This window comes from Camelus dromedarius, chromosome 2, assembly GCF_036321535.1.
Source record: "Camelus dromedarius isolate mCamDro1 chromosome 2, mCamDro1.pat, whole genome shotgun sequence".
NCBI lineage: Eukaryota > Metazoa > Chordata > Mammalia > Artiodactyla > Camelidae > Camelus > Camelus dromedarius.
In genome coordinates, this window is record NC_087437.1 from 97792102 (window position 1) to 97936280 (window position 144179).

Below are 144179 nucleotides of genomic sequence, written 5' to 3' on the forward strand. Positions count from 1 at the left end.
TCACTAATCTAATAAGCTAAGTGTGCTACTTTGTTGTTGCTTAAATTTTCATGTACTTTATTACAAATGAAATTTATGAGGAAAAAGAGGGTGAACTTTTAATTTTAATTATTGATCATTTCCTAGACAATGTAAATTAAGTCCTTTGTCTATTTGTTTCTAGCGAGGAATCATTTCTTCTTAATTTTCTTAATTTTCCTAATTATTTTTAAGTGGATCCTTACATGAAAGAAATCAAACATTGGCATTTATAGTTGTTGCAAATGTACTTTTTCTGTTTGTCATTTGCTTTCAGTTTGAGCTGAAGAACTTAGGGTTTGTTCTCAAATCTGCCCTTTCTCCTTTGTGATACCTTCGTTGGGTGGCATTCTCAGGAAGGCTTTTCCATTACTAAATTATGTGACTTTTTCCAGCTTTACCTCTGGCATTTTATATTATATTTAACATTTAAATGGACACTCTACCTAGAATTAATATTATTGTGTGCTATAAGTTAAGGGTCTAACCTTATTTATTCTCAAAATGGTTAGTTAAAATGACTCTTCTGTCATATAATAATTCTTACTTGTTTGTATTATTGTGCTTTTCATTCTATTCCATTGAAGTATCTGGCTTTACAACGATACTACATTGGTTTTAGTTACTTTAGCTTCCAGATATGAGATACTATCTCCACAAGCTTTTGCATCTCTATAAAACATTTAAATCAGTGCAATTTCATTGCAGTTAAAATTTACTTTTCTGCTTGTTTTATTTTACTGATGTAAGACAGTTTAATCTTACATCAATGTAAAGATATAATGATGTAAGAAAGTCAAGAAGGACTTACCAATAATTAAATAAGGAACGTGGCAAAATAATCACCTTGAAGGGTTAATTTTGCTTAGGCTTCCTTTTCCTTCTTTTCTAATGTGAGCTAAAATTTCTACAGAATTATTTGAAGTCCAGGCAATTTATTACAAAAATATATATGAGAAGGCTGCCCTCTTGTGTCAATGTAATTTGCATTTTCTCAATCACTCCAGCTTTCAGTAGTCTCTACTCAGGGTGAAAAGGATAAAATGGAATCAACATTTTTGAACATTTATGTGACTGTGTCATTAGAAGTAAGTAGTAAGGGAAAATGAACAATCTAATATTGTTTTCTTTTTTTCTTTTTAGCTCTTTTTTCTTCTCTCTTCTTTGTTCAATTGATAGCTCTTGTAATATGAATTTTTTTCTTCAGATTTGTTTCCAACTATAAAAATACATCAAACCTAGTCCCAGTGGTACCAACACATAGTACTTAAAAAGGACTAAACATCAAATTGTCTGTAAATATTTATGGCTACATTTCTCCATGGAGAGACCTCCAAATGGTATGGCCCTCCAGGATCCAGAAACCAGGAAGAGGCAACCTGGAATTCATTTAACACGAGCTCCAGCTCAAGAGCAGAACGTACTAGCGTTGTTGGAAAGAGTCAGGATCATACAGTTATGACAGGTGGGCATGCAATAACAACTATATGTTAAATGAACACGTACATGGAAGTTGTGGAATTCAGAAGCGGAAGAGAGACTGACAGAGTTATCTGTTCTTTCTAGGCTGTTAGGCACATGGACCCCGGAAATATTGCCAGCAGCTTCAGCACCCCGTGGAGGATGTATTCTCCAGCTGAAACAAACGTGAAAGCAGGAAGATTTTGTAGGTCTGAGGGATTCTATAGCAAAAGGTAGAAGCGACGGGGCTAAAAACACCTTCCCACATGTGGAGCCCACATTACTTGACAAAGCTCCCTTTCAAGGCAGCAATGAAGAGCCAGTGTGTGAAAATGAAGAGGATTTTCTAGATTGCAAAGAAAAGCTTCCAACTCTGCAAATGTCCACACTTTGTAAGAGGTTGGTAATGTTTTGATTGCCACTTTGGGAGGAAAAAAAAGAGAGAGAGAGAGAATATGTCTTTGTGGATTTTTCCCCGATAATATGATAAATGTTCCAAACTAATCCTCCTACAGGAATGAGTTGAAGTTTATAATTCATGTATCTATGCGATGAGCACTGACTGGTGTTGGGTAGACTAGCATTCTGTCAGAGCTGAAACTAGGGTACTCCACCCATCTTCCCATCTACTCATTGTTACTCATTTACAGCTAAGTCTCCGGCAGCAGAATTTGGCGATGCTAAATATTGAGTTCTGGAATAAGAGCCCTCATGACTAGGAAGGGATTTTTTTTTTTCTAAATTGGCTGAGGATTGAGTCTGTACTGGGATATTTATGGGCATCTTATCAACTCTTGGAAATCTTTAAAAGTTGAGGTACATCAGAGACTTGGTGGTGAATTAACTCACCTCAAAGAAATTATACCCATTTTCAATGAATTTACAGAGTTTCAATTTTGCTAAACTGAAACTACACTTCCCAGAAGACTTGTCTCTGTAATTCCAGGTCAGATTAAGCATACCAGAAACATATTTGGAAGAGAACAGGAAGGAGCAACCGTTAGGCTTTGAGGTTGCATGTAGGATGTCAGAAGCTGTTGCAGCTCACACAGCATTTGTTACTGCTCTGCTGGCTCACATTACTGGCACAGGACAGCACTCAAGCCTGTAGCTCCTTCCTGTCCCCTGGAGCTCTGAGTTCTGACACAGGCATGTGTTTAGTTCTGCAGTGAAGTTGTCAGCTGATTCTGCACTCATCCACATCATCATGGTTGGAGATACGGAGAAACAGACCTGGGTTCCAGTTTGTCCTTGGTCACCCCATTTTAACATCCACTTTTTTCCCTCTACCTCTGGCCATGTGGATCTACAGCAATTTCAGGCTAGATAGCAGATGTGGGGGGTACGTGCTTCCAAAGACATTTCTACCAGGTGCTACGATTGCCTCACTTTAAACCCCTAAAATGAATCCTTATTCCTTATGACTCAGCGTAGTTCTTCTTCCCTGGTTGCACCCCAGAAAGTTTGGTACCTAGAGGTGTTATAACAAAAACCTAAAACAGCTGGCATTAGCTTTGGGGCAGGATAGCAGGAAGAAGGCAGCTGACCAAAGATGGAAGGGGCTTCAGACGACAGTGAGGATTTGAAAAACAGTAAGGAAATTGTTATTGGAAAGTTTGGTAACATAACTCCCTGTCAAAATGTGGAAAGAAATAAGGTATTTATTTAACAGATTCATTGATCTAGCTGGAGAAATTTGTAGACAGTATGTGGAAAATTCCAACAGGCTTCTTCCTGTAATTAAATACGAAATGAAAGGGAAGATGGAAAAAAGAAAGAAACATTTAGATTTTAAGAATTTAGAGGAAATACAAAGGATTTAGGGACTGTTGGGTTTGAAAATCAAATTGTTTTTCATCCCTAGTTATTCCTACCCCCCCCAAAAAAAACATCTTCAAAGAAAGAAATAGCTTTAGCAAATATAAAATCCAATGCACTAAAACAAATTCACAGTAAAGATTACAAGTGTGTGGCTGTTATAAATCCCCTTGTTGAGACCTCAAAAGAAATTAAGGCCACAGGGACAGGGAAATATATACAAGATCTTTTGGTAGCTCACAGAGAAAAAAAATGTGAGAATGAATATATATATGTTCATGTATAACTGAAAAATTGTGCTCTACACTGGAATTTGACACATTGTAAAATGATTTTAAATCAATAAAAAATGTTTAAAAAAAATTAAGGCCATGACTCCTAGGGCTCTAAAGAGTCTTACAAGTATTGTCCCACAGCATCCTTACTCTCTTGGTCTAAGGTGGAAAAGGGCTTAGCTCAGTGGAAAAAAAAAGGAAGAAGAAGAGGAAGAAGAAAGAAAAAACAAGGGTGATTGGTTCATGCTAATGGCATGGATTTTAAAAAATATAAAATACAATGATGTCTTTGGACCTCCCCAACTTGCTATGGGCAGGAACTAGGCTGAAGACGTCACTTGATTGCAAAAAAAAAATCAATTATTACATATAAATAAGGACCCAAAAAACAGAACCAAGAACTCACAAGGCAGTACCAAGGTGCAGAGGGGACGCATTCCCAGGAATTGTCCTCAGTTCTGAATTTCAGTAACCGCTATCTGTGCCTGTAATTCCCTCCTATTTGAACTGGATTTCCTGCTGCTCTTTTTTTTTTTTTTTTTTTTAAATACTTTTTTTTTTTTTAAGGGGAGAAGGAGGTAATTTGGTTTATTATTTATTTATTTTAATGGAGGTTTGAACCTAGGACCTCGTGCGTGCTATGCAGGCACTCTACCTCTGAGCTAAACCCTCCCCACACCCACTGCTTTTATTTTGTCTCACCATCATGCGGTGGTAGAAAAACATGTCTCTTTAGTTCACAGCTCTTCAGTTAGAGGGGAACCAAGAGCCAAGGAGCCTCATTTATGCCAGGACCTGATGTAGACACTGGCCCCGTAGAACCCGGCCTGAGTGTGATGCAGTGAGAGCGCTGAGGGTCATGGCTCCAGCTGAATGCATTTTCTGTGTAGTCAGAGGACAGGCAAACTGTCACACAATACAGAGGACCATAAGTTCTTTGGCACTCCCCTCATGGACTTATGGCGTATTTGTTTTCTCCTCTTGAATCTGAGTGGGCTTTTTGACTGCCTAGCAAATAAGGTATGATTAAAGTGACTGATAAGGTGCCAGGCTTGGGGTCCAAGCCATAGGAGACTAACATTTACATTTCCGTATCTTGGAACTCATCTTTGGAGTCTTGAGTCTCCGTGTAAGAAGTTCAGCTGCAGGAACCAAGTGCAGAAGTCTGGAGACTACCTGGAGAAGGAGAAGAGCACAATTGAACCCAGCCTTCCAGCCGGCCCTGCTTCCCTGCTAAGGCCAGGCGTGCCAGCGAATCTGGACTTCTGAATCAGCACATCTGCTGAATATCCCCAAACCGCCCCAGTCAACACCACGGGGGGCAGAAGAATTTTACAAATGGGCCCTGTCTGGATTTCTGACCCCAGTATCAAGAGATAATATGTTTTGTTTTCAACCATTTTAGTTTGGGGGTAATTTGTTACACTGTCATAGGTAAGTGGAACATTTCAATGTGAGACATCTCAGTGTACAGCTGCTAGGTTATGGGAGAAGCAAACATTCATGTCATTTTAATATGGAAAAAAAGAAGCACTGATCCTGATGCAGGAAAACGGATGTGGGGTGTGAGGAGGGCCAAGTCCCAGGTCTTGGCTGAGCCCCTGGGACGTGCCCTGCCAAGTGTGGGTCCTTGGCTTCGCGCAGGAAATAATTCAAGTACCATTGAGTAAAGGTAGATTTATTTAGAAAGATACATACTGCATAGAGTGTAAGGCAAGAGAAAGGCAAGGAAAGAGGTGTGGGAATTGGGTGCTCAGGTTAAAGTAAAAGTAGGTACACACTCCATAGACAGAGTGCAGGCTGTCTCCAAAAGCGAGAGAGAGCGCAAACCCACTAGGCATGGCATTATCACTTTTTATGGTCTCAGTAACTTCACACGCACATACAGGTGGGATCAATCCAACTGCCCTGGGGAAGGGGCTGAGATTACCAGATATAGGGCCACCGCCCATTCTTTGGCCTTTTGCAGTCAGCCTTGGGGCTGTCATGGTGCCTGCGGGCATGTTACTTATCACCCTGTTACAATGAGCATATAATGATCTCAAGGTCTACTAGAAGTCAAACCTCTTAATCCTTAAGGCTAACTAGGAGTTCAATCTTCCACCATTTTGGTGTTAAATTGCTGTCATTCCTTGAGCGGCTGTGCCCTGCCCCCTTCCATCCTGTCTCACTCCTTCCTTTGGTCTTCTTAGGGGTGAATTGACCTCAGGGTGTAATTATTCTCTATTCTCCACACCAGAGATTTTACCAGAACTACCCTTACTGGATTAGTCAGCTCTCCACAACTGAGACCAGGATCCTATGGGCACTTTCCGCTGCCCATGCTTCTGCCATAAGCCCCAGCCATACCCATCACTGTCCACGTGGACTGTCAACCAGAAAGGGAGGTCTGGATCTACAGTGTGCAGTGCTTGCGCTTGGGCCACCACCCTGTTAGTTTCAACAAATGCACATTCAGTCTCTTCAGACCAATTCCAGACTTCTCCCTTTTTAATCAGTTTATACAGGGGTTTGGCTATTTGGGCCAAAGGAGGAATAAGCATCCGCCAGTATCCCAGAAGACCTAAGTAAGTCTGTAACTGTTTAACTGTTTCAGGGTGGGAGTATGCCTGGATTTTGTCTATTACTGCTTCAGGCAGCACTTTTGTCTTACCCGACCAGACAACACCCAAGAATTTGACAGAACATCCAGGTCCTTGCACTTTGTCCTCGTTCACAACCCACCCCCAGCCTGCCAGGGCTTCTTGCAGTGCTGTGGTTTCTAAATCTGAAAGAGAATCAGAGTTTAGCATTATGTCATCTGCATAATGGAACAAGTGAACAGTATCCGGTTTGCTGCACGTAGCCAGGTCCTGGGCCACCAGGCCATGGCACAGTGTGGGGCTGTGCAGATATCCCTGTGGCAACACAACAAATGTCCATTGTCTGCCTTCCCAGGTGAAGGCAAACTGTTCTTGGCTCTCAGGGGCTATGTCAATTGAGAAGAATGCATTAGCCAGGTCAACCACATAGTGACAAGTACCCAGTTCATGGGACAGCAGGTCCATCAAATCTGTTATATTTGGCACAGCTGCATGCATGGGGGGCGTGACTTTGTTCAGTTCCCGATAGTCCACTGTCATCCTCCAGGAGCCGTCTGGCTTCCTCACTGGCCACACTGGAGAGTTATATGGGCTATGCGTAGCCCGAATTATACCAGCTTCCTCAAGCTTCAGAATAGTCTGTCCTATTTCCTCACGGCAATTGATATTGCCAGAAACTCACCACTTGTGTGGCCTGTGACAAAATCAAGGGTGCATGATGAGGATGCCCTGTATAAGTGTTTTCACCAAGAGAACTCTCAGGCAAAATTCCTTTTGAGTCATCTGTATTTGCAATCCTTGCAAAATGTTTATCCCCAGAATATATTCAGCTACTGGGGATATATGCACTTCATATGCAGCAGGGGGCAGATGGCCAATGCCCAAAATCAGAGTCACTTGTTTAACACACATTTGCTTGTTTCCATATCCTTCTATATCAACCCATGGTCTCCAAAAATGCTCTGGATTTCCATGCACCAATGTAATTTCAGCTCCTGTGTCTATTAGTGCCAATACTCGCTATTTATTCGTGGGGGACCAGTGGATAGTCAGTTCAACATGTGGCCTCAAGTCATTGGGGTGCCCCATGTCCCGAACACCTTGGCCTTCCTCCTAGTCCAGGAGCAAATCAGCAAAGGCCACCTCTTGGGCCTGATGGGAGGTTGGCAATGGAGTATATTGTTGCTCAGACCGTAATTTCTTCCATAAGGCCATCAGCACCTCCAATGGCTGGCCATCCAATTTTACACAGTCCAAGCCAGCTGCCAGTAAATCACATCATATCTGTTGGCAATCTAGCTTTTGGGGCCCTCCCAGAATTGGAGCATTCCCCTTTACACTCCTCTGTGTGAACTTCCCTTTCTGAGTCACTGCACGGGAGGAGAGGGTCTTGGACTCACCTTGAGTCTTGGCAGCATGTACCCCGTTTCGGCCCACCTCTATGTCCCTCAGACAAGCTAGAGCCTCAGTCACCTCATGTATGGGGAGGTCTACAAACAGTGCTAGTAGTGCCACCGTAGTCCCAAACATTCCCGTTGGGCCGTTAGCCAAAATCAAATCTTTCATTTGAGCTGTAAGGAGCTCATCATCTGGACTATGGAAATGCAAAGCAAACATCATCTGGCGCTCCCATTTCTCAGACAACTTGCATTAAGTCCAAATATGTGGTCCATTTACACATGTGTCACTCGCTGTGGCCCCGCGGGAGTTTCCCCCTGAGCCATGGGCTCCTCCATTTCCATCCGCTGCCTCACCACAGGCCATAGACGCAGTGGAATGGGGGGAGGGGTTGGGCTTACTGCTCTCAGAGATGGTGGGACTGGAGCTACACAGGCATGGCTGCTCTCAGAGGTGGTGGAGCTAGGACCATGCAGACACCTTTCTGCTGTGCTGGGTCTCTGCTTAAGCTCCTGTTCTCTGCAATGCAACTCCTCCACTTGCATCTGTAAATCTCTCATGTCTCAGCTAGCGGGCCGTAAAACAGATAAGAACATCCAGGTCACCCTCCTGGCTGCCTCTCGGTAGGCTAATGGGACATTATTTTCTAACAGCTCCAACACCCTCCAGACATCATCTGGCCGGGGTGCCACTGTGTCCCAATCCTCAGGTTGAGCCCACATCAGCAAATAGGCTGCCACTGGGTACCATACAGAGGAAGGGGGCCACTTTGCTTCCATCAGAGCATCCCTGTCAGGGGCAGGGGGTTCAGAGGGGGCACTCACCTCATCCTGCTCACAGCGCCAAGTGTCAGGCGAGGGAGGCTGACATGGGGTTCTAGGAGGTGAGTGGCCCAAACAAAAAAATGCACGAGGAGTTGCCATACCGCCGGACAGACTTCAGCCGGAGACACCATGGGGTTAACAACACTTTATTGCCACAGGGAGGTGTGCACCTATAAAGCACATGTCCTGCTTTTTATCGTTCTCTGCCAGCACATGCACAATCTGAGTTTCTTTGTTCATTAGGCTTACAGAATATCTCTAGCACATGTGTACTTCTATTTTCTTCGTTCTAAATCTTATATAATTGATGCATGTGTATAGCAATTATTTACTGCATACTACAAACATGCTCTGGTCGCGGCCTTGGGTCCCACGGCCTTAACTCATCTCAAGGCCAGCTCACAGCGTCCAACAGTTGGGGACCATTTGGATCAAATAGGCCACAACATCTTCCCCTCAAGCTTTATTGATAAAAATTGGAGCTGTGGCCTCCACATACCACTCCTTTGTCTTCTTACATCTTCGGAATTCAGGCAGAGATGTAGGGGGATGTTTTCTCATTCCTCTCTAAAGTATTCCTGCCAAACCCAACTTTCAGAATTTTAATGCAATCAGATTGGTTTTATTTGCTTTAAAATACCAGTGAGATGGAAAGGAAAGAACTTTTTTTTTTTGGTCATGTTCTATTAACCAACGCAAATAACTTTCCATATGCTCACTGAACAATTTAAATGCATTTCTGCAAGTCAACCTGCCTTTAATCTTTTTGCAATATATCTGTTAACTGGGAAGTTTAGATCTACATGGCACCTCTCCCTCCTTCTGGTTAGAGAGTGAGTAAAATTACAGAGCTTTAATCGTGAGAGTTGATCTATATAATTTTTACTGTTCATTTAATTTTAATCATAAAAAATCCAATTTAATCATATGCTATATCCATAAACAGATATGTTTAAAATCTGGTCTTTAAAAAGTCTTGGGAAATAACTTTCATTAAAATTATTCAAACAGTTTTCATCTTCTGCTTATTTTTGTCTTTTGGTTTCCTATCTGAGCTGGCCATCAGTGTAACTCTCTCTTGGATGTCCTCAGTCATACCTAAACTCCAGCTACCACAAAGCCACATAACCCAGAAAGTTTCAAACCCAGTTTAATCCTCTTGGGTCAAGTAAGATTATGAAAGCACTGTTTACCTCACTCCACACCTTTCATTTCTTTCCGTTTCATTCAGGGAGATGAAATAGTTTCTTCCCATCTTCTTTCTAAATCCACCCTGTGTACTCAGTGACTGTCATGCAGACCCCACCCTGACATTTTCAGGCTTTCTAACTCCAAACATCTGAGAGTCCTTAGTCCCCCCAGTATTCCCTGAAACTATTAAAGAAGAATCTAGGTATAAGAAAGTATAGAATATAAGGTATCTTATCTGGAATCTATAGATGTTTTGTGGTTAAATCAGAGATTGGAATTCCTCAGTAGGCTGGACTATTTTGGGGTTCCATCCAAAGGGACAGCTGTGTACTGACAAGACGCCCCCTCCTCTGGCCTTGTCAATGGGAGTAGCTGAGGGGCTCCCTATCTCTGTGATGTTCTGGCGAGAGCCTCATCACTCTGTCTCCCCCTGCCTTCAGCCCTGGTACTCACAGTATCTTCATCACTATTTCCCTTGATCCCATCTAGATCAATCTTATCATAGTATTCTTCTGGATTTACCTCAGTTGCTACAAAAAGCACATCAGGTCATCCCACCCTCCCCCAGGCCATAGGGACCATAAGGTATATGAACATCTCTCCTCTTATCCATGTTTCACCCCCTCCCCCCCCAATTCCTGGACCCTCCTGCTGTGCTTGTAGAACTCATAGTCATTCAACAGAAAAATCCCCTGTACCCTTAACTGGTTCCCTTACCTACCTGCTCTGACTGAAACTAGATTCTCCCCTGAGGACTCTGGCTCCCTTGAGCCCTCTCAAGTGGAGGCACCCGCCTCACACTGCTCAGCCTGGAGGAGGAGTTGTCTCATTGCTCAGCATTGCCACTTCAAGAGCATTCTCCTTACTTCTCTCAGTTGCAGTATGTCACCAGCCATGCCTCCTCACGGCATCACTTACAGCGCTCTCTCTCACTTCTTGAACTTCCCTCTTGGCTCACTGTCAGTCTCTTGAGTGCTGTTCCTGACAAAATTCGTGGTTTTGACCTACACCTAGCTGATCTTTCCAAAGCCCTGGTCCCTTAGTTTCCTGAACTCTTCTCTAAGGAGCCCCACACCTGTCCTACTTCATACACTCACTCCTGTGATCATATCTTGGATCTTGACTCATTACCAAAAAATGTAACTACTCCATATTTCAAGTTCAAGAATTCTGCTCTTCACAGATCAACTCTTGTCTTTCCATTAACAGCTAGTTCAGAACAAGATAGAGATTAGATCTCATATGATCACATTTTAAACCCTGAACCAATGCAGACTAGAGAAACTCACAATTCAAAATATTATGTTTACTCTATTGTTAAGTATTTGAAAAGTTTTTCACTATCATAGATAATACTGTGTTAGGCATCTCTGACTTTATTTAATGATGTACCTTTTCAGGAGTTAACAGATCAGAAGGATAAGCTCTTTTAGTGCTTCTGCTACATTAGTTGAAAGTGGCTAGCTTTGCTCGGAGGAGTTATGATGAAGACAGAGAGATACAAGAGACTTTATTTTTTTCCTTTATATTCCTATGTTGAGTTTTAAAATAAGAGCCAACATTTATGAATCTGTTATGAAACTAAAATCTTTTAGTTTTAAACATAGCAAATAATATTAACCAGTGATTCACAAAAAAAAAAAAGAAAAAAAAAAAGAAAAAGAAAAGAAAAGAAAAGAAAAGCAAATTGCCAATGAATGTATGAAAAGGAAAAAAAGAAAGCTCCCAAGATGAACTCTGAGGCTGGCATGAATATTCTCTTATTCTTTGTAACCAACTTAATTATTCTGCCTTGATACTCCTAGGATTTTTCTCTTTACCATCCTGGTTTTTTTTTTTTTTTTTAAATTTTAAGGTATATTCAAAGTGTTAATTTCATTTACAGGATGTTTAAAGGTGTGAATTTATTCTCATTGATTTTACCTGGAATATTCCTCACTCTTCTTCCAATCTGGCTTTTTTTGCATTTATGGAGACATAAAGTCCTCTTTTCCCCACTCATCTCCTTTTTATCATGCCTTATTCACCTTCAAGCCAACCTGCTCTTTCTTTGCAGTCTTCTGCCATGTTTACTGAAAGTGGAAACACCTTGTGTCCTGAAGAGATTAACATACTCATCATTACATTTCTTAAAGTAAATAATTTTTGGAGTCTCCACTTTCTATGAAATTCCATGGAAGACTTCTTTTTTGTTGCTTTATCGTATACTTTAATTTCCCTCTTTTAAAAATGTCCTCATTCCTAAGTAAAGGAAACTCTCCTGAGGCACAATGATTACCAAATTACATGGACTGAGGAATGAGTTCATGTCCATTGGGAGCCAACTTGGGTGCAAGGCCCATCCTTTCATTGAGACTTTATCCAGAACTCTGTTTCAGGAGCGCGTGCCAAGTTCATAAGCTCTTTCATTACTTAGAAGGCTTTCTCTATTGCGTCCTGCAGGAAGGAGATGAGCCTCTTCTACCTTCACCACCTGGGTTTTTAACATTCTGAACGAATAGTGCACACGGACCTGTAGAATTCTCAGTGTGCTCCATGACTGGAAGTCTTCCTGACCCCACCTTTATTCCAGTGCTTTACTTGTGTGTCTTACATCTTGCAGAAGACAGTAAGCTGCCACCACCAGTCTTGTTTGGAGGCAGCCCTTGCCTCTGCCCCAGTGGTATTATAGAAATGTTGGCTTCTAATTAGATGTAGAAAAAGTTGAGTTGGGAAGTAGATGGTGACAAAGTAGCATCTAGGAAGAAGAAGAATGGCTGTTAATTTCTTTATTTGATAAAAATCTTTGAGTTCTGAAACAGGAAGAAGTGTCAGAGGATGGAGAGACAACAGAGAGCAGTTTCCCACCACTGAGCTAACGGGCTTTTCACTTCTGTCACCCGGAAAGTCTGCAGAAAATGTTCCCAGATTCAGTTAAGTTCACTACCATGCCTTTTGCGAGTTTTTATTTTCTTCTGTTTTTAGAATCGGTTATCTGAGACAGAAGCTGAGTGAGGCAAATTAATTACGGCCATTTTCTCAAAAGACAAGAAATCATTAACTAGATGCTATTTATTCATTAGATGTAAAAAGGAAAACAAAGCAAGCAGGTGGGGAAAAATACTGCATAGAAGATTGATTTTGTTTTCAAATGATCCTGAAAGAAAATTTAAACTGCTGATACTTTCTGTCTTTTGCTTTATCTTTTATTAAGAAAAGCATTTAAATACATGCTAGGGGTCCAGTCAATTTAAACAGAAAGAGTAAACATCTTACAAAAATCACATTAGCCCTGATAACTTCTCTTAATGGCAGTCATATCATGAAAGCAAGTTCGTATGTTCCTTCACCATAGCTTCTGAGGGAGACATATAGCACCTCTGAATCAAGTGGACTGGTTACTGATTCTTCTTACCATTCATCTGAGAGATCTTTGTTTGCTAATACTGAATGCTGAAGTCAGGGAGCAATGAAAAATTACTTTATTGCAGGAACATGGACATTTAAATTGATTTATATCATTACTTAGGACATTTTCAGAAATTACCATATGCTAGTTGTCCTAAATTCCCTAGGTAATAGATCCTTTAACATTTCTTCAAGAATTTGAATATCCGAAATCTATATCCAATCCAAATCAAATATAGAAACATGCACCAATAAAACTTTGTACTATTTCTATTCTTAGCTTATTCATACACAAAATGGGAAACAATGACCCTTTCCACAAATTAAAGACAAAGTGCCTAAGAGTCTCCCAGACATCTTATAAATGTTTAGTATGTATTATTTTCCCTCTGGACAGCAAAAAACAAAAACGAAAACAAAACAAAACTAATATGACACATTTAATTTAAGAATTCTGTTTGTAATCATGAGAGGGTGCATGGAAATTGACTGATGTTTCCTCAGTTCTTAAAAGCAAAAGCAAAGTTCTGTTGCACAACAATGAGAAAACACTAAACACAGCAGTACAGTTTAATAGCTTTTAATATTAATACAAGGATACACTATAACAATGTTCAGTTTTCCTTATTTCTAAACCTGCGTTTATCCACTGAGACAGTTAATTGATGTAATTCTCCAAAGCAAGTTATCTGTGCAAGGATGAATTTTAATATTTTTTTACCCTAAAAAATATAATGAGGAGAAAGGAAATATATTTCATTTCCTCAAATTGTTTACCCATTATCTAAGTAGTGTAGTCAGATTTGTAAGGAATGAATTGTTACAATGTGACACAGCAGGAACAGTATACTTAAGTTCTTTCCAGCATAATCTAAGGCAACTATCTGGCTATCCCAGAGTGCAGTGGTGATGCAGGGACATGAATGGATCATTCAAGGGTTAACCGATCACCTTACTTTATTCTGCAGTTTTCTCTATGCAAATAAAATACTAGTGTTTTGATTCATCATCTCCTTTGTTATCATGGATATAACAGTATCTAAAATCACTCACAAAATTCATTCTTGCAATGACAAATGAAAAAGAGAAAAATTACATCTTACATGTGTCTAAGAGTTGTAATACTATAATCATACAGCTTTCTGAGAAGAGAGATGGCAATCATGAAAATAGAATCATTATACAGAATCATTGATCCTCCCAGCAGATGTCAAAGGAAGGTTACGGAAATCATTCTGGTCCTAAAACAAAGGGCCAACAAAAAGCTATTTGAGTGTAAGACTCCCTCCTAATCTAGAGTTCCAACCACTGGCACTTCCTTGAGAGTTTTGTAATTAACCTTAAAGACAGGGTTTAATTAATCCAGTTAATAATAATTAATCCATTGGATATTTTTTTTGATCTGAATTATCAAATCCAGTAGAGCATAACAAGTAGTCAACTATATATTAAGCAAAATCACACATCACTCTGACACTCTTAACTCAAGAAGTCTTAGACATTGAGCTTCTAGTAAAAGGTCCAGGGTCAAGGGCACTCAGAATATCCTAAGACAGATCAATAAGTCTCGACCCTTTGCTCCTCTCTCACTATTCTCTTTGTCAAAAATATCTTCTGTGATCTTTGTGAATCTGTGAATTATACCTGAGTTCCTATTTCATCTCTGAGCTCACTCCTGAATATTGATCTCTTGTTCAGAAGCACCTATAATGTGCCTTCACTGCAGATACTTGACATCGTTGATTATTTTGGCGACCAGGGGGAGAAAAGTCAAGGTTATTGCTCTGCCCCAAGAAATAAGGGGTTGTCGCTTGGTTCCCTCTCAGCAGGGAACCCTCCTGAGTTGTTATCAAAGGACAAGGTACAACGTGACAATGGACAGCTTTTATTCAAAAGGTATTTATAATCACACAAGTGTCTGTATAAGTATTTGGTTGAGATCTGATCACTGAGAATAAAACATATTATTTTGGTCCACAAAATTTTACAGATGGGTAGTAAAAGCCAGTCGCTAGCATCATTGAAGAAAACAAAACCAACAAGAACCTCAGTATGTTTCCTTTAAACCTTCTCGTTTTTACTATTTCTTCTGTTACACAAAATAAGATGAATTACTCTGAAATGGGGCCAAGTGAATCGCCCTGCTGGAAGATATCTTTATTTGATATTGTTTATTGACAGACCATTTATTTTCAGAATAGCTATGATTTTTTGCAAAATACGTGGAAAAATACTTCATATCTTCCTAATTATTCCTCAATAACTTAAATAAATTATGAAGTTAAGCTGTTATAAAAATTGTGCTGGACACTGGATTAGTCTATTGCAAGTGAAATGTTTAAAACTACGTTGATCTGAACAGCTAATACGCCTGAGTTCTTTTAACAAGGTTTTGTTTAGAAAATTACCTTGAGAGATCACTAGAGGGCAATAGTTAGCAGGAAATTGGAAACAAAACATGTCAGAACTGCATAGAAAAGAATAGGATGGTGTAGCAGGGAGCAGAGAGAAACTGAGAAAAAGGCAAAGAGATTCAAGAGAAAAGACAACTGATCACAAACAACAGTATGAGACTAGACCCTTTGTTGGTTGGAAAATGCCCTAAGATAGTGTTTAATATTTAATTTCAAATCATTTACTTCGCAGCAAAATCAGCCTACATCTGTCCGGAATATCAGTAAAGTCCGCTATGCCAGCAAAAGACTGCTGTACAGTGTGTGTGTGTGCATGTGTGCGTGTGTGTGCGTGTGAGTGTTGTGTGTGTGTGTGTGTTGAAAATAAGGAAAACTCTGAGTTCACTGTTTGAGTTAATAAGGTGTGGAGCAGTGACAGTACATTATTTGTACTAATTTAGTGGAAGCAGGAGTTTGAAGATAAAGATGACTATGTCTATGACTATGCTGGGCATTCCCAGAAATCTTGGGGAGCCCCTTGAGTATTTCATAAGACATGGATTTGGAATTTGAATCACTCTTACAATCTTAAGTAGCAGGAAGAGTTTAGTTATCACAGAAGATTTTAGATTAATACACACACATAAATACACAGACATGTACACACACCACAATTATCAAGAAAAAGACTAGAATAGGGCTTTTAAGGGTTATTGGCTCTCAGTGGCCAATAAAACCATCTCAGCAGCATTAGTAGATTCTCCTAATTACTAGAAATGTATCTCTCTATCATCTCTATCTTTGACCCTGTCTGCATTGATCTGCTAAAAATAATCATGGATAGATGTATTATATATATATATATGTATCAGGGGGGTAAACTATGAGCCACTAGCCACATTCAACCTGCAGCTTATTTGTTAAATACACATTTATTGTAATAAAGCAGCCACACCATTGTGCATGGCTGCTTTCACACTGGCAGAGTTGGGTAGTTATGTCAGAGACCTTAGGGACCTCAGGATTTGTGGTTCTCCCAGTTTAGCAACCCTGATTAGCAACAGAGGAGTTCTTCCACCAGAGGACCCAGTGGTATGGTTCCATTAACCTGGTAGCTGAGCCTGTCACCTGGCCACTTGGAGCTCCTCATGCCAATAAATCAATAGACAAAGAAGGAGGTGAATTCCTGCCTGAGTGATTAATTCCAAGTAACTAGAGGAAATGGGTTGCTACTACATAAGGGGCATAAAGGAAATTATATCTGGAATTCAGGTGTTGCTCTGGTATCTCAGTGTTCCCAAATTGATTGTTATTTAAAACGTCCAGCAGATGGTGCTCAAGCAATATATATCATTGACTTGGGGGGCTCCTATTGGCTGATGGTTTATTTGCTCCTGGCCAGCCATCCTCACCTTAGAAAGGTAAACGCTGAATTTGTAACTGTTAATGATAGCTCTGGACTGCCCACTGCTTCTATATAGGAGCTCAATATAATTGCATGTTTTCAATTTTGGTGTAGAAAGAATAAAATTCAAACCACTATCTTACAGCTTTTATAGAACTTTACTGATGATAGTTTTCATGGAATCATAAAATACCCTTGAAATTAAATCAGAAAGTTGTTAAGGGCAATACTTTATAGTCATATGTCATACTTTTAATTGAAAGTCCTATTTGAAAGGTGTGCTCAATTTTTAATCCATACTATGCACACTGATTTGTTCTCAGGTTAGCCTTTAATGCTGTACAAGAACACTTACTAAGCTTTATTTGATTTTTTATAGGAATCCCTCATCAGCTGAAACAGTCAACATATTGTAAAGGATTTCAACTGAAATTTACAAATTGATAAGATAGTCAAAAAACAATTGCTAAGCAAAGTTGAAGAAAGTTAAACTATATAAGGGATTTAATTATTTTCGGAGAAAATAGTTGAAAACACAGGCTCTGGAGAACAACCTGTGTTCAAACACTCACTTTGTATAATTTGGAACAAGGTTTTTAGACTTTCTGTGCTTCTGTTTCCTCAGCTATAAAATAAGGATCATTTTAATTTCTTCCTCATAGGTTTACTCTGAACTAACATGAGTATGAAGGAAACACTTACAAACATGCCTGGCATGTGGGAAGTACTAAATAAATGCTAATAATATTAATTATCATTATTTATTTAACACATTTAAATTTTGTGAACACATGCCTAAATTATTGAAATTTTACTGTGTAATTTGATCCATTCATTTAAGGTAAGTTTGTCCTTTTTTCTTATTTAAATGTTTCATGCAAATCAACTTTCTTTATAAAATGCCAAGTTATTATCTTCCATTTAAATAGCATGACACTCAGGATATATGTAATTAAATTTAAATGGATTTCAATTAAATCAGGATTTAATTCATTAGTCAGAATTAATTTTCTCATTTTTTTTTTCATGAATGACACATTCTGGTTCACTATACCAATATTTATACTCTCGACAATTAAAATACAGCTGCAAGTTTTTTTTTTTTAACATTTTTTATTGATTTATAATCATTTTACAATGTTGTGTCAAATTCCAGTGTTCAGCACAATTTTTCAGTTATTCATGGACATATACACACTGTCACATTTTTTTCTCTGTGAGTTATCATAACATTTTGTGTATATTTCCCTGTGCTATACAGTGTAGTCTATTCTACAGTTTTGAAATCCCAGTCTATCCCTTCCCACCCTCCACCCCCCTGGTAACCACAAGTCTGTATTCTCTGTCTGTGAGTCTATTTCTGTCCTTTATTTATGCTTTGTTTTTGTTTGTTTGTTTGTTTTTGTTTTTGTTTTTTAGATTCTTCTTCCTTTTGTGGTTTGGTAATTTTCCTTTGTATTATCATGGATTTTATTTAATTTTTGTGACTCTTTTGTAAATTTTTGGCTTGTGGTTACCCTTTTTTGTAAATCTATCAACCCATTACTATAATTGTTTTTATTAAACTGATAGTAACATGATCTCAAACCCATCCTACTGTTAAAAAAATTTAAAAAAGAAAGAAAAAAATATTCTATATTTCCCTGCCTCCCTCTCCCACTCTCAGTGATTTGTATGTCTTCTTTTATAATTTCATGTTTACTTTATTTGTAATTCATGAGTTATCACCTTTCCAGTTAAAATACAGCTGCAAGTTTTAAACCTAACTGTAATAAATATTTTAGGATGCACATCCTCTATATTTTAAATAAAGTATCAAATTTAATATATTTTAGTAATTCTGTAGATACAGTCAGACACAGGTTTTGTTCTAGTTTATTTAAGCCAAGCTGACTGACTTCAGTGCGAACACTTGCCTGAAGGCTCCTCCCTCCGCAAGTTTCATTTATGGAGACCGCTGCACGTGCTTACACTAGCAACTATCCATCAAGCCTTACCAGTTTGACTTTGATTATATTGAAAAGATATCAGTACCTCTGAAGTTAATATATACATTTAACGAAATCCCACCCATTCAACAAAATAATTCCAAAATTTTCTGACAAAATTAAATTTGCAAATAATATTGTGAAACAAAGCAATGAAATCTGAGTTGAGTGAGCAACGTATAGCCTACTAGGAAATGAAATGTGCTTGGATGTAGTAATCACTAAAGTATGATTGTGTTGGCATGAAAATATATCAGCAGAGAAAAAAAAGAAAGTTCAGAAGCAGATATAATTGTATATGACAGTATAAATATAAGAAAGTACATATTACTAAATATTGGCCAAAGGGATAATATTTAATAAGCAGTATTATGATAAATTAACAATTTAGGAAAATTAGAACATGAATATTAACATATTAAGAAATAAATTTCAGTTAGACTAACGGGTTAATTAAAAAAAATCAATCAATTGGTTTTAAGAAAACCAATCTCCAAAATTCTGCAAGATTTTTAGTATTATTTACATAGCATAACTAGGAAAGTTTATCTTAAAGAGGTTAAGTTATCTACATAAGGTCACTGTGTTAATTAGTAAAAGAGTAAGTAATCAAAGGCAAAGATATTAAATACAAAGTCTATAATTTTCCATTACAATTCTATATTACGTGCTTAGAATAGTGCCTGGCATATTTTGAAATAAATTAGTTTATGATTGTTAGTGGTGTTTACATCATTACAATCTTACAATCATTATTATTCATAGAGCTAGAGGAGAGTGGCAGAATTGGTGAAACAAATAGGTCAATTTAGAAATAATTATGGCCCTGGAAACAATGTAAGTTAGTAGTATAATTTTACATAATGGTGCTAAAAGTTAACAAGAGTCATTAAAATCTTTAAACTTCCTAAACTAACATTCTTTCCTTAGTTTCAAGGAAGTAACAAAAAGAAGTGGATAAAAATACTTTCTGCTCGAAGTGGTTTATGACGAGGTCCTGCATAACAGTAAAAAATTGAAAATAATCTAAAATTTGAAGAATCGACATTACTTCATTGACTAAATTTGCTGCATGAGCACAGTAGAATATTAGGTAGCTGTTTTTAAATGATAGTTATGTAGACAGTGTAGCAAAAGGAAACCATTGTAGTGCTCGCCGATAGACCCCTGAATTAGGAGGCCCCCCAAAGTGTGGGTCCTTGCCTGCTGGCTGGGAAGAATTCACAGCTAAAGCAGAGGGACAATTCACAGCTGAGGCAGAGGGACAGAGCGAAAACTGCTTTTATTTCTCAAAAGAGGGAAAGGAAGGAAAGTGATCTCGCAGGGAGAAGGAAAGGAAGCCCTCAAGGTGGAGAGTTGCCTGCAGAAACAGCTCCGGCCTGGTCTGGCCACATGGACTCCTGGTAGGCTCCTGCCATCTTGTCTTCCTTCTGGGTGTGCTGGAGCCAATCAGGCAATTGTTGGACAATTGTTGGGGCTTTTCAGTCCTTGTATGGGCTTTTCCGGTTGTCATGGCAACTGGCAACTGTCATGGCCCTGGTGGGTGTGTCACTTAGCATGATAATACATTACAATGCAGGTATAATGAGGCTCAAGGTCCACTGGATATCAAATCCTCCACTATCTTGGACTCTGTGGGTTCTAACCAGTTCTTGTTTCTTCTCTGCAGCTGCCTCCTGACACTTAGATAAGAGTAATTGGTTTCTATTTGAGGGAGGGAGGTTTCTATTTGGGGCAACAGCCTTGGTAACAAAAAGGAAAGTTACTTTTAATAAGAAATCTGCAATCTGGTGGCCCCAGCATCCCCCCGCAAAACACCATCTCTGAAGATTCTGTTCAGATGAGTTGTACAGGGAAAGGAAGGAATAGTCTCAGTTAATCCTTGAGATGAGGTGGTCAGAGTCCTTGCCATCCCCTAGTGCCTGCAGGTGTGTCCTAATCAACTGCCTGAGCCTGCTCTCCCATGACTCAGGGAGGCCTGGAGAACTGAGCTTTTCTATAAACAAGAGGCAGGTAGTGGTGTGGGGGGAGCCCAAAGAGTCCTGCTCCCTTTCAGTAGCAAAAGGAAGAACATAAAAGTAATCCAGGTAAAATTGCAATTAAATACAATAATCGTGCTTACAGAGAAAACTGGAGCCTAGAAAATCACACACAGAGTTGCCATCATGGAGAGATGGAGTTTCGATTTTTTTTTCCTTTGTTTTTTTACAAAGTATTTTCTATGTTTGTTCAAGTCATAAAATTGAGACAGAGTATGTTTAGGTAATTTGTGCAATATATTCATAAACATAATTAGTAATTCCAAATATATGTAAATATATTTGACATTTAAATTCAAATTAATGTGAACTTTAATTAGAATCTTTCAGCTCATTACAAAGGGATACATTTAACATATTAAATAATATATATTTTCACTTTCTTGACTATTCTTTTCTAAATTTGGAAAAAAAGGATTTGTTCTTTTTAATGCTTAAATTAATTCCTAATTAATAATTAATCACTGGGTGGGGGAAAAACTATGTCTAAATTTTTATAGGAATTTGCTGTGATTAAGGCTAATCACCTCCAGAGTCTTTGAAGACTCTAAAGCTTTTTTGACTTCTCTCTGGTCATTAATGTGCCATTTTTAAAGCTCAATTAATAAAACTCTTCCTTCTATAGCTCACCGTTGTCCCATAAATTCATCTTGTGAATGTTAATGGGAATATAATGATTACATTCTGGTGTCATAACCACCACCTTTCCTTTAATAAAGATTGATAGTGATTCTAAATAGGAGAACACTGGCCAAGGAAGGGTTAGGGAAAGAGGCAGAAGCTATCCACAAACTGTTGTGATTTCTTTTTCAAGCTTTATCATACACATGATTTTGTTGTTTCTACTTCTAGGTGCTTAAAAATTATTAGTCTTATTTTGAAATGATTTTTTTTAATAAGAAGACTTCTTTACAATTCGTTATCCTTGACTGAATTCTACCATCTACTGTTCCCAATACTGTAATTCATTGGATCTAAGACACCAATGATGGTAGACATATCATTATTTTATGGACGACAAAGTAAAAAACAAAACAAACAAAAAACCACCAATTAAACTACGAAACGATGTTTCCTTATCTACTAGCTGTGTATTTTATACTTACTTAGAGTCCTCCTTTAGACTTTAGACAGAGCTTTTATTGTATCACTGTTGTGCCTTCATAAGAAAGATAAATAGAAGCAAACTATATCAATTAATATATCCCTACAATGTCTTCACACTCAGATCCATCTTGAATGAATCTTTCTTGGAATCAGAGTTGCATGGTGCTCTTTGTCCACACAGTATCATCCACTGTGCCATCAAGAGCCATAGTGAGGTGGGTATGCTGAAAAGTGCCCCACTGTTGTCCCTGTGTATCTTCCAAACTGTTGACACCTGTTCTGCAATTTTTCATGTCAGGGTTTCATTGAATATTACCAAATTCCACATTCCTTTTTCCTCCTTTCCCTCAGGTATTTGCTGAAAGAGCCTTTTCCAGGGAGTCTTTTGCTGATCACCATATGTAAATTGCCACAGCATTATCCCCAGTCCTTTTCCTCTTACCCCCAGTTTTTTCTCCAAAGCACTTATTCCTATCTGACAGCAAAACATTTCATTTATGTACATGTTATCTGTTTTTCAAAATGAAGGATACATTTGACTGTAAGTTTTATGGGACAGGATTTTACTTCCTCCTTTTTTTTTTTTCAAACCCAGCCCCTGGCACAGTGTCTACTTGTAAGAGATACTCAATGAAGAGCTAATGAATGACTAACTGACTATTTACCTAAACTATGGAAAATTCAGAAAATTATTCCTAGTTCTCAGGAATCACCCTCCCTTTGAAAGGCAGGGTTAACACAGTGAGAACATGTCCTTCTCCCTGAACCCTAGTCTATGGGTAACAACTCCACCCTGTTTTGCTGACACCGTCTTCCCTAGCCATGTTAACATTAACTTACACACCAACCTCCATTCTGAATACCTTCATGGTAAAACTGCTTCTGGTCAACTCTTGGCTTATCAGTCATTTGACTCATTTCAAGTTATTCATTTTCTCAAAAATTCAGGGGTTTGGTTGTGGGAACTTAATTAGATACTGAATATAAATATCTTAGTACACACCTGACATACAATAAATGCACTATAAATTTTAGCTAGTATTTAGTTTTTATCTTAGCATCCCCAGGCCTCTGCTCTAGCATCCTACATGAGTTTGATTTAAAATATTCAAATCTATTAAAATGCATTCTGTACAGAATGTACAGAAAGATTCCCATACAGATATATGAGAGAGGGCTGAATAAATGTTCATTTAAATAAGATAAATAATAAGGTAAATGTGGACTTTGCCCCATATCTACCTCCTTGGAAACCAAATAATGAGTAAGATGATGGTGGGGAAAGGAAAGCAGAGAAATAAAGAATACAGTCCTGCGAGGTGTAGCAATAACTCGTCACAGGAAGATTATATTTTTCAAGTAATTTACATCATCAGAACTAAGAAAAAACAAACAGAGAGGTTTTCAGGCTTCTGTCCATAGTATTTCTCTACCTGAAAGTGTTTGCCTCCAGCTCTTTTTGAAGCTGGCTACAGTGCATTCATCATGACATCACCCGTGAGCCTTCAACTAATCTGGAAGGTAGTGCTCATCTTAACAGATTATTCCCTAAAATTGCATCCTGTTCATTTCCTTCATCGCACTGTACACATTTGTAGTTATTTATGTATTTTTGGTGTACTTGTTTCTTCTCGGTCTCTCCCACTAGTGTGTAATTTAATGAGGATAAGAATGATTCATTACATTTCTAGCACTTACCAGAATGTTGAGCACACAGAGGTAATAAATTAATGCTTGTTAAATAGTATAATTAAATAAAGAACGGCATTCAGCAAAATGCAGTGGAGATTTGAAGACATTTTTTGGAAAATGTTTGGAAATTCCTTTTTTGCTAAGTCGTGTGAGTACAACTTTGTTATCGCAACAAAAATGATCACAAATAAATCGTATGACTCTGTTAGTATAACACTGAGCAGACTTTGCAGCTTCTCCTTTACGTTTGTAAATCAGTCAGTATTTAAGGCAAGATGAAAGGGTATCAGATTGATGTAATAGAAAAAAAACAGAAAGAATCCTGGACCCAAGAAAATCTGTTTTCCCCTGGTTTTCCTTATAGCTGTAATGTTGGGAAAATCATTGAATTTTCTCCTGGCCTGGCCACCTCCTCTGTGACATGGTGGATTCAGACTATATCCCAAGAACCCCACAATCTTTGTTTTTAATTTCTGGAATTTGTGAAAATATGTAATGGATTTGTCATTGTTTATCTTTAAATAAACAAGTCAGTAAGTAAATATTTTTACATGTAAAATTTTAATTTCTAATTAAATATCAAATATCAATAGAGCTACTCCACACACAAAAGAAGTTACCTGGGTACTTCTCAATGATTTTCAAGAATGTAAAGAAGTCCCACATTCAAACAAGTTGAGAAGAGTCGATCTAAGAAAAATGCAGTGTCAGTCCTCTGAAGAGGAGTTCTCACAGGACTGACCATGAGCAGAAAGCTGGAGTCAACCTACACGTTGTCCACTAGGTGACTAGCTAAGTAATAATCATCGTAATAATTTATGCAGTATTTACCGTGCACCCTTGCTGTTCTAAATGCTTTACTTATTACATGACTGAATCTCAGTCCTGACAACAAACTACTATTCATTTTGCAGATGGGAAAGGGAGCCCGGAGGTGTTAATGATTTGCTGGTAAATAGTGGTGCTAGATTTGCACCTGCAGCCTTACCTTAGAGTCGGTGTGCTCAGTTCCACTGCAGTTCCTGGGAAGTTTGGTATTTGCATAGAACAAAGCATCATGCAGCAGTCAGGAATAATGGGCAAATATTGCATAGCCTCACATGGGTAGATGTTCAACAAATAATGTTAAGTTTAAAAATATGGGAGGAAGGAGGGAAGGACGTGTACTGCAATTAATGTTACAGGAAAATATCATTTGTATATATTTATAAAACACACAAAACAGCACCATAGAGTTTTCAAGGATAAAGAAGTACCTATTGAGGGTTTAGCTCGAGTGGTAGAGCTCATGCTTAGCATGCACAAGGTCCTGGGTTCAACCCCCAGTAGCTCCTCTAATAAAATAATTAAGTAATACAATAATAAATAAATAATACATTTTTTTAAAAAAAAGTAGTGTCTCAGTAAAGTGTAGAATTTGGATTGAAAAAATACTTATTTGCTACTCCAGATAAGTGACTTATGGGAGGGGGGAAAATGGATTGGAAGGTGGGGAAATAGAAATACCACAAAATAAAATAAAAAAAGGTCTTTCACAAAATGATGATAGTATGCCATGAACTGAAAAGTGTTATTTCAATTTTTAATACCGAGGTTAACAAGAGCGAAGAAAACAACATCTTTTCCATTCCCCAGCCCCCATAAAGACATAACCAACAATCACCTTGAAGAAAAGAATTGTCCCCTCTCTGCCGTGGTGACAACCACACGCCCAGATAACTATATGGGAAACAGGTAGCTCTTTCAGCGTTACTTTTAATCAGTCTCAGAGATTCTGACCCTGGTCTATGAGGCTGTCCTCCACACGAAAGGGTGGAGTGTGGTGCCTACAAACCTTGGACAGTGGGGCCGAATCCCTGGAAGGATAAGAACCCTACTGATGTACCTTCCAGAAACCTAAAAAATTGACATAAAATACCCTCCACTCGTTACTAGATCCCTGAGCCCCTTTTATCTACCTCTCTGATTTTCTTTTTGCTGGAAAAGGAAATGTTTATTTCCCAATTCAGCTAGCATGAGAATTCAGTGAGTCAGAATGCTAATTTTGTGGTAAGGTTTTGTTTATGTCAGGATCCTTTTGTGTAATACTTTCTGTTCCTTAGACAAATCTGAGTATTTCACAGATTTTTTCCTTAACTAAGCCTTGAAGCAATAAAAACTTAAATTTCTTTCTCACAACAAAACAAAACAAAACAAAAACTCATTACTTCTCTTTCATTGGCATCTTCTATCTCCTTCTGGAGAAACTTGACATTAAAATATAATTTTGTGGAGCTCCCAGAGATGTTTCCTTCAATCCCTTTGGATCAGGGCTCCATCTCTCCAGTTCTCTAATGCACCCATAGCCCTTTCTAACTTCTGCTATTAAATTACCTTAAGGATTCCTCTCTCCTCACCAATCAAGGAGCTAGGCATCTTTATTTATTTTTCATTTTTTTAGTCTTTTTTTTCAAATTGAAGTATAGTCAGTTTACAATGTTGTGTCAATTTCTGGTGTGTAGCATAATGTTTCAGTTATACATATACATACATATATTTGTTTTCATATTCTTTTTCATTATAGGTTACTACAAAATATTGAATATTGTTCCTGGTGCTATACAGAAGATACTTGTATATCTATTTTATTTACTTATATATTAGTTAGTATCTGTAAATCTTGATCTCCCAATTTGTCCCTTCCCACTTCCTTTCCTCTCAGTAACCATAAGTTTATTTTCTATGTCTGTGAGTCTGTTTCTGTTTCATAAATAAGTTCATTTGTGTCTTTCTTTTTTTTTTATATTCCACATATGAGTGATATCATATGGTATCATATGGTATTTTTCTTTCTTTTTCTGGCTTAATTCACTTAGAATGATAATCTCCAGGTCCATCCATGTTGCTGCAAATGTCATTATTTTATCATTTTTTATGGCTGAGTAGTATTCCACTGTATAAATATACCACAACTTTTTAATCCAGTCATCTGTCAAAGGACATTTAGTTTGCTTCCATGTCTTGGCTATTGTAAACAGTACTGCTATGAACATTGGGGCACATGTATCTTTTCAAATGAGCATCTTTAAAGAGCTGAGTATTCATGAAAATCTGTTTCCAGTTGCTAGAACCACCCTTTCCTGAGGGGATTAAGTCCAATAGGAGGACTTAATGTGTTGAAATGTCTTATGTGTTGAGTTTAGAGCCTGAGCTATTTTTAGGCCTTTTCTTCTCCTTGGCTTCCCCCTCTAGGGTACTGACTCAAGTTCCTTCTTTTCTTTTATCTGAAAAAGTAGGAACAATCTCTATAAGAAAACATTGCCTTTTTCACCTAGAATCCACAGAATGAATAGTTTAAAAGTGCAGATGGGGAAAGGGGCCCTCAGGCTGAGGCTGCAAAGAAGATGTACCCAGATTGGAATGTGAATTTGTGAAAAGTTCTAGAAGAAGTGAGACAAAGTTTTTAAGTCCTGAACTGCAGCCTCCATTCCTCACAGACATTTATTTTAAAGTGAAATCTATAACTTCCTCTTTGCGTAGGGCCAGACAAATAAGATTTGAAAAAAAGAAAAGAGCCAAATAAAATGCGTTCTAAACATTATCCAGTACTTTAATTGCATGAGGTCTAATCCTCATTTAAGGAGCATTTCTCGTTCCTCAGTTTGACCCATTCTGTGGGCAGGCCAAAACTCCCCCTAAGTACCATCTCTGAGCCCATTTCTCCAGGATGCTGACCTTTTTTGTCCTAAATATTCACTTCTTTATATCTACCTCTGACATTAATTTTAAGAGGTAGACAGCAGTTTCCTTGGTCCTGAAACATAATACTCATCCTGTAAAACCATCACATTACCTTATCCTTATCCTCATTACTCAGAATTCTTAAAATTACTCCCTCTTCTCTTATTTCAGGTTCCAGGTGAATTGAAACAAAATATTTCATCAGACCAATGACACATCTCTTGGAAAGTGATTTGTTCCACACACCAGTGCTTCTTTATATACAAGGTTCATTATCCAACAATATTTATCAAAAGTCAAAATGCCATCCTTAATTTTCATACCCCCCTTTATATGTCATGTATTTCATTTAGGTCTTTGCTCATCCTAGTTCCTAGGAAGTTTTTCCATTTATTACATAGCTTTACAGTCAATTTGAAGAGTAAAACTTTTTATTGTTTTCTAGTACTAAGGGAAGCATTTCATTAGTTTCTTAATTTTTAAAGCCCTGGCAATAAAATTATTCTGTAAAATTTTACTGACACCTGTTGTCCTTAACAGTTTTCTGTTGGGGCGTGGGCAGTGTTGACATTCTGTTTGCAAACATATAAAGGTAAACCCAAGGAGGAAAGAGTTTTGTGCTTTTATTACAAAGGGAAACAGAGCAACCCTGGAAACTGAGGAGTGAGAACTGTTAAGTCAAGTGCAAACACCCCGAAAGGCAGAGATCTTTGGACTTCACATAAGGTCCCACTTCTTCCCACGGCGCCTCCTCCTCCCCTTTCCCCTTCCTTCCCGGCCGCCGCCCAGGGCGCTCACAGGAAGGGCTGGCTGAGGGCAGGGCCACAGCTGACTCTCCAGGGCTGGTGCTCGCGTCCTCCCACCTTCCAGGCCCCGGACTGACGGTCCCCTGCCAAGAGAGGTGACAGCCGCGGCACCCCTGCGCTTCCTGTCGCCGGCGTCCGCGCGGACCATGTTTTCCAGCCTGCGGAGGTGGGGCGCCAGCAGCTCCTACGCGCGGCTCCCCCGGGGCCCCCAGGCGCAGGTAAAACTGCTCGGTCCGGAGCGGGAGGGGAGAGGCGGGGGGGATTTTCTGGCCAATTGGGGTTGCTGGGGGGTGGGGGGACGGCGAAAGGGAAGTAGGAAGAACTGGCTGTCCAGACCCTGAAATGTCAACTGATGTCTTACACCTGCTTTCGTAGTAATCACCCACAGACAGCACGGAAACACGCACACACACACGGACGGACGGACACGGACGGACACACACACACACACACACACACACACACACACACACACACACACACACAGTAGGGAGAGCTGAGAACACTCCCCAGGATGGTGTGAAACTTGAGCTATCAAGACCTCAGTCGCGGTGGCTGCTGGAGGAAAGAGGCATCTTTGAAGGGATAATTGACTCCCCCATAAATAGAAACAAACATCTGAGAAAAGAATGAATGGACCTGACATCACCAAAGGAGTAGAAGTTGGGATGAAATTCCACAAGCAGTGATAGAGCCCATAAAAACCACAGGAGAGATTCGGGATAAGTAACACTTCTGTGTGCTAACTGACATGGTATGGGACACCGAGGTGGGGGCAAATCCAGAAACTGCGGACTCATAACTGTGCCTTGCTCCGCCCCCGCTCCCCGCCCCCGTGATAACACGTGCTTCTTCCACAATAGAAGTCAGATGCTAAGGCAGTAGTTCAGGGAAATGAGCCTGCCTTGTGTATCGGGAACAGATTTTCCTAATAAAATTTCCATTTGTTTTACTTCTCATCGTTATACAAGACCAGGTCTTAGAAATAGCCCTTAAGACAAGTTTTGTAGTTCTAAAAAAAAAAAAAAAAGATTTCAGATTCAGGGTATCTTGTTCAAATTCTGGCTTTTGTTACTAACTCCAAGCGTCAAATAAATTTGACAGCTATTCTTCTTATTACATATTGAACTATAAATTTCTTTAAAAGTAAGACAAATTACGTGTAAAGTACCCTTTTAAGCCTATAGAGTAAAGGTAAGTCCCTTGAAAGTGTACAAGAGCCCCAGCAGGGCATTGCACTGTTTTTACCTCACACTATAGAGATGGCAGGCTTAATCAGGTGAGCTGGTTTAACATCATTAGTCTAACTGCAGAGGTAGCCAAAGGCAGTGAGTTACAGACTTGTGGGAAATTATACAACTCAAATAGTTCCCTCACCCCAAATTCCAGTGGGCTCTTCCTCTACGATTCTGACAACGTTCATTTCCTTGACTGTTACTCAATCTGGATAGCTTTACAGACCAAGCAAGAATCCATGTAGGTAAGATTGAAAATATTCGTTTTAATTGCATTTTCTATTTGTAATTTCTTTGATGTCAAGTTTAAAAAAAAAAGTTGATGCCTTCAAAGTATGTTGAAAGCCTTGTATGAATACATTTCATTGCTGAGACTTTGTATTTTTGACATACTAGGTCTCAGATAAAATCCCAATCTAACCTATAAACCAAAACCATGACTTTCTGATTGAGTTTCTGGGGATGGCATAGTGACCTATGAATAGAAAACCTCTAAAACATTTTTATTGGCAGTAATTAACATTGATTCATCATACATTCATTCATCCAGAACATGTTATGAACTAGGCCCTCTAAATATAAAAATAAATCAAACCTAGTTTCTGTCCTCTGGAGAAACTAAGTCTAGCAGGAGGGAAGCACCTGTAGGTAAACGGTTGGATAGTCAGGTAAGAGTGAGGGTAAATTCAGTGAGGACAGATCTGAAGAGCCTTTAATTCCTCCTTGAAGAGTATGCTGAGATTGCTGTGGTAACGCAGAACCAGAATCTTGGTGGTTGGGTTGGGAGGGGAGGAATTACCAAAGGCAATAAATCCTAAACAGGATTGAAGCACAAGTAAGATTTAACCAGGAGAAGAGAAGTACAAGGATGTGGACAAGGGGAACGGTATTTCTAAGTAGCATCAAACATGTAATAGGCAGAGTTAAGAGAGTGTGGAATTACGTCTGTAAGGTAGAATGAATTTACCAGATTCGATCTAGTCTCTTCTTAGTTGGAGGATCTTGGACAAGTTTTTTTTGTTTTTTGTTTTGACTCTGTGCCTTAGTTTCCTCTTCTGTAAAGTGGGGATGACAGTAATAGTCCCACCACAAAGACATGTTGTATTTAATGAAATACTTAGTACATAATCTGGCACGTAATAAATGATTAAGAAACATAAGTTCATTTGCTAACTAGACGTTTTCCCTTCTCCATCAGCTTGGACTGCCACTTGCCCATAGCTTCCTCCTCTGTTCCCAGAACCCTCCTCTAATACTCACAAAGGAAGCTCCTGAAATTAGGGGCTATGGGGTATTGTTAACTGTAGCATCACACAAATCATATCCGCAAGAGGCCACATCCCAAGGTTGAACCCAAGGAAGATTGAGAGCAGCACAGTTCACTAAATCTTGGACCCAGGCCATGCTGTGGTTCCTCGGTCTAAACTTCTTGCTCCTCCATCATAATTCAGAAATAACAAGACTAGCACTCAAATGAAAATTGCCCATAAGCCATGAATGTTAAGGCATGTTTATGGGATGCCTACTAATTCCCAGAAAATTTTCAGAACATTTTCCCCACTAATATATGTACTTATTTTCCAAATAATGTGTTTGGTAATAAGAGCTAAGATATTATAGTTCATATATTTGGTTGTTTGGGGCCGCCATGTGATAAATGTTTTACGTTTGTCACAGCGTTTACTTCTTGAAACAGTTATATAAAGATAGATACCAATTAGTTAAATTACAGTTGACCCTTGAATAACATAGAGATTATGGTGCCTAGCCGCCTTGAAGTCGAAAATCTGCATATAATTTATACTTGGCCTGTATACGGAGGTCCTCCAAATCCAAAGTTTCTTTTCTGGGGGTTCAATCAACCATGCAGTACTGTAGTATTTATTACTGAAAAAAATTCAAATGTAAGTGGACCCATGCAGTTCAAACCCGAGCTGTTCAAGGGTCAACTGTGCATATATACTAAATATAATCCCTACTAAATATGCTATACCTACTAAATATGTCCATATGTATTTAGTGATTTATAGCACGTCACTTGCTGTGACTGAGAGAATAGATTTGGAGTGAGTGTCCTGCTTTCTCTTCTACAGCCAGGACATTTTGCTGTACAGGATGAAATTTTGTTTCATGCATTGCTTCTAGAATCAGAATTTGTAAAAATTTGGTAAACACTTCTTGAATATGAAATCAGAACTGGTTTAGAGGGGATCAATGCAAAAATTGTTAAATACGGAACAATTTCTAAGGATGAAATTTAATGCTGTGATCAACTGAAATTTTTAAAGTACAAAGATTGATGCTGACCTTTGAAAATGTAAAATTATTACTTTTGAGGCTTTCCCTTTTAAACATCTGTTCTCTTGGTTGAACTCACTAGGTCAATGGGAAGAATTCTATGGAAATATTATTACCTCCCCAAATACTATGTAATTGTGATAAATATATAATTATGCATGCATTTATACATTTATACAAATTATGCAATTAAACACACAGAAGGAAGTAAACTAAATGCCTATTAAAGTCCTTCATTTTTCTATTTTTTCAGAAGAAGACAAAATATTTTTAATTTAACAATTAAAATGTTTAAATTTAGCTTATATGTGTATATATATATGCATATACATATATACATGGTCATATAATTCAAGGAACTACATATATACATAGATAGATGTGTGTGTATAGAGACAGTAATAGACATTTGTAAAATAATTTTCCTTTTCTACATGGTTTCTTGCTATGTAAACAGGCATAAATGTTAGGAGAAATCTTAAAATTCCTCTAGTGCAACCACTACTCAAGAATATTTTAATTGTATTCCTTAAAGATCATGATATCAACATAGCTGAAACACAAATGATTTCATGTTTACTTTTCTACTTGCTGACAAAGACATTTCAAATGTAAAATAAAGGCATTTTCTTCATACATTACTTGTTATATATTTTTTTCTTTTTAGAAATGCAGTCCAGAGAAAAATGCATCATTCTTCAGTAAGATGACATATTCCTGGTTTAGCAGGTAGGCATTTTATCAATTTGCTTTTGGCATATTACACTGGGGAAGATTCCAAGGGAAATGACAGCTAAATATCATTCCTTTAATCTAGGCATGAATATTTGTACAAAATAACCTTGTAAGGATTTTTTTCTCGTATGATTTATTGCAGAGGAGTTACATATGGTAACATGCTAGTACATACAGCACATATAATAACATCCACAGAGAAGACTACTAATACTCCTGCAATATTCTTTCATAGAATTTGTATCCCTGTTAGCACTAGGGGAAAGCAAAAATATATATAATTCTTTTACCATCAAGTATCTTCTAATCATTTTATATATACTACTTCATTTAATTCTCCCCTAAGTCTTATGAGATAGGCATTTACAAATGACAAAAATTGAGGCTTAGGGAGAGGAAGTAACTTGTCCGTTGGTACACCGGTAGAGGCACACTGACTTGATGTTAGAAGATAGTTTTTTTGCGTCCCTGTTTCATGCTTTTTTTGTTTGTTTTGTTTTGCTTTGTTATTCTACTCTTTACTGGAAATACTCTCATATATACTTACGTGTCCTACTATTAGAACACATACACAATCATTTTTGTAAGCAAGACATATAATGTGGTTTATCTCACTGAACAATTCATCTATAATGTGTGATGAAGGTTTTAATGCAAGAATTAAATCATATTAAGTGAGGAAAGTTGATTTTTTTTCTAATTTTATAGGCTCAAAAGCTTTCTTTAGAAATGTATTTCTTTTCTCCTATAACAAAAATTTTATGATAATATGAAACTAAATTTATCATCTTAACTTAATGCCCCATGCTCTTCTTTTGGTAGAAACAAAATTGCCTAATTTGATCTCTAAATATGTTCTCAAGAGTAGATGAATCATTTAAATAAAAAAAGGGTGGTTGTATACTATATGCCCTACATTATGCTAACCTTTAAAAATACAAGAGATAAATGACCTAGATCCTGTCTTCCAGGAATTCATGGTAGAATTAGAAAGATTAAAAAGTTCACCATCAATTAGTCAAAAAGGCAAAAGGCAATGTAAGTGTGATAGAGAAACACAATTTTCAGGAGTGTCATGTAACCATGTTGGCACAGTTGGGGAATATTTCGCAAATAATTAATGCTTTAACCCAACATTTAAAATGTGTAGGGGTGAGTCAAGTGGCATTCCAAGTTAGCAAATCCCATATGCAAACCATGGAAGCAGGAGAGAGTGTTGGTGTGCAAGAGATCAAGCTGGATGGACAGATCAGAAAGAGTTCTCTAGGATACTGAAGATAGTGGGAAGCCACTGAAGAATTTTGAATGGATAGTGACATCCTGTTTACACCTGAGAAAATCACCTTTGCAATTCTGTGGGTATGATATGTAGGAGATGAAAATGGGGACAGAGAGGGGTTAGGAAGCTCTTCAGGTATCCTGGTAGATTTATGGTTGCAGTCTGAACTATGGTAATGATAGAGATGAGGAAGAAGAAGGGACAGATGCAAGACCTATTTAAGAGAGAGTTGATTGGATGCGGAAGTGAGGAACTGGAGGAAGTGTTGAATAAATCTCAGTTTCTAGCTCAGAAAACTGTGAGGTTTAAGTGTTGTGAAAAATTGTGAGTTTAGTCTGGAGAAGTTTCAATTTCCCATGCCTGACTCATCCCCATAAAAAATGTCTAGCAGGTGTTGGGTATGTAGGTCTCAAGCTTATGGATATGGACTTGAGTCATTGACTGTAGATAAGTAGCTGAAGCCATGAGTATGATTGAGATCATCCAGAAGAAGAGCTTATTGAATAGGATGAGCAGACAGTATATTGGGCATCCTCAGTATTTAAACAGCTAGAAGAGGGCGAATCTCCAAAGGAAGCTAAGAATTCAGAATGGAAGAGACAAACCAAGGAAAGAGTGTGATTGAAAGGTAGGGAGACTGTCAAAATAGGAGAAAAATAAAGTGACCAATAGGGCCAAATATTGAAAAGGGATAAACTGAAATAAGAACTGAGCATTTTCCATTGAACTTGGCAATGGAAAGATGATTGGTGATTTTTATGAAAGCTGCTGAAGTAGGAAACTGACATACTTGATGAGCAAATAATTGGGCAGAAGAGGTTGAATTATGATAAGCATTCCAAGTTACACAAATCTAGGAATCACTTAAAGACAATGACAAAAATTTTACACCATTATGCTACATTAAGTAACACACCAGAAAAAAAAAAGGTTATGTAAACAGGGGCTATTTACATTTAATGAATTTGATTTTTCAAATTTGTATATGTATAGATTACGTTTTCCAAATCTGAGTTCTCTCTCATTCATGATTTGAGAGAAAGAGTGATGTCTACACTGGCTTTAAAATTTTGGGACTGTACGTTTAAGTTACAGTATATCATGGAATTTAAATGATGCAAATAAGTAAATATATTTTAAAAGCTTTTATTATTAAACTATAAAAACTATATGCATTTTTGTTAAATATTACAGACACCATTTTAGGAGGCCTAAAGTAAGGAGTTGAAATTATTTAATAAGCAAGATAAAACAGCAAATTTTAAAATTTGGCAACTCAGTGTCTTAAAGTCCGTATCTTAGCTCAAACAACTAGAAAGCTCTAATTTTTGAATATCACACTTATTTTCTGTTTAAAGTTAACATCTCAGAACTAGATTGGAAATATTTTCGAGGCATGCCATTATCTGAAATTGTCATTGGCATGAATCTAATGTGCTTTCTTATCTGCTGTTCAAACAACTGATGTTGAAATATAGCTATTGTTTAAGAGAATGTTTGAAGACAGTGGTTAATTGTGTTCTCAGATCTGTATTTTGAGTAACAGAATAAAGTCAGAAATTATTCTTAGGCTAAATTCAAGCTCCCATAATTATATGAATAATTCAATCAAAATGTGCTCAGATGACACAAATAATTAGGAAATTATATGCTTATGAGCCTTAATTCCTAAGGCAGTAGGTCTCAAGATTATTTTGATGATCAACTAATTATGAAGGCTTTATTAGCAAATATAATCTGTCATCAGTGTATAATAATCATGGTCATAGAATAATCCCCTTGACATACATGTAAAAATCTAGATAAAGTTTTTATAGGTCACAGTTGAATGATTATTTTAACTAGGGATACACTATTCAATCTGTCCTATCTTTTCTTCACATATTAATAAGAATTGTACATTACCTGACTTTGTCCTATCCCACAATTGTTGTACAGATTGACTTCTTGCCTTTTCCTATTATACACTCACTCATTTCCAGAAATGTTTAAAGAGGTGATTAGCAACAATGAAAGCGATTATGTGACTACATGTCTATACTTTCCAAGTATTCAGTTATTACTCATCTACACAAGTTGCATTTCATCTCATCCTCCCAGCCAACTGCTACCAATTTACTACCCTTAACATCAGTTGGATGAGATATTCATGCATACTTGTTAATGTTAAATACACTCAAAATTCTCCCTAATGTAACAAAATCGAAGACAGAGTAGAAATATTACACTTAACCACATTGTCTGCCTTTGGTTAAATTAGCACTGGTTTATAGCGTATTTAAAACCCTGTGACCAGTCCCTAGAGTTTCTGTTCTTAATGACCTATAAGAACAACAAATTAATCTTGCTCCACATGCTTTGGAGAGTTGTGAGGATCAAGGTAATTTAAGTGAATGCCCTTAGAAAAGAAATATCTGTCTAAAAATCACAAGATGCACATATGTACCTTTATAATTGCTTTAGGACTAAGGTCCACAAGTTTATGGGACCTGCTGCCTGCTACATACATTTCACTCATTGGAAGGGTCAACTCTTGGTCCTAGGCTTCCAAAAAGCTGCTTCATCAGTTGATTTAAAGAAGCACCACTTCCTTTTTTCCTGAATACTTATGCGTAAAAGCAAGACCAGAAGAGAGCAAAAGAGAAGGCGGAAGTACACACCTGGGAAAAGGGAAGTCACAGGAGTTAAATAACCAAGCCCATGTACATCACAATCAATTCAGCTTAAGTGTCACTTTTAGATGCTGCATTATTTGGAGACTCAGCATGAAAGCCAGGGATCACTTATTCCCGTGAACTAAAACCGCTGAGTTTTGCACAGTTCTAACTCAAAATGCTGAGGCAGTAAATGTTATTAAAAATGCTTTTGTGAAAATCAATGCAATCTTATTTTGAAAATGAATATTTATTTTGTGGAATGGAATAGAAAGACTTAATGTGACATAAAAGTAGGTTATTGCTTAAGATGGTTTTAAAAGTGCACTGCAGGAAAATGTCCAGCATATTGAGTCAACAGAAACATGATTACTGAAGTCCCTTTCTTATTATGTTTAAGCCTTTTTGTTAAATATGAATTGTAATATGACATTAGGTAGTATAATAAAAGTAAAATTGAATCTGGTTTCCACAGGGTTTAAATCCATCCCAGGGTCAATCAATTCATACTGTTCAGTAACAATGACAACAAAACAATTCCAGTTTGGAGTAGTGTAATATTTTGTCACGGTCTCTTGGGCTAATATACTTAAAATGGAAAGAACTGAAGCTATACAGTCAGAAGGCCCAGGTTTAAATGGGGGTTTAATTTCTTACTAAGCAAGTCATGTCATCAAGCTCATGAACTGAGTATATCTGAGCTACATCACTCAGGGTTGTGTTTGGCTTCAAGCAACAGAATAGCCTAATAATAATAGTTAAACAAGTAGGTGTTTATTTTCTTATGTTATTGAGAAGAAGGCTGAGAATAGGCTGGTGAACTATCTCAGAAATGTTATCAAAGACCCAGGCCTTTTCTCTCTTTCCACTCCCCATCCTTGTTATTTGGCTTGTCACCTGTAGTGGCAAAGATGGCTTCTCTGTTGCACAACCATTATGTCTTCAGTACAGACAGGAAGGAGGAAAAGGCTGGAAAAGGAAGGCAAAAACTTCTCCTCTTGAAGTTTTATGCTTTCTTTTGAAAAAAGAAAGTTCTTCTTGGCTGATTTTCGTTTAGATTTCCTTAGCCATAACTGAGTTATATTCTCAATGCCAGGCAAAAGTTAATGAGAGTACCAGGACTGGTTTAGGCCAATTATAATTCATTAACTTTGTGGCTGGAATAAGGACATACTCTGAGTTCAAGAGATTTTCAACTGAAAAAATATCAAATGTTGGCTAGTAGGAAGATGCTCAGGCAGAAGGGATGGCTGTAGGGTAAGGATAATTCATTGTCTTGGCTGTAGGGTAAGGATAATTCATTGTCTGTCACAATAACATTTGTAGTATGACTAGACCATGCATCTTAGTTTGCCAGGGCCAGTCCCAGTTTAGACCCATTGTTCTTGCATAATTATTCACTATGTACTCTGGACAAGCTCTTTGAATGGAGGAGAGTGGAGGTACTAAGAGGCTGGCAGTAAGTTGCCATACTCCTTAAGGCATCAACTCAGAAATGGCATTGTCACATTGGCTCATATTCTATTGGTCAAAGTAAGTCTCATGGCTGAGGCCCTAGTTTATGGGGCAGATACAGGGACTCTACATCTAGTTGGACAATCTGTAAAGTCAAGTGTCAAAGGGCATATAAAACCCCAGTTGAATAGGAGAAGTTGCAGGTGCAGAGGATGGATTTATTTCTCTTCTGATACAAGCCTAAAAAGGCAGTGTGGGTTTCTGTGAAAATTAGCTATTTAAATTTTAGTAAAGAAGGCAGGATATGTTGGTACCTCCAAGATGAGATGATTAAATGAAGTAAGTGTTTCACTGAATAATTGGACGTCTAAACAGCCCTTTTAAAAGCTGTGAATAATGATTATACATTATTGAACTTCAAGATAAAGTTGTATGATTTTTCAAACACACAGTCTAGTCATTGCAACCTGATCAATAAGATAATTTATAAATCAAGCTATGAAAAAAATGCATGCAAATTAGTTTTAACTTTATTGTTGGTTTTGCTGAATTGTTTACCTTATTCTTTCATTTTTAGAATAATTATTTTAGGCTATAAGAAACCTTTGGAAAGAGAAGATCTTTTTGAACTAAATGAAAGTGATTCCTCCTATACCGTGTGTCCCATCTTTGAAAAACAGTGGAGGAAGGAAGTTTTAAGGAATCAAGAGAGGCAAAAAGTAAAGGTAATTAATTGTTAAATACTTAGTACTTAATTACTGACTAAAATGAAATAAGCTTGTTCCAATATGAAATATTATTATTATTATTATTATTATTATTATTATTATTAATATAGAAAAATCCCTTTAATATGTGAAATAACAAGCCATCTCCATAAGTACAATTAGTTGTTATTGTAGCTAATTTCTGTCATCAAATTACTCATCATCCCTTCCTTTCAAAATTCAGGAGCAAAAGTGTTGATACGTATATAATCTTTGGCTGCTCACCAATATCTTTTCTCATCTGTTGTGGCAAAGATGGTTTCTATATCTTAGAGCTTTATGTCTACTGGTCAGAGGAAGAAATGTAGTGGCCAAGGCCAAAGTTTATTGGGCAGAAATAAGTACTTCACATCCAGCATTGCATCTACACACATATCTTTAGACTTCCCCAAAAGAAAATGTAATTTGAATATAAAAACTTTTATTAAAACAGTTTCAAAACTCAAAAGAGTGATAAAATACAACTATTTCTTTTTCCATTTATGTTACATGATACAAGTAACACCAAGTGGTCTGGAGACATTCCATACCAATGATATGGGTCATATGTTCAAGTTCAACCAAATTTATTCCTTTCTTGTTGCTTTATTATTTTTGGATTGCCTTACTAATTTTATGGTTAGCTTATATCTATTTTATGTCTTCATTCTGGACTATTTTCTCATTGTTTTTATTTTCTTCAATTATGTAGTCATCGTTTCATAAAGAGACACATACCAGGAAACCATCTCTACTGTATGCATTGTGGAACACCTTTAAGTTCGTCCTGATTCAGGTTGCTTTATTCAAAGTGTTTGCTGTTATTTTGTCCTTCACTTGTCCACTCATAATGAAGTAAGTTGAAGTTTTTTTTTTTCCTTCCCATGGGTAAATGATAAGCACATTTTTCACTGTAAAACTTGTAGTAAGAAAGGGTGGGGGAAGTTTCTTATTACAAATTTTATTTAGGATACAAGCGTTCTGTTAGGCTTCCCTGCAAATATGAGTGTGAATTATGGTAATATAGTGAGTAATTGCTAAAACCAGACATGTGCTAAGCAGTGTTTTAAAATCTTTATATTAATTATCTTCTTAAATCTTTACGACAATCCTGACATAGGAAGTAATATTATACCCAGTATCACAATGCTGAAACAGACAAAGAAATTTGAATAATTTGCCTAAGGCCACACAGCCAAAAAATGCAGAGTTATGATTCAAATCCAGTCAATCTGGCTTCAGTATATGCTATGAAAATGAAATGATTCATACCTTCACTATTTTTCTTAGCTGTGGGTCTTTTGGGAATTGTGCTTTATCAGCTAAGGTAATAATATGTAAATATAAGTAAATATATGCATGTGCGTGTATTTATATGTATACATAGACACATTTAAAGAAAACTTTTAAGAATTTATCTATAGAACACTATAGAACTAGTATTTCCATAGTATCTATTTGTAAGGATTCACAAGCAGACAATGAAACTGAATCCTTGACTGTATGCCATCTCTTTCAAGGGGATATTTCCTTACCTCTAATTATCATATGAAGGAAACACAAGGAAACATGTTTTTAATTATGTATTTATATCATAATATATTTAATATATAATTATATATTTTTTTTGTTTTGACTGTATTTCCAAGTTGTTGGAGTCTTTAAGAACAATTTAATTCATGAAAATAGAATTAATCCTGAGTTGTCTGAACCCCAAATAATATCCAGACACATATTTATCCAACGTTTATTAAGCACCTGCTACATGCCAAACACTATTCTAAGTAGACTGTGAGGATAGAGTAAAAGTCAAAAAGCCCCTGTTCTGATGACACTTAGAAGGGAGAGATAAATAATAAACAAATGACTAAATATGAATGATATTAAGAGCTAATCAGTGCTAAGGGGGAAAAAACGTACAGCCAGGTAAGGGGGTAAAAGGAATGCCGGCCTGGGGAGTTGGAAGTTGCTGTTCTGTGTGAGGTGTTCTGTGTGAGACATTGGTTATAAGATGACATTTGAGCCAAGTTCCAAAGGAAGTTAGAGAAGAAGCCAAGGCCATATCTGTTGTAAAGAGGAAGAGCAAAGAGGGCTAACGCCCTGAGGCAGTAGTGTGCTTGGTGTCTGAGGACCCATAGGAGCCAAGTGAGGCTGGAGCAGAGAAGCTGAGAGGAAGTGATGAGACTGAGGTCAGAAAGGTTTGTGGGGTAAGGTTTTTGAAGGGCCTTGTGGAATGTGATGAGGATACTGGATTTTACTCTGTGTAAGTCTTTGGAAGATTTTGAGCATAGATTGGTATGATGAGACCTCAGTTTTTCAGGAATCACCCCAGCTTCTGTGTGGAGAATAAAGTAAAGAGGACCAAGAGTGGAAGAAGGAACAACTGTTGGAAGATAAAGATAATCCAGGCAAAAGTCAACGGCAGCTTCAACTGGGTGGTGAAGGTGATAAGTGGTCGGATTTGGGCTTTATTTTAAAGGTAGAGTCAACACAGTCCACTTATGGATTGAATGTAGGTTGAGAGATGAAGAAAGGTGTCAAGGATACCTTCATAATGTTTGTTTAAGTCACAAGGTAAATGAGTTACCGTTTACTGAGGTATAGAAGGCTCAGGAAAGAGTAGAGTAGGGAGTGGAATTTGCTAAATTTGAAATATGTATTAGCCATTTTGCAGAAAAGAATTAAAATCGCAGATCTGACTGTATCTTTTGGAAGGCCTGCTCGTGGGGTGGGGGCTTTGGCTGGTGATTGGAACTTGGATTTCAGGACGGTCTTCACAACCCTAACTGATGAGTGGATCAGTATGTCCAAATTGTTTGTACAATCAATATGATCCATGCTGGATATCTGCTTTCCTTCAGGGAGTTTGGGATTTTGGTGTGTGTTAGGAAAAGGGTGCCCTGCATGCTGAATCTTTGAAGGGCTTCCCTGGTAGATAAGATTTCACGTATTTGCCACAGCTTGTTGCTGGGGGAATTAAGTATGTTCTCTGTGACTCTACCAAGAGAGGACTTTCTGAAGCTTATGCTTCTTTCCCCCTGGGCTTCACCCCATTCACCTTTTCCTTTTCTCATTCCAAGAAGCTTAGGCAAGTCTTTTTATGACCTAGGCTTGGAAATATCAGAATGTCACTTTAGCCATATTATTTTGGTCAAGCAAGTCCTTAAGTCAGCTCAGATCCAAAAGGACGGGAGTTAGTTTCAAAATCAAAATGAGTAGCAAGGGATTCCTAACCATTCTTAGTCATGCTCTGATTTCCATCTGCCAATGACTACTGCTCAAGAAGCTCATTGGAGAACCACTGTCTTTCCTAAAATAGCTATAGGTCATGGCAATTCAGTGTCTCCATATTCTCCCAAAATTTGCAGTCTATGGGGTTCTAAAGAATTGCTAAGTCCTTGGCTGTAGGGTAGAGAATGGTCTCCTTAATTTTGTCACATACTTTTATAACACACTAGCTTGAGCATATGTGCAAAACAGTCATTTTAATATTGCACTGAAATGAGTCAGTTGACATGTCTTTCTCCCTGAGTAGACTATGAACTCTGCCTCCATAGGTAAGGGATTTTATGTTATTCAATCTTTGTGACTTTAGCTCCTAGCACAGAGCCTGGCAAATAGAAGTCAAACACATTTCCTGAATGAAATAGTGAATAAGTGGGCTTATCCAAGTTACGCTTTTCCAAGAAACACTCATTCTAGAGTAGCTGGATAAGCTTAAAATCCCCACATTGAGGGACAACTGAGTTACAAGAAAGAATTTTATGAATTTGTATGATCATAATTTGAGCTTGAGGGGAACTAATTTTAATAGCTAGTTTTGAGATATATATATATATATATATAGAAAAGTTACTGGAGAGGACTATCTTCAAGGATGAGAATGCATTGTCATGTCTCATGTGTAATAACCAAGCATATAAAAATAATACTTTCATTAATTTACTAGTAGAAGAAATGTGTTTTTTGTTGACTGTGGTGCTTATTCTTTTTTCCCACTTACATGGATTTTATTCTAGTGTCAGTCAAACAAAAAAATGAGTATTTACATCAGATGTCATGAATATAGATTTGTGGTTTTTACCATGCCCTGATCACATATTATTTATAGTATTTTCTGGAAATATTTTTAGTATTTCCATATTAATACCTGGTGATAGTCATCTAGTTGTTTGACTTTGTGAAAAAGGAAAATGTCTCACTGACAGATACATCCACAGTAAGAAGAGCAGTGCTCCTCTTTCAGGAAATTTAATTCTGAAACCAAGAAAGTTTTTAGTAAGTTGCTTTTGTAAAAGTAATTTGGTTTCCTAATGAATGGCATCTGATGAAGATCAACTAAAAATATAGAACCTCTTGTTGTGTATGTTTTTATGTCAAATAGCTCACTAGTGTCATTGAAAATGTATAATACTCAAAATAGGAATTTTCAATGACTAGAAGTTTTAATAGGATTTTTAGAGACATTGGTATATATTTGGTTCCAAGGTACAATTTTAATAAAGGTAATTTTTTGAAGTACTTGTTTGATAAAGCATTTCAGGCAACACGAATTACTTTTAACTGTTCATCCGTTAGCTGTCCAAGCTGTTAATAAAATAGATCAAAGCTTAGCCATTTATTTTTTTATTTTCTACTTTAAAAATATAAATTCACATTAAAAATGAGTTTTTAAATTCATTTTTCTTAGGAAAAATTAGGAATAGTCTTGCCTAATCACATATGGTTTCCTTCTGGTTCTAATAACCTGTTAAGTTCACTCAAAGTGTCTGTTCACAATGACAAAGCACATTTGTGCACCTCCAAAGTTCAAAGCGGGAAGGGTACATTTCTAAAATATCTAATATTACACCTTTTACTTACCAAGTAAGAGGAACTATTTAAGTAGACCAAGAACAAAGCCTGCAAAATAAATGACATAGTAATTTGTGGTATCTCAGAGTATATATCAAAGTTGTTTCCACCATTATGTAGAGTATATGTAGTTTTTTAAAATTATTATTTTTAGTCACAGATGCAGTTTTTAAAAGGTTGGGAGCACCTGTATAATGTTATTAACAGTGGACATCAGGCATTCTGAGTTTTAATCAGTGTTTATAGTGTGGGACAATAAGCAACCAAGAGAGTTATGGCTAGGACCAGCCTGGTTATCTGGCTGTACCCAGCATTGACCTTAATCATGATGACTGTGTTGTCACCAAACTTAAGAGGAAGTTAGTAAAGGTAGAGGAAAGGGAAATTGCATATGGATAAAAATAATAAGAAGAAGTGAGATACAATTCAGGCCTTTAAAAAAAGTGTCTGTTTGCCATGTTAAGAGATTCCCTGCTTAAGTTCTAATTGTCATGTTTCCCTATATTTCACAAAATGCTTGGTTTTGGGAAAAAAAGAGAAATTTTAAATGTCTCAACTTTCATGATGAAGTTAGAACAGAACAATTAACTAATTGATGAGATTAGCGTATGAAAACTAGAAATTAACCTTCTACCAACTAGCCTTCTACCTACAAGCCAATGAAAATAATCGTTGACTTTACTTTATTATGTAATGCTTGAGTGAAAATAAAGGGGGGAAGGATGCCAAATTGGGCCAGTAGGGACAAAGAACAGGCAAGAGTGTTTGTGTGCGTGCGTGCACGTATGTGTGTGTGCGCTCGTGTGTGTAACATTTTGACAGCACTTAATTCCCATAAACATTCAACTACTTCAGATGTTTAACATTTCTTCCCTTTTCTCCATTTGCATATGACATTCAGGCAAATGATCATTTTCTGCGAACACGGCCCCAATTTTGGCTGGAGTGGCTACGGTTATGCTTTGGCGCTTTTCATTGTTGTTGTTTTGCAAACTCTGATCCTTCAGCAATACCAACGTTTTAACATGCTCGCTTCAGCAAAAATTAAGACAGCTGTAATTGGACTCATCTACAAAAAGGTAAAAGATTGAAGGAATTCCCACCTTCTAAATGAAGTAGATCCTTATGTGCTTTAAAAATAAGAGAACTGAAAAAATAGAAGAGTATATTAAAAAGTTCTTAATGTGTCCTTTGAATATACATTTATTTTGCTGTAAAAGAACTTTGGCTCATTAATACTGGTTGCATTAATTTTTCTAGAGGGTTCTCTCCCTATAGTCCCTGCACTTTCTAGTCAACTGTAATTTATGAAATTAAATGATGTTCTTTGTCCACTGTTATATCACTTAACTCCTCCTCTGAACATGAATGGAATTGAATGTTTTCATGGTAATCTAAATTTGTGTATCAATTAAATTTGTTCTTCCCATGATCATTTTCATTCTACATACTACCTTTTTCCTTCTCTCTCTACTCACTTTGTTTTTTCTTGCAACAAGCCATCCTTCTCTATACAAACATCTGTCTCTCTTTCATGCTAAGTCCTGTCACCCCCACCCCAAAACCTGACTGATCCTTATACTTCATATGACCCTAAAGTTTATTTGTCCTTTCTTGAAAATACAATTTTAAATACCACCTCTTTACCATCCAGAGCCTTTTATTTACATCATAATTATAACAATCAAAGTGCTTCCACACTTCTGTAGTCATCACTGAGTTATTCAATTAAGTGTATTTTGTACTTTTACTCTTTACTCCTCTATAAATTATGGGCTCTTCAGATCTATAATAGGAACTTATTTACCTGTTGTACCTTTAGCATCTAGGTGAGTGGCTTTTACACAGTTTTATAAAGGTTGGAAGACTGAGGAAATGAATAAATGAGCCCTTGCCTTCAAGAAATTGGGGAGAACTATTAGCATATCAATAAATGTGTGCAAATAAATGCAGTTATAAGAGATCAGATATGCAGGAAATCTACAATGTTTGTAGGCAGTTAAGGAAGGTTTCACATAGAAAAGAGCCTTGAAATGGTCTTTGAGAGAATTGTAGAATTTCTGTAAGTGGAAGGAAGTATAATTTGGGCTGACCTGAGCATGAAGTGTTACAGACCATATTAGGCCAAAATGGAGGCATAGAGTGATTTTGGAGATTCTGGAATGACCCAAGACCAATTGAGCCAGGAAATGTAACTGAACTTCCAGCAGAGCTAGCACTGTATAATACAGCCCAAATACAGAGTCAGAGAGGCTGCCCTACTTGTAATTCTAGAGGCTGTAAATTCTGAGAAATCCAAACATGGGGAAAAAATATCAAAGAGCCTAAGAATCATTGTAAATGCTAACACTTGTTTTCCATGTATGATCCATGTCAAAAAGGATTTCATTTATTGATTAAAGCAATGGAGTTTAGGTATAGGCTTTGGGTGGATTTACAATCATGAAAGAGTAAACTGCAGTAAAAATTAGAGCAAGCTGTCAGAAATAAAAAGGAAAATCAAGTGTTGTGAGTGAGTCCATTGCAAGGGCAAAGAGACCCTGGAGATAATGTAAGAGGGAGTAGAGTCTACAGAAGTGAGACCATATGGTTCCTTAGAGATTGTTTAACAACAAAGGGCACTCAAGGATCAAAGGAATACAGCAATCCAAGCTGGTTTGTTTAGTGGATCCTGCAGTAAGGATGAAGATTTAATTCCAAGTCCATCAAACAAGCAGCAGAAGACATTATGACCTGTAGTGTTAGGACACCCTAGGATAGCACATGCAGGTGGCTCTGATATAAGGCAGCCTTTCTTCTGAGTCTCTTAGCCTACATCCATTTTCCAGAGGGACTAATCGGGGTTGCTAAATTTCCCCTCTCCTTTATAGATTTTAGGATTCCATTTTTTTTATCATATTTATATAACTTCAAGATCCTTAAGGGCTGTCAGAGTGGGATCAGATGACCCATATTCATGTGACATTGGCCCTATTTCATCAGGGATTTGTATTTGGACCAGGGTAAAGCTGGCCTCATACCCTTTTCTTGACAAGGGGCGGGGTGTTCAAAAGTTGTTGTTCTGTATCCATCCACATGACTGCTGCTACTTTGGAAGAAAGTTCAGGGAATATCATTTTTTAAGATTTGTGGGAAAGAACATAGGTCTCCTTCCACTTGATCTTTGGGTCTCAAACCTCAGATTGTGTTACCCTTAGCTCCCAGGTGCAGGCTCCATGAGGATTCTTGAGGACTTCAAAAGCAGCATCAGTTAGTCCTCAGCTTAATGTGGGCAGTCTAGGGGCGTTCTTCCATCAGATGCCATCCAATATAAGATTTTGTGATTTAAAAAATATTCTTTATCTGCACTGCCCAGTACAGTAGCCACTAGTCACATATAGTTGTTAAACCTTTGAAATGTGATTAGTAAGACTAAGGAAGTAAAATGTTAATTTAAAGTAAATTTAAATTTAATGACCATGTCTAGACTGCCTACATTAGTGGTTTAAAGGTTTGCTCTTCCCTTAATTGTGGTAATTATAAAATACAAATAAAATTGATAAAAGTCTGTTCCATTCTTTAAAATAGAGATACTTAGTTGTGGTCAGAAAGACGTGAGGCAGAATCCAAATCCTGCACTTAGTGAGTCAGAAAGAGAATCCTGCATACAAAAGAACTGAAAAAAAATGAATTCCCCTAGATTTATGAGGATCCATCTTTATGTACATCATGTCTCATTAGAAGTTTGACAACCACTGTTTGAGAATCACTGGGATAGAAACTTTTAGGGCCCTTTCAGCTCTACATTATATGACATCTGTGACTTATTGCTAGGATGGTCAGGAAAATATCATGGTTAACATTGCATAATATTCTGCAATGGGTGTCTGAAGGATAAACTGCATGAGGCAGAGGCTCTACTGTTGGAAATACATGGGGTGGGGAGGTACAGAAATGAGTACAAATCCTGCTCAGAAGATGATGATAGATTCATTTAGCTAGAGGCTCTGTTTCATGTACAGGATAATGGGGAGGGATAGAGTGGTAAGACAGAAGAAATTACATGTTTTTTAAAGAACCTTGAAAAAAATATTGTAAAAATATAATTTAATTCTATAGGAAATTGGGATTCATTTGTGCCACGGGGTGGATGATCAGGAGAAAAGAATTGAGAATGATATGGTTGGAAATAAGGAGTACCTTGGAGCTATTTCAGTAGTTCAGGAAATAAAAATACAAACCAGGGCCATGGCAATGAGTCCATAAAGGGACAGCTATGTAAGAGGGAGAACGTAAAATTGCAAAGCCAATTTCATCACCAGATGATAAAATGAACCATTAGTGAATTGTGCTCAGTAATAAACAAGACATTTCCTGTCTGTATAAAGGGTTTTTGAGGCTGGGAGCCATACCTGGTTCATCTGAGTCTTCTTAGAGCATAATTCAATCGATGAAATGAGTGAAGTTTAAAAAAGTGATGAGTCACATACTTGTGTTTTACCCTCCTGAGTTGGTGCCTGACAAGGGTCATTCTGCCCAGTGTCATTCGAGCCAGTGAAAGAAACCAAATTCAGTTCAGAAGCAAAGGAAAGCTTCATTCTCTGATCAGAGAATGGAGAGGCACAAGCTCACTCTGGAATACAAGCTTTCCCTGGCAGGCTGTGGGCGGGGCTGGTTTATAGGGCTCTCCTCAGCGGGATAGGGAGGAGGCAGAGTTCTCGCGGGACTGGCAGAGCTGCGCTGCTCATGCGCCAGCTCTCAGTGCCGCTGCCATCTTGAATTGTGGTGTTGGTGGCAGTGCTCCTGCACACGGTCCCTGAGCAGAAGTATGGGGGCAGCCGTTCTGCACTAGGAACTGTGGTCTGAAGGGCTGGGGTGGGGCAAAGCCCCTGCATGCGGCCCACTATGAGGAAGGGAAACCAGACTAAGCCCAAAAGAAGAAGGAAAAACGGTTGGACTTTATTTTATTGCCCAGATTCCCTGGGAATTGTTAATGGACTTTGCCAGGGACAGTTGTGCTGTGTGTGTGTGTGTGTGTGTGTGTGTGTGTGTGTGTGTGTGTGTGTGTGTTTTCCAATAGGAGGGCATTTATTTGCTTCCTTGGATAATTTCTTTGAACTACTCAATCTTTTAGTATTTGCATAAATACTTTAGTACTGTTTATCTTTTTCTTTTTAGAAAAGCAGGAGAGGTCGCTCTCACTCTGTGGCACTCACCTTCTGAGATGGCCTGCACTCTGTCTGTGGAGTGTGTGTGTCCTAAGCCATTTTCCCTTCTGAGTGAGGCTGACTGCTCTCTGTCTACGGAGTGTGTATCTCTCTAAATAAACTTGCTTTCACTTAAAAAAAAAAGAAAGAAAAGTGGGAGAAAAGAGTTTATATTTGTTTATAATGATAAGTTGGGGGTGGATTCTAGTAGAGATCAATGGGTCACTCTAAAAAATGCCATAGTCTTAATGAAATGAAAATTATTGCTCTTGGATTTCCATTGTTTTACTTGGCCACATTAAGTGGTCAGTAACTTAGGAAGATTAAAAAGCTACAATTGGAGGAGACATGGCTAGAGGCTTAACTATCGTAGTGGCTAGTATTTTTACACTTTTTTTCCTCTTGTGGGAGTAGTATTTATTCGGTTTTATCATCAGCACAACTAGCTGAAATGTAAAGGAGGATTGACCGCTGTGGTAGCCATGGAGCTTAGGGGGACCTGATACCTGGTGAACCTCCCATGTCTGTGTGCTTGTTTTCCCTGGCTTTATATTACTCATTTATTGAATAAATAGGTTTTTAAGCTATTTTTAAAATTAAGTTTATTTCTTTTGTTTTTTGGGAGGAGGGAGGTAATTATGTTTATTTATTTACGTACTTTTTTTGGAGTAGGTACTGGGGATTGAACCCAGGACCTTGTGCATGCTAATCATGCTCTCTACCACTTTAAACTATATCCTTCCCTTGAATAAATTGATTTTGAGCGCCTCCTGTTATCTCATTTACTCTTGTTAGACCCAGCTCTCAGTCTTGTCTCTTTAAATCAGTGTGGTGGAAATTCCTTAAAACTTTTGGTGTATGTATGGTCTTTTGCCTCATTTCCAGTACAAATACCAAATTTTCACTATTTTTAGTTATTTATACATTTCACTGGGAATTTTAGATAACTAGGAATTTAAACAAATGAATTTCTAATATCAACCTTGGTAAAAAGTTACCAATAATTAACCTGGAGGATATTGAATTCAATTTACAAGTATTAAATAAAGTACACAGAGGAAAAGTGAGAATTAGGCCTTGGAAAAAAAGAAAAGAAGTATTTCTATCTGCTCCATGAAGCCTTTCTAACACTTTTATCTTTCTGAATACCCATGGCCTTCGTAGCTATTGTTATAATCAGCCTATGTGTAGGATATGTGCATAGGAGGGGGCTAAACTCTGCAACAAGATTATAATAATCTCTTTAAGAATTGGTGTTGTATCATTTAAAAAATTAATAATCATTGGATATTCATTGATTTACTTGTGTACTTTGTATTGATAAACTTTGGATGGTTTAGCATTATAGGAGTGCCAACAAGCAGAAGGAGAGCTCAGTGCTGGAAATCTAGAACTGATTTCTTCCGTAGTCTTGCAATCCGCAAATTGTAAAGGGCTCTTGGTGACATATTTGCATGATCTACAGAACTCTCTAAGTATTTTGCTTCTTTTTTTTCCCCCAGGCCCTACTTTTATCTAACGCTTCTAGAAAAAAGTTTTCCACTGGGGAAATTATTAACTTGATGTCAGCAGATGCCCAACAACTCATGGACTTGACGGCAAATGTCAATCTCCTTTGGTCAGCCCCTTTTCAAATCCTGATGGCCATGTCACTCATTTGGCAGGAGCTGGGTCCAGCAGTGTTAGCAGGGGTGGCAGTCCTTGTGTTTGTTATACCATTAAATGCTTTCGTTGCAACTAGAATGAAACAGCTGAAGGTAAGAAAATGATTACCTCATGTTACATGTGTCAGATGCTAAGCTTTCCGATTTGAGTTTATAATAACCATCTAGTTAATTCTCTATATGTGGAAAACAGAGGTTATAAATGAAATAATCCAAGTGTATCATTCATTTATTCAACTGATATTAATTTAGCATCTATCCTGTGCTAGAACTGTGCCAGACACAGAAATTACAGCAGTGAGGAGAACTGGCAAGTTCCAGCTCTCATTGGGCTATTTGGAGGAGACAGTCATCAAGCAAGTAAATAAATACGTATATAACATAATGCCTGGTGTTAATTTGTGTATGAAGAGAAAGAAATAGGGTAAGGTGATCGAGTAACAAGGGTATCATTTCACACACAGAGTCTGGGAAGTCCTCAGGAAAGATATGATCTATCAGCAGGGTAGGGGAGTAGTCTATGTGGATGTCTGAGAAAAAGACACATCAAGCAAAGGGAAAGGTGTGTGCATGGCCTTGAGGTAGGGATATTCTTGGTCTGTCTGAAGAGTGGTGAGGAGCCAGTGGGCTGGAGTGAGCAAGGAGAGACTGCATGCAGCAATGGACAGTAAATGCTTAACTGAATTAATTTTAATATTCTTCCTCTCCATTCAGTCTGTCATTCATTGTACTGTCCATATGTTTTTGATGTCTGCTATTTGCAAGTCAGTGTACACTATGCTGTACTGTAGGAATGGAGGAAAAGGACGTAGTCCACTGCTTTGAAGATCACACTGTTAAGGGAGAGACAGATGGTTTCACATGTTAAAGTAATGTACACAAATGCAGATGTATTGCTTATGACTCTTGTTAATTTAAATGGATCACAGTTTAACAATATCTATGCACTGACATGAAAATGCATCAACCATTGTTAGAGGAAAAAGTAAATTAAAGAAACACATATGTATATATGTATATTGTATGTCATGTATATATGTATAGTGTATGTCATGCATATATGTATAGTGTATGTCATGCATATATGTATACGTATATATAATTAATCAAAATTTTAAAATGTGAATATACCTGTGCACATGGATATGACAGAGATAAATAAATGAAGATATATATACATAGATTTAAATATATTTGTATAAGTGTAGAAATAACCTAAAGGTAAAGCACCAGTCTTTTAATAGTTACCTGTAAGTGAAATTAGATGGAAAGAGAGATTTTCTTACTTACTACTTTAATACATTTAGATGCTGAATTTTTCAAAAAATTGCAGACTAGACGACTAGTCTTTAAAGATAACTAGAAAATAACATATAATTATAAAATAATTATGAATTACTAACCACACTCGTATTTAGAATAACAGGTGTTTTAATGAATGCTTTTAAACTAATTTTTAAAAAATATTCTGGATTTTAAATGATTATAAATCAAATTTTGGGGAGTGGAATTCATTTTCAGGACCTTTTTCTAGAATCCTAAAATATCCAAAGAGACTGCAATATTATGTACAAATATTCTAAACAGAAAATGTGCCCTTAATCATACAAATAATATTAAGGATATTAACTTGTAAGTGTGTACTTTGTTAAATAGTGCAAATACTTATTACTACATGTAACATAATTGTGGTGATATTATTGAAGGAAACCCTTAAGAAGCAATACCCAAACAATGATAAGTATAAAATAATATAAATAATAAACTTTTGAATAAATATGTAATAATGGATAATATTTTCAAAAAAGCAGTATTTGAAAATATACAGTTTAATCACTAATTTCCAAAGTATTAATAACATTGAAGATAGTGTACTTAAAATATAGAAACTTTTTTTTTTATTGTTTTGATACTTCTGTTGTTATGTATATGTAAATAATTGATAGAGTTTAGGGAATTTTACTCCATAGAATATGGATACTATTTTATTATTCAATTTAAAACAAATCATGTCTAAATGAATATTATTTTCTACTCTTTTGGAAAGGGGGCATCTTGTCTTTATGCTAGTACTGGCTACTTTTAAGTTATAAAATATTTATTTATAAATATTTTCTAACAGCAACAAAATAATATTGTATGAAATTATAATATAGTATTTTTCTACTAAATATTATATAAGATAGAGGAAATTGATTGTATTTTTTAAAATAGCTATAGCCATGTAAATTAAAGTGTTAGCAACTTTTGTCAAATACACCTTCATTTTCTTTCCATTACATAGAAAAGCAAAATGAGGAACAAAGATAAACAGATCAGACTGCTCTATGAAATCTTACATGGAATTAAGGTAATATAAAAAGGACATGCCTTTAATTTAACTCTTTAGTATATAGCAATAAGTTAATCAATAAATGAATTTTTGATCATTCTCAATATCAAAGTAATAATATATTTAAAATTGTTGGGAGAGTATTTTAGATTTCAGATGTATAAGAATTCTTATTGCTGAAATAGTATTTAAATAAAGCCAAATAAGATGTGGTGTTTTCTTTTTGTTTCTCAACCAACAACTAAGCACAAATATCCCAACAGACACAAAATATTACTTGTTTTAAGGGGGGGAGAGATGGAATGAAGCAGGGAAGAGTGGCAATACCATTGTCATCAGTGTGAAGGCAGATTTATGTGGGGGAAGTGATGAGAAGTCACTCAGGTTCTTTTACATGAATAAACATGATTATTACAAATGCTATTCTACAAAAGGTATGTTACAGATTATCTGTTCCCTAGAAAAGCTATCCCCACCCGACACCACTAACGTTTTCTCTGTGATAAAATAAGTGAAATCTCGTGAATTTTTGTCTACAGATTGTCCTCAATTTAACAATGGGGTTATATTTTGATAAACCCATCATAAACTGAAAATATCATTCAGTGGAAAAATGTGTGTAATACATCTAGCCTACCAAAATCATAGCTTAGCTTAGCCTAGCTTAAACATGCTCAGAACACTTACATTAGCCTATAGCTAGGCAAAATTATCTAACACAGAGCCTATTTTATAATAAAGTGTTGAAAAGCTCATTAATTTACTGAATACTGTACTGGAAGTAAAAAACAGAATGGTTGTAAGTGTATTGGTTGTTTACCCTCGTGACTATGTGATTGTCCAGCATCATGACAGAATGTTGAATCATGTATTATTAACCTGGGAACAATCAAAACTCAAGACTGGAGGTACAGTTTCTACTGAATGAGTATTGCTTTTGCACCATTCTAAAGTCAAAAATCCTAAATTGAATCATTGTAAATTGAAGACCTTCTGTATATAGTTTCAAATCCTATTGTACCTGGATTATGCCTTACTCGATTTTTCTGAAGTGCAAAATTTGCAAAGCTCACATGGAATTTCCTTGTGACATTGACAACTGCATAGGACGTTTCCTCTTTCTGGTGCATCTATCATTATACACACAGAATATACCCATTATACGAAGACACTGATTCACTTTAGAATCTAATGATATGCTGTATTGTGCTGTGTAGAATTTTTACAAAATTGTAAATTACTGAAGTGAAAGACATTGTTAAAGATACCTTGAAAGGAAACTGGTATCCATTTATTCATCTGAAATTAAGAGTAGCAGCAAGTATCTCTGAAATTTAACTCGGATTATTCAGTAAGGTCACACATCTCCAAAGCATACAATTCAAATGCATCTTGCACCTACCTCTTGGTGGGTTAATTGATAACCTCTGCATCCATAAAAACAAAACAAAACAAAATAAAAACAGTGATATATATTCATAGGTTTTAAATACTGATATTCACAAAAGAAAATCTGTATTCTCGGTAGGACTAGGATAGTGTAGATAAAATAAAAGAAAATGTCCTCAGAATCTGAGCAAAGTTCAAGATTTGAAATAGCAGTCCCAGCAGTGAATATACTAGAATGTTGATAGAAGTCCAAGTAACAATCAGGATAGTTTAAAGGTGTGAGCAGTTTGCATCCTTGGGGTCTGAAAACAGGTGCCTATCTCTGACAATGATAATAGCTATCATTTATGGAACATTTTCTATGTGTCACACACTGCTTATCATTTTATATCTATTTTCTTATATAATTACAAATCTCAAGAAAAAGATTTCTCATTTCCATTTTACAAATAAAGAAGCAAAGTATCTGAGCAGCAAAGAGTCATATCTAAGTTCACAGAGCTGGTAAGAGATCATTAGGGATCTTCAGAGAAGCTGAACTAATAGGATGGATAGAAAGATAAATGGATAGATAGGTAGATAGATATTTACTTTAAGAAACTGGCTTATATGATTAGAGGGGCTGGCAAGTCTGAAATCTGTAGGCTTGGCTAGCAATTTCGCAGGAGTTGGTGTTGCAGTATTGAGCCTGGACGCAGAATTCCTTCCTTCTTAGGGAACCTCAGTGTTTTCTCTTAAAGCCTTCAACTGATTAGGTGAGGCTCAACCATTTGGGGGGCATCTACTTAAAGTCTACTGATTTAAGTGTTAATCATGTCTAAAAATTGTCTTCACAGCAATAGCTAGATTGGTGTTTAATCAAACAACTGAGCACCATAGCCTAGCCAAGTTGACACATGAAATTAACCATCCAAAGAGATAAAACTGGGATATGAATATAGGTATATCTCACTCTCAGTTGTATATGGTGAGCCATTCTATGTTTCTGAATTTCCACATTTTCCATCTCAGAAAGTAGTTTGCAATCTCAAAATACCAGTCACCTTACAGAAAATGGCTTGAAGTCCCAAGACATCAGTTTTCAAGAAATCAGGAGGCCAGGGAGAAGAGCTTAGTTATTAAGAAATGGAAAGTGAACAGAATTGAAAGTTAGACCAGCAAGAAGTGACAGGATTGAGTTAGACAAAAATTGCTATGGAGCTCACGCCAGAAGCTGGGATGTTGCCAAAGTTTGGCTCAAGAGTAGGCTACTGGTGGGTAAGAAAGACATAAGGCTGGGGAAATGGTGATTTCCTCCTCCCACCCACCCCTAAAAAACACAATTCAAGGAAATGTTTTGACTCAGTCAAAAACTGAGGCAATTTTATGTGTGTGTGTGTTACAGTGTGTCTATTTGTATGTGTGCATGTTTTTATTTCTTCTATGATATTGATTGTCAAATAGTCATTTGGCTTCTTTACAGATTCTCAAACTTTATGCATGGGAACCCTCCTATAAAAAGAAGGTAATTGAGATTCGAGAACAGGAACTGGAAATTCAAAAATCAGCTGGATATCTTGCTGTATTTTCTATGCTGACGTTAACTTGCATTCCATTCTTGGTGAGTGTGTATATCACTTCCTGTTTTGATTTTTCAAATTTGACTTGCAGATTCACTTCCAGATTACCTGGAATTAAGGTGTCCAAAGTGAAACCTTCTATGTATGAATCAAAATGTTCAAGAAATGCAGTCATTAACCTATGAGGATTCGAGAACGAAAGTTATAAAGAAGGGGGAATTTTTTTTTTTGTACATTCTCACTGGTCTGTATTTTTTAAATATAATAAGATTTTACATCTTTGCTAATTTTTCATAAATGGAACATACCCCATCTTCATTCTTAAGTATAACCTGTATTTCAGAGTTCCATTTCAGCTTTAATTTTTTTTTAATCTGTATGACTAATTCCTTTTAAGCAAGACCCAAAGGCACACTATATGGAGTTGGGAAGGGAAGTAACATTTATTGAGTGTTTATACTGTGTACTAGACAAGTTATATGCATCGCCTTATTTCATTCTTGCAGTAATAAGGCATTACTTTTCTCATTTCACGAAAGGAAATGGAAGTCCTTAGTAGTTTGGAAACATCCTCAAATTTATGGAATTAGTATCTGTAGGTGAAATGATATGAACTGAGGCCATTCTCTTTCTGTCACTTCATGCAAATATTGGGAATCTCATGCTATTTAAAGAGTATAAATTGCCTTGAGATATGAGGCAGTGGGTGAATGCCAAAGGCTAAGCAAACCACTTGTAACTGAAGCATCAAGTTTTATCCCACGTCTTCACTCTCCGTGGCGATGGGGTCAGGGGAAATTCCACATGCTTTCCTTGTTGATAATATAAAATATTATTAATTTTTATTTAAACAAGCATGCCGGTATTATAAACGTAAAAGCAATATTTACATTTGGAATACTTCGGTAAAAATGTCCTAGAAGCATTTGCTTAAGACCGCCACATGTAGGTGATAGTCAATACATTCTCGTGCATAAATGAACTTTTCTGCCTTTTCTAAATGAAACTTATAAGTGTGTATATAAATCTTATCTGTGATGTTTTATTCATACCTTCTTTGGTTAATATTAAGACACAGAGAAAGTTTAATTGCTACATATGAGACAGAATGTATGTACACATCACTGAAAAATAAGTTTACATAAAACTTCGTTTTGAAAAATAGATAAACGGCTTTATGTTTTAAATGGGAATAATAACTCTAGTCAAAAGATGGCATGTTCGTCATGACTTCAAGAAGGAGGCTGGACCACTAAGACACACAGTTGCATGATCTGTACTAAACATTTATTTCATATTCTTCAGCCATAGTACTGAATAGTACTGAATTTTGGTAAACAACAAAAAAGTTATTAAAATTTTCTTTCCTAATTTGCAGTTTGTAACTCATAATGTTATCAGCATTGACTAATTGAAGAAAATAACATATCTCTATTTTTTAGGTGTCCTTGGCAACATTTTGCATCTATTTCTTACTGGACGAAGGAAACATTTTAACAGCCACAAAAGTGTTCACATCTATGTCTTTGTTTAATATTTTGAGGCTTCCACTGTTTGACTTACCAATGGTGATCTCAGCTGTGGTCCAGGTACATACAAAGTATCCTTAAACTGAGAATCATTCCTCCACTGAAATCTATGGTTTTACATATTTTATTTCTTTTTTTTTTTTAATTTCACTTTTTGTAGTTGTTTTACACTGCTTCCAAAGCTAATCTCCCTGAATTAATGAGCAATAGAGAACATTATAGGATGGAAGAAATCATGTCTTCTTTGCCTGTGCTTTTCTTCCATCAAAATGACTTTTAAGCTTTAATATATGATATTTTCTTTGCTAAGTGTTAGTTTCTTTTTTAGTTTTTTAAAATTTGGTGTTTGACACTATTACATCAAAGTGTCCATTTTCTGTTTTCAGTTGAACCTTTTTATAATAGGTGCTTTGTACGGAGCTGGATTTGAATTTTACCAGGGTTCAGCAGCATTTCATCTACTGAATGAATCAAGCAGGGAAAAAAGCACATTGTTAATATCAGCCTGCCAACAAACCTTGTATGAAGTATCTGGTTCAGCCTGCTTTTATTATAATCTCCAAATGCCAGAGGCTCTTTAGATACTATAATGAGTAGGAAACTGCTAAAACCACAGGGAATCCAAAGATGTGAATTCCTTGATCCCTTTGCCCTGTGATTTTCTCGGTTACATTTTTTGGATATCAGGTTTGGATTGTCTGGGTATCCCCCATTGAATCCTTTTCAAGTCTGTATTCATAAACAAAGCGAATCTTTGCTCACTGGAACCAGCTCTTTCATCCTAGAACTTTGCCTTTTAATTTTTAAATGCTCTCAATGTAGAGTAACATAATTCTATGGTAAATATCAATTAAGCTACTTTTGCTATACAATGTTTTTTTAAAATATTATTTTACTAATAATGGCCAACAGAGGGCATAGAAGTATTACTGATGTGATACTTTTAACACTTGTTTCACAGAACATTTCTCTTAAAGAAAATGTCATCCTTAGAGTTACAGTTTTGTTTTGCTTTTAAAATTAGAATTTGGCTAAAGTTATCTCAAAGTATTTTCCAACTCCTGGTGGTGTACTACTGCCATCACTAAACAAATAAGGAGAACAGTTGTCAAAAAAAAAAAAAAAAAAGAAAGAAAAGAAAAAAGAACCAGCCCTGTAAACTGATATGACACACTTGGTAAACAAACCACAGTCCAATTACATCCTGTCCCTGAACAGTAGACATCTTCTAGCATGAAGTGAATAAAAATGTATGAGAGGTTTCATGCAAGTCAGTTTTAGGAAAAAAGATGATTCTATTTATCCTAATTGTAGCAAAGCATTTTATAGCTATTTTTCTTTAACTAAATGTTATTATTGCCAAAACTATGATTGTGTTTATGCTCAAGAGCAGAATTCATTCAACAATCCTCAAGTTGCTTTTAAAAACGAATCTTTCTCTAATTATTAGTTTTATCAGTTGTATCTTTACTGGAACGTCAGGAAGAATTTTTTTTCTTCTTTCATGCTGTCCTGCGTATGTGATTTTTTTTGATCTTTGATCCTTGAAACTTCTTTTTCTTTACTGCTGGACTTATTTATAAACACTAAAACAATGCAAACTATGTTTCCTGAATATTTTTATTAGTATTTTCAATTTGCATCAAACATTTTTAATCATGCTGTAAATCACAGTAAATGCTTTCTAGTTTAACTTCTGCTTGAAACCCCCAAATTTCTGTCTGTGTTTATTTTGATAGACAAGAATATCATTGGGTCGTTTGGAAGATTTTCTCAACACTGAGGAACTTCTTCCTCAAAGTATTGAAACAAACTACATAGGAGGTCAGCAGTTCCTCTTTGGAATCAATATTTATTTGACTTTGGGGCTGAAGACAATTGGTTCTAAAATACGTTCTTCTATTTATTTTTCTTCCTAGATCATGCCATTGGTTTTACAAATGCTTCCTTTTCCTGGGATAAAACAGGGATTCCAGTATTAAAAGAGTAAGTCATGGTTTGGCGGAAATTCAAAGCAAAAAACTTTTAACATTGAATTCTATAATGCGCCACGTTTTTATTTTTCAGAGTTTTTTATGCAGAAGATGAGTATGTTAGAATTTACAAGACTTTTTAAAAAATTGGACGGGGTAGTTCGATTTATTTATTTGTTTGTTTATTTATTTCAATGGAATTTAAACTGGGGATTGAACTCAGGACCTCGTGCATCATCCTCTCTACCACTGAGCTATACCACTGAGCTAACTTTTTTAAATCTCTCACTGTACCTTTCATTTTTATGGTGGTTTTTACTGTCTTTTTTTTTTCCTGTTCGCTTGCTCTTTTCTTCTTCAGCATTTGTTCTTTACGTTTTAGACAGTTTAGTGTTTGTAGGATAATGTAGAACAACATAAAGAGCAGCAATTTTAAAGACAATGTTTAGTGCGTACAGTGACTTGTCTAGGAATATACATTAGAAACAATTATAACAAGAATTTCCTGTATCATCTCTCTCCTTTTCTTGTCATGCAGCTTGAACATAAAGATTCCAGAAGGAGCTTTAGTGGCTGTTGTAGGGCAGGTTGGGTCTGGAAAATCATCTGTGCTTTCTGCCATCCTGGGGGAAATGGAGAAACTTACAGGAGTAGTCCAAAGAAAGGTAAAGTCAACAATGCATTCTTTCCACACCTCCTAGTGTAATAGGCTATAGCCAGCATATCATTAATGTCAGTAAGAATTTATCAAATTGATTTGAAGATGCAAGTATTTAATGAGCATTTCTAGTTTGTAACAAACATTTAAATTTCCACAGAAATTGATTTGCTATGGATGGATTAGTAGCAGCATTCTGTCCTCCAAATACTTCAGCAAATCGTTTAGGAATGCTTATGGTAATTGTTTGATGATATTAACTAAATTGCAACCAATTATAGAGAAACGAATGTGATTTATAATGTAATTTGATTAGGTTTCTAATTACCATTCATTGAGATGTTCCCTAAGTAATTACGGCCATTCCATTTCTGAGATGTCTTGTAGTTGCTCATGGGAAGGATCCTTGACCTAGAAAAACCTCAGAAAAAATAATATTAATAGCTTACATTTAAATTTCAGCCTTCTACTCCAGCCATTTGTTCTATTCTTTTTAAAAAATTTTATTGAAGTATAGTTGATTTACAATGTTGTGTTAATTTCAGGTGTACAACAAAGTGATTGTTATGCATATACATACATATATTTCTCAGATTCTTTCCCGTTAGAGGTTATTACAAGGTATTGAATATAGTTCCCTGTGCTATACAGTAGGTCCTTGTTGTTTATCTATTTTATATATAGTCTTCAGTATGTGTTCAACCCAAATTCCTAATTTATCTCTCCTCCTGACTCCTTTCCCCTTTGGTGACCATAATTTGTTTTCTATGTCTGTGAGTCTATTTCTGGTTTGTGAATAAGTTCATTTGTATCATTTTTTTAGATTCTACATGTTAGTGATATCATATAATATTTATCTTTCTCTATCTGACTTAACTTCATTTAATATGATAATCTCCAGGTCCATACATGTTGCTGCAAATGACATTATTTCATTCTGTTTTATGGCTAATATTTCGTTGTGTATATATACATGCAACATCTTTATCCATTTGTTTATTCTTAAGTCAGTAGGAATAAGAATTCCACAAGTTCTCCATAAACTCTCTTTTTTGAAATACTAGACTATCTAGTAAGTTTTTTCCTTAGATCTAGGTAACTCTTAAGTAAAATACTACCTAATCTGTCTTTTTCACTTGTGGTAAGATGCAGAAGCACTATGAATCTCAGACCAGTCTCTTCACAACTTTTTTCTCTCTAGGAAAAGTCAACTATAAATCCTTTCATTTTTCTTCATAGTATATCTTTCCTCATATCTCTGTATTTTTCCTGAATTCCAGTCCTTCAGTGACTAATTTTTTATTCATTCTTTTCTCTTTTAGCATTACTGTTCCTTAGTTTAGAATCAAGTGTGATTTCTAGGGCTTTTCCTGATAAGATTATACGTAATGAATACCACTTTTCTAACCTTAAGTATACTATCTTTGTATCCCTGTGCTCTTCCTAATGATTACAGCTAGCTGTTTGTCTATTGATCAAGATGACTATAACTTTCCTAGGCCAGTGAATATCCTTTATAAATATGATGCTTGTCATATTGATTTTACTTTCATTCAATTTCTTCAGCTATTTTTACAGAGCAACCATTGAGCACATACTATGTGCCTGGCACTTAATACCAGGGATATAAATATGAATAGGATGCACTACTCCACTTACAGAGTTCATAGTCTCATGAGGAGATACCGAGATCAATTCCAAGATCCTCTATTCTCAGTATCAAAGGCTTATATCACACATCATTCTTGCATACCCTGAATGCAGAATATTCAGTATTCCCTGTTCTTTAATGGAACATCAGAAATGTAGAGACTACTTTTGAATTAACAAAACTTCTATTGCGTTAATTATTAATACAGTAAAATGATTGTATTATTCATGATTAAATTTAATCTATTAATGATTATATTTATTAATGATTAAACTTAATCTATTAAAGATTAAGAATGAAATGAAACAAAAACACATTTTCATTTGTATGTGAGATAATAATAATAATAATAGGAAAACTTTATATCTTTGTGAAAATTGATTCACTCTTTTTCAGGTCCTATCATACCAGTGCATCAAGTCTGTGCCTCTCAATGAAGTATTTGGTTCCTGTTTTATTTTACATGGCATTTTTTTCTGTTCTGCAGTCTTCTCTCCTGTGTCCTTTACCCTTTAGTCCCCTTATCTTGCCTAATATAGAGCAAATATTCAAAACCTTTATCACCTGAGGACTGATTTAATATGCTATTATAATCAAAGGTTATTCACTAAGCAAGGCCATCCAAGAGCAATTACTTTTGTGTTCAAGATCAAGTCAGGTCACAATTATATTGTTTTGGCTCAAAAGCCACTGTATGTCTTACATGCTCAACAAGGAAGAATTAGAAGTTAATCTTTGATCTTCAGAGTAGTTGGTAGGAATCAAAACGCTAATAGTTACATACAGGTCTATGTCAGAAAGTACTTTAAATGCGTGGTATCATTAGAGAGTATGCAATAATCAGAATACTCCAAAATCAGTGTTTGGACAGAGTCCATGGGGAAGATTGAAAGGTAAGTCTATTTGAACCCACAGTTCAAATACTGTATGTCATTTGGAAGACAAGGGTTAGTTAAAAGGATATTTTAAAAGAGCCACTGTGTGACTTCTCTCTCTACCCAATCCTCCTTCTTCCTTTCCTTTCACAAGAATTTATCCCAAATAAATGACTTGCACCCCAGACTCAGTGTTATGGGCTGAATTGTGTCCCCCCGCCCCCAAAATTCATATGTCGACGTCCTAACCCCTAGTACATAAAAATGTAACTGTATTTGGAGATGGGGTCTTTAAGGAGGCGATTAACTGAAAATGAAGTCTGTAGGGTGAGCCCTAATCCAGTAAGGCTGGTGTCTGTGTGAGAAGAAGAAATTAAGACACACACTCTCACGTGCGTGCAGGGAAGGCCGTATGAAGACTCAGAAGAAGACAGTCATCTACAAGCCAAAGAGACAGGCCTCTGGAGAAACCAGCCCTGCCAACACCTTGATCTCAGAATTCTAGCCTCCAGAATTGTGAGAAAATAAATTGCTGTTGTTTAAGCCACCAGTTTGTGGTACCTCATTAGGGTAGGTAGAGCTGACTAATCACTTAACACCTGCTTCCAGAAAATCCCACCAAGGAGAGAGAATTTTGATAGAAGCTGCAGTGAAAGTAAATAAACAGAGCAGTGACCCATTTGAAGGGGCCTCTCAGAAACATGTGTAAGATTAAAGCAGATGTGAGATTAAAATGTAAATAGGATGTATTTACATTTAAGAAATAACATAGTTTTTAAGATTCAATTTAAAGAAAGTAAAGCCATGGACTAAATAGGTCCCTTTAATGTGGTGCATACAACGTCTCCTCTCCCCTTGAGAGTGTTTCTTTTATTTATTTCTTTTCTAGGGCTCTGTGGCTTACGTTTCCCAGCAGGCCTGGATTCAGAATTGCATTTTGCAGGAAAACATTCTCTTTGGCTCCATCATGCAAAAGCAGTTTTATGAGCGGGTGTTGGAAGCCTGTGCTCTCCTCCCTGATTTGGAGCAGTTACCAAATGGAGATCAAACTGAGATTGGAGAAAGAGTAAGGAAAATATATTTTATCATATGCAGGAATAACATTCCATTCAGCTGCACTAATAAAATATTTATAACCCTTTTACTAAGGTCTTAAAGAGCTATACAACTATAATTTTAAAAAGTCATTGTAGAATTTCTACGAAGGAAGTGGCAATATTAAGGACAAGTGATTATTTATTATGGACTATTTGGAAAACAGATTAAATATCAGCAGGAAATTCTGCTGTTACATCCAAATGGGGGTGTGAAAGCCCACCAGCTGGGTCATCAACATGTTGTCTTAGTTGCTGGCATAATGCATTTTGCTCTCTAACGAGTGAGTAATAGTTTTGTTTCTTCCTGTATCTCTTGTGCACAAAGTCAAGCCCAGGACAGTAGCAACAGAACACCAGTCTCTGGTGGCACCAAGGGCAGGTTTGAACAAGGCTCTGGGATGATGCTGTCATTAACGTGCCAGTTCCACATCGGTGCATTCTGGTTTAACAGGACTTGCTTCCCAGGCCTCTTATTCTTTGTTCTGTTTTATTTTCATTGCGTTAATGAATAATCATTATGCTGCCCAGTGTTTTGGAGTTAAAAACAAAACAAAACAAAACAAGATATCATGAGCCAACGTGTGAACCCAGAGAGATTATCCCCAACCCATGACTAAAATCTCCATTAATTAAACATGAATGCAAAGGCAGCCTCTGTGATGATTCATGTGTACTCTGAAGATAAGTAAATAATCCTTAGTGCTCTGAATTTCTGAGAAGAGTTAGCATTATATTGCTGGCATCTTTCCCCCTGGCCTAATGTTGTTTAATAGTCTTGTTATATCAATTGAAAAATACATTATAGGAACAAAATTGTAGAAAGTGAAAATATTTAAAATCTAAGATGAGGCAAAATTTACCTTTTAATTAGACTTATATTGGCTTCCTTCATAGCCTTCACCTTGCAGATGTATTTTCTCAATGTTAAATAGATCATTTATTTTCCAACCTCTGTGTTTTCTCTGGCGTCTTCACTATTCCTAGGCAAAATGGCACCATAGCTAAGATTATGCAGAAATATGACTTCTTTAAACTTGTTAATGCTTATGAACATTATGTTGATAAAGTCAATCTCTAACACTATGAAATAGCTAATATGTAACAAAAAGAAATTAAAGTGGAAAAAATTCAAAATGTGAAGTGTAGATTTAATATAGTCATTTAATGTTATTGCCACTTATAATTTCTTCTTTTTATATTTTTGTAATTCAATTTCTCCCAGTCTAATGATGTGCTTTAAAACAAACGTGATCGAATATTTCAAAACGAAATCTGTTTACAGCTACTTGTGAGACAACCAAGGTAACGAATGTAGAATTTCCCTCACTTACAGCCATCTTTTCCTTTGGCATTCTTCAGCTGAGCACAAATATTGACTAATATTTTCTATGCCCTTATTCTGCTATGAGGTACATAACGGTAAGCAAGAGAGCTGTCACCCTGTCTTCAAGGGATTTGCAATCTACTGGATCTCAGCTAATGATATAAGTTGTCTTTCCCAGTATTTATTAATCACCTAATGTTGGACACAGTAGGCTAGGAATGCAGGGATAAACCAGGTAGGAGCTCACAAGAGAGTGAGAGACTGACATGGACACTGCCACTTCTCGCAGTGGGATGCGTAAACAGAACGCGGCAAGACAGGAAGGGAGGGAACGAAATCACTTTACTTGGAATGCTGGGTAGAAGATAGATTTCAAAGAGGACTTCTTAAGGGAGTAGCTTTTGAGTTGAAAAGGGAGGTTATGGGCCCTGAAGCAGAGAGAACAGCCTCTGCCCAGATATGAAAGGGCAGACTGGTCTGCTTGCGGGTCCCAGTCACTTGAGGGCGGCATTGGGTGAGTGGTAGAAAAGTGTGTGAATTCCAGAATACAAGTATCTTAGACTTATCCTAAGGGATTTGCTGTTGCTCATGGATGTTGGGAAGAAGGAGATGTGGGCATCCAAGATTTTTAAGCAAGATGATAACATAATTAAAAGGATAAGTGATGACAAGTCAGAGGATGGATTGGAGAGAGGAGTGACTGGGTGATAATAGTTGACGTTGATTGTATCTGTACTCGGTGTTGGAATTGCCCTAAGTATTTTACACTTATCTTATTAAATGCTCATGACAAACTCATGCGTTGGTGGCTCTTATCATCACACATACACAAACACATACACATATACATATACTCACATGTATATGTATCATACTACTTTGTATATATTTTTTCACATCTGGCTGCACTGCTAAAATGTGACCTCTCCATGACAGAGGCCCAGTTTCATTTATCTTTAAATCTCAAATGCTAGCATAGCACCCAGAATATAGTTATACAAAGGAGATAATTGTTGAGTAGGAGGAGGATGAGAAAGGCAAAGAAGCAATGGCGTTTTACAATTATAGGTCACTGGCTAAGTTCTGTGCTGCATGAAGAGCTTTTAAACCAGCCCTGTAAACACTCAATATAAAATAAATCAAGTAAATTAGGCCTTGCCCCATAATTCTCCATACATGGCTGTACATGTCCACTTTAATTCTCACATGGAGTGATGTATGTTCCTTATTCTTGCTTCTTAGAATTGTACTTTTGCCAACAAGACTTGTACTAATCTTTCTATAGAAGAAAATAGGGCATGTTGATTACTGCTTTGCTAATTTAGCTATTATTCTCAATTTCCTATGTGTCAATTTAAAAATGATCACTGGTGTTAGTATATGTTTGGCAGCCAAAACTCTAGTTTAATATTCTACAGGCATGACTTTTCAGAGCTAGGAAATTGAAAATTCTTTTCTCCTTAATTGTTAGTATCTACTTTTGAGAGCAAGCAATTAAAAGAAAGTAGATATATCTATTAATTTGCACGAGTTATTAGCACTAGGAAATAGAGGGGGAGGGAGAGGCCTTTGGAATTTCAGGATAAAGAAAGATTTGAGTGTTGGTCTTGAGTTATTACCTATGTCTGCTGCAGAAGAGAATTTGGACATAAATATATGTGCTTTGAAATTTGCACATTTTCCCTCTAGTCTTGGGTTTTATTTATTTATTTTTTTCTTCATTTTCAGGGTGTGAATATAAGTGGGGGTCAGAAGCATCGAGTAAGTCTGGCCAGAGCTGTATATAGTGGGGCTGACATCTATCTCCTGGATGACCCCTTGTCTGCAGTTGATGTTCATGTTGGGAAGCAACTTTTTGAAAAAGTGATCGGGTCCTCCGGCATACTGAAAAACAAGGTAGTCAGAGCGTCACTTCTGCTTCTGTGAAGGGGAGAGGGTAATCTGCACAGCATTGTGCCTAAAATTCTAATATTTTATTTATCTGTTGAAGCAAAGTGGTCAAATTTCACATGAAAAAAATAGGATGTCATATTGCTCTTTTACAGACAAACTTTAATGAATATTTTAAAAATTTTACAAGTTTACTCCAAGTTACCTCATTGACTAATACCATATTGTAAGGGGATTTGTGTGTCAAAATGAGTTATTTTTAGTTTAGTTAACTATTTTGAAAAATGGTATTTTGATGAATAGCACTTTTATACAATATTATATTATTTTATTATTACTTAAAATTTGATATTATTAACAGCAGTCATAACAATCAATTGTTTTGTGAAGAAGCCAAGAAGAAAGGAATTAACATTTGTCAAGGGCATATCATGTTTGACACTAAATTAGTTCATTTAGTTCTTATAGCAAATCTCTGAGACAGGCATTGTATTATTCCTGTTTTACATATGAAGAAACTTGATGCTCAAAATGGCTTGATATCAGCTGCTTAGCTTAAGAACCATGGAGATTTTTAAAAGTCATTCTGACCACAAAGCCATACTCATTCTTTCACAATATGTGTTTCTAATTTTCTAATACAGAGCACTCTGGAAAAATGAAATGAATATATAAAATGGTAAAATAAATACCTAAGTAAATAATAGACAGATGTCTTTACTTACTGAAATGAACCCAAGATAAAATTTCTCATTCAATTTTATGTGTATATATAAATAATATACAAAGACTTAAAAATAAACAATGTGAATTATGACTTTAATTGAGCATGGTTTTGTAATGCTACAGGACCTTAGAAAAAGGAAACAAGAATGACAGGTATAAGATTATTAATTTGTTGTAAAATGGATTCATTTTTAATAAACAAAGAATACCTGAACAACAGGTTAAAAACATTTTCCAACTATTCTTTTGTCTAGCAGTGTATCATCATTTATTGTAAAATATATATATGCTGCCTTAAATTGGTGCCTACCAAGAATTACTCTCTGAAATAGTCAAAACAAACAAAAGACTGAAGCTCTCTTAAAAATAGGTTATTTTTGCCATTTTTTTTTGTAACCCAAGGAATAAAACATTTTGTTTTTCAGACCCGAATTTTAGTGACACACAACCTCGCACTTCTACCACAGGTGGATCTTATTGTTGTGATGGAAAGTGGCAGAGTAGCGCAAATGGGGACATACCAGGAACTGCTGTCCAAACCCCTAAGTCTCGCGAATTTGCTTCAGGCCTTCAGTGGTCAAGAACAAGGTGAGGATACAATGAGAAGCAACCTCAGGTACAGTCTGCTTACCCACTGGAACTGCCTGATTTTCGCTGTGCATTTCACTTCATTCATGCTGCTTGAGTCAAGAGCTGGGTATCTTTCTTTCTCTGGAAAGGAAGCACGTACATTGGGACACACCAGCTAAAAATCTGCCTCATCTATGGTCTTTTAAGCAAAAGTTTATGCCCCAGGGTCTGTTCATCTATGAAATAAGAGATTAGATGATTTATATGCTCTGTGGCAGGTTTAGAATATAATGGGTCTAAACATTCTACTTTCTTTTAAATTAAGAACAGGGAGCATAAATCCATGTCAAATAAATAATAAATATTTAAAACGTATTACTGCATGTTGTGGGAGAGAAACAAAAGAAAAAGAATCTGAAAAATGACAAGGAGGCATGATATTTATCTAACTTTTATAAAATAACAATTGAGTTTATTCACTACTAACTTTTGTTACTATAGTCTTAGTATTTTGAATTAAAATTCATAGATGTTTATGTAAATGAAGTGGTTTGATCGTTATCTAATTAGGACAAAAGGATGTTTGAAGTCTAGCAATAGTTTAATATCCCAGAGACCAGTCATTTCCCAACTCTGAACATTGGATCTCTTTTCCAGCTACAGATGGTTTCTCATGGAGATCACCATCTTGATCCTTGCCCTATTCCTTTCCAGAACACCACTGAGAAATGCCTGTAAAATCAGTGAACTATTTCATAATTTCAGGGTAAAAAGAAGAAATATAGACCTATGTCTTAGTAGTTCCTACATGAACTGATTTCCATTAATTCACTTTACACTTTACCTGGATTATAAAGGTCAATAAAATATGATCTTTTTAACAGGATCGCTGCAATTTAGTATTTTAATGCCATGAAATCAAAAAACAAAGCCATTCTGCTGATGTGTTTCTCTAAGCTAATACACATTAGGTTTGTATTACTATTTTTTTTATTCCTTGTTTACACTCCTTTTTCAAATTCGCATACTCTATATGGAGATGCATTCAGAAATATCTGATGCATCATCAGATGGCTGTGGTCCTTCTTAATAAAAGAAGCACCTTGTCTCTTCTTAATGGCCAGCAATTTTGGAAATAAGCCCTTGCCTGTTTGTTCAGACTAAGTAATAATTTATGTTTAGAGTGTAGGAAAGCTGTGTCTGTGAGTGTCTCCTCGGGCTAGAATGAGGATGTGGTCTCCAGCCCCAGCACTAAGGTAGCCTCCTGCTGGGCAACTAGTAGGTACTCAGTAGCTGTTTGTTAAACAAGTGAATCTACCTCCTTTGTTTCCACAGAAGTTTGTCTCCTCAATTAATGGGATGACTTGGAATGCTATGAGCCAGTGTATTTTTTTCCCCCCACTTATCTTAAAGGCTAAGTGAAATATAAATTGTATTACTTTGGAAAATACAGCTCTAAAAGCAGGCAGTCTGTAAGTTTTACGTTCAAAATTTAATTTACCATAAAATATGAAACTCACTTTTGAAATTTGTGGAATTTGCTCTTGTTTAAATTTCTGGCTTTGGACACAAACATCATGCTTTCTTTGCATTGATATATCGTCTGTGTACACAAGTCCTCTGTGGTAACAAGTGGAAAGCAGTGTTATTCTTGAAGTTGTGCTGACATTAATAGATGTTACTACCTTGCCATCAGAAATATGCAAGAGTTAGAAAAATATAAATTGAACTTTTTCTAATTACTTCAATATTGTATCTTTTCTGTTAAAATTCAGAAAGGTGGTAAGTAGTGGCAATTTTTGTACTAGAAATAGAATACGTTTGCAAAAATGAATATTTCTGGAGTTTTGATTTCTTGGATGCTGAATAAAAAATATATATGTAAAGGCTTTTTAAAAGCAGCCATAAAATTACTTTACTCATAATAATGATAGATAGATAATTTGTAAAAGGCCAGATGTATATAGTATAATTTTATTAGTGACCACATAGAGCAAGACAAAAATAGATTACCTGATATAAAATTGATATAAAACAGCGTACCAGACAACAGCTTCAACCTCATTTACATTCAGTGTCACACTCCTGCAGTACTGTCCTCAGACCTGGGCCAGTGTGCCCCAGTCCTGTACTCCATGTTTTAGAGCCTCTGCTCTGCCTTCCCTGGCTGGCTCTCTGGCCAAAGCCTAGGGGTTGTGCCCATCAGAGGTCCTCTTCCCATTCCCCCACTCCTTGACCACTCCAGGTCCTCAGGGTCCCATAATCTCTGCCCAAATGACCTAGGGTTATTCCAGGGACCTAGGCTTATTCTTCAGTTCTGCCCTCCCAAAGGTAGGCTGCTCTGCTGGCATTCACCACTCTTTGGCCTAAGGAGTTTTGTTTTTTTCTTTTGGAGGGGGCTTGGCAGAGCCTGGGCGTGTCACTGAGGTATTCACAGACATGGTGAAGGTTGGAGCTGGGGTGGAAGAGAAGCCACAAGTGCCTTGACTCGGAGCCCCTCACCCGGGTCTGCCATGATCCCCAGAGGAATTCTCAGGGCTCCAAGCCCTCTCACCTGGACTTCGCCTTCCAGTAGTTTGGAAGGCATGTGTGCCAGGGTAAGCTATAGAACTTATTTATGAATCTATTAGTTCCGTCTGTGACTATTAAATAATTAGAAATGTGGCACACAGGCCTTCATTTATACTCCTCCCCGGTTCCCACAGATGTTAGGTGCACTCTTGTCCCCGTGGGAAATTCCTTTTTCTTATTTGCATAAATAGTAAGGAAAAACATCTAATTATACCTGAGAGCATTTTTATCAGGATTTAGGAGAAACGGATTCCCTGAACAGGGAGTATGATTTGAGAAGTGTGACCCTCAGTTCTAAAATCTCTCTGTTATCTATTGTTTATATATTATAATTAATTTTTTGGTCTTGATTCTGTTCAAAAATTCCTTTAAAAGGTACATAATTCTTTTATTTAAAAATTCTTGTTAACTTATACGACACTAAATTGGGAGTACAAGTCAGCACAACATTGTGGAAGAAAAAGTTAGAACCAGGAGCCCTGGGTTCTAATACAAGTTTTCATAAAAATGACCTAACTTCTCTGGTTCTTCTCACTTATGAAAAATAAAATAGAACTTGAACTAGGTCCATTTTTCCTAGTGGCTGATATGGAAGTGAACAATGCATATTTTTATCACTCCTTTTCCCCCAACACTGCTTATAACACAGACAATTTTTCTTCTTTTCCTATCATTCTCACATTCACTACTGGAGTTGAAACTAGATGACTAGAAAAAGCAGAGTTCACGGTATGATTTGGGTTTAGACACACTGGATCTCTAAAAATGCATGTAGCTCTGAAAAATCTACAAGTCTTACCTCATGGGAAAAATCTACAAGTCTTACCTCATGGGAATATATGTAAGACAATCAATCAGAGGTGAGAAAAGGGTTTATGAAAAATGATACGAAGACTAAAGATGAATTTATATATTCATAGCCTAGACTTAGGCTAATTCTTACCCACACTAATGTTACTGATGACAGGTAGGATGGCTTGGGCATTGATTATGTCAATAGATTCACAAGTGTTACATTTACTTGATTCTTTCCAAAACCTCCTGAGGCTTCTTCGTCCTGATTTTACAAAAGGATTGCACAAGTTAAGACAGATTGTTAAATTGCAGAATTTGAATCTTTGTTGCTGCTGTTTCATGACAAACGCCAATCAAACTCTTAAACAGTGTATCAGACCTATAGGAACAAGTACACTTAGTGTGAAAGACAGGAAGGAACGTGGGGCTCAGTACACTCTTGTTCTCTCTGTCTCTGTCTCTTTGACAACTGGGTTTCAGGCAAGTCACTAACCCTATCTGAGCTTTATTTTTCCCTACAAAATAAGGGTAAGCTTACCTAGTCTTTTTATCTTACCAGTTCATTTTGGCACTCCAACTGTATAGTGTATGTGAACACATTCTATACATTGTACATTTAGTATTATTATTATCAGCTATAAAGAAGAAAATGTGCCTTAGGCCGGGGAGGCTGAAATATCTCCAAATTGAATTCTCATTCTGTGAGACATGGAATCCCATTTTCACAGAAGTGGTTGATGTAAATCAGGTTCTTCCATTAAGGGCTGGATGTTTACTTCTAGAAATAAGAAAGCATAGAATTCATATAAGAGACCTGAGAAATCTCCAAGTCCAATCCCTTCCTTTTAAAGATAAAAAATTTGAAATTCAAGGAGTTTAAGTATTATACTGTACAAACAGACAGAATTCTTCCTAGCTCTGAGAAGCTTCCCATCGAATTCACTAACAGTATCTTGAACCTCAGTCTTGTAGTTCTAGATAAGTGGCTTTGGTTTGTGTCATCTGCTTTACTTCTCTGTGCTTTTTATCCCTAAAATGTGGACTGTAAAATGATAATTGTAGTATCTTCTTAACAGAGGTAGTTATGAAAAAATGAGAGTTAGTATTTGTAAAGCTTTTAGAGCAGTGCCTGCCACAGAAAAAGCTATAATTAGTTATTAGTGACATTAGTAAGAACATGACAGAAATTTGAGGAATTTACCATTGTATTTTTGTAATAATCTTCACAATAATAACATTTTTATAAAAAAACTTGATGAAATTGCATTTTTCTTTCAGAGACTAGAGTTGTGTTCCTCTTGGGCAAATACTTAACCCCTTTGTGGAAGATCCAAAACAGATGAGCACTCCTCCCTGACGTCCAAAAAAGAATTTCTCTGTAGGCTTTTGCATTATGAAATTTTAGTTTTATTAAGACATTACAAGAAATTTTAGGTGAAGGGGAAATAATGGGGAAAATGAAAGGGCTTCCAGTATACCCATGGATCCAGAACACAAGAAATTCTTTAACTTGTATAATCTTTCATCATATTTCTCTCTATTTTGTGCATTGTGTGTTTTATGGATATAAAAGTACTCACCATCTTCCTCTCCAGCTCATGCTTTAAAGCAAGTCAGTGTAATCAACTCCAGAACTATACTGAAAGACCAAACCCTGGAGCAAAATGATAGGTGAGTACTGGGATAATAGGAGGCCTAGCATTAATTTCACTTCTTAGCATTTAAAATGCATCCTATAAAAAGGATCTGTACATTATAATGGGTACAAAATACACTTAGTGGTTTCCAGATTTTAAACTATAAAGTTAGACAGTTTTATCTAAGTTTTTAAGTGAGATATGTGACTTAGTTTGGGAAAAATAGTAACTCAGGGATTTGTAGCCAATTTCTAGTAGAAGAAATCTACTCTGATTTGTGTGTATGTGTGTGTGCACTAAAAATATCTCCAAAAAGAATCTGTTTAGAAAAACAAGAGGAAGGGAGAGAGGGAGGGAGGGGAGGAGGGAGGGAGAGAATGGTAAGAGAAAGTGAAAGAGAAATAAAAGTAATGAAGCTTTGACCCTGATTGGATTCTGTTGTGTTATATTTCTTTTCTAGTTTTGTAAGTGACTAAAATGAGCAGTGATTGAAGCAAGTTAACCTAATCAGTTCTTTGCCCTATTATTCCCACACAACAGTTGCAAACAGGAGATTGAAAGAAAAAAGGAAATAGTAGCAGGAAGTGATTTAAAAAGTAAGTGGCTGGAATTATAGGGAGCAGCCGGCCACTGGTCAAAGTTGTTAAAATGCTGTAAGGGAAGCAAGCATTTCAGGATCCAGCAGCTCAGAATTTTGTAGTTTTGACCTTGAATAAAAAGAATGGACCTTGAATTTACTTTTTTCTGAAAGAATTGGCTATTTCTATGGATGTGTGGGTGATGTGGGTGTTGTGGGCCGCAGCTTTGTGTGCATATCAGATTTAGCCAGGTTTGAAGAGGTAAACTAAATTATTCCTCTTTGATCGTAAAGACCTTGGGCTGCTTCACTTCTTTATTGTCTCTGTGTTGTCATCTAGTCTCATGGCTTTAATTACCTTCTATACAGTAATGCCCCCAGGTTTATATTCCCAGACCAACCTGTCCCCTGAACCCCGGAGTTGGACCTTTCTCCTTAAAGTCTAAGTGATACCTCTAATTTATATGATCAAAACAGAACCCTTGATTTTCCCACACCACATACAATACTTCCCCTCATGCAATCTTCTCAGCTAACAGCAACACAGTTCTTTGACCTGTCTCTTACTCCACATCCAATTTATCATCAAATCCCATTGGCTCTATCTTCGGATATCCAATAATCCAGAATTCAAACAATACCCATCACATTCACAGCTACCCTTTGTCCAAATCACTATCATTTCCCACCTGAATTATTCTAATTGTTTTCTTCCAGGTCTTACCATCCTTGCCTTGTACAGTCTGTTTGTAACATAGCATCCAGAGTGGTTTGCTTTACAAATAAGAGTCAAATCATGTCACTTTTTCTGCCCCAAATCTCCAAAAGATTCACATCTCAGAGTAAAATCCCAAGTCCTTACAATGACCTGTAAAGCCTTGGAGGTCATGAACCTGTTTACCTTTTTGATCTCAGAGCCTCCTGAGGCCCATCTTACTGCTCTGCTCCAGCAACACTGACTCTGCTCTTCATGGAAAACCAGACATGCTCCCACCCCAGGGCCTTTGCACTTTCTGATCCCACTGCTGGGGTATATTTCTCTCAAATATCCATATGGCTTGCTCACCCACCCTCTGTAGCTCTTCCCTCAAATGTCATCTCATCAATGAAGATTTATTTTGCCACCCTATTTTATATCACAATACTTTCTACCCCTCCATGTTTTTTTTCCCATAATTTTTTATTGATTATCAGCATACTGGAAAATTTACTTGTTTACTTTTATTTTGTCTTTCTCTTACCTCTAGGTTATAAACTTTATAAGAGCAGGAATTTTTGTCAATTTGTTCACTATTGTACTGCCATCTAAATAACATGCTTCAACTAAACACTGAATAATAATGACATGTGAGCTGGTGTTCCAGAAATATTTTAAAGGGATGAATAACAAACTAGAGACTGAAAGAACACTCAAGGAACTTTTAATCCACCACTTATTTTTCTCTTACCATTATAACAATACATTTCATTTAAATTTGTCAGTTTTTAAGGATCTCCAAGAAAATCAAATCCAAAAACATTGAAGCAAACTTTGAAATTTGTGTGCTGTGGGATCTACACATCTCTAAATCATAAAGAGAGTTTTCAGCTGTGTATTGTCTCACTGTGCATTCAATAAGTAGCTTGCTTAAAAGCGTAAAACTTAAAAATCATTAAGTATTGTTGTAAACATAATCAGACCCTTCCCTCAATAGTAAATCACTTTTTTCTTATTTATAAAAATCACTGTTAGTCATATCTAAATTAAACCTCTTAAAGTTTCTGTGAACTGCTTTTACAAAATTTCTTCTTGAAAAAAGAACCCCAGTCCCCATTTGATTACAGATTTGATTACAGAACCGGTTTCTAAACATTCCTCAGGTTGTGGAGGCTCGTACTGGAGCCAGCATTCTGCAACTTACTATTGCAGTGAGGAGTGCATCCGAAAGATGGCCTCAGTTCTGACATGGCATGTTCTGCTCAACAGAACCCAGCATCAAACTTACTATTTGATGACTGTGACAAAAATGTTATTGGAGGTCTATGAATTTCCCCTATGCTGATCTTTTCTTGTTTTTAGTCATGGTAATCAATTTTTTTTTTAATCTTATGTTTGAGAAATCCGAGATCTACTTTCATTTTTCCAAAATATGTTCATATCTGCCTACTTTCATGTATTTTCTGGTTTATCACTCTTTATACGATTTTCTAGTCTAGCTTTCATTTTTTATCTCCTTTACTATTTGGTAAGATAACATTACATGGAGAAATTTTTCCTGATTTTAAATCTAATTTTTCTATTTTTTTAATTACCCAGTTATTTCCAATTTGGGCAGAATCAAGATAGACTAGATATTGGAAGATACAAGTAGGCAGGAACTTTACATCAGTTAGAGACTCTTTACAGAGATAGAGAAACAATCTTCCTCATGGAAGGGGCAACTGACTTAGCTACCCAGAAGAAGGGAGGTGGAAAGGAAAGGAATTGGACTGAATCGTGTCTGAGAGTCCCTCCCTTTGAAATTTAAGAATTAAAATTACTTTATAATATTAGTTTGACTTTTTAATAGGGACCAAAATAACTTGAACTGTTTCAACATTTTCTTTTTCTTTGTTTGGTTTAGATTTATATCGCAAATATTATTTTATTTCCTTAAACATTTATTACTATTCCCTGAATAAAATAAACTGGAAATACTATTTTGGTATCTAGACTGCCCCCTTCTGGCTTTCATGTCAGACTCTATTAAATCACTACAGTCCTCCCACACATACTCTACACTTTGCAACTGTGAGCTTGGTTCAGGGATAATTGTTTCAGTATGTTAATTTTATATATCTTATACAAAAATATGCAGAAGGGAATTGTGCCAACTTTCCCTAGGGCTTCTGAAGGACAGAACAAGACATTTTTAAAACTTCTCTCCCAGTATAAAATAATTTGCTCTTTAAAAATTCGAATAAAACCTGTTATTCACAACAGTGTGTCCAGGACCAAATGCAGTATTTTTGTAGAAAAAGAATGAATAACACTGTGGTTTGGGAAAGCAACACCCTCCTGTATAGTGTCCAGTAAATTATTGGTCTTCGTTAGTTGTGTTTCATTAGGATGCTTCAATTCCCTCTTAACAGTTGGGTTTCATAGCATTTTATATCCAGCTACATTGAGAATTAATTTTTTGGCTTGACACCAATGCTAAATTTGCTTATCCAAACAGAAGCCAGGCCAAGGGCTTGAAGGATGATGACAGTGATTAACCCAAATCATATACCAGGAGTTATTCCAATGAAAGTGTCTGTTAAATAGTGTATCTCTTCCTGATGGTGAAGCTGATCCTGCAAAGGGCACGTGCTGCAACCTCCCACAGAATGGTTCTTGACACTAATGCCAGATACGGGAAGGGAAGAACCATTGAACTGATCATATAGACTTTGCTTATTCTGATAAGTAAAATGGGAAACATGGAAAAGTGGGGATATGTACTGCAGTCCAGAATTTCCAGAGGTCAGTTTGATGTTAGATATATCAAATATCAATATCAAAATACTTAGAATTCATCATACCTTATGTTTCTATTTCCTTATAAGGGACCATGAAAGATGTGAAAAAAAATGATCATTACAGCAGTAATTAAAGTAGGAAAAAACTGCAACCACTATAACTTTGGGTTTTGTTAAATAAATTTTAATATAGTAAAATAATAAAATATTATGTTGCGTATGATAAAATATAATACTGTTATAGAATAATATTTGAGGTTCATTATATATTGAGTTACAAAGACTGTGTGTAATTTTTTGGTAATTTTTTTTAATTAAAGATCAGTTACAGAGCAACATTTGAATTATGATACCACACATACAGGGAGAAAAGGCTTTAACAAAAGACTAAAGACAGAGCATGAAGTGTCTCTGGAGTGTAGAATTATGAATCAGTTTTTCTTCTGCTTCTCTTCCTCCTCTGTTTTCTCTCTACCTCTCCCTCCTTTGTCCTTACTGTTCTTCATGCTATTCAGTATTTTCTGAATATTTCTTCAATAATACAAGTTCAGAGTTATTGACAAATGTCTGGTGATTGGTTGGAAATATGCCAAGATTGAGGCAGAGGAAATGTTGTGGCCCCAGAAAGCTTTGGAGAAGGTAGGGAAATAGCTGCTTCAGTTCAGGGCATGCTTGAGACAAACAGGCAGAGATGAAGTAGATGGCAAGTAGGTATCTTACTGTGCGGCTCTGGAGCTCAGGGAAGAGATAGAGACTAGAGAAATCAGTCTGAGAGTCACCCATGAAGAAGAAGGGTATTGAAACTGTGGGAGTGGATTGTGGGAGTGTGGAGCATACAAAGGAAATAATGACTGGAATGGAGTCTGAGGACACATAAGCATTAAAGGGAAGACAGTGAAACTAATAGAGGCTCAGAGAGGTGGGAGAAAACACAAATGCACAATGGTAGGGAAGTAAAAAGAAAGGTCCCTGGAACAAGGGAGTGGTCAGTGATGTTAAATGCCATGGAGAGTTCAAGTGAAATAACTTTCAAAATATCCCATGGAATCAGCAGTAAGTGTTTTACTTATTTCATCAAGGCGTTGTTGATGGAAATGATTTCAGTCAGGTGCCAGGAAGTTTGAGAAGCAGGTGATTTGGCAGAAGGATGCTTGGTTAGAGAAGGCAAGCAAGAAGTAGGATGGTAACTGAGCACAGAACTGAGAGCAGAATTGTTTTTGTGGTGATGGCATTGGTTTTAAGATGAGACAACTGTGTAGTTCTCTATGGGCTGACAGGAAGGAGTCACTAGAAGGGAAGAAAGTGAAGATTAGAAAAGAGAGGGAACAATTTGGGGTTTCCCAGATTTGCCTTAAGATAAGAATCCCTTGGATCATTTGTTTAAAAGACAGATTTCTAGAGGAGAAATCTTGTAATCTGCCATTTTAATAAGCACTGTCAAGTGACTTATTGACAAAAAATTGTAGAAACACTAGAGTTAATAAATGTGTTTTGATAAAATGGGGCAGAACAGAATTCAGATCATAAGGTTGTCCTTAGATCCGAGGAGAGAGTCAGAAAATGTTGGTGGAGATGCAGATAAATGTAGATAAGCCGTGACTGACTTCCCTGTCTGCATTGACTTTCTCCATCATGTAGGGGCCCCTTCTGGGAAAGATGCAAGAATTTCTAGACACTATTGAAAGCGCAGGTGGGAGGAAGATACTAATTTATGGTAGAGCCAATTTGCAGGGCTTTATGATCTTTTGCAGCAGCACTCCACAGGTGGGGAGCAAGTGTGACAAAGACTGACTTGTGAGTTTTAACAATGGAAGTTTAATGTAAGGAACGCAGGGCCAAGAGTTCAAATATTACCGCAGTTTGGATGAAAATGTAACCATGGAGTAAATGCTGGATAATGAAGGGAATAGAGAGAGGGTCTGGGACTGAGAGGACCTGAATGTGGGACAGTCAGTGCTAAAGCCAGGAATATTCTAAGTAACCCAGGATCATTGATCATACGAGAAAGGAAGGATGATAGAAAGTTGGATTTGGGAACTGGGAGTTTAGATGGAATAAAAGCCAAATGTAGTGAGAGTAATTCAGATGTACAGTTTAGAAATAGAAGTTATGTTACAGCCAGAGACTGAAATAGTTCAACTTTTCAAAGCTAAATTAGTTCCAGGTAACAAGATTCATGGTTTAAGTTCATGAAAGTTGATGGCCAATGTAGAGTGCAGATAGAAGACTCTGAAAGTATGGTCATGAAGTTGAGAAGAGATTGAGTTTAATACTATTGTCCTTGTAAGTTTTCACATCACCCAGGGTGGTTGCAGAACAAAGTGGGACGAATTAGCCTCATGCTAGTCTTCTAATGGGACAGGAGGCAAGTAGGTGAGGAGGCAAAGATTATGGTACAGCCAGATGGCATTAACTCAAACCATCTAGGGATCTGGCTCCAGTCTGAAGGATAATTATCTAGAAGCAGCAGTGAAAAATCAGACAAAGTATGTGGGGCCCTAAAAATGTGGGGTATGGCAGAGTAAACAATCTCCCTTCCAGAACAGTAAAGGAACAATGTTCTTATCAGGGCAAGTCAGGTTGCTGTTAATAAAGTAGAAGAATATTCAACAAAGTGGTTGAGAGAGTATAACTTAAAAAAAAGTGTTTGTAGATCTTAAACCTAAAAAATGTACATCATCTTGCTTTATCAGGCCTTTATTGAATCAAGGAAAACAGTTCTCAGTGAAAAAAGAAACAGTTCCTGTTGGAGGGGTAAGTACCAGAATAACTAATGTTATTTGTTATTAACCACTGAAATATTGAAGATTACACTGCATTGTTAATAAATATTATATATTTTTCATTGAATTTGAGAGGTTTGCTATATAAAATTTGAAGAAACTACATTAAATGGAGCTGTTGGACATTACAGTGGTGGATTGGATGTTATCTAGCTATGTATAAACTTGTTTACTAATGATAGTAATTAACATTATTTGAGCATTTATTTTTTGGTACTCAGGACTGCACAGGTACTTCGCTTGTACTTATAAGGTGGCTACTGTTATTATTCCAGTTTACAGATGAGTCGTCTGAGGGTTAGAAGAGTTAGTAAACTGACCAAGATCACAAAGCTTAGGACATGTCAGAGTAGGATGTAAATCTAGCTCATGTGACTTTTAAGTGCAGTAACATTTTTAAAATCAATTTTGCCTTTAGGTGAAGTTCTCGGTCATTCTGAAGTACCTCCGAGCCTTCGGCTGGCTCTGGGTGTGGCTGAATGTGGCCACTTACCTAGGGCAGAATTTGGTGGGCATCGGGCAGCATCTGTGGCTGAGTGACTGGGCTAAAGAAGCAAAGCACATGAGTGATTTTGCAGAATGGAAGCAAAGAAGAAGCAATAGACTTAACATCTATGGATTATTGGGATTAATGCAAGGTTAAAAAAAAAAGTCCAGCTGTTTTTCTTTTCTCTTTCTAACCTAATTGATTCAGATGCAAGCATAGGGCATCATTTTACTTTTAAAAAAAAAATCTGTATCATAATTTTCAAATACTTTGGGACAATTCAAGTGCATATATTTTTAATTTGCCATATTTGAGAAAGTAAACAAAAACTTGAATGTGTCCGCTACATGGACCACACTAAATAATTTGTCTTATTTAATCTTGAAAGTAACTATTTAGAAAGGTTTTATTATCCCCATTTTACAGCTGAGGAAACTGAAGCTCCGTGTGTTAAATCATTCAGGACTCAAAAGGCTCATTCTCTGTGTGAGGCTTGTGACTGATGTTATGATCAATGAGGTTGTTAAAAACTGAATTGTAGGTAAAGTTTAAAACTATATGAGAAGCAATAATTGTATAGAAGTAGTAAAAGAAAACACTGTGAGGATTTAGAGCAGGGGAAAACCATGTTTGGTTGAGAGATGAAGGTAATCTACAAGGAATAGTTGGCATTTGAGATGACACTAAAAAGATGGATTGAATTTTGTCAGATGGAGATCACATGGGAGAGAAGGTGAGATGTAGAGAAAGATGTGAGTAAAGACAGGGATGGGGAAGATGAGGGGGAGTGGGCAAAGTGAGGGTGCCAGTTTGAGTAATCTCCAGGTTATTGATATGGCAGTAGGGGAACTAGAGGTGGGAGGTAGTTTGGAGATGTGCTGGAGATGATAGTTGGAATGGCAAGTGGAAAACTTTGAGAATTTGAGGGAAAATATGTGACACAATTGAAGTTATTTGTCAGACTAAAAATAAATTCGCAGTGATTAAAAAGATGGATTTATTTTTACTGGCAGGACTAAAACTAGAGATCAGGGAGAAGTTGAGATTAGTAGAGAAGGAATAATCAAGTATCTTCAGGAGTCTAAATGGGAGATAATTCAATACAGAAAGATCTCTGGCTGATTTATCTCATGTCACCCAGAGCATCTAGTCCAGTGCTAACCAAGAGGTAGGGAACATAGGAGGACTGAATAAATAAGGTATGAATGGAGGAAGAGTCAGAGAGCTGCAGTGGACTGAAGAAAAGGGATGGATAGGAAAGGCACTGCAGTGAAAGCATTTATAAGAACTGCTGATCTGAGGGTAAGAAGATAAGAGCATCACTCATGATTTTGAGGTTTGAGTAATTGGGAAAACAGTGAAGACAAAAATAAGGAAACCAAAGGCAGGGGAAGGCTTAGTTGGTAGAGCAGAGAAAGGATGAATTCAATTTGGGGCACATTTAATAGGAAATGTGAATGCCTTTTTTCTACTTTTTTTTTCACTGTTTTCCTCCCAGTAGGCAGAGGAGATACATACTGTCCTTCAAAGAAGCTAGGAAATACGAGAGTAAGAAGAAAGATACTCAAAATTATAGTACCCAAGAGTATGGAACATTTAAAGGGAAGCTTTATAAAATAGAGACAGTTTTTTGGGTGTGTTTATAAAAAGAAAGGAAGACAATGTGAAGGAGAATGATGAATTCAAATAAGAAAATAATGGAGTCATCTACGTGGAAATCATGTTATCTAAGGACATGTGTAAGGGAAAACAGAGATATAAATTTTGGTAACAGAAAATGAAGATAAAATTTAAAAATACATAACCTAGTTAGGGCCTTCCTTCTCTTTTCTCCTCTCCCATCTTTTTTTTATTGTGTGACCATACTACTGTTATAAGTAGTGTCTCCATCAGAAAGTAAGCAAATATTGTGAGAGAAATTTATGTGTGTTTGGTCATATTGTTAACAACATTCACTGGGGAAAGAGATGTTATGTTAATAACTAAAATGAGATGTAAGGACTTAGAATGCGTTTGCTTTTGAATCAGTGAGTCAGCTTATTGGCCTTGTGGTTTGCAACTCAATGAGGAAAAAGTAGATTACAGGGATCTAGAACGCTGAGCACAAAAGAAGCATCGATGTATACATCTCTGTATCCGTGTCTATTCACATGTACACATGAGGCTTAAATTCGGACCAATCCAGTGAGCTCATGTTGCAGTTTTAAGGGAGATCCAATATTCTTTGAATATTTTAAGTAAACAAATACCTTTCCTATACTAGACAAGGTATGCAAGTTTAGTATTCAAAATCTTACCTGTGTGAAGACTTACCTTTAATTAACTATTAATAGGTATAGAAGTATTTTGTAATGAAGGTAATAGATTATGTACAGTTTAATCAAATTTTTTTTCCAGTTGACCTTTTGTTTGCAGTGGTCTGCAATCTTAGGATAGAAATCTTCTCTTTTTTCACATTTAAAAATTTTCACATTAAAAAAATTATTTTTTCTTGACTTATTAGTAAATACAGTTTAAATTATTCATAAATAAGGTGAGCCTAAGAAATGAAAATCTATAATTTCTGGTTTTTTCAGTAGTCCACGGCTACATTTTGTGGAACCTGGTACAATCCAGAGCAGGCTGTATTCACTGACATCAAAGCTCACATTTTTTTTCTTCAAGCTTTAAAGCATAAACAATATTTTAACATGTTAATACCAGAGGCTTGCTATGAATAATATAGAAGGCTAACATTCAAACAAAACTGAAGTATTGAAGCAGAAAACATTGCATCTATATTTTATAACAGTAATAAAGACCTTGCCTTATCTTCTGAAAAAGAAATAGCCCTGAACTTTTTTTTTTTTTTTCGCTGATTCCCAGGTATTTGCTTTAGAGTGTCTAGGACATTCTGAACATCCCTAATCTATTGTGTTTTCTGCCTCACCATTAGCTTCCTTTTCCAACCCAATGTGTAAAATACAGGTGCCTTATTTTCAAAGTGTGAGAATGCGTGGCTACTTCCAGTTTAAGACAAGTGAGGGAGTCATTTCCTTTGCCTGCCTCACAAAATTACACCAGAATGGCAGTGAATAAATATAAAAGTAAAGGATTCAGGAGATTTCAGAGTGATTCCTTTCTACATAAGCGATTATACTGATAACCATGAGTAGAAGAACCTGTAATCAGGAACAGACACTAGGTGAAGCTGTGAAAGAACAGGAAGAGGTTCAGTCTAGCCCCGGGGAAGCAGGTACAGAGAGGGGGACTGAGTTGCGTGGAAGTAATCAAAGTAATTCACTAGAGCATGTCCTGCTGGCCCATCACCTCTCCTACAATACCCACCACCACCCTCTCGATGTCTATAGCAACTGGCAGAGAAGCAATATGATGGAAACTAGAAATCTGCTGTCTGAAGAGGAAATTAGGGTTATCAATGCGTGTGACATATGTAGAAGAAAGCCTCCCTCTGTGGCTTTTGGAGAAGCTCCAGCCTACATGTCTGGATCCCCATGAGACTTCCAGTGTTGCACTTACCCACTTAAGTGGAACTTCCATTCAGAGGAGAGAAATGTTGGGAGAAGTTAATGTATGCAGTGGCTGAAGAAAGCCATATCAATTACCTCTGTTAATTAACTATATCATTATCTCACATATTTAAACTGATAATGGTGGATGGTACACATCTTAATCAAGCCAACAGTACAACAGTATAAATAAGAGCCAACAAATATGGCAGAGGAGCCCAGAAGCAAAACAGTCATATTTTGAATAGAAGAGAAGCTTAAAAATATATCTTCAGATATTCCATATATTGTATCCACAAAGCAAGTGCAGATTGTGTTGAAGTAAGTTCAAGAAAGTTCTTGAAAAAATTAAAGAATTTAAGAAGATTGTGCAAATGTGAGAAGACAAAGTGGGAAAATTATCCCAGATAATTGTACAACATCAAAAATGTAGATAGCAAACGATAAATAAAGAAAAAAATCAGAAGAATAATCCAGGACGTTCAACATCCACATAATAAGACGTACAGAAAATGCAGATGAAAATTATCAAATACATAATATTTAACAGCATTTTCTGTAACTGAACGTACAAAAGCCTGTTCCCACAACCCTTCTAGTTTAGAGCAGAAAGACAGAGGGTTCCAAGAGTATTTTGTGTTGCAGGAGGAGGGGGCTAAATAGGATGAAAGAAATAATAGAATATCTGATGAGCTTGAATATATTCAGAAGAGATTTGCTGACTGTTGAATTGTTTGTGAATAGATTAGTCCTTGTTGGATAGAAAACTAAGCATATGGAAAAATTGCAGTACAAACATTATAAATTTTATGTTCTTTATGAATATTGTGTGTTTAGTAGTAATGTAAACACTGAATATTTGAGGAAAAAAGGGCAACTTTTTTTGGAAGGTCTAGAGGAAGAAAGTATGGGGAATGAGGTAAGAAAATAATAGAAAATATTTAAGAATAAGAAATTATTAAACAGCATTATGTGGTGTTATTTAAAATGTAAAGGAACTAGCTAAAAGAATTTAAGGTCATCAAGAGCAACCATTTTTGTTCTGTTTTGTTTTAAACACACCTGCAAAGGAACAAGAATCACGTTGGCAACACAATTTTATTAACAGTTCTGTATAGTAGAGACTAATGGAGCAGTTGTGTATCCCTTAAGACTCAAGAACAAGTGGCTTAAATAACATCAAAATGTATTGATGCCCAAATGGAAAAGTCCAGACACAGATCTTTAAACACACTTGATCTGGGGACTCAACTGAAGTGTCCACTACTCTTTATTTATCAGTTCTACTGGTTTTACTCATTGGCTTAATTCTCAGGCTTCACATGGTGATGGCAATGTTCTCTTTCAAAGAACTTCCTTCCATAGGAATCCATGAAATTACTCTTTAAACAATTTGAGTCACATATCCATCCTTCAACTAATCATTGTAACCAAGCATTTCTTCGTCTAGCCGTAAAAGTTCCCCAATTTGGAGACTCTTTGTCCTTTCGTTTCTTCTTACACACCTGGATAGTTCTTTTCTGAGCTTGACTCTTTCTTGTCAGGTTTTGTCAGACACAGCTAACTAGTCAGTAGATACTAAGAACTGTTTTTCAACCTCTTCCAGTAAAGCTACATGTTTATTATTTATATTTTGACTTTTTAGTTTTTTCAAGAACAATGCTCCTACCAAGAATGAATCTCAGCAGCTAAACAGGCCAAAAAAAAATGTATTCTTTACTCATATCACCTGTCCATTGTAGGTCAGGAAAGGGTCTCTTCTGATTCTAGAGGCTCAGGGTGAAGAAGCACTCCAACCACCATCTTAAATGTTGGCAGGCACTGTGCAAAGGGAATGGGAGCTTTAGCAAGTCTAACATCGACAGCTAAAAGCTGTATGTTGCTTGAAAGTGTTATGTGCTGTTTCTTCCTCAATGATTGTTCAGAACTATTCATTTGGTCCCATCAGTCACATGGAGGCCAGAAAGTGCAACTCTACCATGGACCTAGAAGCCAGGAAAACAAATTGTTTGGTTAGCAGCACCAGCAACCACCACGTTGTCCCTCAGGACATCATAAAATTAATAGGTTGCTAAAATTCTGTCAACCTGGTTGATCTCTTCTCTTTTATGCATTTCTCTAGAACCTGTGCTCATGAGTAAGGAGACCCCCCACTTGGATAACCCATCAGAGCGTCTGTATTTATTTTCAGTGCACCATCTACATTTATACTTATTTTAGTCCTCAATTACACATTTTAAGTTTGATATTTGAGTTTTCCATTAAAAAATAGATGCTATTGTAAGCAGTCTTTTGAGAGAGAGAATATAAAGTTGCTTTAAGATGTTACTATGTCCCTGATAACAATTTCTGCTTAGGTCTCTTTGTTTGCTCTGGAGCCTATGCACTGACCAGGGGATCCTTGGCTGCCTCTCGAACTTTGCATGCTCAGCTGTTGGATAATGTGCTGCATCTCCCGCTCCAGTTTTTTGAAACCAATCCCATAGGCCAGATCATCAGTCGGTTCACCAAGGTAAGTAAAGCCATACCTTCTTAAATAGCGTGCCTAAAAATGATGATCCATGTTTAGTACCTTATAATCTCATTTGTAAAAAAAATATCATTCTAAGAAGATGGGATTAGATTTAGTATAGATTTCATTGTTATTTTATTTCTTACTCTCAGGACATTTATGTATGTATAACAGAGTCACATCTGACACACATAATTGAAATAAACCTTGAAATTTGCTGAAAGAATCCAAGAAGTGTATGTGCTTTGGTGTCTACAACTCTAATTCTTACACACATTTAGTTTGAGAATCAGTGGTTTAGGCTGATAAGGGAAAGAAAATATAAGTCTATATGGAGATGCCTGGGTTTTAAGCATTCTGCCTTGAAGAAAGCTGTCAACTCACCTATGGTGAATGGGGAATGGCTGGAGGCTCCCAGAGTATCTGTTTATCTGTAGGGTTTCCCCATGTATTTACTATTAAGTACTTATAATTGCACTGTCCAACAGAAATATAACACAAGCCACATAGGTCATTTTAAATTTTCTAGTAACCACAATAAAAAAGTAAAAAGATACAGTTGAAATAATCAATTATAGTAAAATATTTTATTTAATGAAGAATGTCTGTAGCATTATTTTAAATTGTAATCAATGTAAAGTTATTAACTAAATTTTTTACTTTTTCCTACGAAGTCTTCAAAATTTGGTTTCTATTATATACTTTCATTATATCTCAATTTGCAGTAACCATATTTTAAGTGCTCAATAATTACATATTGCTAATGTTTCCTGTATTAGACATTACATAACCATAACCTTAAAATATAGCAATATATTTATGTATTTATGAAAAAATGTTGTATGGAATGTGGAAAATGAAAATAAGACATGAAAATATTAATGAAAGTACCAAGCATAAAAAATGCTTGATGAAATATTAAATCTTGCCTAATCATACCAATGTTGCATTGTTCCTTGAAAATTTATAGAAGAGCTTGATCACCAGTGTTCTTTCTCTCCCAGGACATTTCTCTATGACCTTACTAAACAACTCTCATTTTTATACAATAACATGACAAATGATTGGGTCTTGAACAGATGAGAATATTGGAAGATATATTTTAAACACAGGCAGGAAGTTATATATGAATATAATGGTCTTATACTATTAGATATAAGACAATCAGGGAAGTGTCAAAGCAAGACTGAGAATTAATAAAATTCCATCTCCATTCTTTATGTCAGTTTTGTCCTGAACTGGGTAATCCATCCCTTCAAGGTTAGACATCTTTCTCTTCCCTGGGATCTCTTAGGTCATGTCTTAAACCACAAACATAACTTTGATTAAGTCACATGTGAATTGATGCATGACCTTCTCTCATTCCCATTGTCCACCTCCATCTTTCAAATCCTTATTTTGTAAATGAAGATTATTTTGTTTTCTTGTTTCTTCTAATTTTGTCAGGATCCAGCTATCCAAGAAGGTCACTGAACATATTATCAGTAGATAGGAATGGCCCAGGAGTATTTTACAATTTTTAGGCAGTGAATAATGGTAGGCCAGTACCCCCTGAACACACAACTACTGGGGTTTGAATTCTTTTTGTGTTTTAACTAGAGTCTAACTTCAGTCATATAAATTAAATGCCATGTAGTTGTCACTGGGAAATACAAATTACTTGATCATAGATATCTCATTACTAGAACACCCTCTTAATTGTTATAGCTGACCACAGTAGGGATATATGTGGGAGTAGGTTGGGAAGGGCAAAAGTCATATAGTTAGACATTTAATAATCAGATTGTCACATCTGGGTAAATTTTTTTTTTAATTTTTACATTGAATGATATATGTCTTCTTCCTGTCATTTTAAACCATGAAAAGTTAAAAATAAAGTGACCTGATATCATATTTTTTAGGACATGTTTATAATTGATATACGTTTCCATTACTACTTACGGACCTGGGTGAATTGTACATTGGATGTTGTCGGAACAATTTTGGTCATTGTGGGAGCTTTGCCACTCTTCATTCTGGCGGTTATTCCCTTGGTTTTCCTCTATTTCACTATACAAGTAAGTGCATGGATTTTTATGTGTGTTAATTACTTGCAAGTTCACAGTCAAATGTAGTCTTAGACCCACTTAAACTGCCTGTTAGTCCAGGTTCTCCAAGGAGCAGACATCAGGAAAGGATTAGGAGTACTAGAGAATTGTTGGGGAAATGCCCATCCAAGACAAAGGAGAGGGAGTGGCAGAAGGCTGGGTGAGCCTGACAGTGATGCAGGTCTGCTCCCCGTAAGGGAGAAGGAGAAAGAAGAGGATTGGGTGGGAAAAGTGCTGGACTACAGAATATTTTCAAAAAAGGTTTGGTTGGATGAATGGCAAGTCCACAGCCAACACTGCCCATTGGATGTCTCCATGTGTCCTCTCAATGGGCCTGTTGAGCATCCCTGCCATGCTGTCATTTACTGGGAGAACATGTAGGAAAAATGTCCTCCGTACTAACATCATAGTGCATTTAGAGAGGCAGCATCTGGGTTCTCAGTTAGCTCTGCTCCCTACAGCAGGAGAACTGAGTTGTACATTTTTATGGCCACCACTAAATTTAGATGTTGTTTACATTTTCACAGAAAGTTAATTTGCCTACATATTCAAGAGAGAAACAGACATTGCCTCTTTGCCCTGTTACCCAAACTACTACCGGAAAAACTAAACAGATCTCATGTTTATTATTCTTTATATTTTCTTGATATTCCAATTAAAATGTGGTCAACCAATTTGAATTTCAAAGTTATGTCACTGTGAGGCTACAGTATAAAAATGAAATTTCTTGACACATACCTAAATTAAATATAGAAGTATTTTGAGGCTATTTACACAAAAGGATGCAGTTCTTGTAGTTAATGTTTTCTCAAAACCTAAGTTTAAAAATTCATACTGGCGTTTAATTGGCCCAAACCAGAACATTAATCATCTGCTCACTTCTACACCGACAATACCATTACTCCTCCTACTTCCTGTGTTGTCCCTGCTCTCTCTGCCTGTCTGGATCTCATTTACCCTTCTTGGCCTGTGTCATATTCCATTTTCTGTGTGAAGCATCCTACCGAAATAGTGCAAAGGGATAGGACTTATCTAAGTGTTACGGATTTATTATACTGCTAGTATTATAGGTTGTTTTTGTTATTGTTGTTTTGTTTTGTTTTTTGGGGTTTTTTGGTAGATCAAAAGTTGTCTCCACAATGAAACTGTAAGTCCTCTGGGGCAGACACTATGTCTTATAGTTTAAAAAAATCAAGAAATTGAGGGATGATGTTGGGGGTCAGTTATATCTGCTTAAACACAAAACATAACCAAAACTAAACTAATGTCACAAATGATAGTCTTGTGGTTGGTACACTACAACAGGGTGATTAAACTTGGAAAAGAGTCTAGAAACCATGGTTTGTTAGGGGAAACTTTATAGGGTGAGTCCTGGGTGTAGATTCAGGAGCCTTCAATTCTAGTCACTTTCCTGACTCCTGTGTTTGGCATATCACTTCCCTTTCCAGGCTTTCTTCCCCCTGTAAAATAAGAGGTTTGCTTTAGACCCATGGGTTGCACCCCAGGCCTATTGAATCAGAATCTCTGATTGTACCTCTTTTAAAAAATCATATTTTATAACCAAAATATGTATAATTTTTGTTTGTTTGTTAATCATTTCCTAATAAAGCTGGAGGGAAATAAAGACTCTCTCAGGGTGGAGCCCAAACGTCTTGTGTTTTTAAAATCCTCCTGGTGATTTTTACTAAAATATGAGAAGCAATGATCTAAATCAAAGGTTCTTAAACTCAGTGCTCTGGACAGTTTCATGGAAGGACTCCGGAGTCTCTACAGTTCACTGAACTTATATGAAACTTCCCTTATGATGATCTCTTAAGTCTCCTCGCAGGCTCAGGATGCACAATCCTCTGTTTTCTCCAGAGCACTTAGCACAGAGCAGAGCTTGTGAACTGCAAGCTGACAGCCCACGTGTAGCTTCAGGTATGTTTTTCTTAGCTTGTTCAGTGTTTTTACCAAAATGAAGACATTTTCACATCAGGGGTTTTATGTAAAATTCCAGATCCAAAGATTTTCCTGAAAAAAAAATGCAACATGTGGCAACTCTTGATTTTCATTTCCAGTTTGTAGCAATGATCTGGGGCTGGTGAATGATGGTCCAGTTAACTCAGGGCACACTGCCTCCTGCTCTCCACAGCCTCCACCCATCCCAATTGTCTTTGGCCCAAGTCACAGGGGAAGTAGCCAATTATAATTGTGGCTGTATTGATTTTTTTTTTTTTTTTTGGTAGAGAAAAAAATAAAGAAAGAAAATTGTTTTCCATAATTATATTTAGGTACAAAAATATTATTGTTTGTACCTTTGGTCAGCCTCCTTCATTTAATGTGTTAACTGCCTGGCCACGCTTTCTACATATGATGTAGAGTTTTTCCCACAGTAGGTCAATAGCGGTTGTTTGAGAGCATTATTCAAGTGAAATTTTGCCCAGTTTTGTTCTAGTTGTGCTGTCCAGAATTGGGGCTTTTTACTTGTTACAAAGGTACATTCATTTCTTGGGGCTCCCGTAACAAATTTGGCGGCTTAAAACAATAGAAATTTTATTCTCTAAACAGTTCTGGAGGCCAGAAGTCCAAATTCCAGAAGCAAGCAGGGTTGTCTCCTTCTGGAGGTTCTGAGGGAGAGTCGGTTGCATGTTTCTCTCCTAGTCTCTGGTGGTCGTCAGAGACCCCTGGCATTTTCCTTGCCTCGGAGGTACATCAGTCCAGTCTCATCTTTCCAGGGCTTTCTCCCTGTGTCTGTGTCGTCTCCTCTTCTGTCTTTTATAAGGACACTCAGATTGGGTTCAGGGCCCACCCTAAATCCAGGGTGGTCTCATCTGGAGATCCTTAATGACATTTGCAAAGATCCTATTTCCAAATAAGGTCACATTCACAGGTCCTGGAGGTTAGACCTTGAACTTAACTTTTGGGGGCCACTCTTTAACCCAATACACAAGTGTCTTGCCGTTTTCAAACGACTGAAGTAATTTTGGCTACATCTCTCCAATTTTGGCTACACCTTTCCGTCTTCCCAATAGAGATACTACGTGGCGAGCTCTCGGCAGATTCGGCGGTTGGCAGGGGCATCACGCTCTCCTGTCATTTCCCACTTTAGCGAGACTCTCTCGGGGGTGCCCACCATCAGGGCATTTGGACATGAACAAAGGTTCATCCAGCAAAACAAAGAGGTGGTGAATGAGAATTTGGTCTGTTTCTACAATAATGTGATTTCAAACAGGTAAGTCATATCCATGTACCTAGTTCAGGACTAGTCTCTTCTTGGGTATCTTGTTCACTGACTTCTAAACAGGAAGAATGTTTTGTAATGACACTCTTCAAAAAAAAAAAACAAAACTAAAGCCTTAAGGATTTCTAGTATTTAATGTACCTTTAAGTTAAAGTATACCTATTTATATCCATATGAAAAGTACATGCTACTTTATGTGAGAATAAGGTGCAACATTTTTGAAGGCTATATAGGATGCTATTAGAATTACCAAAGATATGACTCTCTGCTGTACTCTATATTTGTAGAATGTATTTTATTTGCATAAAATAATTTATAATATTTTGAATTTGAGGTTATACATTTCACATACAGAAGAAAATAAAATATTAAATAGTCATTGGGCACATTTTAACTTTTAGAGACTAACTTTATCATATAAAAAATGTATGTAATCAGAATGGTAATTGATTTTCCAATGGGATTTTAAAATAAATACATCATTTAGCTGGTATTTCTTTCTTTTGATTTTTAAATTGATTAAATTTTAAAACAAAGTTCTACAAAAAAAAAGTAAAGTGTATTTTTATGCAGAGAAATCCTTTACTCTATCATCATTGCAACAATCCTATGTTTGATTGAGTTCTAAGTGAGAAAAAGAGAAAGTAGCTATTGATTTTACTCCTTAATTTTCCAAAAGAAAGTTCATACTAAGTGCATCAAAACGTTTGTGTCTCAGTTCGGGGGGTATATTCCATTATTCTAGGTGGCTGTCTGTTAGACTTGAATTTCTTGGCAACTTACTGGTGTTCTTCGCTGCACTGCTTGCTGTGCTGGCTGGCAATTCCATTGATTCAGCAGTAGTTGGTCTGTCCATATCCTATGCCCTAAATGTAAGTAATAATGATTGTGTGGTATATGATATGTTTATAACCCAGTTAATTAAACTCTCTTCTCCCTTGCCTGTCTGAATTATAGGCTGTATTAACTAAGTACTGAGAGACCAATCTGGATTACCCTGGAGGCTCATTTCTTTCTCTCTTTTGCTCCTAGCAAAAGAGCTGACTCAGCGTTACCAAGTTAGCTCACAGAAAGAACAGACTGATACCCAGGGCTCAGTGCTAGAGGACCAGGAAACTCCTGCGGTTGAATCATTACCCAGAAGTTTCCTGCTTCTTTGTCCTTATGGATTCATAAAGTGTAAAAGGGGTAGGGCCCCTCTATACCTTGGCCCATCCATCAAGTTTGCCCAAAATAAGCAAAGAGATAATGCAAGTTCTGGAGAGAATATATGCTCTACTTCTCTGATTCTAATTTTTTCCCTGACTAAGCCTTGTTTTATATTATACTGCAAAGCACAAGTGGCATGACTGTGTTCAGGCCCTCTTCGTAAAATAGAAAATTTCTTAAACTGTGATATAATTCCACATTATTGAAAAGATGGATCTAGAGGATTTGAGTACATGCCCTTATTCCCTTATCTAATACCTTTGAAGTCAGTTGCACTTCAGAATTCAGAACTTAGGCTTCTAGAAAGGAAATACATATATATATATATTTATATGTATGCAGGGCCTGGGGTGGAACTCTGTAATCAAACTACTTATTCTGCAGTGAAATATGTGAATGCACACTCTAAGTGGGTTAAATAAACACTTTAAGGAAGCCCACATCAGTTCAAGTCAGGTTGGCCATCAAATGGTTTTGCACCAAACTCAAGAAAAATCTGAATTGTGAGAGTTTGTTGACCTTGGGGAACCTATATTTGGGGGCAAGATGCAAAGAAAGTACAGTTTGAAAAAAAAGGGGACAGGAGTAGTCAGAATATTAGGAGAATCCACCACCTAATAGAAGGTGGTAAAGAATGCTAAAGATAACATTGTGCACAATTTCTTTTTTCTCATTTAGGATGTACATTTCTTGAGGCATATCTCATTCATCATTCCTTACACCAAGTATGGACTTTAATATATGTTGAACTATGTTGTTTCCATCTTCTGCCAAATAAACATTGTTTATGATATTAATGAATTTAACAAACTTAAACACATATGTGTGTATACATATAAGTATGCTTACTTCTAAAGTTGTTCAATACTTCAAAGAGATAAAATATATAAAAACTCTGAAAAATGAAGCTTTATAAACTGTTACTAATATTATGTAAAAGACTAATACTCATTCCTTAAGTTCTTGGTTTTTCACTCCCAGATTACTCAATCTCTGAATTTTTGGGTAAGGAAAGCATGTGAAATTGAAACCAATGCAGTTTCCATTGAAAGAGTTTGTGAATATGAAAATATGGATAAAGAGGTAAGCACTCTAAATAACCAATAAACGGATGCAGAATTAAGGTATTGTAATTAGTGCACCTTGAACTGACATTTTAAAAATAAATTTTAAACAAAACCTGCATTTCCAAATTTATATTGTAATATTCAGCATTTCAACAAAATTAAAACCCAATCTATTTTTAATACACCATTATTTTGTATAATCACCAAAATAAGAAAAAGCACTAATTAAATTAAAATATTCCCAAAATTGTAAGATACATCCAATTTCAGTGTTGTTATAAAAATGAAATATGATCACCTGTTTTTAAGAGGCACAATGATTTGCTCCCTGCCAATGTAGAATAAAATATGCAACCTACAGTTTATAACTTTGTGAAGATTTTACACTGAGAAAAGTGTCTTGATATAGTCATCTCATAATTACGTAGAGACTGCAGTTTTAAAATTAACTACGTCTTTATACCTTCTGTTCCATTTACTCATCATTAGTGTCTCTGTGGATGAGAAGGAGGAGGAGATTAAATCTGTCAGCTTTGTTCCCTTAATTAACCATAATTTGGGAGGGAGAAGAATTAGACTATTGACAGAGTATAATATTTGCGTTATCTACATATTTTACTAGTCTAGGTTACTTCTGCCTACCAGTCCCATGAATTAACAGGGCAGATGATAAAGGGTATATGTTGAATTTCTGTATCTTCTTTAATCCACCTATAAAAGTATCTTCATGAAACTTCCCTCTTTTGCTCATAACTCTGAGGAAGAAGGTTCCTCCTCCAAAGAAAAAACTTCAAGTTTCCAGCTGTATTTTTGGTAACATCTCTTCACATCTTTTCTGAGACCTTGCTCCATTAACCACCTTCTCTAATTCCTACGTTTCAGCACCCCAACCCCCTTGCTCCTGTCAGCCTATAAATATGCTCAAATATTTGCTGCATATGCCAAGTCCTACCTAAACTTTGAAACATCCTCTGTATTCGTCCCTAGATCTAACTTTCCTTTTTCATACAGCTTTCCGGAAAGATAAGTCTACCTTCACAATCATGGTTACAGTTACCAATATTCAGTTTGCTCAGCCTATTGCCATGTGATGACTAATATAAGAATTTTATTGTTTTCTATATTTTCTAAATCTTTTGCTATTAATATTTTTTTTTCATTTTAGAAAAAGACAATAAAATATGTGTGTGCACACACAAACACACACATTTTTTAAAAAATCACCTTTATGTAATTTGATGCAACTGCTGACAGATACTGTTGCAAAACTCTTGATGTGGAAAAAAAAAAAGTGAATTTGTCAAATAATCCTATTTATTCCTCTAGAGCCCTATTTCTCTTCTCTTCTTTACAGTAGAATTCCTTGGAATAGTTGCTTGTACTTACCCTTTCTAATTCCCCTTCTCTCGTCCTTTTTTGGACCCTCTTGAAACAAGCTTTAAATCCCACAGCTTCACTGACCTGCCCTGGTCAAGATCAGTGACTGTGGTGCCCTCTCAGTCTTCACCGTACCTGGCCTATCATTTGACACTTGCGATCCGTGAAAACACCTCATCTCCCTGACCGGGCACCATAGTCTTCTGCGTGTTCTTCTACCTCCTGCTATTCCTCCAGTGTTCCATTCGTGCCCCTGTCTCAGGTCCTAAGCAAGTGTAGTTAGCTTCCTTCACCTTCACCTGGATAGCTCTGATATCCACATGGCTTGTTTCCTCACCGTGTCCAGCCAGGCCTTTCCTAACCATCTTACTTTAAATTACACAAACCCTGCCTGTTTCCTGTCTTCCAAAGCTTTGTCCAGCTAAAATTCAACATAGGCTATGTCGCTCTTTCTGTTTCTTCCCACCAGCATGTACGCTCCAAGAGGGCAAGAATTATTACCTGTTTTTCTCACTGCTAAATCTCCAGCAACTAAAGCATTGACTGGCACAGTCAACACTAGGTATTTGGGAAATGAATAAATGACAAACTGTCCTCACCTCAGCTAAAATTTCAGGTTACCTTCATCTCCTTTATAGGGTTTTAGAAGATTTTTCTTAATACCTTAATGGAAGGTGGGAGGCCTTTTTACCTCTAAAAAATTATTTCTAAAATTTTCTTTTAACTAAATGAGAAATTTTATGTTGGGGTTATTTAAAACTATTTTCAGAAAAATCATAATATCTATAAATGTTGTCCTTCAACATTTTTCATCAGTGTTTTTTTATATGCATGATAATTTTGGGGGGGAGGTAATTCATTGTAATCATAGTTTAAAAAATATTTCTTTGTTTTAAGGCACCCTGGATAATGTCTAAAAGGCCTCCATCACAATGGCCTAATAAAGGGATAGTGGAGTTTATGCATTATCAGGCTCGATACCGAGATGATCTTGGCTTAGCATTACAGGATATCACTTTCCAGACTCATGGGGAAGAAAAGGTACCAAATGTATTTCATAAGTTTCACTTTCCCCTTTTATCTGAATATATTCATTGTTAAGACCAAAGTATACCTTAGTATTGACTATAAGATGGTTATTTGTTCAAATTTAATATAAAAGTAATAAAGTAGGGTTGGTGTACACAGAATAAGTTTTTCCTCCATAAATAAAATATAGATATATTTTAAGTTGTGAAATGATTTATTGTGAAACACAATTTTACTAGATTTTTAGTTTTATGGAGGTGTAATTAATAAATTAAAATTATATATATTTAGGGTATACAATGTGATAGTTTTATATATATACATATTGTGAAATGATTACCATAACCTTAAGAACACTTAAGATCTATTCTCTTAGCAAAATTCAGCATTATTAACTATAGTCACCATTAGATCCCTGGAATTTCTCCATCTGATAACTGAATGTTTGTACACTTTGACCAACATCTTCCCTTTTTCCCCACCCCTCAGCCCCTCGTAACCACCATCTACTCTCTGGTACTATGAATTTGATGTTTTTAGATTCCACGTATAAGAGAGATACATACAATATTTTTCTCTGTCTGGCTTGCTTTACTTAGCATAATGTCCTCCAGTTTCAACTCTGTTACCACAAATGGCAGGACTTTCTTCATTTTTATGACAGAATAATATATATATGTGTACAAATAGATATAGTTTTTCCATTCATCCATGGCAGACAGATACATAGATTTTTTTCCATATCTTGGCTACTGTGAATAATGTTGCAGTGAACTTGGGAGTGGAGATTTGTCTTCATAATCTAATTTCATTTCCTTTGGCTCTATGCCTAGTATTAGCATACTTTATTTTTACTTCCTCTAGTAAGTGAAGTTCGAGAATAAGATAATAATTACCTACATACAGTAAATACATAGCAGAGAGTATCTATACCGTCAGTGACATCATGTGTTCCAAGACTGTGAAGTGGGAAAATGCTTGCGATGTAATTTAGTTAATAGAAACTGTACACAAAACTGTTGGTAGTGTATCATTTTTGTTTTAAAAAAAGCAAGCAGATATACACATTAACAAAAATCCTAGAAGAACAGTTAATTATAAAACATGAACAGTGATTCTCTCTGGGTGATGGGATTTTAGATGATTTTTACTTCTATGTTTTTTCTCACATTTTTCAACATGTTTTATGAAAGTGTATTATTTTCCTAATCAGATTCATATTTCACATATAAGTAAAAGTTAAAAAAAAATTAACAGCAATATCCCACTTTTCCTTTTTCAGAGACCTGTCTTTCATAACCTCGAACAACTCTTTTTCTAACCTTTTAAACCAGGTCCACTGCAGTGATATCAGGGACAGAAATATTTTTGGAACAAATGAAATAATTGTGGAATTTGGATTATTCCAGTTAATTCAACGTATTCCTGGTTTTGCTGATGTAGCATTCAGATGTAAGATTTAAGACCTTTTCTTAGGGCAAACCAACCTCCACAATGTTCTCTCTGCCTAACGTTCCTATTAACTCTGAGACGAATCAGCACCCAGAAGAGATTGCTTTGGTTCTCGTGGCCAAAGGAACATGCGCAATCACTGGATGTTTCTGGCAAGCTGGTCATTTTGCCCAAGAATCCAAAATCCTCAGACATTATCTGTGACCACCCTTAATAGTTTCAATGCAGTAGATGTTTTGATACACCAAGGAAATCTACAGGCTTTCCTTTAGATTTTCTAGTCTATCTGAGCAGAGGGTGCCAGTCCTGTTTGCTTGTTTGCTTGTTTATTTTGAGGGAGGGATGCTGGAGAAGCCTCATTTTGAAAATCCCAGGAAAACAACCCCATTATCAATCTTGCTGTGAACCACACCCTTAATGGCTAGTTCAGGGATGGTTCAGGGATGATCTGCTCTTCCTGGGGCTGCTGATGTGCTCTAGTAGGTGGTAACTAAATTGCTCAAAACTAGAGAAACACACATATTAGTCCAAGCATTTCCAGTAAAGATTATCTGGATATAGACTGATGCTTGAAAGTCACATTACATCCTCCGTGACAATCAATGTTATTCTGGTTGGCAAAATTAGATTCCACTGACCCGACATGTAATAAAGTTGTTGTCAGTACAAAGGTCCTTTTCCCTTACACAAAGTACATCTTGTAGTAACTTATGGTGAAAAAGAATAGAAAAACGAATATATGTGTGTTCATGTACGACTGAAGCATTGTATATATATATACAAAAAAAAGTACAGTGTAAACTGCTTATAATAATTTCATTATAGATTGGAATTGTGGGACGAACTGGAGCCGGCAAATCAACACTATCCAATTGCCTATTTAGAACTGTGGAAGGATCAGGAGGCAAAATTATTATCGATGGAATTGATATATCTTCTATTGGGCTTCATGACCTTCGTGGCAAACTTAATATTATTCCACAGGTAAAACTGTTTTGCTGTTAGTCTTTCTTAATTTCCTCAAGGTAAGCATCTTCCTTTTTTTTTTTTAAGAGTATATTCCTTTCAAGCATGTACATTCATTTTGGGGAGCCAAATTATTTTAAATGTATTGTGAAAAATCACTATTTAATTGAATCCTGTTAAACACTCTTACTCTAAAGTGTTCTTCCTAAGTGCATTGATCTATTTAAAAAACTGGTACATTGTTTTGCAAGTTTCCTTCATAATGGTGAATATAAATAAAATTTGAATGAAAAGATCAGACTGAAATATGTTGGTATTTTTTGGAAGAAAAAAACAATTATTGAGGCTGTTGCTTAGTTGATAATTTGAATGTAGGGTTTTGACTCTTCTGACTTGAAGTTTAGAAACATTAAAAAAAATAAAAAGAACAGTAATTCAGTTAGATCTTTTTTTCTCAGGTTCTTTGATTTTTCCATCCATGGCATCAAAGGAACTTGAGCATTAACAAGTACGCAAATTGGCTCAATAATATGCCTCTAAGGTCAAAAATGACTTATTCAATTGAGTTTGAGAGATTTCAGCTGAGCATTTATGAAATATTTTTATATTACTTTCTAAAAATAACAAAATTATATCATCTCTTTGTCATGTTGTTTACATACATACTTGCATTCATGAATTCACATCAAAACAAATCTGAGTAAAATCTAAAGTTCTGGCAGAGAAAAATTTAGTGGAAAAAAGAAATAGACATTTCTTTCTTATAAATCAGTACAGGTGTAGTAAAATACAGGTTCACTAGGCATGTTGGTGTGTCGGAAAGAGCATGGACTTGTCCTCTTTGAACTGGGCTTGAGCACTTACCTTCTGTATGTCCCTGGACGAGAGCTTTTGAAACCTCCAGTTCACTCTGTCAAATGAGGATATTGACTTCCATCTTTCTGGGTTGGTGTACTGATTGATTGTGTTGCATACGTAGTATAGATTGCATTTATTCAGTTTTTTTCTCTGTTATGGTGTATCCCTGACTAAATGACAGCCATCGTCATCATTACTATTATGGTTGTTGTGGACATGATCAATAAGAGGAGGAGGAAGAATCAGGAAGCTTATAACGATTTACCCTAACTTGCAGCTTACTCTGATTCTCTGCTGCTTTGGGTTTTAATATAAAATGAATTTGACAACTATTTCATTTTTTCCTTATTTAGCATATGCATGCCTCCTGTGACAGTAAGATTACTGGTAACTATTTTATTCTCTAGGATCCTGTTTTATTTTCTGGAACCCTTCAGATGAACCTAGACCCCCTAGACAAGTATTCTGATGGCCAGCTGTGGGAGGTGCTGGAACTGTGTCACTTAAAAGAATTTGTGCAGTCCCTTCCCAGGAAGCTGCTACATGAGATTTCAGAGGGCGGTGAAAACCTCAGGTAAGATGCTAAGAGCAGAGCTTGCCCGGGTCATTTGTGCTCAGCTTTTTACAGACGAGTTGGCCTCAAAGGGAAATCACTCCTGAGCCAGCATGGATTTTGTTTGGTCTGTTCAAAGCACATCACTGCTGATTACCTCTAGGGAAGAGAGACAAGGAATAAATAAAATAGTAGCCACTCACTGGGAAACTGCTGGTTGAGAAACAAAGGGGAAAAAAACGAACAATGCAGTACAAAAAGTCACTATTTGATTGAATCTTCTTTTGTAAAGTCTCCTATTCTAATAGCTTTCTTCCTAAAAAATGTTGTAAGGGGCTGCTTTTTCTTCATGGCTATTTGATGTCTTAGGACAGTTCCTTTATGTGATCAGAGACCTAAGGAAAGTCAGTTGGACCCTCTCAAGCCTGCACTGCATGGCTTAGCCTTCTCTTTGACTACTCTTCCCCTCCCTTTCTGTTTCCACCACCTTGGCCTCCGTGCTGATTCATCAAAATGCCAGGCCATTTCCTGTCTGCCTCAGGAGTTTCACATCTGCGATTCACTTTGCCAGGAACAAGTTCCCATCGGAAATCTGCAAGACTTACTCCCCACTTCCTTCAGGTCTTGAATTAAAAAGCATCTTCCCAGTGCCACCAAACCTCCCAAACTCCCCGAAGGTTTTCACCTAAGCATTTTCAAAGGCCAGCTGATGTGGGTTGGGAGGGGAGGGGAGGTCCTAGGGTCTGTGATCAGCTGCGCACAATTCTAACTGGTTGATGGTAATCAACCCTTAGGCACTAGGTTGGGTTGGGGGGCAGGCTATATGCTCATGATCATAAAGTAGTTAATTTCTTCTATTTGGTGGTGGTTTTTAGCATTTGAAAAACTCAGGAAATATGCATGAGATACTATCATCTGGGTACCTCAGAGAGGAGCTACAGCAGAGGATACAGGGAAGGGATCTGTCCCAGGAAAGGCTCACAGGGTCCTGCTTGGTTACAGTTCCCCCCTTTTCTTTGATTCTCCTCAACCTTGAGGAGAACAGGTGTTAGACAAGAAGGGGAACAGTGTTTTGGATAGAGAGGTTAATCATAAACTTGGCAGAGGAACTTGGTTTCAATCTCCACTCTTGTTTCATCCTCCCCCAAATCTTTCAGGGAATAGGGGGAGGATTTTTTTGGCTTGCCCATCTAATATATACACCCCACATGCACGCTTCACACGTCCCCTTTCTGTATGTTTGAATTCTTCTTATTACTAGGCATTTTGCTCATTTATCTTGTTTATTTTTTGTTTCACCATGTAAACTCCACACAGACGTAAACTTTTGTCTATTTAATTCACTGTTCTATTTTCAGAACTTGGACCGGAGTCTGGCATATAATAATCACTCAGTGAATATTTCTTAAAGAAAAGAACGAATGAATGAGTTAGGAAGAGAGCAACAATTATCAGCAGAATTTTAGAACAGGAAGTGTGTGAGCATTAGAGGCCACCATTGAAGTCATTTTGCTGTCTTGTTTAAACAGCGTTGGACAACGACAGCTCATCTGTCTTGCTCGTGCATTGCTGAGAAAAACAAAAATTCTCATCTTGGATGAGGCAACAGCCTCCATCGATTTTGAGACTGACAACTTGGTGCAGGCCACAATCAGGAAGGAGTTTTCCGATTGCACCATCCTGACGATTGCCCACAGACTGCATTCTGTCATGGATTCAGACAGGTAGGCTTTACTTTCTTCAGAAATAAAACCATTTCTACAGAGGTAACTATTGAACATATAAAACACATTAATTACTTGCCACTACTAATAAACAATTTTAACTGTGCTGAGATACAAAATGTCCCTTAAGAGTATGGAAGATATTTTCCAAAATAATTAGAGGAGTATGTGAATGCTAAGAAGAATATTGGGAAACTTGATATATTTCCTGAGTCAAATAGTACCTTTATTTTGTACCGACACAACTCACACAGTCATTTAAACTTTACAGTTGTAACAACAAGAAGGGTGAACTGAAACACTGGTTATAGGTTACCTGACTGGATTTTTTTCACGTTGCAGGGTGCTTGTTCTAGACTCTGGAAGGATTACAGAATTTGAAACACCACAGAATTTGATACAGCAGAAAGGACTTTTCTTTGACATGCTAACAGAAGCAGAAATAACACAAGTCTCAGGGACAAAAATTAAATAGTTTTGGATTGTGCTTGATTATACCAAATAAAAAAAAATCAGTATTTGAAAAAATAATGACAGGGAAGAAATGCAAAAAAAGTGGGCAAAAAACCACTGGTCAGCACAAATAGGGATAAGCACCCTCACTGTAACCATCCAGGGCTGCACTCAGCCTTCTTTCTTCCATTCGTGCCCTCAGGGGTCTCTGCCTTTTCTCTGTTGCCTAAGTACTCAATGCCATTTACCCTTTAGGTCTCTATTTGAGAGGCACCTTCTCCAGAGTATCCTCTGATTTCCACCCCTGCTGTCCAGTCTGATCCAGACGCCCCTTTTCTGTGCTCTGACTACCCCCTTGTGCATACCTTTATCACGGCAGAGACCATACTCTGTTTTAATTCTTTTAGCCTGTCTCTGCACTAAGTGTACTTGAAGTCAAGTGCCCAGTTTCAGCCGAGTTTGTGTGTTAGGTTCCTAGCATAGTGCCTCTCAGATCGTTGATACTCAACAAACATGTGTAGATTGAGTGACTAGGTGTTTTAGTATAATAATATATGGGCACTGACATACATATTTACTATGTGTTGAGTTACTGTACAGTGTATAAAATTATGGAGGAATCAGAAAAAACATTGAGTTATTCAGTTGCTTTTTTAGAAAGATTAATTATATGTTAACTGAATTTTATGATGTGCTTTATTTAAAAATAATATTTTATAATATTTTTACTGTTTCCTTTTATATTTTTTATGGGACATCATTTTTTGGCTAGAGTTAACCTCAGTGGGTTATGTATCAGAAATTGTTAAATTTCTAGTACTAATTATATTTTGAAGGGCTTTTTAATTTGGTGGTTTTATATAATAGAAGCAACATTATTTCTCTGAATTGCCCTTCAAATTTGAGGTTTTCAAACTTGAATAGTATTTTCCTTTCAAGGTGATTTTAATAAAGTATTTTAATATGTTAAGATCTATCAACCATTTCTTTTATCCTCTTTTTCTCCTTCCTATGCAACAACTTTTTACAACTTCATTTTATCCCCTAAAGGTACTTATGAAAATTTTCCTTAAATTATAAATCCCTTTATTAACTCAAGCTTCCTTCCTTAGAATTTGTCACTTAAAATGTTGTCCTGTCTTTGTAATCCCTGAACTGCCTGCCGCTATGTTTTGTACTCTGTAAACATTGAGTAAATATGTGTTGAATTCCATTAAGAAAGGGAACTGGATATTTCATTAACGAGTGAAAATAAAGCAAAAATAAATTTTAAAAATTACTAAGCCAAAATTACTCAAGGAAATGTTATTGTGTTTTATTTTTTTATTTTTTATTTTTTGTGTTTTAAAATATTAATATTTCATTTTCATTTCAATTGTGTATGAAACTGAACAGGACTCTCTGGCGCCTTCCCAGGAACAGAAACAAAACAGCCAAGCAGTTACTATTACTGAGGCAGGAAAAACTGATGTGGCATGTGAGGAGGGCCATGTCCCAGGTCTCGATTGAGCTGCTGGGACGTGCACCACCAAGTGTGTGTCCTTGGCTTACGCAGGAAGGAATTCAAGAGTGAGCCACAGTTGAGTAAAGGTAGAGTTATTTAGGGAAGAGAAAGTAAGATGGCAGGGCACAGCCATTCAAGGAATGCTACAGCAATTAACATCAAATTGGTGAAAGATTCAACCCCCAGTAGACCTTGAGGCTCAAGATGTTGAGAGATTTAACTTCTAGTAGATCTTGAGCTTCATTATAGGCCCATTGTAATATATTAACATGGTGAGTAACATGCCCACAGGCACCATGGCAGTCCCAAGGCTAGCCACAAAAGGTCAAAGAGTGGGAAATGGCCAACTTCCTGGGAATCCCAGTCCCTTCCCCAGGCTACTTAGACTGGTCCTTCCACTTACTAGCATTTGAAGCCACCAAGCCCATAAAAACTAGCAACACGGCGCCTCTGCCAGCCCCTCTCTCCCCCTCGTTGGAGATGGCCCACATTCTGTCTATGGAATGTGTACCTACTTTTAATCTGAGCACCCAACACCCATATCTCGTGGCCTTTCTCTTGCCTTTCAGTGTATCTCTATGAATAAATCTACCTTTACTCAACAGTAGCTCTCTCTTAAATTCTTTCCTGTGTGAAGCCAAGGACCCACACTTGGCGGGGCATGTCCCAGGGGCTCAGCCGAAGCCTGGGACACAGCCCTTCTCACGCCCCACATCTGTGTTCTTGCATCAGAGAGATATGTACTGTACAGAATGTATATAGGCTGTTTCAAAAGGCAAGAAAAAGGCCATGAGGTGAGAGGTGGGTGCTCAGGTTAAAATAAAAGTAGGTACACACTCCATAGACAGAGTGCAGCTTGTCTCCGGATATGAGGGAGAGAAAGAGTTGACCAAGAGTCATGGTGTTGCCAGTTTTCAGTGGGCTCATAGCTTCACATGCCTGCAAATGGGAGGACTATTCCAATTACCCTGGGGAAGGGGCTGGGATTCCCAGGAATCGGGTCACTGACCACTCTTTTGCCTTGGGATTGTCATGGCACCTACGAGCATGCTATTTATCATGCCAATATATTACAATGAGGATATAATGAAGGTCAAGTTCTGCTAGAAGGCAAACCTCCCGCCATCTTAATCCTCAAGGGCAACTGGGAGTTGAATCTTCCACCATGTTGGTGTTAATTGCTATCATTCCTTGAACGGCTGTGCTCTGCCCTCTTCCCTCCAGTCTCATTATTATTTTACTCTTTCTCGTTCCTTCCAGTTCTCCTAGTTCCCTCTTTTCTGGCTGTCGTTTTCTAAGCAAGTGGATCATCTGTAGAATACAAAAATAAGGACTTTCGGCTACATTGTGAGCCACATTTCTCTACATCTTTTCATAAGGATGAAGACTATCTTGGTAGTTCCTGTGGTGGCTGATGAGCTGCTGGGTTAATGAGGCCACAGTAATGGGTATGAACCGGGTAAAGGCTGACTGGCTTCTCTTGCTGACAATGGCTGACCAGGTAACTAGGTTTGCTCACTTGTTGTTTACAGACAGACCAGACTGAGCATGTGCTTAGTTATCACAGTAGATCAAAGATAGGAACCTTTTATCTCATGAAGGCAGCACAAAGAGGAACATAAACGTGAACAGGTATCTGAGTAAAACAAAAATAGATCATAAATTTAAAAAATATTTGTGATATTTGTGAAAATTTTAAATATAGTTTTTCCAAAATGTTTAAAAGGAAAATGACAAATATGTACTTTTGTGTGTCAAGGATCGATTTTTGAATCCATGTTTATAAAACTCAGCTCATTATGAATACACTTGTGAATGATTATTGGTTTATTGCTATTTTTCAACTCTGATATACATAGTAGAAAATGTAATGTGGTGGTCAGAGAGTAGGACAAAATGAACGATTTGGAATGCCTGACAGTGGAGGGCCACAGGAACTAGGCATACAAAGTAACACAGCTTCAGTCACCACTAATTCTTTGGACATCTGCTTCTAGCTTCCTGTTCTGAGCATTTGTGGGGATTTCAGACCAGCCTCTGCTTTCCCTGTATCGCCATAGCTATGACTTTGCAGAGGTAATGGACAAGAATTAAAGTTGGCCATGGTGCGTAAGAGCTTGAAAACTTGTTTCACATACTTCCACTTTTTAGTAGAAACAGTTCCTTTTTATTCCCTCTTGGCCCGAAGCAGAAGTCCAACAAATGACAATTTGACCAAATGTTTAACCACATTGTAAAGTTTAAAAACACAAGAAAGAAAAGAAAGAAGTAAGTGTAAACAACTAAGGGGCTTGTTTTCTTTAAGTGTAAAGAAGTCTCAAGGAGGAAAGGACTGAGTTGGCCAGAGTGCTTCCATAACACCACTGGCTGCTTCTGCCTTTTGCTCAACCACCCATTATATATCTGTTGATTTATGGCTGCAAACCCATTGCTTTATCTCCAGCATCATGTCTGCATTTCAAGAAGAAAGGAGTGGTGAGAAGCAAGATGTTTGTATAATCTAAATGTGTAAACGTTAAAAAAAGAAACAGCCTGTGTACCTACTGATTTATATGGTTACATGTTTACATCTCAATGGTCAGAATCATGTCACAGCCATCCATAGCTGCAGAAGAAGATGGGAAATAACTTTTAAAGTAGGGGATATTGCCACTCCAAAAAACAAACAAACAAACAAACAAACAAACAAACAAACAAAAAAACCAGGTTCTAGAAGTAAGAGTGAATAGAAAAGATATTGCAGTAGCATTTAGCAGGTCTGCCACAACTACATTTTGCCACAAAGCATTTTTCAAACACTACAAAATTATCTTAATTTATCTACTTGGGAGACAAAGGAAGGGTAGTGGTTACAACTAATAATTAACTCAAATTCCCAGTTTCCAATACTACAGAGATCTGTTAGACAATATAAGTAAATGGATGAACTCATAACAGAAGTGTATGTGTGTGTGTGTGTGTGTCTATGTTTATATATAAATATATATAGTTCTAAAATTATAGGTGTTATACCATTTGAAACAATTTAGGTCTTTCAGTTTAGCCAAATAGTAGTTAATTCAATGAGGTGTAAAACAAACTGCGTTTGTTCCTGCTTTAACATCCAAATAAGTTGATGTGATGCAACTGTCTATTCTTTCCAAAACTAAATTTATGTTTATGAAGGCAAATTTATTTTTTCTCATATTTCATCAGAATTCTCAATAGTTTGCAGAAGTTTTAGACCCATAGAATCAGGGGCTTGAGGATATTTGGGAAAATAGCCCATTTTTTGGGTAGCATTTCCTTATAATCTCACATAAAATTAGCAAGTCATTGAACTTCTTTGTTCATGTCCCTATCTTTTTACCATCTCTATTCACAATATTTAGCACTTTCTGTACGAGGCACTCACAAAAAGCCACTGAAGTAGGTACCATCATCTCTATTTTGTATTTAAAAGATCTGTAAATTCAAATTTGCTTGTCAGAAATGTAAAAGATTAAATAGCAAAAGCGAAATCTTTAACATTATCTGATAAACAAAAGGTCTTTCATGGATACTATCCAGGGTTTATTACTGAACAAAAAAGGCACTGTAGGAGTGTATGATGGGATGGATAAGGCAACATAGCATTGGCACTGAGCATGAACTGGATTTGAATCATAGTTCTGCTATCTATTAGCTGTGTAATTCTGGGAAAATTACCTAATGCATCTGTGCCTTAATTTCCCTATTTGAAAATGGGGATAATAGTACCTACTCATGTTTATTGGTACAAAACTAATAGCAAGCATTCTATTATCTATTGTTGAATAACACGTTAATACAAAATGTAGTGAATCAGGAATCTGGAAACTGCTTAGCTGGGTGATTCTGGCTTAGGGTCTTTCATGAAATTACACTGAAATCTCAACTGTGGCTACATCATTTGAAGCCTCCAACATTGGTAAGTCAGGATCATAGGGAGCCACACTAGAAGCCACCTAACTCAATGTGGCAATGTCATTTGTTAATGGAAATAAATATGATGTGTCACTGTATTTCTACTGTATCTGAATCCCTCAGCAATGGCAGGGATAGTTCAAAACAACTATGAAGGAATCACAGGAACTAGTGATTGGAGAATCAAATCTACTACTATCTTTAAGGGTTCATTTGAAAAGACTACATTAATCAAATGAATTTCTTTTAAAAAAATTGTATTGAGCATTTTGTCTAAAGAATAACAAACTTTACTAGGGAAGTATAAAGTATTAACCACCGATCAAAGGATTAGTCTACTACGCAAGATTATTAATCATCTCAATTAGTTTAAATCTTGGCTCCATTACAGTCAGAAGCCATTAATGGATTTTGGAGACACTGTTCATATAATACAGAAAATGTCTCTTCTAAATAAGGGAAATAAGTAGAAAAGTAAGCAATACCAGAGACATTCAGGATGCAAGGAACTAGGCAATAGCTGCTGAGGGCACATGCCATGAGCATCAGATCAGCTCTATTCCTAATTCCTTTCTTATTTACATACCACAAAGATGTACTCTGGCCTAGTCCGGAATGGAAAATAAAGGACACAGTTTAAAAACCAAACTGCAAAGTCGTATTTATTTACATTAAAAGGTGAATTACCTGTACACACAAATTTAAGAGGCACAATCTGTTAAGCACAATAACTATGATCTTCAGAACATGTTATACACAGTAGTTATCTGCTGATACATCAGTGGTTCAAGTCAAAACACAGTAAGTACCAAAACACCCCTGACACAAAATAAATTATTCATTCACATATACTAATCATACAAGACAGTTAATATTTTAAAAGTTATGTACTTCAAAAAACACTAGCAAGATGTACAACCAAAATGTATTGTTTGTTTTATGAAAAATGTTTTCAGATTATTATGCATACATAATCCCTTGTAGGATGCATTTTTACCTTTTAAATAAATAAACTACACTGATTTCAAGACTATATATACATTTATATAGCCCCCTAAAATATAATTAAAGACAGACTTTACTTCATTTTTTTAAAGGTGTAACTATACTAGAGAATATGCTAAACAATTGCCTTCAAATTCCAACACTGCCAATCTATTTTTTAGACACAATTACTTAAATTCCAATTTTAGTGTATGAGATTAGCTGCCCTGTTTTGCAAATTGTTTCCTCTAAAGTGTTAATAGATTGTCCTGAACTACCTTATACTTGAGAAATTCAAACTTTAAAAAATCTTAAAATGCTTTAGGTTAAAACTGATACTATATATGGAGATTTTGAAAAATTGAATACTTTTCTCTTAAAGACCTTTGCAAAAAGATCTTTTTCTATTCTGAAACTTATTGAAGATTTCTATGACGTCCAAGAGAACACCTGAATATTTTCATAATGCAGTGAAGGATTCCTCTTTGGCATTTCTCCATTAGTTCTAAAATAAAACATGTCAACAGACATTCTATATTTTAATATCTACCTACTACACGTATTTTCATACACAAAAGTATTTGATTAAAATTCTTTTAACAGCAATTTCATTACTAAGAAACATTCTTTAGATCTGCAAAAACCACTCAGCTTTTTATATGAGAAGCTGAAATGTTTTGATGTTGCTGAAATCACTTTGTTCACTTTTCCTTTTCTTTGATTGGAAATTTAACATCCTTTCAAACTCAACAATGGATAAAGCAGATATATTTTATACTAACAAAAATGTTGACCAGAGTATAATTTTTGAATATTGATAGGAAATATGCCTCTATTATAGAAAAAAAAAAGCTTTAAATAACAGGGGCATCACAGAAATAAAACTGCTTCATTTTCTTTCTTGGTTTTTGTAGCTTTCCTAAAAGGAAACAAACCAAAACACAAAACTGCTACCAAGCTGATTTGTGGACCTTTTTTTCACATTGCATTCCACATTAGATTTCCACGTTACTTCCAGTATTCACAAATTTTCTGCTCTCATGACACACTAACCTTAAGGCTAAAAATAGCCCAAGTCTGTAACTATTTTTAATTGATGGTAGGAAACAAGGAAGGTATTTATAAATGAGTACAATTTCCTCATTTAAAACTAAGTATGGGGAAAAAAACTCAGTAAAACTGAATCAAATGCCAGCTAAATTCTCTACGGTTTACTGAAAACAAACAATGAAACAAAAATGTAAAAGAAATAAATATATTGTAGCTGATTACTGCTGTTTATCAATGTCCGCAAAGGTCTTAAATAACAAAAAATTGGTAGTAATGACGGCTTTATTGTGACATCAACACATTTCTAAAATGCAATTAATAATTTGCTATTGTTTTCTAAACAGGCAGAATCATGGAAATCCAAGCAGAGAAGATGCAAGCAGATGAAGGAACTAAAATATAAGTTAGGCATTTCTACTGTCTGGTGTTGAAATATTTGAATAAATCTGTAGCTATTTCAGAAACAAAATAAATTGGTCCAATAAATATATTTTAAAAATCTGGAGAATGTAGGTTATGTGAATAGGACACATAATGGGATACTGAATTTGTGAAAGTCGTTTTGTTATATAATATGGCAGTTATGAATATTATATATGCAGCTTAAAGTAACAATAAATACTGCTCTCTCCCACCCAATGTAAGTACCTGCCATCAACACTGTCCTTCAAGTATAGTTCAAATTCAGAGTTACATGTCATAACCAAAGGTATAAATTATCAGCTCCTGTCAATACAATTTAGTAAGAACTGGGAATGCTGTAATTGGCACTAGGCAATGTTTACAGAATATAATTTTAAGTGCATATGGTTATATGGTTATCTATTTCCAGAATCCAAAATACAGCCACCTGTGCTCCCAGAAGAGCTTTACCTCAGTTCTATCACTTTAGAAGTATTTGTTGGAATGGGAGCTCTCCAAAACCAAACAAGATCAATTTGGTCATATTCAATCCTAAAACAAAATATTACATAAAATTTCATATATCTAAGTGTTATCTTTTAGGTAAATTTGCGAGATATTTGGAGAATTTATTAGGTGGAGATGGTCTGATAAAGGGGAAGAGATCATCAGACAAGGTCACAAATAACCATTCCTTCATAATTCAGTTGAAGTTGGTCTTCTGTAAATGCTTATTGGGAATTTCTAAAGCACTGACTTGCAGAGGCCAAGAGCCGCCATCAATCCCTGCTTGGATAGCCACTCCTGTCACCACTGCCAGGTCAGGGTCTACAGACGTGTTGGGATCCTTTCCAAAGAACTCTTGAATGACCTGGCGGATTCGAGGAATACGAGTTGAGCCCCCAACCAAAACCACCTCGTCAATCTCAGTCTTTCCCAGGTGGCCTTCTTTTAACACTTGGTGAATGGGTACGAGGATTTTCTGGAAAAGATCTTCATTAAGGGTGTCAAAGAGCTTCCGTGATATTTCTGTTTCAAACAAAACCTGACTTTCTCCATTTTTCTTTTCAGAAAGGCTATCTCCAGTGCTCTTCACCTGGTGGCCATCTGCTGGGGAAAGTCTGTCCTTCTGCAGTTCAGTGTCACTACTCTGAGGTTCCTTCCTGTCCTTTTCCTCCACTGTTAGTAATACTGAGAGCTGAGCAGACTGATGAAGAGTCAGATTTAATTTGACCATTTCCACAGCTTGTCTCAATCTGTGGATTTCCTCTTTCCTAGATGGTAGGAAGCCATATGTTTGATAGATCTGTTTATATAAGTACTGAAGCAATCTCTGATTGAAGTCTTGTCCTCCAAGCTTATTGTTTCCTAAGTTAAAAATTTAAAAGTTTAATTATTATTTAGAAATATATATGTGCATGTATATGTATACATGTATCTGTGTATATGTATGTATAAAGATGATATTCTGGAAATAACAAACCCTTATTTAATGTATTATTAAGATTTTATTCATACAAAGACTGATTAAAAATAATTGGGTTAAAATGATCTTAATTCAAACATGTACTATTAAAATACAGTGCACATCTGGGCTTAAATGATGTAAAAGGAAGCATCTCTTAGTGATATCAAATAATTTTTCAGAAATAAGATACTGAGAACACAGACTGGCTTTTAAGTAACAATTGAAAAAAAAAACAAATGTCATTATTCTCAACAGAAGAAAGTTCTTATAATTAAAAAAGTATTAATAGGCATTTTTATCTTTAAAAAAAAAATCCTTTTGCTTGAATGATTAAAAGGTGAAAAATAGAAAAAAATACTTTAGTAAGGGAAAGAGTAATGGAATATAAATGCCCAGCGCCGAATCTAGTTCAAAATAGAGTCTGGTTAGGAGGGAAAAAATGTAGAAATTAAACCACCTATAACTTAAGCTCCATAGGTTTATTTCCTTAAACTAAATTAAAACAAAAGCCTTTAAAAATTAGAATATAAAATACAATTCTTAGATTTCCTAAAGACACCTATTTTGTGAAACAGATTATCAAGTGAAATAAACTGATCATCCTTTATTTTAAAAGAATGTCTTTCCTTCTGTTCCCTTCACCATCACCATTACATATGTTAATGTGCCTAAACCTCTGTACCTTTCCCTGTATTTTCCTTACCAGACATTGCTCGGGTCAGAAACATTCCTCCTTGTTTATTCAGCAATGACACATCTAGAGTTCCTCCGCCCAGATCTATTACCAAGACGTGAAAGACGTCTGCTTTGTGGAGGCCATAGGCCATAGCTGCTGCTGTAGGTTCATTTATTACTCTTAAGATCTTCAGTCCTGTAAAATCGGTTGGAGGGAAGAACAAATCATGAGAGGACATATTAGGAAATTTCTTCCCACTCAATCTTACAACGTTTTAAGTGTCTCTATGACATGAACTCCGCTGAGTAATAATAAGAAAGACAAGCCAGAAACCCCCCAAAATAATGAAAGAAGAAGGATAAATACAGGTTTTTCTAAATGAGTATCATTAAAATTATTCTAAAAGAAGATTATAATAAAAAGAAATAAAGGCCTAGATTCAGTAGAACACATCATTCTATTTATTAATTAATACTTAATTTTAGAAAATCTCTAAGCCTCCTCCTTCATATTTTACTTGGGAATACATAAGCAATTAAACTTTAATCATTTTGTAATGTAACAAATTGCTATAGAAATGAGATAAGCTTACTGTACTCTTCTTTTAAAAGAGACTTTTTGTTAAAAACAACAGATGAATAAACAGAAAAGAGATAATAAAAAGAAAAATCTAGAAATATACAGCAAAATCTGACTTCAAAGCAAAGTTAGACAGTAAATGTGCAGGCAAAAGATCAGATTTCCTTGAGCAAAATTCCTGCTTTAAACTAACTGCCACACATAATGAGTGGCCTTGAAAGTAACATGGCTTTATGTATCAAGAGCCATAAAACCTATTCAGACTCTGAAGAATTTATTCAAAGACCATAAAACCTTTCCCCTTAGCTCTCTGACTTCATCACTCACTCTGCTCCAGCCACACTGACCAACCTCCAATTTTCTTATGTACCAGCAAATTCTCATTTCATGGCTGCTCCACTGACCATTCTCCCTCCTATAGCATACTTCCTCTATATAGCTGCTTTGCTAACTGCCTTGCTTCCTTCAAATCTGCTTAAATGTCACCTTAGGAAGGTCTACATGACCACTCTTCTCTAAAACCTGCAAGTCCTCCTACCCTCTGGTCACCCGGCAAACCTGTCCCCTTATCCTGTCTTTTTTCCCACAGCATGTTACTTTCTCATGTATGTTGTATCAAGGCTCTCAACCAGAGGGCATTTGGCTCCTCTGGGGACTTCTGGCCACTGAAGACATAAAACTGTCATCATTTGTTGGGGAGGCTATACTGGCATCCAGGGAGTACAGGCCAGGGATGCTGCAAAATAGCCTATAACACGCAGGACAGTCTCCCAGAACAAAGAATTATCAGGCCCCAAATGTCCATTATGCTAAGGGTAAGAAAGCCCATAACATACCTATCTTCAATGCTGATTTTCTGTTACCCCCAATAGAATATAAGCTCCAGGAGAAAAGGATTTATCTGTTTTGTTTACTAAAGCACTCAATATTTATGGAATAGCATTATATGAATTTTCTCCCAATTTAGATTTTTTAAAAACATTATATTCATCTTCACATTAAAAAAGTTTAGAAGAAAAAAATTCCTCATTGCTAACATGTGTCCATGTTCTCTCAGCCTTTGTCATATGCCTGATAGACTGTTGTCATATTATACACATTTTACATGGCATGATAGAACTTCCTTAATTGTCTGTAAATCTATATAAAAACCCATCTAATTTATTTACCAAATAGTTTGTTCAGGTACCAAGTCAGGTGGTTTGCAAACGAAGTACCTTACTACAGATTTTCAACCTAAGAAAATTTTGATAAAAATGCAACTCAGGTATGTGATTACCTGCAAGGTTAGCAGCTTCAATTGTTGAATTTCTTTGTTTTAGATCAAATTCTGCTGGTACAGAAATAACAGCATTGGCAACTGGCATTCCAAGGTATTCCTCTGCCATTTCCTTTAACTTCAACAACAGTCTAGAGCCCACATATTCTGGGGAAACGGTGATGGTCTCATTACTTGTCACAGAAAACTCAACCATTCCATTTTTGTTTAAAACCTATGAAGGAGATTTGCAAAAACAAACAAATAAAAAGTGTGTGTATGTATCTACATATGCATATGCTAACACACATATATACATGCAGGATGTATTCAATCAAAACTTAACCTTTAAAAAGTCATAAAATTCATTTGTTATCTAACAAGTGCATTTACTAAGACTAGAGGTTGTTAAAAGTTATACTTTAAAATCTATAAAATGAATCCACTCCATAGTTTCAATAACAGAAGAATAATAAAATTCACCAATAAACATATAATTGGAACATAAAAGATTCTCAAACATAAATCTGATAAATGAAAGAAAAGATAAAAGCTGAAATAGAAGGAACAACAGTTGCTAAGTCATGTATGTAACTCAAGATCTTCTTTTTTTAAGAAAAATAAATTTGTTTCCAAAACTAATAGATCAGTGAAAGAATGTTCTGGTAAATATTAACAAGAATAATTTTAGTATTTCATTATGTTCTTATCTAAGAATAAACTGTCACTCACATTCTTGTTCCCGTGAAAACAGATGTTAGCCAATTATCCCTGCTAATGTGGTTGTACATTTGTACATTTAAAAAATTACATTAATTCTAAAACATGCTAGTTTCACCAACAGTTTTGTATTAACATCAACAGTAAAGAGCATTAATCTATTCTAAGAAATTACAAGCATTTTACCCCAGTCATTCTAGACTACGTAATTAGGTTTCAATCGAGAAAACCTGACCTTCCAAAAAGTATTTCACCTGTCTGGGGAAAACAAAAACAAGCTATGGACACTATTAATATAAGGTCCAAAGATACCAGTACCTTCAGAGTGATCATGAAACAGAAACAACAAAAAAATCAGATCAATTAGAAACTTAAAAAAAAAAAAAACCAAACCTTAAAATAACTCTTGGATCAATAAGTAATGTACCCAAAGCTGTAATTTAGAGGAAAATGTAAAGCTTTATGTGATTTTATCATTACATAAGAAAAACTACAAATTAATAAAGAATCCGAAGAAAGAGCTAATAAAGAACAAAGAAATAAACCTAAGAAATGCATGGAGAAATTCTTTTTCACCTTTGAAATAGATAAAAATTTTGAGAATTTTTTTGTATGGATTAGTCAATAAGAAGCAGAGATACAATCACCTATTTTAAAATCTGCTTATTGAGAATCCCACTTCATAATTTACCAAAAAAACCCCTACATGGGTTTTTAACATTTAAACATTTGAATGTTTGAAAGGAAAAAAACCCAGTAAAACCCAAACCTACAAATACTTAAATAAAAGCATTAGGAAAAAAAATACAAGTGGATAGGACTGGAAAGGACATTGTAAACATGGTGAGAGTCCAAAAACATTTTTTGAAAGTTAAGAGATGATTTTACCACATAAAAATTTAACATTCTTGACAGTTCAAAAACAAAACTATACACCATCAGTTAAAAAAAAAAGAAAAAATACTGAAAACTATCACAAAGGTGTTTTATAGTCATTGGGGGAAGGTAAACAATTCCAAAAGAAAACAGGATGAAGGATAAGAAATTGATCACTGAAGAAAATTAAAATGCTGATAAACCAATTTTTAAGAGTTTGACCTCACTAGAAGTCATAGGAATGCAGATCAAGACAAGATATCATTTTTTACTTACCTATTGGCAAAGACTGAAAAATAATAACACTGAAGATATAAGCACTCTAAAAAATAGGTAAAAGTATATAAACTTTTTGGTGCACAATTTGGCAATATAAATCAAAAGCCTTAAAAACATGCATACATTAGGCCTGTCAATTCCAGTTCTAGAATTCAAATTTAGGAAATTATCAGAGCAATGTAAAAACATGTATGTACAAAGATATTCACTGAAGCTCCAATAACAGTAGAAAACTAGGGGAAAAATAATGTGTACACTGACAGAAACTGGACAGTTAAATAATGGAATAGTTATTCCATTACAACTATGAAAGACAGTAAAATAATGAGGTAAGCCTACTAACTGTCCACGATGTACTGATGAGTTTTAAACAAGTCATAACACAGCATGCCTAGTATGATCTTTTTTTTATGTATACAAATATGCATATACACAAACACAGAGAATATCTATGTATCCATCCATCTATAGGTACATGGGGCTTCATTAGCTTTCCTGCTACAATGAAAGAGCTATGCAGACATTCTGAGGATGGCAGACTGAGAGACTGGTAATGTCCCAAGTCCTTGATAATACTGTGGGGTCAATGAATTAACAAACTCCGGAGCTGCTGTGGGATTGCTTGTTATATGATAAAACTTCCATGCAGATTGAGTCTTTTTTTCTTTGTGATGCTGGTGATGGTGGTGGAGACTCAGTCCATTTAAACAGAATGTTTCATTAACTTGAAGCTAAAGCATTAATTGAAACAGTAATCTGAGCTAAAGTTAAAAGATATTTTAGCTTAACTTACCTTAAAAGGGTATCTGCCAATTTCAGCCTCTAGCTCTTCTGGGGTAAAAATCTTGCCTATGAATCTTTTAGCATCATATATGGTGTTCTGAGGATTTGAATCCGCCAGCTCTAAGCTTTCATACCCCACATAAACATCGTCGTCAGTGAAGGACACCATGCTGGGTATGCTGATGTGCCCATTTTCATCTGGAATGACCTTTACTTTTCCTGTACCAGGAAAAAACACCCCGACTGAACAGTAGGTGGTACCAAGGTCAATGCCAATCACTTTAGGAGTAGGCAATGGTAAATACTGTTGTGCCAAATAGCCAGCCAATAGGAGAGTCAAAACAGCTGATCCTGAAAGACAGGCAAATTAAAAGTTATGTCTTATCAAACTAGCACAATATGCTAAATTACTATAGTAAAGTCCCTTGAATACCACTCTTTGAAACAAGATTAAAGATACAATCTCAAAATTTCTTTTATAGTACTCATGATAACACTTCTTAAACACCAAGTTTGCATAATGTAAACTGACTGTAATACAACTAAATTGAAGTAGCCACAAAAACAAAAACTCTGTATATTTGTGTACTTCTCATGGGTAGGTAAAGGGATAAAATGGAAAAACATTTCAATAATAATTGTGCTACTGCTGACGGGAAAAACCATTCATCTGGAGCAAAAGTTAGATATAATCTAATTCTTGGTAAATTAATATTTAGATTTTATAGTTTTATGATTAGCTTTCGATATTATTGTTAAAAATAAACTCTATTATTAAAATTTCCATAGCAAAAACTGTTATTGTAAGGCTAAACTCTTTATCCCTTTATTTCCTGTTTCCTTTCAAAAGAATGAAACGGATAAACTAGATGAAAATAATTTTGTAATTTGCTTAGATAGTCAACTGTCACTTCATAACAAAACAGTTAACTTTTTCTGTACTGAATATGAATTAAGGACATAGTTCTTGCAAAGGTGATATTTAGGAAGAGAGATTAAGTGAAACCCTGATGACAACATAAATGGAAGCTCCCTTGAAGTCAGGTTTTACTCACCGTTGTGTCCCCTACACCAAGAACGGTTCCTAGCCAGTTGAAGATTGTTTAATAAATATTAACTGGTGAAAAAAAATATGAACAAATGCCACGCAGACTGTAAACGTAAATGATGAAGAAAGAAGCTACTTCGAATTTACAATTAATCGTTTTTTTGTTTCAGAAGGCTATGTTATACACCTGTGTCCATCCACGTTACACATAACCCCAAACGCCAATTTGTAGGGGTCTGCTGTGCTAATTGTTAGCTCATCCTCATCAACACGTAACTCAAAGTCATGAAATCAGGTGCCAATCCAACTTTCCTGTTGCTCCTACGTACACATTTTCTGAAGCATTTCATCACCTCTTCCGGAGAGGGTAATTCCTACCTGGTTGGTGGAAACACTGAACTATACATCAAAGAGGCCTGGATCTCTCTAAGTACAGCATCCCATGGGCTTACAGTTCGGGATGCTGCTGCCGCTCCTCCCCCTTCCTCCACAAAGGGGTCTTGGAGATGCACATTCCGGCAGCCTCTCGAAGGCCCCAATTCAACAGAGGATTCAAAATCGACATTCATTAGGGAACAACCTTTCCCGAGGCTCGATGTCCCTACAATGTACGCGGACCGTCGCCGCCAGCCCTACCCAGGCCTACTCCGGCCTGGGCCTTCTTAGAGGCGACCCCCCAACCTGGCGTCATTTACAACCCCAAACCGCCTCTAAGTCACATTTCCAGCGCCCCTTCTGCTGCGCCAGCGGGATCCAGCAGGTGTGACAACCATCCCCGCCCATCGCGGCCTCCCCAAACCGCTCCGGTGCCTGCAACAGCGTCAGGGACCCTTCCGATCACTAACCTAAGATCGTCATCTCTCCGGCCATCACAGTCCCGCCGAAGAGGATTGGGATGACTGTACAGGACGTGAGGCGCCGCCCCCACGCTGCCCGGCAGCCCCGTGTGCCCCTGGGAAATGTAGTCCTGTTGCTCTGACGCGGCCGGAAAAGCTACGTCTCCGACCGGAAAAAGGACTTCATTTACCGGGAGGTCCCGGGGCTGAGGGCCCCCATTCAACCGCTGCCAGTGACGCCAGAGCCGCCCTCCCACGCACGGACTGCCAAGCCAATTAGGCTGAGGTGAGGAGAGCCAAGAAGAGGGACTGGAGTTCACAAGCCTGAAGGGCCTCCTGCCAACTTGAGGTAAAAACAGTTTCTTTAGCGCCGCCCCACCGTTTTGCATTCTGGGAAGCGTAGTTCCGGTCTGTCCCTGTTCACCTGAGTGAGAATGAGGACCGTTAGGTTATTGCGTTTTGGGGGTATGTTCCAAACCAGGCTCAGGTTGCAGCCTTTCTTATTTCGTTCTTCCTACCTTTTGAAGCGTGCTTTTGCCTGGACTCTATAGATTCCAGGTTGGGGTTCCTAAGCCTTCCCTCTCCCCTGCGCGCCCCTAGCATCCCTAGAAGAGGCCCTGCCGCAGTGCGGGCATAGAAGGAGGCCGGGGCGGGTGTCCCTGGAACTCCGATAAGATCCTCAGTCCTGTTTTTGTTTTGGGAAAAATGAATTCAAGCAGTCTTCAGTCAATGTGATTTATCCAGAGCAGCAGAGACACATTTTTTTCCAATTGCCAACATTGAAGTGGGCCGTTAAAAACAAAAATGAAAACAAAATGCCTTAGCTTTCTCTTGAATTAAGTCGGAGTGGCAGGAATTTTCATGCACAAGCCCCATAACATATAGTGGCCATTTAGGACACTTGTGGAGTGTTTTTCTGGTTCTAGGCTATAATAGACCCGGATTTTCCTCACTTTTTGGTCTCTGGTGGTACTTAATGGTTCTTTCTGAGTGTGTTTTTTCCTTTAGTGCTGTTAAAGTTTGTTAGAACTATGAATCTGGAGAATTGAAATCTGTTTCCTCGTTTTAGATTTAGTAGAACAATCCATGTTGACAGCAGGTCAGCCTTCTAGGAAAATAGTCTGCCACTGAATTTCTAGACGATTTAAAAATGTGTATGAAAGTGTTGATGTTTATTGAAGCTGAATTATGGTTGATGGGGATTCATTATAATGTTCTCGTCACTTTTGTGCAGTTTTAAAATCTTGAATAATGTAAAGAATAAAAAGTCTATGTTTATCTGTGGTGAGTACAATACACTATAATTTCCTTATAAAGAATGCATAGTTTAAACACTCAATTCATTAATATTATTATGTATAATGATCATATTAACAGCTATTGAGCATAGTGTTAGCCACTGGTTAACAACCAGGAGAGACAGAAGGTAAACACGTAAATATAATTTTTTGTGGTATATAACATAATTGCAATACGGACGTCGGGCAGAAACAGAATTGGGTAAAGACTGTATAATTTTATCTTTTATCTTGAAGGCTTAGTGGAAAAGAATATGTCTAAGCAGTACTTTGAAGAGTAAGAGGGAGCCAGCGGGTGGGTTAATGCAAAAATGTGAAACAATTGGCTGGAGATATTACAGGAAGAGGGAACTAAATTATCAAGAGCATAGAAGCAGAGGACAATTTCACAGATCAGAACTAGAGGATCATAAAGCACGAGGTGGAAGTTTGAGAGATAGGACTAGAGATGCAACCAAATCGCAGGCCCTGGTCATTGCGTTTCCCTGCCACCTACCCCTTCCTCCTTGCCAACAGGATCCTGTTTGTTCAAGAAGTAGGTAGAAATTACATGACCTCAGAATGGAAGGCCCTTAATCTAGGAGTGGAATTCAAATGAAACTAAACAGGTTGTTTTTCGTTTTCTATTGCCGCCTTAACAAATTATTACAAATTTAGTATCTTATGCCAACACAAGTTTATTATTTTACAGTTCCATCAATCAGAAATTGGGTATGGATCTCAAAGGACTAAATAAAGTCAGCAAGGCTGATTTCCTTTCTGGAGGTCCTCATTTTCTTACGATCTGGGTACTGAGGGCCATTTTCAGCTTCCGGAGGCAACCCACATTCCTTAGCTCGGTGATTCTCTTTTTCTGTCTTCAAAGCAAGCAATAGTGGATCAATTCCTTCTTAGAGGACATCGTGTAATTAAATGGATCCACCTGGACAATCCAAGATAGTCTCCCCATCTCCAGCTCTGTAAATTTAAAAATATCTGTGAAAAACATTTTGTCATATAAATTAACATGTTCACAGGTTCCAGGAATTAGAGTGTGAACTTTCTTTGGGAAGGTGTTATTCGACCTACCACAATTCAGTTTCTGGCCACCAAAGATTTAGATCCATTCACATGCAAAATACATCCCCCAAAGTCTTGTCCAATTACACCATCAACGCAAAGTCCATCTAAACCTAATGAGGTCAGAAATCCTAAATATCATTATGTAAATCATCTAAATTGGGTAGTAGCTGTTGTCACTCTTCATTTTTCTTAGCAGGGAGTTAATAGGTATTATTTGGAATGGGGAATTTAAGAAATAGAAGCATAAATAGATCATTTAAGATTATGAAGGCAACTTCTTGAAAAATGATAACACTTATAGAAAAAGGAATAGGTTATTAAGAATAAGTGGGACAAAATAAAAATGTACATTTGTTTTCAGTTTTCCAGAGAGGAGTGACAATATATATCATTTAAAGTTAAACTTTTAAAATCGGTATAGCAAACTATATCAACAAGGAAGCATTAGAATAAAAAATTTATCAGATAACAGGTTTAGCATCAATTTTTATTATATTCATAAATATAAATGGGATAGACTAAAAACTGCCAGACTGTTGAATTGTCTTTTTTTTTTTTTAAGCAGATGTAACTGTTAGAGACTTTTAAGTGGATAACTAAATGAAGTTCATAGCTTGAAATTATCTTAGAGGGCAAGCTGGACCTACCCCCTCATTTACAGAGAGAAAAAGAAGCAGCCAAGAGAAGTCAAAAAAGTTTTGATCTCAGTGTTCATTTTCTTAAATTAAACCTTACCTTCAATTTAGTGATTAGAGATAGTTTTTGAAAATAGTGAGTAGAGTGAAAAATTGTCTAATTACGTACCTCAATAATTCACATTATTATTTCAGAAATGTGCTCCACTGGAAAAATCATTGGCAAATAATAAGAATCTTACAACAATATCAATGTAATTCAGGGGACAAATTGCCCTTGTTGTTTAATCCATACTTATTTCTCTTCCCTCATCTATATAAGAAAAATTCATTGAATGGAAAATTGATCCAATTCTCTGCACATTCATTAAAAGAATAAGTGTATTGAAATTATGACTTAGTGTGGATTACATTGTTAGATTCTATGAAACACTATACTATTTAAACATAAATGGTGACTCCTATGTTAAGATTATGCCATAACAGGGCAAATCTCATTTAATGAACCAGAGTGTTTATACATTTTTTTTCCTTGGGCTAGACTGTTATAGTTCCATATATTTGTCTTCTGTGGGTTGAAAATTTATTATGTGAAGATTTTTCGTGTAAAGGTATCGGTAGGGAATAAATTTGATTTGTAACTAAAAAGCTGGTGCCAATGTTGTTTTTTTTAAAGAGTCTTATTATTGTACTCAGAACCTTTGAAGGATGAATGTATTTGCTGTCCTGTATTATTTTTGCCCTGTAGTCTAATATGCAGTTCTGCTTTTCTCAAATTTTTTTCTGTGTACTTCAGTTTAAATATTTTTCTACTTTTATACTCATTAATAGTGTTTTTACTGTGTCCAGCCTGCTATTAAACACACTCCATCAGCTCTTGAATTCATATTATGTATGTATTTGCAGTTTTAGAATGTCCCACATGATTTTTATATTGATTCTAATTGTATGTTGAAAATCTCATTTTTTCCATTATTTAAAATTATTCATGTTATTTATTTTAAAGTTCTTATATGCTTATTCCAGTAACATGACAAGGGTGGGGGGAATCTCCTTGTAGCATGTGATTTTTATCTTTTGACTGTAAGTTACATTTTCCTGCTTCTTCTGATGTCTCATATTTATTTCTGCCAGAAACCGTAGAGACATTCATGTCATTTTCCCTCAGTCACTGTGTGCTCTTCTCTGTTACACATATAGACTGAGGGCAAATTACCTCAGTTCAATTGGAAATTTAGTTTGATGGGTGCTGAACTGTAACTTAAGATAAATTTAGTACTTCTTGGGTCTCATGTATTTCAAGTAGAGACATGTCTTGTGTTTTTGCAGACCCCTCCCTCTAGTAGGGTTTGTCTCCTAGGCATTTGCACCACCCCAGCACTCATATTCTATTTCCAGTGACTACTCAAAGCTCTTGCTAGTTTGTCTTTCTCCTAGTAGAGTTCCTTTGCTTAAGTCTAACTGGATCTTCAGATCACAGATCTGGCAGATGCTTCCAATGAAGATAACCTCTGCTGGTCTCATCTTGCCTAGGAAGAGACAGTCCAGCTCTGGAAACACTTTATCCATTCCTCTCTGCTTCCTCACTGCTCTGATGTCCTTACAAATTTTACTTTTGGATGTATACATTTTTTCCTGTTTATTGAAGGTGGGGGTTATAGCTTGTACCTACTTTATGCTTTCTACTCAGAGGTTTAAGTGGATATTTTAGTTTGTTTGTTAACTCTAATTGATTAATCATGGCTGTTATGAATACTGTGATGAAAGGATTTTGACATCACATTCAGACTCTTGGGGAATGAGAGCCATAATTAATAATTTCTACCATGGGTTTGGATATGGGAGTATGGCACACATGTTAGTCCTGTGTCTAATTGCACTATTCATTACTGTGTGCCACAAACTTCAGTAGGTGGTGGATGTGCCCAAGACAAAAGAAGATAAAGATGGAAACGGGCACGTACAGTACGGACTATGAATGGAGCCTCCATGAGAGAAAAGGCTTTGTTGTCTTGTTCTCCATTGTATCCCCAGTTTCTAAAAAGGTGAATGCTAAATATATTGTGGCTGCTTAAAATACATTAACTGAATGAACAAATAAAAGAAGTAAATATGGAGTGGTTATGATAGGATGTAGGAGAGACCCTTCACTAAATTTTGGGCATCTAGCTGCTTACAGACTACCGTCATATCTGGCTCATATTAATTTTTCACAGCATACCATGTATGGTGACTAGATGCTTTTGAATGAGTGATTGAATGAATGTGTATTAGAGCATGTCATCATATATATTTCTGGTGTTACTAAAATAATTAGATTTATCCATTCATTCCATGAACTGATTGCCTGTCTGTTGTCAAATAGTGTGTATACTAAGGGCAATTTTTACTTATTAGACTAATACTAATATGTTCAATTATACAAACAATAAGATAATATTTTTAAAATATTTTCACCAAATGCTACATAAACAGTGTGTTCAACAACTTGATAAAATAATTTCATAGTCTTTTACCTTGTTTAATGAGCATTAGTGTCTTCTGCCATGAAGCTAGTTATTCAAAGATTATACTACCTTGAACTTGAAGATCAAAACAAATGACTAGACTCAAGAGACAAATCACTTCTTTCTGAAAAGCCATTTATTAATGATGAATTTGTATATAAATATGTAGTGTATAAGTTCTGTTTACGTTATAACACTCTATGATTTGCTAAACAGTTTATTTAAATAATTAATAAATGATAAAATATTTTTATTTAGTTAGTTCTGTAATAACCCCTTTATATGTATTATAAGCTATATTACTAAAAATGGACTTTAGGATAGGTTAAAAACTTTTTACAGACAGGAAACTAAGATTTAGAGAGTTAGCTAAGGCAAAATATGAAACTAGATCTTTCTTATTGAAAGCAAGCAATCTATTTTCTTGTCTTAGCTTGGGCTGCTATAACAAAATACTGTAGACTGGGTGGCTTAAACAATAGACATTTATTTTCTTATAGTTGTTTCAGAGGCTGCAAAGTCTAAGATCAAGGTACCAGCCAATTAAGTTTCTGGCTTTCTCACTGTATCTTCACATGGCTGAGAGAGAGAGAGATCTCTTTCTCTGTCTCTCTGTCTCTCTCTCTTTTTTTTTTTTAAGACCACAATCCTTTTAGATTAGGGCCCCACCCTTATAATCTCATTTAATGTTAATTTTCTCCTAAAGACCCAATCTCTAGATATAGTCACATTGGGAATTAGGATTTCAACATGTGAGTTTTAGTGGAATACAGTTCAATCCATAGCAGATCCTAAACACTATAATATGCAATTTTGCAATTGGTGCTATTGTCATTTTTAAATAGTAGTAAAATGATTTAATATCTTGAGGGGTTTTTTCAGTTTTTTTTTTTTTTTTGTCTTCTGGGTGTGATTTACTTTGTGACCTACAATTAATAACTCCATAAGTAACCCTCTGGCATGTCGTAATATTTGTTGAATTAATTAGTGACTCCCATCTCCTAAGAACAAGTTCGTGGTCACACAAATTTTTTTTGTTATACGAGTTTCAATCTTTGTCTCCAAAGTATGAATAAGTTATATGTTATTTTTAATGTGAACAACATTCTTTAATTGTTCTTTTTAGGAGCTCTAGAATTCAGAGAATAGTTATAAACCTAAACCAGCTTTGGTTTCCTAAATTTAATTATGCCTTATGATGTGGCACTTTAATAGTCTAATCCTCTTTGCCACCTTCATTGTTCCTCAACCTATCAAAAGAGTATGCAGTCACAATAAGATCATTAGATTTTAGATATGGCTTTGGAGCACATGAATAAAACTGTCCCAATGGTTAAAAATTGTTTTACATAGCTGAACAGTCAGTAGGGAGTTAATATGAATTCTTGAACATGGCATCCATTATCAGGTGGTTTTCTCTTTTCAACAAAGAAAGTGTTAAGAAACATGGTCTTTTCAAAGTATTTACTTAGTTTTCCATAACTCAAAGTTTTGGCCTTAAATTTTTACCTGACATACAAAAGAAATTCAAGAGAGGTGCAAAATAAAGTAGCCTTCTAGCTTTCACTACATATAAGCTGAATATAAAGGAGAGAAGGGAAGGGATGTAAAATGTTTAGAATCTCTTGGTCGTATTCATATGGTCTGCCTCAAATATTTTAACAACAACCTATCTGAGATTTTAGTAATAATTGTTGAAAGGTTTGGCTAATTTTTTTTTTTTTTACCAAATTTGTGTACTAAATGCATCAAGATACTATTTTGTTTCAGATTGGGATAAAATCCACTAACTTGAAACAGAATAGCATCTGTGGCCTGGTAGAGCAGAAAGAATTCTGGTCTAGCTATTAGAAGAGAGTTCCAGGAACAGCTCTGTGGCATTGATTGTATCTCTTCAACAGAGATGGTGTTGGAGATTCCTTTTTCTTCTAAAATGTTGTGATTGACTTCTTCCTTCTCTCCTACCTCCTTCCCTTCCATTTCCTTTCTTCCTTCCTTCCTCCCTCCCTTCCTTCCACAAATATTTATTTTGCACCTACCATTTCCTAGGCACTGTGCATATAGTAAGAAATCAGAATGAAAGAATTCCTGAGCTCAGGGAGCTTGTAGCTCAGTTGGAGGAGCCCAGATGTTTAACAACTAGTTACTGAAATAATCATATACTTTTAAGTGTGATAACTGCTTCAGAGAAGGATTTACCTTGGTAGACAGAGGACTTTTTGGATAATATTTTATGTTTTTATTTCTATAAACTTACCTCCATGTATTAAAGGGGATTTTCAGTCTTTTTTTTTTTTTTTTACTGTTATGAAAGAGAGAGATTTAATTACTAATGGGCCAAAATTTCTATAAAGAAAATAATCCTTGTAATGCAGTCTTCTTAGGACTCTTTTAGACTAACTTTAGAACTCTTTTAAATATATTTTTAACAAAATTAGCTATGCATTTCCTAAAATTTTTCTTTTGCACTATTCTAGGAGATAGGCTTATACTTGTTTCGGTGCCATACACTTTCAGAATTTCAAATATGGGCAAAGAGTTGTTTTATTCATGAAGATGATGAGCTCAGAGGACTAGGTGAAGTATACTGTTGCCCTAGACTTCTTTTTGATGTGGATTTGTTTTTCTGTAAATTTTAGGCCAACCGAAAACATTTTCTTTATATAGCTTATTGTAAAAAAATTAAATAATGTGGTAGTATGTAAAATTAGAAAACTTTTCCCCTTCAAACAGTACAACTTCTCCATATGGTGTGTTTTCTTAAATTTTTTTTCTTCATAGTTATACATAATATAACTAAATTTTTATTAACAGAAATGTGCTCATATGATATATTGCTCTGTAATTTTGCATATTTCATATTTTACATATTAAATATTTGTATATTTAATAATATATGGTAAATATCCTTCCACGTTATACAAAATTCAGTTCCAATCTAATAGTGATGTAATTTTCTACCACACTAGGGTACTATAACTTATTTAAACATTCAGATGTTTGGGTAGTGTTGGATACTTGTGTTATATCTAGCTTTTTGCTATTATAATTCTGCGCTGAAATCTTTCTGTATCTGTCTTTCCTTTTTGTACAATGATTTCTGCATATCACTTATTAGAAGTTCAAGTAAAGCCTATACACACAGAATTTTGATAGACATTGCTAGTTTGTCCTTCAAATATGTGTACCAAGTTATACTCCTGAATATAAATTTGTATGTGTCCCTGTCCCTCCCTGCCTTCTCGCCAGTTTTGCATAGTCTCAATATTTGCCAATCACATAGGAGATGATTAATTACAATTGCTTTATTTTTGCATTTATATGTTCATTAGTGATATTAAAAATTTTTGTTCATTTAAACTTATTTTATGTCCTTCATTCGTTAGTCATTTTATTATTTGTAGATTCTTCTTATTAATATTCATATCAAAATTCTCAACTATATACTGTAGTAGTTTTTTCCAGTATGTCAGTTGTTTTTTATTCTGTTTATGCCACATTTTATCATGCTGAAGTTTATATAGTCCAGTGTTTTCTTTTATGGCTTCTAAGGTTGGTGTCATGCATTGAAAGAACTTCCCAAATTAAGATTTAAATAATGTTCCCACATTTTATTCTTATATACTTTTGGTTTCTTTATATTCAAACCTGAAAGTTAATAGAACTTTATTATAATGTATGTTGTGAGACTGATTTCCAATTCTATTCTTAAATGTACAGGCAGTTAAAATAATAGTTAGCAAGTAAGCTGTTTTTTCCCACTGGTTTGAAATGATTCGTTTACTATGTACAAAACTTCTATATGCACATGGGTCTTTGCTTGACTCTTGTGTTTCATTAATCTGATTGTCAAGGTCAGTAACACTGTTTTAATCACTGAAGCTTTATCATAAAAGTTTATATCTGGTCGGACAAATGTATATTTATTCATTTTGACAATTTCTTTTCCTTTTCATTGACTTACTTTTTTCCACATGGATTTGAGAATCGACTTAGTTCCCTTTCCTCTAAAAAATTCTATTAGGATTTTGATTAAAACTTTAATTTTATGTGTTGGTTTGAGGAGAATTGATCTTTCCAGCAATGAGATTTCCTATCTAGGAACAAGATATGTTTCTGCATATAATGAGAATGTCTATGTCCAGTGGTACAGTTTTAATTTCCTAAAATAGGTTTTACACATTCCCTGTTAAGTTTATTCCAAGGTAATCTGTAGCCTTTGTTGATATTATTATACAGTCTTTGTTAGAGTTACATTGTCAATTAAAAACTCTTAGACTACTGATTTCTGATACATTTAATCACTTTAATTGATTCTCATTTGATTTATTTCTGATTTTCTAAGTAGCTATCATCTTTAAATAATGATAATTCATTTCTGTTGTGGAGTAAGAAAATAGTGAAGGCGTTCCTTGCAAATGAGTGGATGCATTTTTCTTTTCATTTATGCTGTATGGATATGTGGGGATACTCCCCCATTTCTTCTTCACCTGTGAGAACCAAGTTAGGAATCTGCTGAAACTTTGTCTAAAACGGAGTCCTCACTGGTTGCGCCTTAGTTCTTTAGACAGACAAGCTATTCTGCTGTACGCCCAGGCCTGCTCATGTTTCTAACCCCTGCTGTCTCTGAGGATGGGTTTTTTCTAGGGCTGCTTCAGAAAATCAGTGCACCTTCTGCTCTGGATACTACATTCTTTTCCTGTTGAATTTTTTATTTCTTCTCTTTTTTTTATTGCCCTTCTTACCTCAGTGCTTTAATTTTTATTATTCTTATATAATACTTGATAAACAAAATTATGTATATAATCTATGGGTAAATTGTGAAGCAAAATAATAAAATGGACACTGGTGAATCCCCCCTCCTATCTTAAGAACTTTACCCACACCATTCCAGATACCACTGAATCTACCAGTATGTTTATTTCCTATTCCTGCCTTCCTCTTAGAAGTAAATTTTGTGTTGGCCACTCCCTTTCTTTAATTAAAAAATCAATACAATGCATACAAAAACAATACATTATTTAGATGTCAGCCAGGCCTGGTCTGTAAGTGAAGGTAGACGTGAAGTGGGAGAGACCAAGGACAAAATGGAAACATGTTTGTCTCCCATGGCCTCCAGTCTAGGTGAGGCAGACGACCTGAAGGATAAGACAACTCTCTTGACAGCAGAACTGAACCACAGCCAGAATCAGAGAAGCTGAACAAGACTGGAGGGGTTTGGGGGAACCACAGGCCTGACTGCTATTCTTTGTCAAGTTCAGTGACAACGTGTTTGAGCTACAACTGCTCATGAATGATACTGACCTTCTGGGAGTTAAAAATTTCACCTTCCAAATTTCAGGTAAATTTACCTTGTAGCAACCTTATCTAAAAAGCACAGAGAGAAGGGAACTCTGGGACACACAGTTTCAAAGTAGTTAAATTGACATAATGAAAAATTATCCACTCTTTATAGATTTCTGTGACTTTTTTCTCTCAATATTAACTTACTAAGCTGTTTTTCTTGTAGCTATATATCCTTAATTTTCATTGATATATAGTAGTTCACTATGGGAAAAACTCACAATTTATCTGTTCTCCTGTTTTATGGACATTACATTTGTTTCCAGTTATAATTGTCATGAAGAATGCTGCTGTAGACATTCTCCTGATGTAATTATAAAGTGTTTCTCAGTAGTTTAGAAAAAGAAGAATGTAGACTACATGAATGTAAAATACATGCTTTATAATGTAAATCCAAATGTAGAGTGGTTTTGCCAAATTTATACTCCTATCCTTGCCATAGAATTTGAACTGAGCTAAATGCTTCCCAACACTTGGCTTTATCAAACTGGTTAATATTTTCTAATTTGATAAAAGTAGAATGACATCTCCTTGTGATATTTATTTGCATTTTTGTGATTGTTAATGAGATTGAATTCTTTACATATTTTGAATACTAATATTTTTAAGGTCATGTGTGTGTGAAAAACTTGAAAACAACCAAGATGTCTTTAGGTAGGTGAATGGATAAATAAACAGTGACATAGCCAGACAATGGAATACTATTTAGTGCTAAAAAACAAAGGAGCTATCAAACCATGAAAGACATGGAGGAAAGTTTAAGTGCATATTACTAAGTGAAAGCAATCTGAAAAGGCTACATACTGTATGATTCCAACTATATGACATTCTGAAAAAGACAAAACTGTGAGGATATTTAGTCAAAAGATCAGTGGTTTCCAGGGGCTAGAGTAGAGGCAAGGGGTGAAAAGGCAAAGAACACAGAATGTTTAGGGCAGTGGAAATATTCTGTATGATAATATAATGATATATATATATATCATTATTTATTTATCCAAACCTATTGAATATATAAAATAAAAAAAGTGAACCCTAAGGTAACCTGTGGACTTTGGGTGATTATAATGTGTTAATGTAGGTTCCTTTGTTGCAACATATGTACCATTCTGGTGGGAGATGTTGATAATGAAGGAGGCTATACCTGTGTAGGGCAGAAGGTATATGGGAAATCTCTGTACCTCCCCCCTGCCCAATTTTGCTATGAGCCTAAAACTGCTTTAAGAAAATAAAGTCTTTATTAAAAATAGCATATGATCCACTTTGATCAGAACAGTGGATCTGGGACCATTTTAGTCCTGTCCAAGGCCCTTAGCTAAATCCATGAGTCTCAAATTCATCTTCTCTGTCTTGCTACTAGCCCAGGATTTGGAGTGATGATCTTGGCATTTACACTTAGGGCATTTCTGCCTCCTGAGGATTCTTTTTCTCTTTTCCATTTGAATTTCAGCAAACTTTTTTTTTTTAATTTTAGTCACTCAAATTTTCAGGGATATGTGATAAAAACAATGTTTTATGAAAGGTCTTTTTTCCCCCTAATGAGAGGACTCTTTAATGTAGTCAATATATAATTCTTCCAGAAGTGTAAGTTCTCCAGGTTTCTTATGTTGCAATCTTAAAACTCTGAGCTAAAAATGCCATAATTTGAATTGACTGATGACCTCTGAAATGGCAATTTTTACTTGTGAGTTAGGGTCAGTGAAAGTGACCAGGCACCTTAGTTTCCGCCATTAAAATCAATTGACCTAGACCCATACCCTCTTTCTTTATTGCACATTATTACTGAAGTTGGAATGGACTGTGTACCTAGATAGCTGACAACTCTTAACCTTCTTTCTCTTATTTAAAAGCTATAAACCAGAGATTATTTGCTCTTCAAATGAGGACATATAAATCAATAATAGTGAAAAGCCATGCCAAAATGAGAGGGCAGTCAAAATCTCAATGTCAATAATTTAAGAACTTTAAAAAACAGGCCAGAATGTAGATGTGCCTGAATGGAATCTCCAAAACTAAGAAGTGTCAGAAACAAAGAAACAAAACTAGAAGATTGTTATGTTAACTTATTATTCAATGTCAGGCTTCTTTGTGACTCTAAGATACTTTGAATTAATTTTAGAATTATGAATTGGAAGTCTGCCACTTGAGTTCTTAGCCAGACCTTGCTATCAATACTCCTGCTTTCCATGATCACTGCAGCAGCAGTTCACTAACTTTTTGGCGTGCCGTAATTTGGATGTAGTTTGAAGTGGCGTTTAACTTTGATATTTAGCTTTATGAGGATCAAGCAGGAAAGGAATGATTCCAATGTTGCAAGAAGTGTCCTCACCAGAAACTGGGTAGAATCATGCTGAGTGCACAGGCTTTGAAGCCAGACACACCTGACTTTATATCCCAAAACACAATCTGAGGGAAGACTTTATATCCCAAAACACAATCTGAGGGAAGACTTTATATCCCAAAACACAATCTGAGGGAAGTTCTTCTAGATCCTGTGAGCCTTAGACAACCCAGCTGCAAAAATGGAGATCACAGTTTCTTCTTTGCAGGAATGTGGCAAAAATGAAATGAAATAAGATCTATTTTATACTTGACAAGTAATAGGCATTCATTTATAATAGCATATATTCCCTATTATGATTATTAGTACTACATACAGTCTTGTATAATCTTGTATAACTAAGGACAAATCTACTTTTTCCTAAAGAGGATTAGATAATAAAAGGGGAGTGATAACTATTCGTTCCTCTTAAGCAATACGTATTCTTTAATCAGGGAGTGGAGCAAAGGAGGTAGAAGAGGGTGGGCATGCGGTCTCATTTACAAGGTTGGTCATCAATATGAATTAAATTTTTTGCTTAACTTTCTTCCTCATTTATTATTGGCATAGACATCAAGTAAATAATTTAATCGTCATATAGAATGTATGAAGTTATATACATATGAACTCTTCCTCTGTAGCTGAAGTTTGAATCCAAATATTATTAGCAAAGTAACTCAAGTGGAGCAATCTATTTTAGATCACTTACGGTGAAGTTTGCTGCCAAACTAATCTTCCCTAAACAGTGAATTTATCAAGTCACTCTCTTTGAATTTGTCAGAACTCATCTTTCTTAAGTCCTGATGCATCAAGTCTAACCTTCTGCTAAGCTTTCAAGAATCTCCCTACACTGGTCCCTCACTTTCAAAGCCAAATATTTCTTGCTTTTCCCTTCCTCCACTCTGCTTTAGGGAGACCACTCCCTGCCCACAAATAGATTCTCACCAGACTTTGCTCCCTTCCCATTACTCATGTTCTTCTCTTTGCCTGAAGCACCTTTCACTAAGATTTCTGCCTACTCAAATCCAGCCCACTATTCATATATTCAGTGCTCGTTTCCACCACAAACATTTTCCAAACTAGTCTTTATCTATCCCAAACTTATGTAGGAACTTTCACATGACTTTGGGTCATCATCACTTATTTAGCTCATAATTGAGTGCTGACTTTTTCATGTGAAATAAAGTGGTATATTCAATCAGAATATAGAGTCCTTCTAAATAGGTTGTCTTAGAGTTCTGCATCTCTTACAATCCTTAGTCTTGAACACAGAGGATTGATACATGTTAACTGATGAACTATTTGATTATAATTAGCACTTTTTATATTCGTCCACCTTGTGACTTTAGCTATGAACCATATCTATCTTACTGGGTTAATTTATGCTACATACAAATTAAGATTCTGATTGTCATTCTTGGTTTTTGAAATAGTTTTTAAGTCTCTGTTTTCAAAACATGGAATTTGAGGGTGCTAAAGAAAATGCAAATTATGTTTTGTTAGCCAAAAATATATTTATTTATAGTATCTTAGTTAATCTGAATTATTTAAGAAAAGGGAGACAGTCCCACTGAGTCAACATTCTGTTAGGGACTTCTATTAGAAGTCCCAATTTATCAGTCACAATCAGCTGATTAATGTTTATGTCTGATGACTTTTAGGTACTGCAGTAATTGATATGGAGATATCTATCATGAGAATTATACAGCAGTGAGAGAAAATAAACCAGTTTCTTTTTGTGGTTCATAATATTATAAAATAAATTGTTAGTATTTTTACATAATTATGGCTTCTAATTCCTTTGCTAAGATAAAATCCTAACCTGGTGTCTAAGATATATTATATATATATATATATATATCATATAACTTTTTATCTTTGTCATTAACCATACTATTATTATTTACTTTTACAGTTATTTTTTCTGGCAAAGGAGAGTTGTTCAGTATGCTTTAACTTTTAGCAGCTTATTACATTGCACAAAGCAGGCTCAATTTAATTATATTAAAATGACATTAGCAAAGTTGTCTTGGTGGCCCAGATTTTTCCCCAGATTTAGAGTAGAAAATACACCCCATTGATTTAATTATTATCTTTTTAATATGAAGATCTCATCATGTTCATCCTGTGAAATTTTAATGGTTTAGAGACTATGTAGGGGAAGAGGATATATGTAGAGTGAAAGAACAAATGTAACTTGAAGGTTTGAACAGTGAAATATATAATGACCAGCAGGTGTCTCTGTTACACAACGCAGTTGAGGTTCTGGAGGCTTTTCTAACATTGATCCTATTTTACATCTCGCTAAATTCTCTTCAATTTTTACATTTAAATTTTCTTTCTTCTTCCACACCACTTGGATATACCCTTATTCCTCATATCTCCCCTTAATCATGGCTCTACTTTTTATTTTCTTTTAGACATTGTATCCAAAATTAATTTTTTAGTGCCCAACTTCTGCCTTCTTTCTGTAAATTCTCTTGTACCATTTTTTAGAATGAGGGTTAGATTAAGACCTTTAGAAGTCGTCAGGACTGAAAAGATTGTGATATCACATCTTTATATATATAATTAGAGTAAACTGTAAAATAATGGTAAGGAAGTTTGGAAAAGTTGCTCTTTAAAAAAACACTAAAAGTTAAACAATAGCATATGACAGTTTCCTTAGAATATAAAATGAATTTTTTTCCTTAAAATTTTAGGTCTATATTGAGGGATTTCTAATTCTGGTTTGTCTTTTGTGTCATCTGTCAGCATCTAAGAGAGAGGGCTAAAGTGAAACCAGAATTATGCAAAAGACCCCTGCTAAGAATTTTCACAGACCGGACCTACAGGAGTAGATAAAAGGGGCTGAGGGAGAGCAGAGAGAAAGCAGAGGAGGAGTAAATGAGTATACCTAGGCATTGCCAAAGGGAATGTAATTTCTACATTCTTTCAAATAAAAATCTAACATTTATTGATAATTTATTATGTGCTAAACTTTGCATATATTCTCTCAGTTTTTCCTCACTATAACCCTAATTGGTGCTGTGATGAATCTCATACTAAAATGAATAACCTGAGACTTAGAGATAAGTTGCAAAAAGTTCTGCCATAAGAGGTTGGCTAATATTCTTAACCTCTTTGCTATATTTTTAGAAGGCAGTCTGATACTATATTTTTTTTAATTAAAATTTTGCATGCTCTTTGGCTTAGTACTTCTAAGATGTAAAGAAATAAAAAAAGGATAAGTACAAAATATAGCTACAGGTTTTCATTAGAGACTTTTATAATATTTGCCGTGAGGCTTCTTCGGACTTGTCAGAAGAATGGGAGACTGATCCAATAAGAATTACATTATGAAGAAGGAAGAGGAAAGAAGCAGAGTTACTGTCCTGTAACTAGCAGATCTGGTCCAGATGCCATCACAACTCTAGCAGACCCTTCTCCTGTTGAGATGAATAACCTCTAACATACTCTTTCTGTACTTGATTTAAAACTCCAGATTCTAAGTCCCAGGAGAGGGCCTCCAACTGATCAGATTTAGGTCACATGCCAACACCTGGCTGTTGAACCTGGAAAGATAATTTCTTTCTTTTGGCTTCTGTCATAGAAGACAGTCTCCTAGAATTTTTCTCACCCAAGACTTAAACCAATGGAAAAGAGTTACTTCCCTAGTTGGAAATTAGGGTGCTGTTTGGGAGAGGGAATGAATTTGCGAAAACCAAACATAAAAAAGGGACAAATGAACACAGAATACTTTAAAATGGAATATCTAGCAATGGAGGGTTGATGGATTAATTATATTATGCCACATTAATCTAATAGAATACAAATGAACAATTAAAAATGAAGTTGTGCAAGGCTATTTCTTGACATTGAAAAATAATCATGATATACTGATAAATTAAAATTAGATGAAAATAAAAACAATATGTAATGTATTAATCCTTTCTTGTAAATATACACACAGAGTCACAAATATGCATTCCTTTATGTGGAGTTAGGAAACACTAATTCTTAGTGGAACTAAGCACTTTCCTAAAATTGCCCACCTGCTTTTTCTTCTTTTTAACAGTTTGTACTTCCTTTTCTCGTGACTTCTTTACTAGGTCTCTCATCACTTTATCAGTTCCAGTTAATCTTTGGTGAAGAGAGGGGTGTGTGTGTGTGTGTGTGATCTTCTAGAATTATAACTTTCCCTTCCCTTTGTCATTTATTCTGTGTGTATATATGCCTATGTAAATAGGTGCAGAGGCTGATTTAGGTCATGTGGACTGTGCCAGGAAATCATTTGTGAATCATTGAGTAAGAATGATTATCATCTGATTTGAAATAGTTGGCAAATTTCGGTGGTTCTCATTTCTTTGCCTTCTTCATGAATTATTACTTTTTCTATGAGGGAGATGCAATCATACTGTTTATTGAACTTATAGGAACACTGAGGAAATGAACATTTGTAAAATGTGTTTTAGGCAAATTTTATTGTAAAGGCTTTAGATCGTGATGATAAATTTCCATTTATAAAGATTGCTCATTTTCCACCATCTAATTTATCTTATCTTGAAAATACATCTGAAAAGAGCTTGAGACACACTCTGACAATGCATGTGGGATCATGCTTATGTTTGCTAAATGGTTCTTCTAGGGCAGTCCAACTGTTACTCTCTGCAATGACTCACCATCTAAATATCTCCCCGACTTGTACTGACATGTGACTTGTAGTTATCTAGGTGATTAGTGTGGAGACTTATTTGTTAGAGTAAATGTAATTTTGAGTCTTTTTGCTCTCCCTGTTCAGCTGAGAATGATCTAATTCACACAGACTTTCTTAGTGCACCGTAAGTTGTTCCAGAAGTCACAGCTGAACATGTTTTAAAGTTAGAGTACAATGTTAATGAAGTCAGGGAGATGGACTTCATAGTCCAGTTAGGAGTTTGTTGTGTTCCTGTTCTCAGGGCCTTAACTCCATGTAATCATTTCTCAGATACGTACTGCAGGAGAACTGGGTTGAAGTTTGCCTGTGGATTAGTGGAAATCAGGTACCAATAATAGAAAAAGGAATCAAGATGAATATTATCTTCCTTATGTGAAGCTCAAAGTATTTTATGAAACAAACTACTCAATAATTTTGAAACAAATTCCTTTTCTTACAATATGCAATATTATTTAAGAAATAGCAACTGAAACAGTTGAATGAGTTGTTAGAAAATATTAGAAAAGATTTAAGAGTCAAAAATCTAGGAGTGCTTAAAATCTCATTTGGGCCATATATTCCTTTGTCTGCCTGCAAGCAAGATAGAGTTAACCATCCGAGAAAAATTTGCTCTCTCCTTTATAACTCTGATTTCACACGTCTTCTTAATAACACATTGAAGGAGAATAAAATCTTGTTAATGTTTTGAAAATTTGTAATTGAAATAATGAAGAGAAAATGTGACTGATTTTTACTCTTTTTTGCAAATATATTTTCTATAGTGTTTTTGGTTTACTTTTTTTAATGGCATCTTTCAGGAACATGGTAAAATGGAATCATAGAACACATATGTTGTGTACTTGAAAGCAATTAAATAATCAGGGCACTGAACCAATAATGTGTAACTATATGTTTATATTCTGTCTGCATAAATTAATATTTATGTAAATATATTTAAATAATGAGTCTAATATTTGTATCACTTTGAGTGTGAAGGCAATATTGGGACAAAACATATTTTGAACAGTTTTCTATATTACATCATTTGGAAAATATTTTGTAGATAATTTCCCCAACTCCTGTTCTTTTCCTCCATAAAATCCCTTCTCCAAGTTATAACAGTCTGTATTTCAATGTGGAAATAGGGAATTAATAGGTATTCCTCTTAAATTTCCATATATAACAGTTAAAGAGGATGTTTCCAGCAGGATGCCTGATTAAAACAAATAAACAAATATGTGATTATCCTCTTGCAGCAAACATGGATAAAATATAGTAATTTTTAAATGCACAAATGAGCTCAGAAGAAGAAAAGGAAATGCCAGGGTGCCAAAAATAGAGGCAACTGGTCCCTGAAATGCTCGGAGCACTAATTCATCATGCCATTTATGGAAATCTCAGTCCTGGTAACCAAGGAGTTGGATTTTAAGACTCATATAAGGGCTGGTCATGAGACCTGGGATTTTATGGGCCTTAAGAGCCAAGAGCAATACAAAAGCTAAGATTCTTGAAGAGCTAAGCTATTGAGAGAAATAATATACTAAGGGGAAAAAAAAAAATCCATATCCAGCAGCAAGGGAGCTTTCTCTAAGACCCAAGTGAAGAAGAAAAAGTGAAACACAACAGCAGTGGTCTTTTCTGAGAAATCAAAATCTCTCCTTCACTTTACGAGTTAGGGAGCCAAATTTATACTTTATTGCTGACCCTGAAACTCCAGACTGAGAGATTAACATAAAAATTGGCCACAGGTTGGGGATACTCTTGAATCTCTTGCAGAAGCCTTTGCAAAATCACACTGGAATTAGACTACATATTTGAGGTCACAGAGAAATCCACACAAAAATGGCAAAACACAGGAGATGATAAACAGAAGTAGAACCTCCAGAACTTTGTAGAACAATCTAAAAGACTAAATTTTTTTTTGAAGGCAGAAAAGAAAAAATTGAAACAATAAGAAAAAAATGTTTTTAAAAAGAACCAAATAGAAAATGCCTAGGGAAAAAAATGCCTCACTTGTTTATAAGAATAACAGATAGATTAACAAAAAATTCATTAGAAGAATATAATAATCTTGAACTAGTATGCACTAATAACATAGCCTCAAATTATATGTATTTATGTCCATTTTTGTTTCAAATATAGTAAGGACTTTTAAGCCCCATTCAGTTAATATTATACTAATGAAATATTAATAAGACTGTAGAAGACTTAAGCATTTCAGTTAACCTTCTTAACCCATGGACTTTTACAGACCCTTACCCAATATTTATAAAATATATATCCTTTTCAAGAACACATGGGATGTAACAAAATTAATTATGTTCTCACCCTGAAAAAAGTCTCAAAGATGAAAGTGCATCAGTATTATGCATGCAACATCCCCTGACCAGGTAAACAAATAAAAATAATGAAATAAATAAAAATTAATATACATAATACAGAAATGTAATCATAATTCCTTATACATTAGGAAATTAGCACAATATATTTCTAAATTATTCATGAGCCAAAGGAGAAATTAAAATGTAAATTAGAAAATATTTAGTACTAGGTAGCAATGAACACATTATATAACAAAACTTATCAGATGCTGCTCAAGCAGTAGTTAAAGGAAATGTATAAACTTAAATTCATTTGAAGAGAAGTCAGTGTGATAAATAATGAGTGAGGCATTCAACTATAGAACTTAGAGGAGGAATAAAAATAGAAGGCAGCCTCAAAGGATATAAAAAAGATTAGAAAATTAATGAAATTAAATAGAAACAAATGAATAATAAAGATCATCAAAAGTCATATACCAAGTTCTCAGATCCATGTAGGTTTATTTATATATGTTCTAATGTTTTCTTCTTTTTTCTTTTTTTGGTCTGTCTCTGACATTGTTTTAATTACCACACATTATTATAAAAGCTATTGTAAGCAAGACAAAGAAGGCATTACCAAATTAGTAGAACCAGGATGGACTATTCAATAAATGGTACTGTGATATTTCCATAGCAATACCTATGGAAATCTATAAAACTAGACACTTATATGTCACCATATAAAATATATATATTCCAAATACATTATATACTAAATATAAAGAAAAAGTAAACATTTTTAAAGAACATGCCTTTATGCTCTTGGAGAGGAAATACTTTTGTAAACAAGATAAACAGAAACTTTAGAGGAGTAGCAGGTAAACAAATGTGCTCAACGCCATTGAGGAAATGCAAACATTAAAATCACAATGAGATAGCTCTTGTCTTCCACTAGAGTGTCTACAATTAAAAGGACTGACATACCAAGTGCTGATATTGGTGTGGAGTATTTGGAACACTCATACACTGCTGGTGGGAGTGTAAATTGAGATAACTACTTTGTGAAACTTCTTGTTAGTTTCTACCAGTTCTAAACAAATGCCTATGTAGCCTATGATCAATCAAATCTACACATTAAGGAATTTTTGCAGCACTTTTATTCATAGTTCTAGTGTTCCCCTCACTAGAAACAACTCGAATGGCCACCGACGTGAGAATTAATGAATTATGGTAAAGAATGAAGTTTTGCTACTCACAACATGGATGAATCTCACAAAATGCTGAGCAAAAGAAACTAGATACATGAATAGACATTGTATGTTTCTCATATGATATTTGAGAGCAGGCAGAACTAATCTGTCATGGTACTTTTACAGAAAGAATTCACAGGGAGAATACACAAGGAAACTGGCTATGGTGCTGGAAATGTTCCCCACCTTGATGAGTGTAGTGAGTACACAGGTATATAGATAAGTAAAAATTCATTGATCTGCACACTCAAGATTTGTATACTTTAATGCTACTTTCTACCTCAAGAAAAAAATTAAAAAAAAAAACAATTTATCAATTGGGTTAACTAAAAATGTGAAAATACAAGTGACAAGATTCACAACCACGTAACCAACAATGGGTTAGTATTCAAACTCTATAAAGATTTCTGAAAATTAATTAAAGAAAAAAAGCACAAACAATTCAGGCACAAATAGGCAAAATACACAAATAGGCAACTATTAGCCAGTGACCATCAAGCTGAAAAGCTGTTCAGGCTAACTAATAGATCAGGGAGGTGCAAATTAAATCAAAGTGAAATATCATTTCACACCCATCAGATGGACAACATTAATTGGTCAGGTACCACAAATTTTGGCAAGACATCAGTTTCTAGGAGCTCTGAGGGATTTCTGGTGGGTGTACATACTGATATACTTGGGAGAGCAATTTGGCAATTCTAGGAAAGCTGAAGATGTGCATAGTAATAATCCAGTAATTTCATATCTCTGTCAACAACCTAGAAACATTTCCCCAAATATTCTCCCCAAAATTCAAGTATAGACTATATACAATAGAGAAAGAAATGGAAAAACCTGTCACTCAATGGAGATATACATTTTATGTTCTATTTTTACAATGTAATATAATTTCTTGATTAAAATAAGTGAATATATAAAACTATCTCAGCATATAAATTTGTTACAAATGTAATGAGTAAAATATAGTGTGATAACACTTTTGTAAAATTTAAAACAAACAATAGTATATATTGTTAATATACATATACATGTGTAATACAATTGCAAAAATTATTCATGAGAACAATATACACCAAAACCAGGATAGTAAATCTTGAATGGAAGAGGATGAGATTTTTACAATATCTATAATTTTCTATTAAAAAAAAGACCTAAAATAAATAGATCAAATGTGCTAATCTGTTATATTTATGTGAAGGGCATGATATTGTTTTCTGTACTTTGGAGTTACTTCATAATTTAAAATTTTAATTAATCAAAAAGAAATGAGCCTAGACTATGACTTGAGTTTCCTGTAAATTAACTTTTCTTGGATTTGCTCACATATTCCCTCACAAAGTTTATAAAACAAGAGGGAATATTAATACAAGGAATTTTTCATGTCCTGTATCGTCGTATGTTTTTAGACCTTTCAATACTAGAATACTTTCTTCTAGGGACAGTATAGTGCAGAAAAAGGTGTGTCTTGGGAGAAGAAATTGTTTTCCAATCCTAACTTTTTTTATTCCTAGATGAATCCTTTTACTCTGCTGTATCTTGGTTTTCTTATTTGTAAAATAATTAGTTTGGATTATGTAATGGACTGAATTGCTTTTCCCCCAAAACTCATATGTTGAAACTCTAATCCTCAGTACCTCAGAATGTGACTATATTTGGAGATACGCCTTTAAAGAGATGATTAACCTAAAATGAGGCCATTAACATGGGCCCTGATTCAATCTGACTGATATCCTTGCAAGAAGAGGAAATTTGGACACATAGAGATACCAGGGATGCGTGAGCACTGAAAAAGACCATGGGAGGGACACAGCAAGAAGGCAGCTATGTGCAAACCACAGAGAGGTCTCAGAAGAGACCAAACCTGCCCAAATGTTGATCCTGGACTTTGAGCCTCTAGGCAGTGAGAAATTAAATTTCTTTTGTGTAAGCAACCTGGTCTGTGGTAGTTTGTTATGGAAACCCTAGCAAACTAATCCAGATTAGATGACTGCTAATGTCCTTTCAGTCCTAAAATTCCACTTTTGTTTTAAATGTTTTATGTCCTGCTTGTTTGTTTTTCTTTTTCTGCCTCTAGATATTTCCTACGAATTGGTGGAATCCCATTAGCTGATGATGTAGAACTCTAACATCATAAATTTTAAAACTACTTACTCAGTTTTGGTGTATAATTCTTCATTAGTATATTTGATGTTTCAAGTCAGAACCAGTGCCTGAGGATTAAAGAATGGATTTTTCTGACCTTTATCTTTTGTGTGATTATTACTGGTAAAATATTGATAAAGTCTTTATGATTAAACTCTTCAAATGTCATCATTTTGTTTCTACAATTACAGTCTCTTCACATTTCCAGTGCCTTTATTTTCAGATACTCTCCATTTCACCTTTTTTAATATAACATGATAAATTATAAAAATCTTATTGCATTTGGTTTTGTTGTAGGTTCAGTCATGTTTTTAGGATGCATAAGGTAACGTTGCATATTTTCATGATGGCACAAAAAGCTTATGATAATCAGGACTCCTTGGAGAAATGATTGATTCCAGAACTGGAGTAGGAAATATACAAGATGAGTATGAACCATTTTGTAGTATCAGAAACCACAGAAATGCTCACAAAGAAACAAACAAAACCCATATTGATGGGAATGTGTCAAAGGAACCGAGGAACCAACTGAAAGAACTCTTGATGGCCAAAACTGGAACAATTTAAGTAAGAAAATGAAGTAACATTGGATTATAACACAATGTATAAAATAAATGTTTATGAGACCATACTGGTATAATAATGCCAAATGTAATAAATGAATGAATAAATAAATAATTGTAGGAGAAGGAACAAATCTCCTATGTACAAGAACTCCAATTATTTATGTAGCTACTCTGCCCTCAAGGAGAGGGAGCATAACTCCCCATCATTAAGTGTGGGCTCACAGTGACTTCCTTCCAAAGAGGACAGTATGCAAAGTGGGGACAAAGAGTAACTTTACAGTGGAGAAGCCTGGTGATTAAGATCAACACCGAGTCAGCCAGGTGATTGAGACCAATACCAACAGTCATAAATCATGTTGATAGTGTGTACCCTTGATATCCTATGATGAAAATGGCACTTTACCTCTGGGGTATTCTCCCCAGACCCATAACTCCAGTATAATCATGAGAAAAATACCAAATTCCAGTAGAGGAGTATCCTACAAATTCTGACCAATACTCCTTAAAGCTGTCTATGTTGTCAGGCAGAAACAACAGGAGCCTAAGGAGTCCCAACAGCTAAATGTAATGTGGCATCCTGGATGGGATCCTGGAGCTCATCCCAGGGCATTAGGTGTTGGTTGAGTAATTGCAACAAATGTACCGTACTAATGTAAGACATTAATACAATGAGAAATTGAGTCTGAGTCTATGTACTGTTTTTCTTAATATTTCTGTAAGTCTGTGTCTATTTTAAAAAATAAAGTCTATTAAAAAAATGAACTTAGACTTTAAACCTAAGGATTATGACATTTTGAGATAAGTGCTGATGATAATATTAAAGAAAAAGTTACAGTACCTCTAAAACTTTGTGAGGGATGATATGGGCATTGTTAATGTAGTTTAATTAGCTTTCCAGAATAAACTTAATTTGAGGTTTGCTTTCCAAAAAAAAAAAGCTTCGAAATCTACCCTAGTTTCTGATAGATGACAAAGCTTTTGCCTAAAACTGCAAAATTTGAGGAAATGCCGTTTAGTGAGACATTTTATATTTCAATTACTTCTCAGTTTTGAAATTTGCCTTTACAAATGTGGTATAGTTATCATTAATTCTCACTTGCAGACGGGGAAACTAGTACAGAGATGTGCTCAATGTCGTAAAGCTAACAGGACAGAATGGAGACCTGAGGCCAATCTTCTCCCAGCTGAAGGTCTGGTCCACCTCATCAGTGGTCACCAAATATTTTTATGGCACACACTTATCAGTAATATTTTGAGAAGCACCCCCAAGTATAGGCTTGTTTGTATTGTTTGTAAATCATATGTGTGTACTTTTAAATTAATTTAGGGTAAAGTGTAAAGCATAAAGTATAACAAATATGTATAGGTTGATTTCTATGTTTTCTACATAACAGGTGATTATTTGTACAGCCTGTACTTCTGATAGCAACTATGTTGTGGCCATTCTCATAAATAATTCTACTGACAGTCTCCTCTTCTGTAATTCATTAGAGAGAAAAGGTGCTAATTCTCAAATGCCTCATAACTCTCTCTCCTCATCTAAGCCGACAGCAGCTCCCCAG

The 144179-nt window shown here is 36.0% G+C and overlaps 2 protein-coding genes across 5 annotated transcripts; one reads left to right on the plus strand and one right to left on the minus strand.

The window, feature by feature from the left end:
- Positions 1-28084: 28084 nt before the first annotated feature.
- Positions 28085-110075, plus strand: LOC105086856 (multidrug resistance-associated protein 1). Of its 4 annotated transcripts, XR_010384842.1 has the most exons (29): positions 28086-28322; positions 32305-32366; positions 38338-38485; positions 39219-39361; positions 44262-44439; positions 50049-50303; positions 52495-52560; positions 55394-55531; positions 56933-57079; positions 58759-58843; positions 58939-59005; positions 59531-59657; positions 63066-63242; positions 66326-66493; positions 67639-67801; positions 72745-72820; positions 79537-79597; positions 80045-80264; positions 85980-86134; positions 88036-88191; positions 91236-91435; positions 92190-92316; positions 93635-93736; positions 95995-96138; positions 98404-98562; positions 99810-99976; positions 101485-101679; positions 105016-105137; positions 109939-110075. XR_010384842.1 is itself a non-coding variant. In XM_064496468.1 (28 exons), exons 1-28 carry the CDS (start codon positions 28251-28253, stop codon positions 109979-109981), a joined length of 3801 nt encoding a protein of 1266 aa, XP_064352538.1. In that variant the 5' UTR covers positions 28086-28250; the 3' UTR covers positions 109982-110071. The 4 variants fall into 4 exon arrangements, 3 of the variants coding, with proteins under 3 accessions (XP_064352540.1, XP_064352538.1, XP_031313703.1); XM_064496468.1 differs by lacking the exon at positions 105016-105137 and having other exon boundaries at positions 109939-110071; XM_031457843.2 differs by lacking the exons at positions 105016-105137; positions 109939-110075 and adding an exon at positions 102022-103102 and having other exon boundaries at positions 28087-28322.
- On the minus strand, positions 108196-118617 carry HSPA13 (heat shock protein family A (Hsp70) member 13). Its single transcript, XM_010977411.3, has 5 exons — positions 118529-118617; positions 116646-116986; positions 113999-114212; positions 112168-112335; positions 108196-111364 (listed from the first exon to the last, which is right to left on the minus strand). Exons 1-5 carry the CDS (start codon positions 118551-118553, stop codon positions 110700-110702), a joined length of 1413 nt encoding a protein of 470 aa, XP_010975713.2. The 5' UTR covers positions 118554-118617; the 3' UTR covers positions 108196-110699.
- Between the last annotated feature and the right edge of the window lie 25562 nt (positions 118618-144179).

What these genes read in the sequence shown, in the direction of transcription:
- LOC105086856 (XM_031457843.2), top strand. Translation starts at nt 28,251, where the DNA reads ATGTTTTCCAGCCTGCGGAGGTGGGGCGCCAGCAGCTCCTACGCGCGG. An exon ending in CCCGGGGCCCCCAGGCGCAG is followed by an intron (nt 28,323 to 32,304) that starts GTAAAACTGCTC and finishes TTTTCTTTTTAG; the next exon opens with AAATGCAGTCCAGAGAAAAA. An exon ending in CCGGCATACTGAAAAACAAG is followed by an intron (nt 66,494 to 67,638) that starts GTAGTCAGAGCG and finishes TTTGTTTTTCAG; the next exon opens with ACCCGAATTTTAGTGACACA.
- HSPA13 (XM_010977411.3), bottom strand. Translation starts at nt 118,553, where the DNA reads ATGGCCGGAGAGATGACGATCTTAG. An exon ending in CGGAGAGATGACGATCTTAG is followed by an intron (nt 116,987 to 118,528) that starts GTTAGTGATCGG and finishes CCTGTCTTTCAG; the next exon opens with GATCAGCTGTTTTGACTCTC. An exon ending in TGAAGCTGCTAACCTTGCAG is followed by an intron (nt 112,336 to 113,998) that starts GTAATCACATAC and finishes CCGATTTTACAG; the next exon opens with GACTGAAGATCTTAAGAGTA.